This window comes from Alnus glutinosa, chromosome 4 (assembly GCF_958979055.1).
Source record: "Alnus glutinosa chromosome 4, dhAlnGlut1.1, whole genome shotgun sequence".
Lineage (NCBI taxonomy): Eukaryota > Viridiplantae > Streptophyta > Magnoliopsida > Fagales > Betulaceae > Alnus > Alnus glutinosa.
The window spans coordinates 26,346,929-26,491,107 of NC_084889.1; the positions used below are offsets into that span (position 1 = coordinate 26,346,929).

Genomic DNA, 144,179 nt, shown 5'->3' on the forward strand with positions numbered 1-144,179 from the left:
ACTCTTTGCATGTTACTTTCTCTAAGTTTCTTATACTATTTGTGATTATTTACTTGAACAGATGGGAATGGCAAGTGCGTTGGATACATTATGTGGCCAGTCATATGGAGCAAAGCAGTATCATGTGATGGGAATACACATGCAGAGAGCCATGCTTGTTCTTTTTCTTGTAAGCATTCCCCTTGCGATCATATGGGCAAACACAAGATCCCTTCTAATCCTCTTTGGCCAAGAACATGATATAGCAACCGAAGCCGGACAATATGCGCGTTTCATGATCCCGAGTCTTTTTGCCTATGGTCTTCTGCAGTGCCTTAATAAATTCTTACAAACCCAAAACATTGTCTTTCCAATGATGCTAAGCTCTGCAGTCACAGCTTTACTGCACATACTTATATGTTGGGTTCTGGTATTTAAATCTGGACTTGGACCTAGAGGAGCTGCCTTGGCGAATTCCATCTCCTATTGGATCAATGTATTACTGTTGGTATTTTATATCAAGTTCTCTTCTTCATGTGTAAAAACCTGGACAGGTTTCTCAAAGGAGGCCCTCCACAATATGCTCACTTTTGTGAGACTTGCTATTCCTTCAGCTGTTATGGTTTGGTAATTTCTTTTTCTTAACATCACAAACAAATAATTTCGCATTTTCTTCTATCTTCCTCACTGTCTTTGTTACATGAGAATGTATAAGAAAAATGCTATTATTCTTTTCTCAATAACTATGCTGAGGTATGTAAATACAAATTTTCAGCTTTAAAGATCCTAATGCTGTTAGCTGTGATCTTTTTCCATGATTTGAACAGCTTGGAAATGTGGTCATTTGAATTGATGGTTCTTCTATCTGGTCTTCTTCCTAATCCAGAGCTAGAAACTTCCGTGCTTTCTATTAGGTTAGTTCTTAACTTTAATGATCTTTCTACAATGGATATACTAAATCTGTTTGATGATTGTGAGTTCCTTCTTACTCTTCTTCATTATTCTATTTTAACTCACCCTACATATTATGTTTACACTTCCTCATTTTTATGTTTGACAGTCTCAATACAGCTGCAACAGTTTGGATGATCCCGTTTGGACTCAGTTGTGCTGTAAGGTGAGTTGCTGAATTGATATAAATGTCTATTTCTGATATCAAGTTCATAAATCTTATGGCAGTTTAAGCATTTTATTTTTATTTTTTTTAATTTTAAGCAATTTGGTTGGTGCCATCCCAAAAATTTCGACAACTGATTTAATTAACGTGACATATACTAACCTTTGAGCTTCCAAAATCTTCATTTTGATTTTGCTGAAAAAGGAATTTGATACACATATGGAGGTTTGGAATGTGTTCCACCCCCCCCCCCCCCCCCACTTTCTTATTCTATGCCATATCTTCATATCTTTTAATATGCGCCCTTTCTCTTGTTTACAGTACTCGGGTCTCAAATGAATTAGGAGCTGGGGATCCTGAAACTGCACGTTTAGCAGTAGGCGTCGTCTTTGTGATGGCAATCACTGAGGGTATATTGGTCGGATCAGTCCTGATATTGATACGCAACGTTTGGGGTTATGCTTATAGCGATGAAGTAGAAGTGATCAGATATGTAGCAATCATGATGCCAATTCTTGCAGTATCCAACTTTTTAGACGGCCTCCAGTGTGTTCTTTCAGGTTTTTCTAATTTTTCATGCTTTAGTGAATCCAAATTAACATCATTACCTGATTAAAAAGCAAAAAAAATCTTCAAGGCTCTTTGTCCATGGGAAAACAATCACCTTGGTAGGGTTCCTAAATTTATGATTAAGTTGTTTAGCAGTGAAGCAGGGATCTAAATTGACTGCAAGCAGCAACAATTACAATGATTGGTGTGCTTTCCTGAATGGACTGTGCATCCTTTTGAAAAATGTTTTGTGAACATTATATATTGAAATTTTAGTAGATTAATTTGAAATTTACAATCTATTTATGTACATTTAGGCACTGCTAGAGGATGCGGTTGGCAGAAGATTGGTGCGTATATCAATCTCGGTTCCTACTACTTGGTTGGGATTCCAGCTGCTGTTTTATTAGCTTTTGTCTTCAAGATTGGAGGAAAGGTAGAAGTTTTCATTCTCTTCTTTCATAACCTTGAGCCCTTTTTCACATTTGCTTTAATTGCAAGTGATTTAATGTAATCTTATCTGTTCAAATACTGTGGATATATAGGGGCTCTGGCTGGGGATCATATGTGCACTCGTAGTCCAAGTGTTATCACTTCTCACTGTTACCATACGCACAAACTGGCAGCAACAAGTATAATTCTAGCTCTCCCTCTTCTGCTTCTTCTTTTTCTCTTTTATTTTGTTCATTTTTCTCACTACATGTGATATTCTCGTTCCTACTTAGGCACAGAAGGCTACAGAGAGAGTCTACGACTCGGTAATTCCTGTGGAAATAATCTCTTGAAGGCTTGAAAAATGTGCCTACAACGGAGAAAATTTATTTGGCAGTAGACGAATATACCTTGGAAAATTTTGGGATCTTCATACTTAGTGATAAAACTTACTTGATATGCTTAACTACGAAATCAAAGTTATATGATCTTCATAATGATCATTGGCAGATGTTGAGATCTAATGATGCACTTGGCTAGCTAGTGGCTCTATGAAAAAACTTGATGATTTGGCTTAAGTGTTGTAATAAAACTACTGTAGTTTTTTTAACGGGCTAGATTTAATTCCAAATTATTATCAGAGAGTAAAATTAAATCTGGATCATCAAAAAAAATTACAGAACATATGCCGTAATATTTTATAGCACTTAAGTCAAATTCAGAAAACTTGCTGCAGTTAATTCTCCAAGTTCTAATGCTGTGAACCCTGTTTTGGAAAGTAAAAAGAAAAGAAAAAGACCATGAAAGTTGGAAAGGTGAAAAAATAGCCGGTGGCGTCTCAGTTGTTAATAAAAAATGCATCTAGTTTAGGGGTGAAAATGCGGTTAAGAATGTGATTATTAGCAATATATATTCGCATATGCATTCGTGCGGTTATTAAATGCGGTTCTTATCCGCTATCTGCATATGACGTAATAGGTTCTTTGAATTACTATCTAAATCTATATGCAAGAATATGTAATGTAGTTCTTACTATATGCAAGCTTAAATAAATTAAGATTTCACTTATTATACAATTCATGATTATAAGCCATAAATGATAATTGTCTCATGATTACCCAAAGAAAAGAAAAGAAAAAATAAATGTAGTAAGGTATGACTTTGAGATGATAGTGAAAAAAACTTAACATAACTTAAAGGTCCTAAACATAGAATAAACATTCGGAAAATTCCATATACCCCCCCTCTCAAATTACAACCTAATTGACAGTGCCTCTCCCAAACTTTTAATTGAGACAATGTTTCCTCCAAACTATCAAAACATTGTCAATGTACCTCCTAAGACCAACAAAAAGGCAAAAATGTCCTCACAATTTTTTAATAAAACAAAAATATCCCTATAAATTCAAAAAATAATTAATTAATTTTTATTTAAAAAAAGGAAAAAAATTTTATTTAAAAAAAATGAAATTTCTAATTTCTTAAAAAAAAAAATTTAATTTAAAAAAAAGGAAAACTTTTAATTTTAAAATTTGGCCACCCTTGATTTTTATGTATTTCTTTTTAATTTTAATTTTAATTTTTTAAAGTTTTTGTTTATTTTTTTTTAATTATTATTATTATTATTATTATTATTATTATTATTATTATTTTCTTTATATTTTATGAAGAGTATTTTTGTCATTGGGGGAATATTGACAATTTTTTGTAGTTTTAGGGAGACATTATTCAAATTGAAAGTTTTGGAGGAACATTGTCAATTGGGTGGTAGTTTGAGGGGGGTATGTTGACTTTATCCATAAAGATAATTACTTGATATTTTACATACGGATTTGAGTTGTTGGTCAGTTTAAATTTTGAAGGATCCAAGATCTTCTCGAATTATTTATCTAAATTTGAGAGATTTTGGTTAATCGCTTATCCGGTCAGGTGAATCCCATAAGGATTTTCAATTTTTCTTGTTCATGAATCAATTCACAAAGGTTGATTATTATTATTTGTGAAAAATATATATATCTCCCTCAAACTACCATTTAATTGTCAATGTCTCCCCCCAAACTATTAATTGTGTCAATGTCCTCTCTCAAACTATCAAAAAAAATGTTAATTGATAGTTTTTGTGAGGGGGTGATTTGACAATTAAATGGTAGTTTGAGGGTATATGCGAATTTTTCTTCTTCTTTAATTTTTTTTTCCTCGTTTGTTTTTTTAATATAATTTTCAGTTTTTTTTTTTTTTTATTATTTTTTTTTTATAAAAAATTGAGTTCTTTTTTCATTTTTTTTTTCAAATATATATATATATAGATATATTTCGAATTCATAAGACATTTTTGTCTTATTATCATTTTTTTTTTGTTCGTCTTAAGGGGGACGTTGACATTTTTTGATAGTTTGAGGGAGGACATTGACACAATTAGTAGTTTTGGGGGGATTTTTTTTTTTTTTTTGGGGGGGGAGGGGGGGAGGGGGGGAGGGGAAGGGGTGACATTGACAATTGGTAATTGAGGGAATATGTGTACTTTTCTTTTATTACTTTCTACAATACAGTTTGTTATGTTTTGAAAGTTACGGCTCCCTCGAAGTTGCAATTGGAGGTCATGGCTCCCTCGAAGAAGTTATATATATATATATATATATATATATATATATATTTTCCTGTGTTTTGTACTAGTTAATTCACATCTGCTCATGCCCCTAAAATTATAAAATGGCTCTTAAATTTTATGATCTTTTTTTTTTTTTTTTTTTTTTTTTAATGTAAATTAATATTTCCTCCAAATCTTTTTTTTAGTTGTCCCCCACGCTTAAATGTCTAGTTCTTCCTCTGCTCTCACATACATATGCATATGAGAGTTAAATTGTAAGCATAAAACCATTACTAGGGGTGAGCATGGGGCACCGCCCCGGGGGGGGGGGGGGGGGGGGGTGGGGGGGGTTTGCCCTCCTTTTTGACCCTGTCCCGCACCCCTGCAGGTTCACAAATTCACACTCGTGGCCCGCTGAAAATTACTGGTATCCGTGCGGTGCGAGGGTGGTGCAGGGCGGATTGTGCGGGTATTCCCGATTCAGGCCAAAATATGAGAAACCATAAAACCAAAGCCATATTCAATACTTAGAAAGCTAGCAAAGATTCAATACCCATATTCAATACTTAGATTCAAGCCATATTTATAAAGAAATGATAGCAACAGAGGCCAGAGAATGAGAGAAACACCAACCTATGAACGAGGATGCAATTATGGAGCCACAATCGAAAGTCTTGAAGCCAATCTTTCCGGTCTTGAAACCACATGTTCATGACGTCCCCACAGGCCACAGGACTGATGGAGCCAGCGAAGATGAGAACGATCGAGGAGGCTGAAGAGTGAAGAAAAACAGAAGAAAGATTTGGGGGTGAGATTTTCAGGGAGGTTGAGAGTGAAGAGGAAGATTTGGGGGAAAGATTTAGGAGAGGTCGAGAGTGAAGAGGAATGAAGAATCTGGAAGATTTGGGGAGAGAGATTTTAGGGGAGGTTGAAGAGTGAAGAGGAAAGAAGAATATGGAAGATTTGGGGAGGAAGAATAGCGAAGAGAAAATTCTAGAGTGTGGTGAATGGGTTAAATGTAGGGTTTTTTATGTTTGTGTTTTATTTCAGCGGGGAGGGGTGGGTCTCCGAAGTTTTTTGAAACTCCAACCTGCAACGAGCCCATCCCACCCCGCACAGATGTATTATTTTTAGACCCACACCCGCACCCGCAAAAAATAACTAAAAACCAGAATTTTAGGGTCGGGTTGGGGCGGGGCAGGTGGGCGGGTTTTTGCTCAATCCTTACCATTACATGTGATCCTTCCAATGTTAAAATCATTTACACTAGAGTTTCATAAGCTTCCAAGGTGGCAAATTTTTTTGTTGTGTAACGGATGTATGCAATACTCTATGATATGCATTTATTTATTTATTTAATTTTTAATTTTTAATTTTTAATGTTTCTTTTCTAATTGAATACGTGAAAAGGGCTATAAGGGATGTGCTATATATCACATGCATGTGCGTGAAACCTTCATCCATAGTTAGATTTAAGTGAAAAGGACGTTTTGTGGATCACTGTATAAACGACACAAGCGAGAGACACTGCATTCACCTATTTATATACGAGGAATGTTAGAGCATCTTTTTGTGTTCTCTTAGAATGGTATAAATGTAATTTTTTTGATTAAAAAATTACATCTATGCCATCTAAAAAGAAATAAATATAATTTTTTAATTACATCTATGTCATTGTAGGAGAACACTAAAAAAACACCGAGAGATATTCTAACATTTCTCCTTTTATATATATAGCTCTTATCTCACACACACACTATATATATATATACACGCCTCTAATAATCGATCGGCATTTTCCCGGTGGTCCATGTCAAAGTCACTCTCAAAGGGGAAAAGAAACAAAAACTTTCAATCTTGGTCCTCAAGATAATCACAATTGCTTTATTAATAGTCAATATGTAATCATTTAATAATTAATGAATTATCCATAGTACACCGTGCTTGACTAGCATGCAGAGTTTGATTCTTTACCTATTCCTTGTCTGTACGTATCGCTTTAATTAAGATTATTATTTAAATTACGTTAAGGAGCTTAAAATTATTTTTAGTACATAAAAAATTGTGTAAAGTAAAGATGTTAGGCCAGTAATGTCCAAATCTAATCAAAAACCTGTCCGAATTGATAACGTAAGAGCATTTAACTGTCGAAAAAGTTTGACAAAGAGCATTTTTATTTTTATTTTTTGTTTTTTTAATAGTGATATATAAAAATTGATTATACGTTATAAAGATGAAATGTGTTTTGAATTTGTTTATGCTTCTTTTTGTTTTTGAGAGAAACATAAAAATAGAATTAATGCCAAGCGAATTCACAAACTTTGTGATTTTTATTTTTAACATTCCATAGATCAGTTCTTAATAACCATAATATATATATATATATATAATGCCGAATGCATGGGGTAATTAATCTTGAATGAAAGGAGTACCCTAAACTCTAAAAATATTGATATCAATTAATAGTGGTATTGTTATAATTGTTCAAGTCACTTCGTAACCAAATGGTAATAAAATTTATATCATACTTGGTAACACTTGTACATATGTCCTTATACATGTTGTTGGACTTGGCTGTTTCATTGAACCTAGCATTAATCCGAATATCTGGTCCACTCAGCATAGAGGTATTCCTCTCTCTCGATCTGTCTCATAAACTCTTCAATTTTTTTCTCTATCAGCATAAGACTAATTTAATTATCAAAGTGTCTCCGATCTTCTGGAGGACCGACAAACTCAATTTGATGACTACTTTTTTCGTTTTGCAAGAGTTTCATTGCCGATTTGACGGTTCGAACCAGGAAAAATACTTCGATCGATGCTATAAATATGTAGTGACCTTAGGGGTGAGTGAGTCGTTAAACTATACTTCAGAGTTCAGACGGATCCCATCATAAAAAATTTGACTTGATTCCTAGTCAAACAACTCTTTGATTGCTAAAATCCAACCGTATATATTTATTAAATGTTGAGAAGGAGAAAGCCAATTAGTCTTAGTATTAACACATTTCTGTCGTTGTGTTTGTCTGTCACTCTGTCTTGTTTGGTTGAACACGAGGCCATATATATGAAGCCGCCACACGTATTTGTATTTTGTTCTCATGTCAATTACTATAATCTAAAATTATATTCATTGCAGAATGAAAAACTCTCTTAAATGACCAACGTACCCTGCTATCACCCGAGGCAATGAAAATGAAACGATAAGGTCACTTTAGTCCTTAGAAAAAAACATTCAACCGCAATATGATAGGAATAGGACCCTCCAAATATTAACACGTCGTCTCCGTCTCTCTCGCTCAGTCGCTCTCTGTGTGTGGAAACCGAGGAAATGGAGGGAGAAGAAGAAGAAAAGTCATCTCTGAGATCGCCATTGATCCTAATCTCTGGAGAAGATGGAGTGAGCAGGGAGAGGGAGGGAAGCAGTGGAAAGGGAGTTTTTGAGGAAGTAAGAAAGCAGCTATGGCTGGCAGGGCCTCTGATAGCTGTGAGTCTGTTACAATATTGTTTGCAGGTGATCTCTATAATGTTTGTGGGTCATCTTGGTGAGTTGGCTCTGTCTGGTGCTTCCATGGCCACTTCTTTCGCAACGGTCACCGGTTTCAGCTTGTTGGTGAGTTGGGTTCTCTTCAGTTTTTCTCAGAATTTGTTTTTAATGGTTCTTGGTTGGATGCGACTGGTTAAGGAAAACGTATTGCTTTTCTTGTTTCTGTTCTTGCTGAAAGTGAGAAGAAGGATAAAACGTGTTTTGTTGGTTGAAGATGAAAAGGGATGCAGTGGAAAGCGAATGTAAAACAGGGCCAGAAAGTGAAAAAAATGGCTTTTTTACATGTTTTCAAGAGATGATTGTATAAAATGAAAACACGAACACGTTCCTAAGTACTGTTGTAGATTTTGGGAGAGATATTTCTGAATTTTTATGAGTTTTATCCATCTCTTTTTTCCTCAATCCCCTCAAAAGCAGAAAAGGATTTTCTCGGATTTTTTTTTTTTTTTTTGTTCTTTTTTCTTTTTGAATCTCCTTCAGTGGCATGTAAATTTACTTCTAATTCCATTGGTATATTCGACAACCCAGCTATGAAATTGGAATTGGGGTCTACTATTCCAAGTTGATGCACTTAAATGCAACCGAATATTTGCAGACAAAAAAGAATCCTTGCAAGAAACTGATACTTTTGCCTCAGATACCATAACACTAAAATTCTGAGTGCCTTGAACAGTCACAGGCCTTGCAACTAACCACTCTTATACACAAATTAATCCCATGAACCACATTGGATTAAGTGAATACCCAGGCTATGGATTCCTGGTCTAAAGCTTCAGTTATTATTCCTGTGTGAATGATTCTTTTGTCTGCTGATAGGCAAAGGAAGTAAATTAATGGCTCTAATTTTATACTAAAAGCATTGCAAATTCTCAACTCATGGTCGATGCTGTTCCAAACAACAACAAAACATAATTATGGTTCATGATTTCTTCTTTTGTTGTAGAAAAATGTGTTATGTTCAACAGAACTCTTTGCATGTTACTTTCTCTAAGTTTCTTATACTATTTGTGATTATTTACTTGAACAGATGGGAATGGCAAGTGCGTTGGATACATTATGTGGCCAGTCATATGGAGCAAAGCAGTATCATGTGATGGGAATACACATGCAGAGAGCCATGCTTGTTCTTTTTCTTGTAAGCATTCCCCTTGCGATCATATGGGCAAACACAAGATCCCTTCTAATCCTCTTTGGCCAAGAACATGATATAGCAACTGAAGCCGGACAATATGCGCGTTTCATGATCCCGAGTCTTTTTGCCTATGGTCTTCTGCAGTGCCTTAATAAATTCTTACAAACCCAAAACATTGTCTTTCCAATGATGCTAAGCTCTGCAGTCACAGCTTTACTGCACATACTTATATGTTGGGTTCTGGTATTTAAATCTGGACTTGGACCTAGAGGAGCTGCCTTGGCGAATTCCATCTCCTATTGGATCAATGTATTACTGTTGGTATTTTATATCAAGTTCTCTTCTTCATGTGTAAAAACCTGGACAGGTTTCTCAAAGGAGGCCCTCCACAATATGCTCACTTTTGTGAGACTTGCTATTCCTTCAGCTGTTATGGTTTGGTAATTTCTATTTCTTAACATCACAAACAAATAATTTCGCATTTTCTTCTATCTTCCTCACTGTCTTTGTTACATGAGAATGTATAAGAAAAATGCTATTATTCTTTTCTCAATAACTATGCTGAGGTATGTAAATACAAATTTTCAGCTTTAAAGATCCTAATGCTGTTAGCTGTGATCTTTTACCATGATTTGAACAGCTTGGAAATGTGGTCATTTGAATTGATGGTTCTCCTATCTGGTCTTCTTCCTAATCCAGAGCTAGAAACTTCCGTGCTTTCTATTAGGTTAGTTCTTAACTTTAATGATCTTTGTACAATGGATATACTAAATCTGTTTGATGATTGTGAGTTCCTTCTTACTCTTCTTCATTATTCTATTTTAACTCACCCTACATATTATGTTTACACTTCCTCATTTTTATGTTTGACAGTCTCAATACAGCTGCAACAGTTTGGATGATCCCGTTTGGACTCAGTTGTGCTGTAAGGTGAGTTGCTGAATTGATATAAATGTCTATTTCTGATATCAAGTTCATAAATCTTATGGCAGTTTAAGCATTTTATTTTTATTTTTTTAATTTTAAGCAATTTAGTTGGTGCCATCCCAAAAATTTCGATTAACGTGACATATACTAACCTTTGAGCTTCCAAAATCTTCATTTTGATTTTGCTGAAAAAGGAATTTGATACACATATGGAGGTTTGGAATGTGTTCCACCCCCCCCCACTTTCTTCTTCTATGCCATATCTTCATATCTTTTAATATGCGCCCTTTTTCTTGTTTACAGTACTCGGGTCTCAAATGAATTAGGAGCTGCGGATCCTGAAACTGCACGTTTAGCAGTAGGCGTCGTCTTTGTGATGGCAATCACTGAGGGTATATTGGTTGGATCAGTCCTGATATTGATACGCAACGTTTGGGGTTATGCTTATAGCGATGAAGTAGAAGTGATCAGATATGTAGCAATCATGATGCCAATTCTTGCAGTATCCAACTTTTTAGACGGCCTCCAGTGTGTTCTTTCAGGTTTTTCTAATTTTTCATGCTTTAGTGAATCCAAATTAACATCATTACCTGATTAAAAAGCAAAAAAAATCTTCAAGCCTCTTTGTCCATGGGAAAACATGAAAACAATCACCTCGGTAGGGTTCCTAAATTTATGATTAAGTTTTTTAGCAGTGAAGCAGGGATCTAAATTGGCTGCAAGCAGCAACAATTACAATGATTGGTGTGCTTTCCTGAAGCTTTAAGGGACTGTGCATCCTTTTGAAAGATGTTTTGTGAACATTATATATTGAAATTTTAGTAGATTAATTTGAAATTTACAATCTATTTATCTACATTTAGGCACTGCTAGAGGATGCGGTTGGCAGAAGATTGGTGCGTATATCAATCTCGGTTCCTACTACTTGGTTGGGATTCCAGCTGCTGTTTTATTAGCTTTTGTCTTCAAGATTGGAGGAAAGGTAGAAGTTTTCATTCTCTTCTTTCATAACCTTAAGCCCTTTTTCACATTTGCTTTAATTGCAAGTGATTTAATGTAATCTTATCTGTTCAAATACTGTGGATATATAGGGGCTCTGGCTGGGGATCATATGTGCACTCGTAGTCCAAGTGTTATCACTTCTCACTGTTACCATACGCACAAACTGGCAGCAACAAGTATAATTCTAGCTCTCCCTCTTCTGCTTCTTCTTTTTCTCTTTTATATTTTGTTCATTTTTCTCACTATATGTGATATTCTCGTTCTCACTTAGGCACAGAAGGCTACAGAGAGAGTCTACGACTCGGTAATTCCTGTGGAAATAATCTCTTGAAGGCTTGAAGCTGAAATGTGCCTACAACGGAGAAAATTTATTTGGCAGTAGACGAATATACCTTGGAAAATTTTGGGATCTTCATACTTAGTGATAAAACTTACTTGATATGCTTAACTACGAAATCAAAGTTATATGATCTTCATAATGATCATTGGCAGATGTTGAGATCTAATGATGCACTTGGCTAGCTAGTGGCTCTATGAAAAAAACTTGATGATTTGGCTTAAGTGTTGTAATAAAACTACTGTAGTTTTTTTAACGGGCTAGATTTAATTCCAAATTATTATCAGAGAGTGAAATTAAATCTGGACCATCAAAAAAAATTACAGAACATATGCTGTAATATTTTTACAGCACTTAAGTCAAATTCAGAAAACTTGCTGCAGTTAGTTCTCCAAGTTCTGATGTTGTGAACCCTGTTTTTAGAAAGTAAAAAAGAAAAGTCCATGAAAGTTGGGAAGGTGAAAAAATAGCCGGTGGCGTCTCAGTTGTTAATAAATAATGCATCTAGTTTAGGGGTGAAAATGCGGTTAAGAATGCGATTATTAGCAATATTCGTATTTGCATTCGTGCGGATATTAAATGCGGTTCTTATCCGTTATCTGCATATGAGGTAATAGGTGCTTTGAATTACTATCTAAATCTATATGCAAGAATAAGTAATGTAGTTGTTATTATATGCAAGCTTAAATAAATTAAGATTTCACTTGTTACCCAATTCATGATTATAAGCCATAAATGATAATTGTCTCATGATTATCCAAAGAAAAGAAAAAAAATAAATGTAGTAAGGTATGACTTTGAGATGATAGTGAAAAAAAACTTAACATAACCTAATGGTCCTAAACATAGAATAAACATACGGAAAAGTCCATATACCCCCCCCTCTCAAATTACAACCTAATTGACAATGCCTCTTCCAAACTTTTAATTGAGACAATGTTCCCTCAAAACTATCAAAACATTGTCGATGTACCTCTTAAGACCGGCAAAAAGGCAAAAATGTCCTCACAATTTTTTCAATAAAACAAAAATATCCCTATAAATTCAAAAAATAATTAATTAATTTTTAATTTATTTAAAAAAACGAAAATTTTTTATTTAAAAAAAATTAAATTTCTAATTTCTTAAAAAAACAAAATTTTAATTTAAAAAAAAAAGGAAAACTTTTAATTTTAAAATTTGGCTACCCTTGGTTTTTATGTATTTCTTTTTAATTTTTTAAAGTTTTAGTTAATTTTTTTTAATTATTATTATTATTATTTTTCTTTATATTTTATGAAGAGTATTTTTGTCATCGGGGGAACATTGACAATTTTTTGTAGTTTTGGGGAGACATTATTCAAATTGAAAGTTTTGGAGGGACATTGTCAATTGGGTGGTAGTTTGAAGGGGGTATGTTGACTTTACCCATAAAGTTAATTACTTGATATTTTACATACGCATTTGAGTTGTTGGTCAGTTCAAATTTTGAAGGATCCAAGATCCTCTCGAATTATTTATCTAAATTTGAGAGATTTTGGTCAATCACTTATCCGGTCAGGTGAGTCCCATAAGTGATCTCTCACATTCACTTATTCGAATTCTCTCAAATTCGGACAAATAATTTGAAAAGATCATAATCCAATTTTGAAGAAGTTCGGATTTTTAAGCTTTTGAGGACGCTTTTAAAAGGAAATTTTTTTCATGTTCCTTTGCTTTACTCTTTCTGGTGATTAACTGTTTGTCTTCCTCTTGCTCGTTGCTTTACGCACAACATCTCTTTTTGAAGCCAATGCCATGCATATTCATATATTCAAAACTCCAAAACGACGTCAAAATGGCTCTAAAACGACGGGAGTTGATTGAGACGGCCGTGAGACACTAGAAAAAAACGTGATTAATCACTCCATAAGATAGACCGGAAAAAGGATAAATGCAGAAGTTTGAGCCTTTGAAGTTTAGACAAATAATTTCCTGAATTTTAAAAAGTGACTTTTTAAGGATAAGTTAAAAAAATACATTGATCCCTACTGGTCGGAAAAATTAACGAAATCTGTTAATCTGACATGTTAGCACTAATTAAATAGTGATATGTGCCCGTTAGCTCCCTCTCTCCACATCAGCAATGTAAATTAAAAAAAAAAAAGGAAAAAAGAAGAGTAAAAATCTGAGTTCTTCATCATTGCCTTCACCATTTCTGATATCACCCTAATCCCCTGAAACGCCACCCAACGAAGAACCACGTAATAGTGAATCGTTGATTTCGATCACCCAACGAAGAACCACATAAGTAATTTTATTGACCCAAATAATGAAAGAAATTCTGACACAATGCTATGCAAGTCTCCAGGTGCATGTTAATAGCATTAATATTGTGCCATCATTGAAGCATCTAGCAACTTTTCACCTTGAAACCAATAACCTCTCGACTTTCATTTAGACTTTCATTTAGAACATCTGTATCAAACTCTCCATTTTAAACATTTCACCAAATATTAGAGAAAGTTCTCAAAAACCCCATGCATTGAGCTCTCCATTATTTTCCCAAGCTAACTCATGTTAGAAACTCTCTCCAAATTTAACTCTCATTTGCTCACACTATTCACTAAAATATCATTTTATTTCACTTCTAGGTTCTTCACTTTCCCTTCGCGCCTTCCAGTTTCTGCATCTTGGTTCATCACTCTCTGGCGCCTTCTTCATCACTATCAATGTAAGATTTGTGCGATTTCTTTTGTATTTTTCTTCTGAGAGGGCACTGAGAGAAAGAAAGAATGAGACACCAAGAGAGTGTTGGGTATTTGGTAGTTGAGGCCTGCACCACCACGTCACTACTCCGGCCAACGTGCAACAAAAGAGAGAGAGGCGTAGCCGTTGAGGCTCTACCTTCGGATTTGCCTTCCCAAACGTGAGTTTCACTCTTTGTTTTCAATTAATTTAGGGTTTGAAATTGTGGGTTTCAATTGGTTGTTGAGTTGTGGGTTGGATTTCTATTTGTGATGTTTTGTTGGATGATTCTTAGTATATTGGGGTTTTGTTTAAGGCTTGAGGATTTGCCTTGTTTTGGCCGATTCTGGTGAGAACTTGAGTTCCCTGTTGATGGCCGATTGGGTGGTGTTTGATTGCGTAATTTTGGGATTTTTGTGGTATTGTGTTGATATTTGTAGTGGCTGGGAATTGGAGTTCTTAGTTTTGTGGGTAGCCGATCGTGGTGGGATTCTTTGAAGCTGAAAACGGTTAGGTGTTTTGGTTGGTCGAGGGTGGAAAAATGAGGGAGTTTTCTTCCCCTTGGATGGCCGAATGGATGGTGGTTGATTAAGGGAGTTTATGTTGTTCAATTTTGGTTGATTTTTCCTTTTATTGAGTATATTGTTTTGGTGCAATTTTGATGTTCATGATAGTTTTAAAATAGTTAAAGTGGCTGCTCTCAAAACCAATAAAAAAAATATCTATTTAAAATAGAGAAATATTTAGAGAGTTTGATGTAGGAAACTTTTTAAAAGTGATAGATAAAAAAACCAAAGGCCTCATTAACTGTAGTCATATGGAGAGTACCTGTCTTGTATTCACAAGCCAAAATCCTGGCTCACGCGCTAACTTTTCACTTACCACCGTGAAAGCTAATAGCATGCCATTCTTCATCCAGCTGCCCCCACTGAAATCAGACTCTCCTTCAGTTTTGGAACATGTCTGACTTTCTACATTTTCCACATTGAGTCATTGTGGACTTTAATGCAAACATCACCCATGCCTACAAAATCCAACGCCGAGCCGTCAGCCAAGTACACCTTCCCGAAATGTCCAACAACATAGTTTTCAAGAACCTCACAAATTGCGATAATATAGAAAGAAGCTCTTGAGTCCAAGACCCAAGAATCAAGAAGACTGTCGATAGAGAGAACTAGGGCCCCATACACTTCTTATGTCACCATGTTTGCAGAGTCGTTCTAAGTCTTCTTCATTGGTTCCTTCCAATTCTTCTTTAAGTGGCCAGCCTTGCCACAATTCCAGCATTCTAGTTGGTTACTAGATCTGGATTCGCTTATACCTTTTCTGGATCTTGACCTGTCTCGACCAAAGATTCTACCATATTCTCTACCCCTTGTCTCGAGGTTTAGGACAGCACTAGAACATGAGATTTCTCCAGAATCCCTTTTGCGCACCTCTTCACTTAGAATCAAATCTCGAATATCCTCATACTTGAGTTTTTTTTCCCCCCCTTCAGAACTGCCTAGCCATTGTCATGGCCTCCCAACTGTTTGGCAAAGATGCCAAGACAATCAATGCGCAGATCTCATTGATAAGCGTTGAATGTTGCACATTCAAGTTCCTTAACTTTCATATGTTAATTTCTTAGCATTGTTATTTGTTTGATTTTGTGTTGTTTTATTGTTTTCAAGTTTTAAATAAACATGCAATTAATCCATTGATTTTAGGCTTAAAGCACACTTTGAGAAGACGTAGAATATATGTTTAAGCTTAACCAATCATAATAGAAGACCTATATGATGTTAAGTTTAATCAAATCAAGGGAATGATTAAATCGAAATTTCTCCAATAAGAGTCAAAATCGGATTGGATTTAAATTTGGATTCTACACACGTCTCAGTGTTTTAATCATAACTTTCTATTGTTTTGTAAGAATTTAGTATTGAATTCCAATGTGATAAGAGAGGGTGTTTCGGCAGAGATTGTAATATTTGCTAGTTCTCTTAAAGTAATTTGTGTGATTTGATCAACCATTGAAGTCTAGTTTAGGGAGAAGCCTTAAGCTAAAGGAGTCCATTGAAAAACTCTTCAGACAGGAGGTCTGGTTGGGAGGCGCTCACGTATAGGTACATGTTAGAGTTCAAAGTACAACTACTGCATCAAGGGTATGTGAGTGCAACTACTTTGTAACTACTATTTCTTTTGTTAACGGATTTTCCGGGTTTGGCTACCTTGAAGTTGTTTTTCTCTTGGATAAGAGTTTCTATTTTGTCAACAAAATATCCGTCTCATTTACTTTTCCGCATTTATATTTTGGTGAATTGTTGATCACACACACACTTAAATTAGGAGTCAATTTATATTTTTCACAATTTAATCCTATGATTATTTTTGTTCTTGTGATATCTATTTCCCTTTGTACATATAGTTTTAGTAACTCTTACTAAAACAATCTAACCTCAGATTAAGAATAATCATTTCCATTAAATCTATCTCAATGAAATATTTCATGTCGCTTTGATTAAACCAAAGGATCATGGATTCCACTTTGAGGAGTAGTGTTCCCAAAATGCTACATGTGATCACCCAACATACCGAGATATTGACCATGAAAGATATCACTCTTAAATGTATCAAAATGACCTACACTTCACATTTAAGCTCACATTCCTCTCAGAATTGAGATCCAATGATAAAGTAGTCGTGAGTTCAAGCTATTCATATCGATAAATATTATGATAGAATAACAACTCATGTGATTCGTTTAGTGTATTGTAACCGCACCAACATATCAATCGGAAGTCTCCACTTCACATGAACAAGATAGATCATCATGATTAATATGTTACAGTCTTATAAAATGGAATGCCCAATTCCATTACTAACTACGAACAATAGTTTATAAGTTACAACGTTTTTGGTTTAAGATCTTATGTGTGTTAATCTCATTAACACACCTTAAACCATATTCAATATAACTTAAGGACTTACATCTATATGATAAATAATAATCAATTGATCCAAAGATGTAAACAATAATATGCCCAATGTTCTTGAAATACTTCAACAAATAAACAACTTTGTTTAATAAACGAAAATGTCATATAGAAGAAATTGGACTTTAGGGCATAAACCCCGACAACTCTCTCTTCTGCATGACTGCATTGTTAAGACAGGAGATGATGTTGACTTTCTTGATCTCTATGATTAGCCTATGGAGTCTATTGACCTCGAACTTGACAAAACTTTATAGTGAAGCTAGGATTTATTATGTATTACTGTTTCCTTACTTGTAAAACCTTATCTTAGATACTGCTTGCATTGTACTTGGAACTACCATAGAACCTCTAAATGTGTGCACAAATGATCATGTCTTGTTTTAACCTTTGAATATGTAAACTAGCTACTATTTCAATGTTTTGGCTAAGGTTGATAATAAGGGATCATGTTTTTTTTTAAAAAAAATTATGGGTAAAATTAGCACAGCTTAATGAGAAAACAATAGAAACACAACACATCTTCTGGTGAGGTTTGACTTATTCACAAAGGGGGTTAGAAGGGTCTCGCCTTGGTTTTCGTGTTGGGGAGTTTGGGGCATGAGCTGGTGAGGTTTGACTTATTCACAAAGGGGGTTAGAAGGGTCTCGCCTTGGTTTTCGTGTTGGGGAGTTTGGGGCATGAGACCCCTCCGATGAAAGGGTGCAGGTGCTACTCATGAAGCCCAACCTTCAGCAGATTCTTTGAATTTCCTTCTCTTTTTTTTATTTTTTATTTTTTTTTTATGTTTGAAAATACTTTTAATTGCTTTTTTAAAAGCACCTTTTACTGGGGTTATCAAAGTATTTTCTTTATAATTTAGAAGTTTTCCAAAAACTATTTCTAAAAAAAAAAAAAAATTGAAAACTCTTTTTGAAAAATTTAATTCTTTTTTTGCATAGAAAAGTTAAGGAATATGTGATGTTTGTATCATTTGCTAAATTTATTTTTTCAATAATGGGGACATATATATTACGGAATGATGACCATGTGCCTCAATATCCAAATTACTGAATCTCAAAATTTAAGCGCCCATAACAAAAAATTCAACATATTCCCAATCAAGCCTCACATAGTCGAATAACACAAACAATTCCAAAACAACACAATCATTGGGGTTGATCATGTCAACAACCATAATTCAAACACAAAATCAAGTAAAAGTATCTCTCTATATATATATTTTATAACTAAAGCGAGACATAAAAAAAAAAAATAAAAATAAAAAATAACAATAAAACTAGGAGTTCTTATCCATATATTGCAACTATTCAAGATCCCAGTCACAAACCTCCAATGCCATCTTAGTGACCCTGAAACCACCAATACAAATTCAATAAATGAGAAGCTTGATTTACATAAATTAGATGATAAGGGAAATGGGCAACAAGTTGTAATGTGTTGGTGGATAAAAATAAAAGGAAAATATTATAGTTGGCCTTTTTAAACTAATATCTCTTTTGCGAAGGCACCTCAAAACTACCATTTTTTTTTAGCATTTTACCCCTTCAAAACTACCAATTGTTTCTATTTACACCCTCTTTTAGATTTTGGCATTAAATGGGCGGAAAGTTTAGCCCGAGATTGTCACGTGCAAAGATTTAACTTGAAATACTCAAATCATCCTTGCCTTAAAATAAAACAAAAAAGAAGAAGAAAAAAGGTGATAGAGGAATAATTTACATATTTTAAGTAAAAAATACTCCCATGTGAATAACGTATGCAACTTTTCATCCATTTTAAAACAAAAATCTGTGTATGTAAATGCAATGAAATGGTATTTTGAATGAACTAAATGTCACAAATGATAATTTGGTCTCTTTCTGAAAAATTGTGTCAGTTTAGGAGATTAATGCTCTGTTTCTTTCAGTGTAAAATGGTTTCTAGAAAATGATTTCAACATTTTCTGGTGTTCGGTAGAGGCGAAAATAATAGTCAATCAAAAAATGATTTCCCTTTAACAAAAAATGCTTAGATAATTTCGGAAAATGATTTACGCATTTTAAAAGCGTAAATCATTTTCTCCAGACAGCAAACGCAGTCAACTTTCTTCTAAATGACGTAGTCGACATTCACGCTCAAACAATCGACCATCGCCAGAATCCGGCAACTGGTCGGTGCCGAAATCTAGAAATTTTTGGAATCTGGCCAAATTGGCCAGATTTCGCCCGGATCTAGCCAAATTCCGGCCATACAGTTGGAGTCCGGCCGTATGAGGCCAGATTTCGGCGAATTTGGCCAGAATCTGGCTTGCCAGAATTCGGTGACGGCGACAGACGTTGCCGGAATCCAGCAACGGTTACTATATTTTGTTTTTCGCCGTTGGAGATTTTTTCGTGCAAGCCAAACGCCAAAAAATATTTTCGAAAAAATCATTTTTCCTGAAAAATGATTTCGTCAAAAATATTTTACGACGGAAATCATTTTACGTTAAAACAAACGAAGCATAAAGATAATTTTATAAAGAAAAGAAAAAGAAAAAGAAATAATAATGACTCTTCTATTGCTATCATGAGACGGTATAAAAAAATTTAGTGTTCTTTTACAACATATGAGAGAATTTATTCACATAAGTTTATATCTTCTTCATAAATGTCTGCATTTTTATCCATACAAAAAGGGCTAGAGAAGTAGTTACGTACCTTTTACCAAACTCAAGGCTCAATGATTCTCTATACAAACATTTAATCCTTCTTAAAAAACTCTTCATAGCAGTCTACTAAACATGGTATGACATAAAGGCCATGAAATTTTGATTTCTTAATACAAAAATTTCGGCACTTTGACTTAATAATTGCAAGTTTGCTGTGAGCATCTTTATAGTGCACTGGGTTCGAAAAAAGGCAGTCAAAAAGATAATAACCAATACACGTATTCATACGGGGTTTTTCTTCACATTTTCCAAGTGTGCTTTCAATGCAAATAAAGATATCAGTCTTCATCTCATTATCAAGTTCGAAGGGATGAAGGCTAGTTGGTAGTGGAGTCAGAGCGGAAGAGAGAGGGCTAGAGACATTAGCATGCACTTTGAGTATCATGAGGACAATCAACTTCATCATCATGAATATAAGTTTTATCATACTTTCACTACACATCATATTTCTCTCACCTTATAAATTCTCTTAAGAATTATGCCTTTTCGAAATATGAAAATATTATAGTAAAATAACTCGATCTTGGTTTAAGTAATGTCTTTTGGCTAGGATCATAAGGTTTTACAAGAGTTTTTTACACATAGAATATGTAACTTTCTATATAGTCAACTATATTTGAAAATTTACGTAAAAGAGAATGTAAAGAGGTATAATCATCCAAGCTCATAGAAATTAACAAATAAAAAATAAAAGAACAAGTACGATCCAATATTTACAACATATTAATCCAATATGCACAACATATTAGATCAAAGACTCGAGTTAAAAAGTATTTTAAAAGAAATCGTTGGATGAAAAGACGTAACTATGCATTATTGGTTTGCATTGAGTGCTAATACCATGCATTTATGCAAATGGATTATAAAACATTATAACAATTAAATAGGTTGAGATCCTTGAAAAACGAACGTTATATTCAAAAAGAGTAGTTCTTTTTTTCTTTTCCTTTTTTTTTTTTTTTTTTTTTTTTTTTTTTTTTAAAAAAAAAAATTTAACAAAAAGAATTATGCCTTTCCGAAATATGAAAATATTCAAGTAAATTAACTCTTGGTTCAAGTAATGTCTTTGGCTAGGATCATAAGGTTTTACAAGAGTTTCTTAAGTATAGAATATGTAACTCTTTATATAGTCAACTACATTTGAAAAATTATGTAAACGAATATGTGAAGAGCCATAATCATCCAAGCTCATAGAGATTAAAAAATAAAAAATAAAAGAAAAAGTATGATCAAATATTTACAACATATTAATCCAATTTGCACAACATATTAGATCAAAGACTCGAGTTAAAAAGTAATTTAAAAACGAAATTATTGGTTTAAAAGACGTGGTAAGTATGCATTATTGGACTACATAGAGTAATGATGCCATGCATTTATGCAAATGGATTATGAAACATTACAAGAATTAAATAGGTTGAGATCTTTTAAAAACAAACGTCGTATTCAAAAAGATTTTCTTTTCTTTTTCTTTTTCCCTTTTTTTTTTGTATAAAAGAATTATCCCTTTTCAAAATATGAAATTATTCTAGTAAAATAACTCTTGGTTCAAGTATTGTCTTTGGCTACGATCATAAGGTTTTACAAGAGTTTTTTAAGCATAGAATATGTAACTCTTTATATAGTCAACTATATTTGAAAATTACGTAAAAGAATATGTGAAGAGGCATAATCATCCAAGCTTATAGAGATTAAAAAAATAAAAAATAAAGGAATAAGTATGATCAAATATTTACAACATATTAGATCAAAGACTCGAGTTAAAAAGTATTTTAAAAAATAAATTGTTGGTTTAAAAGATGTTGTAAGTATGCATTATTGGACTGCATAGAGTACTAATACCATGCATTTATGCAAATGGATTATAAAACATTATAATAATTAAATAGGTTGAGATCCTTGAAAAACAAACGTCATATTCAAAAAGAGATTTTTTTTATTTTTTATTTTTAAAGAATTATGCCTTTTCGAAATATGAAAATAGTCTAGTAAAATAACTCTTCGTTCAAGTAATGTCTTTGGATAGGATCATAAGGTTTTACAAGAGTTTTTTAAGCATAGAATATGTAACTCTTTATATAGTCAACTATATTTGAAAAATTACGTAAAAGAATATGTGAAGAGGCATAATCATCCAAGCTCATAGAGATTAAAAAAATAAAAAATAAAGGAATAAGTATGATCAAATATTTACAACATATTAGATCAAAGACTCGAGTTAAAAAGTATTTTAAAAAATAAATTGTTGGTTTAAAAGATGTTGTAAGTATGCATTATTGGACTGCATAGAGTACTAATACCATGCATTTATGCAAATGGATTATAAAACATTATAATAATTAAATAGGTTGAGATCCTTGAAAAACAAACGTCATATTCAAAAAGAGATTTTTTTATTTTTTATTTTTAAAGAATTATGCCTTTTCGAAATATGAAAATAGTCTAGTAAAATAACTCTTCGTTCAAGTAATGTCTTTGGATAGGATCATAAGGTTTTACAAGAGTTTTTTAAGCATAGAATATGTAACTCTTTATATAGTCAACTATATTTGAAAAATTACGTAAAAGAATATGTGAAGAGGCATAATCATCCAAGCTCATAGAGATTAAAAAAATAAAAAATAAAGGAATAAGTATGATCAAATATTTACAACATATTAGATCAAAGACTCGAGTTAAAAAGTATTTTAAAAAATAAATTGTTGGTTTAAAAGATGTTGTAAGTATGCATTATTGGACTGCATAGAGTACTAATACCATGCATTTATGCAAATGGATTATAAAACATTATAATAATTAAATAGGTTGAGATCCTTGAAAAACAAACGTCATATTCAAAAAGAGATTTTTTTATTTTTTATTTTTAAAGAATTATGCCTTTTCGAAATATGAAAATAGTCTAGTAAAATAACTCTTCGTTCAAGTAATGTCTTTGGATAGGATCATAAGGTTTTACAAGAGTTTTTTAAGCATAGAATATGTAACTCTTTATATAGTCAACTATATTTGAAAAATTACGTAAAAGAATATGTGAAGAGGCATAATCATCCAAGCTCATAGAGATTAAAAAAATAAAAAATAAAGGAATAAGTATGATCAAATATTTACAACATATTAGATCAAAGACTCGAGTTAAAAAGTATTTTAAAAAATAAATTGTTGGTTTAAAAGATGTTGTAAGTATGCATTATTGGACTGTATAGAGTACTAATACCATGCATTTATGCAAATGGATTATAAAACATTATAACAATTAAATAGGTTGAGATCCTTGAAAAACAAACGTCATATTCAAAAAGAGATTTTTTTATTTTTTATTTTTAAAGAATTATGCCTTTTCGAAATATGAAAATAGTCTAGTAAAATAACTCTTTGTTCAAGTAATGTCTTTGGATAGGATCATAAGGTTTTACAAGAGTTTTTTAAGCATAGAATATGTAACTCTTTATATAGTCAACTATATTTGAAAAATTACGTAAAAGAATATGTGAAGAGGCATAATCATCCAAGCTCATAGAGATTAAAAAAATAAAAAATAAAGGAATAAGTATGATCAAATATTTACAACATATTAGATCAAAGACTCGAGTTAAAAAGTATTTTAAAAAATAAATTGTTGGTTTAAAAGACGTGGTAAGTATGCATTATTGGACTGCATAGAGTAATGATACCATACATTTATGTAAATGGATTATAAAACATTATAACAATTAAATAGGTTGAGATCCTTGAAAAAAAAGAGTCATATTCAAAAAGAGTTTTTCTTTCTTCTTCTTCTTCTTCTTCTTCTTCTTCTTTTTTTTTTTTTTTTTTTTTTTTTTTTTTTTTTTTTTTTTTTTTTTTTAAGAATCATGCATTTTTCAAAATATGAAAATAGTCTAGTAAAATAACTCTTGGTTCAAGTAATGTCTTTGGCTAGGATCATAAGGTTTTACAAGAGTTTCTTAAGCATAGAATATGTAACTCTTTATATAGTCAACTATATTTGAAAAATTACGTAAAAGAATATGTGAAGAGGCATAATCATCCAAGCTCATAGAGATTAAAAAATAAAAAATAAAAGAACAAGTATGATTAAATATTTACAACATATTAATCTAATATGCACAACATATTATATCAAAGACTCGAGTTAAAAAGTAATTTAAAAAAGAAATTGTTGGTTTAAAAGATGTGGTAAGTATGCATTATTGGAGTACATAGAGTAATTATACCATGCATTTATGCAAATGGATTATAAATGGCGAATGTTTCAAATTGGAGTTACTTGTAAAAATGTCGCATCTATAATAAATGAGAACTAATAAAAGAACAAACAAATGAATAAATAAAATTGTGAAGAGACATTTGGAAAGGATGAAGGCTGGTTGTTAGTGGACTGGGAGCGAAAGAGAGAGGGGCACGGTCATTAGCATTCACTTAGAGTATTATGAGGATAACCAACTCCATCATTACCGACATAAGTTTTATCATACATTTACTAGACATCATATTCCCCACTTTAGAAATTCTCTTAATAAGACGTCAATATTGAAGATATTTATTGAGATTAAATCATTGAAAAGTTAGAACTATTAAATAGGTTGAGATTGTTGAAAACAAAATATTTCCAATCCGAAAAGAGTTCTTTTTTAAAAAAAAAATAAAAAAAAATAAATAATGAATTGTTGCTTGTTGAAATGTGAAAATATTTTAGTAAAATAACTCATGGTTCAAGTAATGTTTTTGGCCAGGAGCATAAGATTTTACAAGAGATTTTCACACAATTAATATGAGACTCTTTCCCCATATGATAACTCATGGGCTTGCTTGATGGTTGTCATGACCTTAACAAAAGCTTGATCTTATCGTGGCTGTTGAGCTAGTGTAGAGGCTTTTACCCTTTTGGCATTTATCCAACAGAATAGTTGGTTCTCTACTTCTTTGTCTATTGGAGTGGCCTTAGAAGGTTATCATGTGACCTCTTTTAATGCTAGTGAGACTTTATTTCATAGCCCTTAGCCTTCACGCTTTTTCAGAGTGGCTTATGAAGAGACATTTGGAACGGATGAAGGCTGGTTGGTGGTGGAGTGGGTGTGGGTGTGGAAGAGAAAAGGGCAAGGTCATTAGCATGCATTTCAAGTATTATGAAGATAGTCAGCTCCATCATCAACAACATTAGTTATGCTAAACGTAAGGCCCACCTAACGGCCATATCCTTATTGTATCCCCCAAAATTGATGTGACTTTTAAAATCATTATTTGATAAAAAAAATCAATAGTGATCTATTACAAATTCAATGGTGAATTTAAAAGCTGCTTCAGTTTTTGAGGTATACAAGAGGGACATGGGTCATACGTTTAGCATGACTCCACCAACATAAGTTTTATCATACTTTTACTAGACATCATATTTCTCAAACTTTAGAAATTCTATTATTAGGACATCAATACAAAAGCTATTTATTGAGATTAAATACTTGAAACGTTATAAATTCTATCTAAACAAGTTGTATCTACTATCACATGCTTAATAAAAAGAGAATTTAATTCAGAATCATGTGAATTAGAAGTATTCAAATTATCAATAATAAGGCCAGGCTTGTTAGAATTATCTGTATGAATACAAAGCATGCTTTTTAAGAGAGCTTTGATTCTTTTAATTTGATCAATAGTTTTAAACAACATGGTATTCTCAGATATCAAAGAGTCAATCAAGGCATGTGATTCAGACAATTGAATGATTAAAGACTCTTTTTCTTACTTAACCTTTTTGAGCTATTTATTGAAATTTTTAGAATTTTTACTCAATTTAAGAAAATCCTCAAATAGCACATTATCAAAATTCTCTTTAGATAGTTGAGAAGAATTCATGATAAAAGAAGTCAACAAAAATATGGATTAGACTCAGGAGATTAATCCAAACATAAGTGTACCCACTCTGATACCAATTGAAAAATAATAGACTTCTAATTTAGTGTGTGTGTGATCAATTTGTAACAAAATATCTAAATGCAGAATTTAAAGAAGACATATATTTTGTTAACGAAGTGGAAACTCAATTAAGAGATAAACCACTCCCGGGCGGCCCAACCCAGTATATCCACTATTCAGAAGACAAAGCTAGTTACAAAGCAGTAACACTCACATACCCTTGATGCTGTGGTTGTATCTTGAACTCTGACACGTAACCCAACGTGAATACCTCCCACCCAGGTCTCCTACCTGAAGGGGTCTTCAATGGAATCCTTTAGCTTAGGGCTCCTCCCCAAGCTAGACTTCAAAGCTGATCAAATCACACATGAATCACCCTAAGAGAGCTAGCACATATCATAATCTCTGCCTAAACACCCTCTCTTAGTATAAAGGAATTCATTACTGAATTCTATAAATAATACAAGCCTAGAGACCTCTATTTTTAAGCTTTTGAAGATCTAATAAAACATTGATTCGGAGTTCTTTGGGTGGCTTCCAGACCTATACTGAGGGTGTCTAGACAGCAAGTAGCAACTGACTTCCATAACGCGCTTCACGCGTTTCCTTACTAAGCTTCAGTCTCGGCGTCTGGACGATGTCGCCCTAGCGTCCGAACGGTAGCAAGTTGTCTTCACCAAGTGTGTGTTAAGCTGTTCAGAATCTTCTCAAACTTTGAATAGCGTCCAGACGGTGTTGCCTAGAGTCTAGATGGTTGCTTGCTGTCTTCACCCTGTCTTCACCGACATGTCTGCTGAGCTGTTCAGAATCTTCTCAAATACTGAGGAGCGTCCGGATGCTTCACTGGGCTGTCTGGATGATCAACTGGGGATCCGATTTTTGCTGAGTTGTAAACTACGTAAAATCTTCTTGGAGTCTAGAAATTGCCTTCTTGATGCTTGTGACACTGATACTTGTCATATTAAGGCCTTTCCATAGTTGAGAATTAAACTTTGAATATTCTGGAAAACTCTGGATAAATATGGCATCCTTGTTTCAGCAGTACACTAACATGGCAGTGATTTTGTCAACATGATGTAGCCAATAAAACTAACACAATTCAAACCATTGAAGGTACTCATAAATCATATATCATCAGAACATATCATCGGTTCAAATTTAAACAATCATATCATGTTTGGAAGATCATTTTAGGAAAATCATTTCTTTTGCTTATTAAGTAGAATTGCTTACTAAAATGTAAAACATTAAAACATATAAAGCATTAAAAAAACATAGTATCTTTGCTCAGTAAGTATCATACTTACAAATACCCGCTTGACTTCTAAGAATGACTTCCACTCAAGCTTTGCAATGCCAAACTGCATTACGTAATACCCATAATAACCTATAGAAGTTATAAGGTTTACATTTACTACCCATTAACTATTTTATCCAACACATGGAGAAAATATAGGTTTCCAACACAAAACCCCCCAATCTACCAAGATTAACTATGACGACCCGTTTTTTATTTTTTTTATATAAAACGTAAAACGAGTCCTCACAGTGGCACGGCGATATGTCGCAAAGCCAACATATGGCACATGCCCCATAACATGTACCTGATAATCAGAGTATAACATATATCTATCTATGCAGCGGAACACATAAATCTGAATAGCAGAAATTACATCTTATACATCTATCATAAATTAATTACAACGAATAGCCATTTAACATCTATCTGTTTGAGTCTTATTAACACAATATTTACATAACAATAATGGCTTTACAAAGAATAAGTGATACAAACGTCACAAGCCATATACCAGACCTATAAAATAGTGGACAACCCGTGGTCCGACAATTACAACTGTCGCAGCGAGCTTCAGTCATAATATCCCAAGTACACTGCTACCAACCCATCAACTATACCGAAGTACCTGCAGCCAAAGGAACATCATCTACACGGTTGTGGTGGTATCCACATCCACATAGGTGAAAGAATGAGTTCACCACCTTAGTATAAAACATACTGTTAGTATTTTGGCCTCATTCTGTGTTTGGACAAAATCACTTATATGTAAGGATGCTGCAAACAGGGATTCCACTGTTCAGAGTAAAGTCAGAAGAATTTCAAAGTTCCCTGTCAGCCGTCCGGACGATGTGTCATCCCGCCCGGACGCCCATTTGTCTACTGCTCCATCCGTTCGGACGACGTGCTTATTCCGTCCAGACACTTCACTGTATCGAGAAGCTTCTGTGCCAGCTTACTCCGTCCGGACATTTTAGCAGCACGTCCGGACACCTATCAGTTCTCGAACGGTTCATTGATTCTTTCCAAGTTCCAAGAAAGGGAAGATCAATCAACCATCCGGACGATGTGGTATACCGTCCAGACGCGTATCTCTGTAAGGCAAGAATCGCAGTTCAAAATGAACCGTCCGGACATCTGACAGCTGTGGTCCAGACGCTGGTGCATCGTATATGGTAACTGACGATTCGACTTCAACCGTCCGGACGTCTCCCCCTTTTGGTCCGGACGCACGCACATCAGTTATGGAAATTGCGTGTTGAAGTTTAGCCGTCCGGACTCTCCTGCCCCTTGGTCCGGACGCGAGAAGCCTGTTATGGAAATTACTTGCAGCGGACGTGCGTCCGTCCGGACGATCGAGACATCCCGTTCGGACGATGTTCTAATACAGGAAAGATTTCTCCGCGAAAATTTTGGAAAATCCTGTCGCACAATTGTCGGTTCGGACGGTCATGGTCCACCGTCCGGACTGCTCACAGGCTTATTTTGCTTGACGCTCATTCTGACCCCCAGACTATAAATATGGGTCCTTGGGCACTTAGAGCTGCAAGAATTCGGTGTGAATTCCATTAGAGCTTAGAGACGTGTTATTTCCTCTAGAGCCGTTTTTCAAGTGTGTTGTGCTATAAATCGAAGTCTATCTTAGAGGTCGGCTCTAAGGTAAGGAGTTCCATTGAAGACCCCTTCAGGTAGGTGAACCTGGTTGGGAAGCGTTCGTGTTGGGTTACACGTCAGAGATCAAGGTACGAACACTGCATCGGTACATGTGAGTGTTACTATCTTGTATCTAGCTTTGTCTTCTGAATAGTGGAATTCCTGGGTTTGGCTGCCCCGGAGTGGTTTTTCTCTTAACTGAGTTTCCACTTCGTCAACAAAAATCTCTGTGCCATTTACTTTCCGCTGTGCTTTAATTTTTGTTGACACTTATGCACACACTTTGTTTTTAGAAGTCAATTCAATTTTTCAATTGGTATCAGAGCTTGGTACACTCCGAGAAGATTAATTTCTTGAGTGTTTTTTTTTTTATTTGACTTCTGTCTTTATTATGTCTCAAACTCTTAATTTTGTTCCTACCTTTGATGGCTCGAACTATGGCTATTGGAAGGCACGTATACATTTCTTTTTGAAATCTATTGACTGTTGGGGTATTGTTGAGACTGGTTGGACTAAACCAGAGGATACAACGCTTGAACTAGTCACTGAAAATAACGCTCGTCTTTCAAATGACAAAGCCCTCCATGCTCTATGCCAAGCACTTTCTCCATCTGAATTCGCCAAAATTTCAAATTACGAATCAGCCAAAGCAGCATGGCAAATTTTGGAAACAACATATGAAGGCACAAAACTTGTAAAATCTGCCAAACTTCAGATGTTGATTTCAAAATTTGAAGAAATTAAGATGTTAGAGGAAGAGACATTTGGAGAGTTTTACTCCAAAATAAGTGACCTAAGGAACTCCATGGTGAGTCTTGGGAAACCTATCTCGGATGTAAAACTCATCCGAAAAATTCTCAGATCTTTGCTCGAGTGTTTCAGGATTAAGGTAACGACTATTGAGGAAAGCAAGGATCTTGAAGAAATGAAGATTGAAGAGTTGGTTGGATCTCTTTAAACATACGAGCTGTCTCTGCCCCCGGCCAAGAAATTAAAGACCATTTCTCTTAAGGCTTCCAAGAAGAGGGTAGAAGCCTCCTCTGAAGAAGAATCTGAGGATGAAGAAAAGGTTGTGGCAATGCTTGCCAAAAATTTCAGAAGACTAATGAAAGATGATCGGTTCAAGAAAAAGTTTTCTGAAAAAGCCAAGAAACCCCTCAGAGAAGCTGAACCAGAGGATGAGAAAGATCCCAGAGGACCCCCGATGTTTTGAATGCTCAGGCTATGGGCATATCCGGGCCGATTGCGGGAATCTCAAGAAGGGCAAGGGGAAGGCTTACAATGTGACTCTCAGTGATGAGTCCGAAGAAGATGCTTCAGATTCTGACAAATTTATGGCTTTTGTGGCTCCTTATGTTGAAGAAGAAGACTCATATTATTCGGAGCATAGTGAGAATGAGGTAGAGCTCAAGGAAGCATACAAAACTCTCTACAAAGAGTTTGAGAAGCTGAGGGAAGGCCGAAAGCAGCAAGTTAATGATCTGAACAGTCTGCATACTGAGAAGAGCTCACTGCTGCTCAAGATACAGGAGCTCAAGGAAAAGCTACTTGAGACATAGCTCCAGCTAGAGAAAGTCACTGATGAGAAGTTGACTCGTATGCTGTCCATCCAGAAGAGCCCACATGACAAGACTGGTCTCAGGTACGTAGCTTCCTCTTCTGATATTCCTTCTTCCTCGAAGACTGTGTTTGTGCCTCCTACAGTCATAGAGCTTTCTCCAATTATTGAAGATAAACAGAAGGAAAAGGTCAATGATGATGTTCCAGGCACTCAGCAGCCTCATTCCATCAGAAGGCCTCCTATTTGCCATCACTGCGGTCTCAATGGGCATGTACGGCCTCAGTGCTCCCTCTTGAAAGCACAAAAGGCCAAAGCCAAGAAAGAAGTGCCTAGACAAGCTCATTATGGCACTGTACCTGCAGTTCGGCATCAGGCACCATGGGGACAAGCACCAAGACATCAGTTCCAAGCCTCTTGGTCTCATGCTCCTCAGCATCAGCGGCCTCAACAGCGGTTTGTACCAGCCAATCAGAGTGGCACTTACAAGAGCAAACACAGGCATTTGAGAAGGCCTCAAGAGCAATACATCGGTGAGCCTCCTGTTTGGATGCAAAACATGATGGAGTGGATGATGCAGTCTTGTCAGCCACCACCCACTAGAAGGCAGACTTGGGCTGAGAAGGACAGTTACCCCAGGAGGGGGAATAGACGCACCTAGCGGATTCAGGCGTTCATGCCTAGGATTTGGTTCCTAATCCTAAGGCATCAGGTTTGATTGCTAGCATATTTTCCTTGTCATATTTATGTGCTAGCTATCTAGGAACTAGTTGGTTGTGCCCCCTTGTTTTTTTTAAAACTTTGCAGGTATTTTTGGGGAAGACAGAAAAAGCAGGTCGAGCGACTGTTTTTCTGTAATGGCATCTTTGAGCACACACAGGTTTGATTGTACCTTAGCATATGATGTCTTTTTCCATATTGCTTGTTGTGTTGGTTTATTTCTTTTAATTAATAAATAAACAAATAAATAAAAAATTTGGGGAGAATTTGCAGGATATTATTTCTCTTGGCTTATTAGATATTGCATGCATTCTTGCCTAATATCTCAATTCGGTATGCATTGATTAAATACGCTTAGATATAATTGAGAGTTTTGACTATGCTAGCCAAGTGTTTTTCCTGTTTATGCAAAAAGTAGGATAGCTTCTTTCCTCATGCGATGAAAAAGTGCACTATCCCGGGCTCCCCTAAAGGTACATCTTTCCTTCTCTGACTCTTTGCTTTTGGAAATTTTGGATAAGAGAAGAAGTCCTTGATTAGATGGCCAAATTGACCACAGGCTAGTTGAACCTAGCATCTATAAATTCTGGCACTCCCTTCAGTTTGCAGTACCATAAGATTCGAGCAGTAATTCATAAAAAGTTATGTGCTTTAAATTTTGTTTAATCACTGCTTATGTGCTTAAATTTACCTTGCCCTCTATGAGCAAGTAAAAAATTATATGTGCTGTATCTTAGGGGGAGTGTATCAGATGAGGGTGTCTAGGCCCTATCAAGCTATAAGGTTTGACTTTTGGCTAATCTGTCTTGGATTTTCTCTCATGAAAATTTAGTTGCATTTTGTCATGTCTTGGATAGTCTTACCTTGTGGGAAAAGAGTCTCCACACACACACACGCATTGCTTGAGTTGAGTTGCCTATTTAATTTTTGTATGATCAAGAAAAATTATGTGTGCTAATTGAAATCTCAACTTCCTTTTATATCTCTGTGTATTTCTGAGATGCTCTCTGATTGTGTTATCAGTTGATTATGCATGCGTATTCTGACACTGACTTGAGAAAATTTAATCTCTGTAAATTCTTCTCAGTTTTTCTGGTGTTTCAGTGTGGAGCGTCTGGACGGTCTACATTGACGTCCGGACGGACTGGTGGTCCGGACGGTTTTCCCTTGGAGTCCGGACGGAGATGGAGCCCACATGTCCGGACAGGACCTGACGGAGTTTGGACGCGCGCTGTCATCATCGTCCGAACGGTTTCTTTATATTGTCCGGACGCGCGCGACCTTTCTGCTCCTTTCCGAGGCAGCGAGTGTCCGGACGGGGACCCCACAGCGGCTATAAAATGACCAGATCGCCGAATTCTCTTCATACCCCACAAAATCAGATTTTTTGGCTGTTTGTGAGTAAGGTTGGCTTTAAGTTTTTGGCATTTTGCATATATCTCTCATATTTCAGGTATTTTTCTAGTCTTTTTCTCTTCAATTTTCTTTAAAGCTGTTAGAATGTCATTTATTTTTGGAATATGAGATGCATATATCTGCCATGCTGAAATTTCTTGGACTTAGTTGATATTTTTTTTTTGAAGTCCTTTTACTACTGTTATTCTGCCAAATTTGTGTTATCCTAACAAGAATATTTTTTTTGGAATATTTTTCTTTGGAAATTCTTGTTGGATCATGTGCAGAATTATGTCTGCCGGCAGTCCACCCCGCAGGGTCCGTCAGAGACTTGTGGAAGATAGGGCTGCAATCCAGGCCAAAATTATGGACCGCTTCGTCATTGCTGAGCGGAACGTGCTTCGGGCTGATATCATGGTGCCACCACTGGACAACATACTTGACATCATTTAGACGTACAACTGGGGATATCTCCACAGCTGTGCTTGTGTGGTGTACACCAGATTGGTCAAGCTGTTCTACGCCAACCTGGAGGTGGTGCAGGATGATGATCATGGAGTAGTACTTCAGTCCTCCATTGCAGGCCATCTCATCACTGTTGATCCTCAGGCCATCAGTCACATCATCCGAGTCCCAGTGCTTAAGATTTCAGCCAGCCCCTACAATGAGGTGGTGCTTCCTCCATCCTTGGATGATCTCAGGGAATTCTTCCGTGCCATTCCCCAAGGTGAGGAGCGCTCTACTGCCATCAGGATTGGTGCCTTGTCATCCTCCCACCGCATGTTGGCCAAGATCGTTCAGCAGAATATTTGGCTGGTTGCTCGGCGCAGTGATCTGATCCTGAAACGGGCCCAGTTTGTCTATGCTATCCACCTCTGGTTGCCTTTCTGCCTATGCAAGCACATTTTGGGGGTTATATTAGAAGCTCGTGATGAGAGCACTGCTGGTCTTCCTTTTGGCTGCCTCCTTACTCAGATTATTCTTCAGTCAAGCATTAATGTCAATGGCGAACCGAAGATGAAAATCCAGCAGCCCATCAGCAAGCAGACTTTGGTGAAGTCTAATGCGCAACTGCGGAGAGATGACGCCGATGATGAGGCGCATCCACCTGCTGCTATGCTAGTCAGTTTTCTAGATATGGCTTCATCCTCACATACTGTACCGCCATCTGAGCCAGAGGTCAATTATGCTCAGATTATGAAGGCTCTAGCTGCACTTCAGGGAGGGATGAGCAGCTTGCAGGTGTCTATGTCCTCCATGCAGCAGTCTATGAGTTCCATGCAGCTTGCTGTGCACTCCATTGACAGGCGCGTGGAGCAGAACCAGCTGGACCTTCAGGAGTGCCTGAAGCATCATCACCCTAGCAGCAGTGATGATGAGGATGGTGCAGATGGGATTTTACCCATGACTGAGGATGTTTGATTCCCTCTTATGTTTTTTTTTTTTTTTTTTTTTTTTTTTTTTTTTTTTGTAGTCTTTTTGTTATTTTTGAGACAATTTATGTTTGTGGTTAAAACTTTTTGGATATATATTACTCTGTTTCCCGGGTCCTTCTGAGACCGTTAGGGGGAGTAATTTTTATGACAGTTAGTTTTTATTACTCTGTTTACCCTTTGTCCCTTTGTGACAAAAAGGGGAAGTAATTTTTATTTTTTGGACCGGGAATGTATTTCCAAACTGGTCAAGTGATTTTTGTCCCAGAATGGCCAAAGGGGGAGTTTGTTAGTATTTTGGCCTCATTATGTTTGGTCAAAATCATTTATATGTAAGGATGCTGCAAACAGGGATTCCACTGTTCAGAGTAAAGTCAGAAGAATTTCAAAGTTCCCTGTCAGCCGTCTGGATGATGTGTCATCCCGTCCGGACGCCCATCTGTCTACTGCTCCATCTGTCCAGACGATGTGTCATCCCGTCCGGACGCCAGACAGTCCAGCATCATCTGTCCGGACAACGTGCTTATTCCGTCCGGACACTTCATTGTATCTAGAAGCTTCTGTGCCAGCTTGCTCCGTCCGGACGTTTCAGCAGCACGTCAGGACGCCTATCAGTTCTCGAACTGTTCACTGATTTTTTCCAAGTTCCAAGAAAGGGAAGATCAATCAACCGTCCGGATGATGTGGTATACCGTCCGGACGCGTATCTCTGTAAGGCAAGAATCGCAGTTCAAAATGAACCGTCCGGACATCTGACAGCTGTGGTCCGGACGCTGGTGCATCTTATATGGTAACTGACGATTCGACTTCAACCGTCCGGACGTCTCCCCCTTATGGTCCGGACGCACGCACATTAGTTATGGAAATTGCGTGTTGAAGTTTAGCCGTCCGGACTCTCCTGCCCCTTGGTCTGGACGTGCGAAGCCTGTTATGAAAATTACTTGTAGCGGACGTGCGTCTGTCCGGACGATCGAACCATCACGTCCGGACGATGTTCTAATACAGGAAAGATTTCTCTGCAAAAATTTCGGAAAATCCTGTCGCACAGTTGTCTGTCCGGACGGTCATGGTCCACCGTTCGGACGGCTCACAGGCTTATTTTGCCTGACGCTCATTCTGACCCCCAGACTATAAATAGGGGTCCTTGGGCACTTAGAGTTGCAAGAATTCAGTGTGAATTCCATTAGAGCTTAGAGACGTGTTATTTCCTCTAGAGCCGTTTTTCAGGTGTGCTGTGCTATAAATCGAAGTCTATCTTAGAGGTCGACTCTAAGGTAAGGAGTTCCATTGAAGACCCCTTCAGGTAGGTGAACCTGGTTGGGAAGCGTTCGTGTTGGGTTACACGTCAAAGATCAAGGTACGACCACTGCATCGGTACATGTGAGTGCTACTATCTTGTATCTAGCTTTGTCTTCTGAATAGTGGAATTCCTAGGTTTGGCGGCCCCGAAGTGGTTTTTCTCTTAACTGAGTTTCCACTTCGTCAACAAAAATCTCTGTGTCATTTACTTTCCGCTGTGCTTTAATTTTTGTTGACACTTATGCACACACTTTTTTTTTTAGAAGTCAATTCAATTTTTCACATACTAAGACCTCAGTGGTATAAGACTAACTGAGTTTTCACAAAGAACCAACCTTTATTTTATTTCTAGTCGTGTGGGCACTATATCAGCTACAATTTACCAATAGCTAATACAGCAAACACCGACTATCCAGAAAACATTTAAAATATACTATATAGCTGTGAACATATGTAGAAATTCCAGTCATCCCTCATTGGAAGTTTCTACATATAGACCACTCTATAATAATACTTTTCATCAGTCGCGCGGACATACGTGCACACGATCACTCCATCACAGATATCACGTATACACATAGGTCTTAAGTAAGGAACATGGCATCTTACTCTTCCGTACTAGGATAACATCCTTCAACAAAACACTCGCAACACCATCTCTAATCGTATTTCAGCTTCGTGCCTTGAACGTCAGTAGATCATGAGAGCACTAGAGTTAAACTCAATCATGCTAACACGTCTTTCCTGAAGAACAAGAACAGTCAACCTTCTTACTCATAGACATGCCATTACTGGCACCTGGGTAGTCATGTATCCATGTACTTTCAAGTTCAATGTATGATCTTAACACATGCGACCATCTGATAGAAATATACATAAGCGCTTTTCATTTAAGACACTTATGCATATCAACACGTCTAGTAAAAGCTACTCATAACATAAAAACATCACTCATAAAACAATGCTATACATGATATGCATGAACTGGGGCTAATAATGCTGCTGATACTATTATGCTGCTAATACTGATATGCTGCTGATACTATTATGCTGCTGATACTGATATGCTGTTGATACTGATATGCTGCTGATGCTGTTATGCTGCTAATACTGCTGGTATGTATGCTCTATACTATATCCTCTAAGTTCTGTGCTTGACCAGTATATATTTCACTACTGTATCATGCTGAAATCATGCAGTTGCTAAATCACGTCCTCTTAAAACTAAACAAATCCAACATTTTATCTAACACTTTGAAATCATTCAAAACATAGTTTCTTCATAAAACCTAAACAGTTTCAACATGACATGTTCTCAAACAATTTGTATAGTTTAAATCCCAATCGCAGAACATACTCAAACACTTTAAATGTATTAACACCTTTCACTCATGCATCAATTCTTAAACATCATTGATATAATTTGAATATAATCGAAACTAATCAAATCATCTCAAAACATACATTTCATCATATGGTTGGTTCGGTTTCATAAACAATATATATATATATTTTTATCAATCCAATACATATAAAAATATATGATTTCTCAGTGAGTGGAATACGCACCTTGGCTGCATTGGACTCTTGACTCGAATACTCCCCATGTTCTCATTACTTGAACTCTACATTAGAGAACAGGTCTACGTCTCCAATCACGACACAAGCCTGCAAACATTGGTAGCATTAGACTATGCTATTGAACCTAAACTCTATGACACATAAACTACCCGCTTGCTCACACGTCGCGTCACTCGCTTCTAAAGCTATCTAGATATCTTAAGCTATTATTAGATTAGTCATTAGTTGTAGGTTTGTGTCTTATCTTATTTATCAACTAGAAGACGCATCTATTGTTTCATTAGCTTATTTGTTATTGTTGTGTCACATTATTGTTCCTAATCATTTTTATAGCTTGTTGCTTATTTACTAAGTTCACAATATATATATTTAACTCATATATATGCATATGTATATATACATATATACCTTCAACATTTAAACCTAATCCAATAATACACTAAAACACTTAGTGTACATGGATAGGTGAATTAGGTACTAAGTTGTCTTGTTATCATTATTAACTATTAAGTCTTATAGTTAGTTTATCCATTTAAGCTAACTAAGTATATTCGATCCCTATATATATACTTATTGACGTAAGATTATATTAGACCTCACAACTCTATCTTCTTTTAACCTTGACCACTACATTAATACTTTACTAGTTTCTAACCTTCCAAGTAGTTTAGATTATAAGACCCAGACACACTAGTGATCATTATCTTATTTCTCATTCTTACTTAGTACCAAGATGGGGACTTAATCAATAATTAGCAACTCATCCTCCTCTAAACATCCAAATGGATTATAATAAAGAATCTAACTTTAATCAATTCCACTTTATCTAACCTATACCCAAAATCCTCATATATGATCTCTTGATCAATCCAAGCTTCAAAGCATACTTACAACACTGAAATAACTCATAGTAGAGAACCTACTAAATTCCAATAAATCCTTTGCACTCTCTTTTGCATAGTACCATCAACCCATAACAAATCAACACAATTAAGCCACTTAGCATTTCAAACCTACAAGTTCACAACAAACCCCAAATCGGCCTATCCAAATTACTTCGAAACAGCCCCTACGATGCCACTCTTAAGCCCATCAAAACTACATTAATTAGCCCATCAAATCCATAAAACTAACTTCAAAATCACATACACTTACGTCTAACTAAAATAGTACATAGTCAACCAAAGAGCCACAAAATAGGGCATCACTAACACACAACTCAAATCAATTTCAAAATCATTTCTACCCAATATCAATACACTTATCACTACTGACTGAATCCATAGAACAAACCAACATCCAATTTCAAAGCTTAACAGCAGCAACCAGAAATCACCACCTCACAGTCCTCCAAATCAAGAACATCAATTATAATTAATATTAACCAAAACTCAAATCCACAACACTCAATTCAATACCCATAGCCACTGCCGACACACAATCATAGAGAACCCCCAAAATTATCAAACCCTAATTCAACAATCCACAAATTAATCCACAAAATTATAGGATTTATATACCTTGGGGATTTTACTCAAGAATCCACCAGAAATTGTCACTGTTTTCGTTGGAAAAGTCGCCGGAAAACACACATGGAGAACCGGGTCTCTTCTCGGGTTCAGCGGGTCACGGGTTCGGGTTGCTAGGGTTCTCTCTTTCGAGTCTCATGGATCGGCGGTTGCATCGGGTCTACGGGTCGTTGGCTCACCGGAGATCGCGTTGTCGGCGTTCTTTGGTCTCGTCGGCATCACCCACCGGAGGATCGGGCTCCATCTCCCTCAACTCTCCCGATCTCACTCTCAATCTCTCCCTCTGAAACTCTCTCTTCGATCTCTCTTCTCTTTGATCTCTCTCAATCTCTCATCTCTGTGTTCGGGTAGAACAGAGAAGAAGGAAGAAGAATAGAAGAAAAAGAAGAAAGAAGAAGAAGAAAGGAAGAAGAATTGGGGGGGGAGGGGGGGCTGCTGCTAGATTGAGGGAAGAAATATCTCCCCATTAATCCATAGCCACACACGTGGCTATGGATAAGGCCAAGCTTTGGTCTTATTTAACACTAGCCCCTATCCTTTCTAAATTGCACTATTACCCCATCTTATTTTATTCATTTCTCAAATAATTATTACTCAACCTCATTTAGCTAAATATCATTACAACTTAACCCTACAATTAATTACTCACTACATTAGGACCCATTAGTAGTATTTTATTATTTTATCTTAAACTCATTTTATTTTAGATAACATAAATATTATCACTTAAAACCTAATTATTAATCTTATCTTATTTAAAAATATAAATCATTAAATGCTAAATACCTAATTATTTTCTTGGTCTTTACATTAACAAAAGATAGGGTTTATGTTCATACCTTGATTAATGAAGGAATCCGAAGTTTCAGTCCACAAATGTTCAATTTGAAGCTTTATTCAAGCTTAGCACTCTCAAAAAAGTAGAAGCCCTAAAGAAATTTGATGAATCAAGCATCACATCTCGACATTTAGCTTAACTTATGAAAACCTTGAGTTTTGCGATTTTCCTTGAATGGATCAGTGAAAATGGAGTTCTACCATTGAGAATTGAATTCCCGGGGTTCGATTTGGCTTTAGAAGCCTCCTTGAACAAACACCCAAGGTTTGAGCTCAAAATGCATGCCAACCTTTGAGAGAAATCGTGAAGGGAGAGGGGGATATGAAAAAGAGCCAAAAATTGTGTTTTTAACCCAATTTTTTGCTTCAAAAACCTCGTGGATTTGAATGGGTTAATTCCATTTTCAAACATGCCTTTCAGAACACGTACATGGACTAGATGAAAGGTTTGGTTCAAACCTCGGAAGCGAACGGAACATTCTGCCCATGCTTGTTTGAAACACCATTCATACTCCCTATCGAATGACCCTTCTAGCCTTCTCCATTTGCTACCCTGTTCGGATGCCCTAGCAAATGGAACGTTCTGTATAACCTCTGGAATGTTCCGTTTATTCAAACAGATAAACTCTTGTTCGAATGACAACTTTGGTATTAGGCAATTTTCCCAAATTTCAAGGTTCTTCGCACTTTCAAAGTGTTTTAACTTAACTACTAGATTATTAAGCACCCTAATTATTTCTTAGGTGTTACAAAAATAACCACATGCCATAGGACAATGATGCAACATGACAACCCATCCTCTCCATGTATAATAACTGATAAGCGTCGAATGTTGCACATTCAAACCCCTTAACTTGCATATGTTAATTCCTTAACATTGTTATTTGTTTGATTTTGTGTTGTTTTATTATTTTCAAGTTTTAAATAAAGATGCAATTAATTCCATTGATTTTGGGCTTAAAGCACACTTTGAAAAGACCTAGAAGATATTGGTGAGCTTAAGCAATCAAAATAGAAGACTTATATGATGTGGTTAAGTTTAATCAAATCAAAGGAAGGATTAAATCAGAATTTCTCCACTAAGAGTCAAAATCGGATTGGATTCAAATTTAGATTTTGCACATGTCTCAGTGTTTTGATCATAACTCTTGGCTCAAATACCGGATTGCAATGAAATTGGTGAAGTTCAAAATCTAATACAAAATGCAACAAGTATGTCAGAAATAGCTTTTCTATAATTCGGATGTTTATAATGTCAATGTCAAAATCTCTCTGCAATAAAAGACCGCAAATCTGGACGAATTTGGAATCCTTTTCCTACTTGGATTGAAGTTTCAATCTCTTACTTGGACTAAGAGACTAAGTTTTGATTTTTATTGAATTCCTTGGGCTTTTGTGCCTCTCCTAGTCTCTATAAACAAACCCCTAAGCTTCAAGAAAAGGTGTGTTTGTGCTTAGATTTAGACAGAAAATTCTTCTTGGAGGCTTGACAAGTTGAAGATGAGAAGAACATGACAGGAGGTCATCTCAGCACCATGATAAGCGGCTAAATTCTTAATAGGGTGTTGATGTAGATTTAGACAGAAAACACGGTTTAATTGTATTTTAATTTAGAATTTTTTATATGCATGATGGTTGTATAACTGTGAGAATTGATCTTAATGTTTATATTCAATCATTATGAATTTCTTATCTTGTCTTAGAAAGTCTTTAATATTGATTGAATTCAATCTTTCATATTTTCTATGATTATGTGAATGATTGTTATACAATGGTTTTAATTAACATATGATCAAGAAGGGTTAGATCGGCCATGCCTAGGGAAGACGGATTGTACTACACCCTAGTTTAGTGTAATTTAGGTAGACAGTTCGTACCAACAGAAGATGGGTTATACTATTTCATTGATTGTGTGTATCTTATTAAAGACGTAGCTAATCCATACCTAGAAAAGACAGGTTGTACCGCATCTTAGTGATTAGGTGGACGGTCTGTGCCAACCGAAGATGGATTATACTTATTCTTTAGAGGTAATTTCTTGATTACTCTAGTGAGACGAGCCCTATATCATGCATAGTATGAATTTCTCATGTTAATTTATGATTGACCATATTATGCGGTGAGTGGAGAAATCAATCCCCTATTCTTTCTCTCATCACAACTCTCTTTATTTTTATGCATTTAACTTAGTTAAAATCCAAATCAAACATCTTTTAAATTAAGTTATATTTAATATTGAAAAACTTGATAGCAATTCCTACGCAGTCCTTGAGATTCGACACCCTCAATATAGCCCTATCCTATAAGGATTCGTACTATTGTGAGTAGTAATTTTTATTATCGATATATTTTGGTAAACAAAAGACCACATCAATTTTTGGTGCTGTTGCTGGGGACTGGAAACGGTTATGTTATTAAGTGTTAAAGATTGAATTTAACTTGATTCTTTTCTATTTTATTTAACTTTTTATTTTTTTGTTTTCAATTTTTGTTTTTATTTTATTTTGTTATTTTATTTTATTTTGTTTTTGTCAATTTAGTTCATGTGGGGGGAATTTCAACACCCCATGGACCATGTTCATATTGCTATATTCCTTATCACCATGTTAAAGTTTGTCCTACTGCAAGACAATTTTCTAACTATTTTGCACACAGTTCTCTTGACCGAGGAATGACCCTTACTCTGATTCCTATAACCCGGCATGGAGTAACCAGTCTAATATCTCGTGGCAAGCTCAAGCTCCTGAAAATTATGCTCCATAATTTCATGAATTGTACCATCAGGCATATCCGCAGTTCAATGATCAATCATATTCCCCTCAATATCAAGCAACTCCACAGCAACAGTCTGAGGCTGAACCACCTCCTCCGATGAGTTCTGACTTTCAAGATCAGATGTTGAAATTTATGAGCAAGATGGATCAAATAATAGACTCTCAGAATCAGATTATGAAGTCTCAACAGGAAAAATATACCCCTCAATTCTTCAACAAGATAGAAGCTCACTTTGAACAAATCATGAACCACCTCAATAGAGAAGAAGAAGAGCTTCAAAATCAGCCAAAGACCAATCTTGATGGACACTACACGGTGGATGAGAGTACCTCTTATCATGAGCAAGCCATCACCACAATGAAGAATGGAGAAGTGATCGAAACTCACGTGGAAGAGCTAAAGACTGGTAAGTGGTGAAATCAACCCCCTATTCTTTCTCTCATCACTACTCTCATTACATATATGTCTTTTACTTTTATGTATTTATTTTTAGAGAACAAAATTGAAACATCTTTTAAATTAAGTTATATTTAATCTCAAAAAGCTTGATAACAACACCTACGCAGTCCTTGAGGTTCGACACCCTCAATATCTATCCTACAAGGATTCTTACTATTGCGAGTGATAATTTTATTATTGATATTTTTGTACACAAAACGACCACATGAAATAAAACTGAAAAACAACAAGATAAATCTTTCTTTCGTGGGATGTACGATTGCATTTAGCGTATGCAACAAACCTTTTAAACCCCGGACTCCCTAATGGACGAGTAAAGCCTCGTGAAGGTTTGACAGAGATGATACCCACAAACATTATGCAAGATCATGTTATCCATAACATTGAAATGGCATAAAAACAATGATTCTCATTCATTAACAAGTATAACAAAACAAACTCCATCTTCACAATTTAAGGGAATTAAAAATTAAGCTACTAACATGGCATTATGAAATATCACAATATTTAACTAGTGTACAGTGAACTTAACACATAGTAATGAGGTTTCAAAAACTAATTTCAATCATGAAAAGTTCAGTACTCAAAATTTTGTTGGACTTCCCATTAGATAAAACAACCAATGCATATTATTTATTTATTTTTTTATATAGATGCATGCTGTGTAATGCTTAACTCTCTTAAGCTTTCTAATTGGCCCATGTAACGAATATTAAGTCAATGACTCCCAACCAGATGGTTTCAGGGCACTAGGTGTAAAATACCCTAAAGACTTACTAACTCGATTTAAAAGGCTACGAAGCTAAACTTAGCCATTTTATCAATCAAAGCAAACTTTCACATTTTGACGTGAATACTCAATGCTTAATAAGGCAAGCGGTCCGGTTACTCAGTGAAAAAATCAAAGTGATCAATATTATTTTCTTTTTGTTTTTATATATATTTATTTTTCTTTTTTCTGTCTTTTTTTTCAACATTAATAATAATAATAATAATAATTTGGTGGAGAAATGTAGAATTTTTTTAATTTTTTCTTTTGATAGCTTTTCAGATATTGCATGTATTTTTGCCGGATATCTCAATTCATTGTGTATTGATTGAATATGCTTATATATGATTGAAAGTTTATGCCTGATATCTACTAAGTTTTCTTGTTGCATCTTAATGCTAGATAGTTGTTTTTCTCATGTGATAAAAAAATTATGTATTATCCAAAGCTCCCTAAGGTACATTTTTTTTACTCTCTGATTTTTAGCTTCTGAAAATTCTGATGAGTTAGATTTTTATTGCTGAGATTGTCAAATTGATCAACTCGCTAGTTGAACCTAGAACCCATAAATTTTGGCATACTTTCTAGGTTGCAGCACCAGGTGATAAAAAAAAAAATTAATTTTTAGTAAATATGGATAAACAAAAGATCCACTGCTTATTGTGCTATAAAATCTGTTCTTACACTTGTCCATATAGAAAGAGTCAGTGACCAAATCATTATGGAAAGAAAAATGCTGCATCTTAGGGGGAGTGTATCAGATGAAGGTGTCTAGGCCCTAATAAAATAAGGTTTGACTTTTGACTGATCTATCATTGAATATTTCTCTCATTTATAAAATTCAGTTGTTTTAAATCATATCAGCAAACATCATACCTTATTGAGAAAGCTTTCACACACACCTGCATAGCATGAGTTAAGTCATCTATTTAAAATTTCTATATGCAGAGAAATTTGTGCTTATTGAATACTTGACTCTCAATTATATTTTTGCATATTTTTGAATTGATATTTGACTGTCTTATAAGTTATTTATACATGCATGTTCTGAAGCTAACTTTAAGAGAAATCATTTTTCTGCAAATTTTCCTCTAATTTCAACTTTTCATTGTGGAGCTTCCGGACTAACCTATTCTTGTGTTCGGACGCATGCAGCCTTGCTGATAGCTGATCTGGCTGTAGTCGTCCAGACGATTAAGTGACACATCCAAACGCATGCCCTATAGGTATAAAATCCACGTTTTCTCCTCCAAGCCACCACATAACCTTCATTTGCTATTATCTTTTTATTGTTTTGTGCATTTTTCTCGTGATTTCTCGCAAGTTTTTGGCATTTCACGTACTTTTTTGCATTTTATCATCTCCTTCCAGGTATTTCTTTTGTTCCTTTTATTTTGTCATCAGTTTTAATACTTTTGAAATATTAAGATTATTTATTTTGGAATAAGGTTGAGATAATGTGCATGAAATGTTGATACTGCTTGCTAGGGTTGATTTAACAATATATGTGTTATTGGATTGCTATTTTTCCATATGTGATATTTTTTTGGGCATCCAATTTACAGTCGTCATCACGCCAAAATTTTTTTGGGACTAATACTAACTAATTTCATTGGTGTTATCTTTTGCAACTATTTGGTGAAATTTTTGCAGAACTATGTCGGCTAGTAGCTCCCAGCGCAGAGTTCTTCAGAGGATTGAGGAAGGTCTTGAGGCTACCAAGGCCAGGGTAGAAACCAAACCTGTGATTATTGAGAGAAACATCGTCAGAGTTGACGTTATGATCCCTCATTTTGACTTCATCGATCGGTTAATTCGGGAAAATCATTGGGATTACTTGTACCACTACTCCGATATTGTCTATCCCAGACTGGTCCAGGATTTCTATGGGTACTTAGAGGTCATACAGGATGAGCAGAGCGGTCTCACATTGCAGACCACAGTTAGAGGAGTGACTTTCAAAGTTGATGCTGCCCTTATTGTGTCTTTTATCGGGACTAATCCAGTTCCATTTGAGGGCATCCCTTTCCCAGATTCTGTGGATCCCCCTCCATGGAAGAACTGTGCATGTTTTTTTATCCTTTGCATTGAGCTCCAGATATAATCTCTCACTCAATCAGGATTGGCATATTTTCCTCTCCACATCGTCTTCTTGCAAAAATTGTGCAACACTATCTATGGCCTATGGCTTGATGGAGTGAGCTAGTCCTCAAAAGAGTGAGATTTTTATATGCTTTGATCCAGCGGATACCTTTCTGTCTCTACAAGCACATTGTGCTTACTATGCTTGAGATGTGTGATGAGCATCAAACATGTCTTCCCTTTGCGTGCAGGTTGTACCTGACATTCTATCTATGGAGCCAAAGGAGAAAACCAAGGATACCCTTTGGAAGCATACGGTGATGAAATCTAATGCTTGGCTGTGTATTGAGGATCAACAGGAAGCATCATCTCCTCCATCTCAGGATGATCCAGCTGTAGCTTCCTCCTCCCAGACTGCTCCACCTTCTTCAGCCACTGATGCTATGCTTTCCCGCATTCTTGACACTATGCTTTCCATTCAGCGGGAGGTCTCCAATATGAGTAACAGTGTTGAGCAGAATCATATTAACATCAGATGCTGCCTAAAAAAAGTGGATCCTGAGGATGAGTGAGTGCTTTGATCACTCTTTTTTTTTGTGGTTTTTGTTAAACTTTTGTTTATCTTGTGATACTTTTAAAACTATTTACTTTTATTCTTGTTTTGTTGGATATTAGTAATTTTATAACTGTGGATTATATATACTCTGTTTACCCTTTGTCCTTTTGAGACAAAAAAGGGAAGTATTTTTATTTTTGAACCGGGATTGTATTTTTAAAACCGGTCAAGTGATTTTGTCTCAGAATGGCCAAATGGGGAGTTTGTTAGTTTTATTGGCTACATTATGTTGACAAAATCACTATCATGTAATGTTGCTGCCTTAATAGGGATACCGTTTTATTTCAGAGTCTTCAAATATTTAGAGATTATTTCCCTAATATGGAAATTGCCTTATTATGACAAGTTTCAGTGTCACAAGCTTCAAGAAGACAATTTCATAGTTCCAGGAAGATTCTGCACAGTTTCCAACTCAGCAAAAGTCTGATCCCTTGTTCCCGTCCGGACGGTCTAGTGAATGGTCCGGATGTTCTTCAATGTCAAGAAGATTCTGTCAGCTCAGCATGCATTCGTACGAACGACAGGGCAACATCATCCGGACGCTCTTTAGTGTTCAAGAAGAATCCAGAGTCCTTTGCAGACACAGATTGGGAAGATAGCTTGCAACCGTCCGGACGTTAAGGCAACACCATCCGGACGCAGCCTTATAAGGAAACGCATGAAGCGCATTATGGAAAGGCGGTTGCACAGTTCAGTGTCTGGACACTCTCAGCCTACATCCGGACGCGGCCTAGAGAAATCCAAATCATACTCGATTTAGGTCATCTAAAGCCTATAAATAGAAGCCTCTAGGCATGTATTATTTACAGAATTCAATAATAAATTCTTTTGTACTAAGAGAGGGTGTTTAGGCAGAGATAGTGATATGTGCTAGCTCTCTTAAGGTTGTTTCTGTGTGATTTTATCAAGTTTGAAGTCTAGCTTAGGGAGGAGTCCTAAGCTAAAGGAATCCACTGAAGACCCCTTTAGGTAAGAGACTAGGTTGGGAAGCATTCGTGTATAGGTACACATTAGAGTGCAATGTACGATCGCTGCATTAGGGTATGTGAGTGTTACTGTTTTGTTACTAACTTTGTCTTCTGAATTGTAGAATTCCTAGGTTTGGCTGTCCTAGAGTGGTTTTTCTCTTAATTGAGTTTCTATTTCGTTAACAAAATATTTGTTTTACTTAAATTCCGCATTTTAAATATTTTGTTACACATTGTTTACACACACACGGTAAATTAGAAGTCTTATATTTTTCACTTATAAAATGGAATGCTCAATTCCATTATTAACTACGAATAATAATTTATAAGTTACAAGGTTTTTGGTTTAAGATCTTTTGTGTGTTAATCTCATTAACACACCTTAAACCATATTCAATATAACTTAAGGACTTACATGTATATGATAAATAATAATCAATTGATCCATACATCTAAACAATAATATGCCCAATGTTCTTGAAATAATTCAACACATAAACAACTTTTTTTAATAAACGAAAATATCATACAAAATTAATTTGACTTTAGGGCATAAACCCTGACAACTCTCTCATCTGCATAACTGCATTGTGAAGACAGGGGATGATGTCAACTTTCTTGATCTCTATGATTGGCCTATGGTGTCTATTGACATCGGACCTGACAAAACTATATAGTGAAGCTAGGATTTATTTTGTATTACTGTTTCCTTAGTTGTAAAACCTTATCTTAGATATTGCTTGCATTGTACTTAGGACTACCATAGAACCTCTAAACGTGTGCACAAATGATCATGTCTTGTTTTAACCTTTAAGTATGTTAACTAGCTACTATTTCAAAGTTTTGGATAAGGTTGATAATAATGGATCATTTTTTTAGAAAAAAAAAGAAAAAAAAGAAAAAAAGAATTATGGGTAAAATTGGCACAACTTAGTAAGAAAACAATAGAAACACAACACATCTTTTGGTGAGGTTTGAAGTATTGACAAAGGGAGTTAGAAGAGTCGCACCTTGGTTTTCGTGTTTGGGAATTTGGGGCATGAGACCCCTTCGATGAAAGGGTGCAGGAGCTACTCGTGAAGGCCAACCTTTAGGAGATTCTTTATATTCCTTTCTCTTTCTTTTTTTTTTCTTTTTTTTTTTCTTTTATGTTTGAAAATACTTTTAATTGCTTTTTTAAAAACACTTTTTAGTAGGGGTATCAAAGTATTTTCTTTATAATTTATAGCTTTTCCAAAAATTCTTTCTAAAATAAAAAATCGAAAAAAGCTTTTTGCAAAATTTAATTCTTTTTTTGCAGAGAAAAGTTGAGGAATATGTGACGTTTGTATCATTTGTTAATTTTTTTTAATAGTGGGGACATATATATTACGGAATGATGAACATGGGCCTCAATATCCAAATTACTGAATCTCAAAATTTAAGCGCCCATAGCCAAAAATTCAACACGTTCCCAATCAATCCTCATATAGTCGAATAACATAAACAATTCCAAAACAACACAATCATTGGGTTTGATCATGTTAACAACCATAATTCAAACACAAAATCAAGTAAAAGTATATTTACATATATATTTTTAAAACTCAAGAGAGACATAAAAAAAAAAAAAAAAAAACCAATAAAACTAGGAGTTCTTATCCATATATTGCAACTATTTAAGATTCCACTCACAATACAAATTCAATACATCTTAGTGACCCTGAAACCACCAATACAAATTCAAGAAATGAGAAGGTTGATTTACATAAATTTGATAATAAGGGAAATGGGCAACAAGTTGTAATGTGTTAGAGGAAAAAAATAAAAGGGAAATATTATAGTTGGCCTTTTTAAAATAACATTTCCTTTGCAAAGGCACCTCGAAATTACAATTTTTTCGGCATTTTACCCCTTCAAAACTATCAATTGTTTCTATTTACACCCATTTTTATATTTTAGCATTAAATGGACGAAAAGTTCAACACGAGATATTTTAAGTAAAAAAATACTCCTATGTGAATAACATATGCAACTTTTCCTCCATTTTAAAACAAAAATATGAATATGTAAATGCAATGAAATGGTATTTTGAATGAACTAAATGTCACAAATGATAATTGGTCTCTTTGCAATAAATTGTGTCAGTTTAGGAGGATAAAGATAATTTATCAAGAAAAAAAAAAAGGACCTAATAATGACTCTTCCATTGCTATCATGAAAATGTATAAAAAATTTAGTGTTCTTTTACAACATATAAGAAAATTTATTCACATAAGTGTATATCTTCTTCATAAGTGTTTGCATTCATATCCATACAAAAAGGGCTAGAGAAGTAGTTAAGTACCTTTTACCAGACTCAGGGCTCGATGATTCTCTATACAAACATTTAATCCTTCTTGATATACTTTTCATAGCAATTAACTAAACATGGTATGGCACTAAGGCCATGAAATTTTGATTTCCCAATACAAAAATATTTGCACTTTGACTTAATAGTTGCAAGTTTGCTGTGAGTATCTTTATAGTGCATTGGGTTCAAAAAAAGGCAGTCAAAAAGATACTGACCAATACACGCATTTATATGGGATTCTTCTTCACATTCTTCAAGTGTGCTTTCAATGCAATGAAAGATATAAGTATTCATCTCATTATCAAGTTCAAAGGGATGGAGGCTAGTTGGTAGTTGAGTCAGAGCGGAAGAGAGAGGGATAGAGTCATTAGCATGCACTTCGAGTATCATGAGGATAATCAACTTCATCATCATGAACATAAGTTTTATCAGACTTTCACTACACATCATATTTCTCTCAGTTTAGAAATTCTCTTAAGAAGACGTCAATTCAAAAGCACTTCTTCTGAGATTAAATCCTTGAAACATTATAACAATTAAATAGGTTGAAATCCTTGAAAAATAAACGTCATATATATATATATATATATATATATATATATATATATATATATATATATTAAAGAATTATGCCTTTTCGAAATATGAAAATATTCTAGTAAAATAACTCTTGGTTCAAGTAATGTCTTTGGCTAGAGTCATAAGGTTTTACAAGAGTTTATACACATAGAATATATAACTCTTTATATAGTCAACTATATTTGAAAATTTATGTAAAAGAGTATGTGAAGAATGTATAATCATCCAAGCTCATTGAAATTAAAAAACAACTATGATCCAATATTTACAACATATTAATCCAATATGCACAACATATTAGATCAAAGACTCGAGTTAAAAAGTATTTTAAAAGAAATTGTTGGTTTAAAAGACGTTGTAAGTATGCATTATTGGACTGCATTGAGTACTAATACCATGCATTTATGCAAATAGATTATAAAATATTATAACAATTAAATAGGTTGAGATCCTTGAAAAATGAACGTCATATTCAAAAAGAGTTTCTTTTTTTTTTTTTTAAAGAATTATCTCTTTTCAAAATATGAAAATATTCTAGTAAAATAACTCTTGGTTCAAGTAATGTATTTGGCTAGGATCATAAGGTTTTACAAGAGTTTTTTAAGCATAGAATATGTAACTCTTCATATAATCAACTATATTTGAAAAATTACGTAAAAGAATATGTGAACGGGCGTAATCATCCAAGCTCATAGAAATAAAAAAAATAAAAAATAGAAGAACAAGTATGATCAAATATTTACAACATATTAATCCAATATGCACAACATATTAGATCAAAGACTCGAGTTAAATGTATTGTAAAAATGAAATTCTTGGTTTAAAAGACGTTGTAAGTATGCATTATTGGACTGCATAGAGTACTAATACCATGCATTTATGCAAATGGATTATAAAACATTATAACAATTAGGTTGAGATCCTTGAAAAGGAAACGTCATATTCAAAAATAGTTTTTTTTTTTTTTGAAGAATTTTGCCTTTTCAAAATATGAAAATACTCTGGTAAAATAACTCTTGATTTAAGTAATGTCTTTGGCTAGGATCATAAGGTTTTATAAGAGTTTTTTACACATAGAATATATAACTTTTTATATAGTCAACTATATTTGAAAAGTTATGTAAAAGAGTATGTGAAGAGGTATAATCATACAAGCTCATAGAAATAAAAAAATAAAAAATAAAAGAACAAGTATGATCTAATATTTACAACATATTAATCCAATATGCACAACATATTAGATCAAAGACTCGAGTTAAAAAGTATTTTAAAAGAAATTGTTGGTTCAAAAGATATGGTAAGTATGCATTATTGGGCTACATAGAGTAATGATACCATGCATTTATGCAAATGGATTATAAATGGAGAATGTTTCAAATTGGAGTTACTTGTCAAAATGTCACATCTATAATAAATGAGAACTAATAAAAGAACAAACAAATGAATAAATAAAATTGTGAAGAGACATTTGGAAGGATAAATGCTGGTTGTTAGTGAACTGGGAGCAAAAGAGAGAGGGGCACGGTCATTAGCATGCACTTCGAGTATTATGAGGATAACCAACTCCATCATCACCAACATAAGTTTTATCATATGTTAATCTCTTAGTTTTGTTATAGTTTGATGTTTTGTGTTTTCTTGTATTTTACAGGTTTTGGAAGAAAAGCACTCAAAATCCATCAAATTCTAAGATTAGAACAAAGTCTGCAAGAATATTTAAGTTGGCAAACCCACTTTTGGAAAGATCCAACTCTAAATCAATTTTGAATTTAAGAAAAGAGAAGTCGGGAAAATCTTTAATTTTTTGAAAGAAAATAGAATGAGTACATCTATGTATTTTAATCATAACTTTCTGCGCAGATATTGGATTCAAGTGAAATTAGCAGTGTTGGAAAGCTAATACAAAAATAAACAAATATGTATGAAATGTGTTTTTCCTAATTTAGACGTTTACTATGCCAAAATTTACAAGCAATAAAGGACCGCAAATCTGGATGAATTTGGAATCCTTTTCTTTCTTGGATTGGATTTTTAATCTCCTACTTGGACTAGGAGACTGACTTGCGAACTTTTTGAGATTACTAGGGCTTCTAGGGTTCTCCTAATCTCTATAAATAGGCTTCTAAAAATTGAAGAAAAATACATAAGCTTTGGGAAGGGTCAAAGGCTACTTCAAGAAGGATTTTAGTTTTTCTTTCTTCATTTCTTTATTTTCTGCATGAATATATTTTGTCTAAATTAGTTTTAGTTAATTACTTTAGTTAGGGCTCGATTGAAGACCTAATCATGGCTATTTAAGATTCAATTTTCCTTGCTACAGTTAGATATTGATGCTTAACTTAATTATTTTGAGTTTTCATGAATTCCTCACATGTTTATACTTGATCATTATATGGATGTGGTATGGATTTTGTTATTTAAGTAAATTTGGATGATCGAATCCTGGGCATAATAGAGTAACAAAAGAATCCTATCACAAGTTCTTGAATTAATCAACATGAAGACAACTAGAATAGATACGATGTTCCAGCTTAAGTATGTTTACCGATTTCCATAGTTTTATGCTTTCTTGAAGAACAACTTAGTAGATACCATGCTAAATCCTTCAAGGAAGAAAAGAGTTAGAGCCATTCCTAACTCATTGCTTAGAGAAATCAATAGCTTTGGGAGTAGATACCATGCTCTTTCGGCTGATAAACATTAAGCATCATGTTATGATTGTAGCAAAGTGCATATTGTGAATCCTATTTAAGTATGATTAGAGGTGAATATCGGAGCCCTACCCTTTTATTTATTGTTTTCAATTATGTTCTTTACTTTATTCCGTTGCAATAATATTTTTTACTTCATTCAAAATATCTATCTTAGGAAATTCTCTTTAAATACAATTTACCGATCCTCAAGAGAATGATCTCGTACTTGCTCTCTATATTATCGTTTTGATCTTGTGCACTTGTGAGTAAAATGTACATTTATTCGCCTATTTATTTAGGTGGATATTTGCAAGATAAGTTTTTGGTGCCGTTGCCAGGAATTGTGTTTTTAAAGTTTTTCATTTTATTTTTGTTGTTTGTGTTTATATTCATCTAAAAAACAAAAACTTCTCCTCTGTTTTTTGAGTTTTTGTGCAGGCTGAAGACTATAAACTTAGCACTACTTCGAAGGTAGCCCAAAAGGATAATAAGTTAGGATGTACTGATGCTGCTAAATGCACCGCCATTTATTTTGCTTCATTTTGGTTTTTTATTTAATTCTGCTCTTTACTTTATTTTGTGTTTTTATTTCTTATGTTTTGTTTAGATTTTTTTAAGTTTGTTTGGAAAATTTTTCTTTCATTTTTTCTTGTTTTCTGTCTTTGTAACAGTGGGCTCGAGCGCACACTTTATTGGGCTTGAGTGCATTTTCCTTAGGCTCGAGTGCACCATTTTTTTCTTTCTTTCTTGTCTTTATTTACGTTTCAGGTTCAACCATTACACAAAACTGGTGCTCAAGCGACATCTTCCAAAACAGTGGTACTGATGCCACTTCATGTCCTGTGCATCTGTAACTTTGGAACATTTTCTTTTTTTGTTTTTATTTTTATTTTCTATTGATTGTTTTTAGTTTGTTTTCATATTTTTACTTTTAATTTTTTATTTGTTTTGTTTAGTTTTTCAGGGACAAGTGTTCTTAAATTCAAGTTTGGGGAAATGCTATGAGCCATGCCTCCCCATCAGATATCCTATCTCCCAGGTATGATCTTTCCGTTTTATCTACAAATTGAGGACAATGTGTAATTTAAGTTTGGGGATATAGAAAACACACACACACTTTGTCCAAAAATTTTGAAATTGCATGTTCATGTTATTTTTAAGACTTTGGTTGATCTAAAAAATCTGATTTGAATTTCATTAGTGTGCTTAGAATGTTGAACACATAATTATTTTGAAAATGATTCTAAAGTCCTGCTACTTACTTTTAGCATCTAAGAATTCACTTGTTTCAATCTAAACTATCATAATGTGAACCTGATTGTGTATGTTTCAATGTCTTGAGTGAAGCTGTATGACTTGTTTGATTGATACCTAGGCATAATTATATTAATAATAAAAATTAAATTAAAAAAAGGAGCATTTTTCGAAGCTTTCACTGAGTAACCGGACTTCTTTCCTCACTTAGCAATAAATGTTCATGTCAAAATTTGAGAAATTTGGATTGGTTAAAGCCATGGCAAGTTTAGTTTCATAACATTTTTTACTCGAGTTAGTAAGCTTTTAGGGGTGTTTTCACACATAGTGCCCTAAAGCCATATAGTTTTAGAGCATTGGCCTCACAATCGTTATATGGTTCAATTAGAAATTTTATGGGAACTAAGCATTGCACAACTTGACTAAAAGAAAAAGAAAAGAATAAAACTCTTACTATTATGCCATAGTTATTCATTCTGATGGGAACCCCAGTGAACTTTGAGATATTAAGTCACTGCACATTGAAATTAATTTGAAGCCTCATGATTATGTGCTAGTTCACCTTACACTGAATTGAACTTGTGATGCCTCAGCCAGTCATTTGTAAGTGATTAGACTTTGGAATTCCATTTCATATTGAAGATGGAGTTTATCCTTTTAAACTTGCTAATGAATGAGAATCATAAATTTGGTGACACTTAACTCTTTTGGATAACAAGAATTTTCGCATAATGTTTGTGAGTATCATTCCTGGCAAACCCCCACGAGACTTCACTCGTCTATTAGGGAGTCCTAGGGTTTTAAAATGCTTATTGCATATGCTAAATGCAGTCATGTTTCCCGTGACAGAGGAGGTAGAGTAGTTGTTTTAGTTTCTTTTATTTTTCAGTTTTGTATTGCTAAGAGACTAGCAATATGTAAGTTTGAGGGTTTGATAAATATTGAATGTTACACATTCAAGCCTGTTGGTTTTTGGTGATTGGCTACATTCTGATGACAAAAGGTTAATTAATTGTTGAAGAACTTGGGACTCATGTTACTAAGAAGACTCTCAGAAGAATCTTGCAAGAATATTGTTCAAGCAAAGAAAGAGTCGAATAAGAAGAAACATTGCAAGAATATTGATCAGGAAAGGAAACGCCTGAATGAGAAGAATATTGTAGAATATTAATCAAGAAAGGAAAGAGTAGTGATCTGGAAATCCTAAAAATATGGATTTACGACACAGTGTCCAGACAGCCAGAAGCCATGTCTGGACACTAGTTATAGAAAGTTCATCTTTAGCAAGATGTCCTGACATCCTTAAGCCATGTCTGGACACAATTGGCAGTAAGGTCCTGTTCTCTCACATGTCTGGACAGCCCAGCGGACGCAACTTCTAGAAAGTTGATGAATGCCAATTTTTTCATATTTAAACCCCTTAATTTACATTAGTTAATTCCTTAGTTGTGTCTTCATCTACTGTTTTGTGTTAGATTTTTTTTTTTTTTTTTTTTTTTTTAGTACTTTGTAGGTTGGTAAAGGAAAACGAAAGCTTTAAGATGAAAAATGCAAATTTTGGAAGAAAGTACACTTTGTGAAGACCTAGATGATGTGGTTATGTTTAACCAAATCAATGAAATGATTAAATCAAAATTTCTCTAATTGGAGACAAAATCGGATTGGATTAAATTTCAGATTCTGCACATGTTATAGTATTTTGACCATAACTTTCCGCTCAAGTATCGGACTAAGGTGAAACCAGTAGCGTTGGAAAGATAAGTCAAAATACTATAAATCATTACGAAATAGGATTTTCATAATTTGGAAGTCTACTACGCCAAAAGTATCCCGCAACATAAGATCGGAAATCTGGAAGAATCCTATTCCAATTTGTACTTGGATTGCTTCCTAATTTGATTAGGAGATTGAAGTACGATTTTTCTAAGATCTTTAGGGCTTATAGGGTTTGTTTGCTCCCTATAAATAGACTGTTAAGCCTCAAGAAAAGAGAGGTGGGAGACCAGAAACGAAATTCCATATATTTTCTCCTTTTTAGTTTTACTTTTCTTTAGGTTTAGGTTTTATTTTTCATAATCATGTGTAGCTAAATTTTCAGCTAAGGTTAAGGATGAAGCATTACCATTAAAGAGCAACAATATTTTCATGTAAGTTTATACTATCCGATTTTATCAGTTTTTAATTTCTAATTGTTCTACTTCAATTCAATTATTGAGATGATTCTTGGATATCTATTGTGATTTATGGATACATGTGATGATTTGGGATAGTTTCATTTAATTGATTGCTTGAGTTTTTATTATCGTAACGTTAGATATTCATTGTGTTTCATTCTACGGATACATTTGATGATTTGGTTTAAACTGGATATCTTTTCTGATTTGTGCAAAGAACAAATTCATTGAATGATTTAATTAATTTTTTAAGCATAGTAGAACATACATAAGATTTGTATGGTGAGAACTTCGGATATGTATTGATGAACATGAGAATATGTTGCTATGATTTGGTGAGTGTGGATACCAAAACCTTAGTACCTTACCTTTTGATTATTTTTACTTTATTTAGTTTATATTTTCTTTTTACCAAAAATCAAACATTTTTTAGAACTAGGTTAGGATTTAATTAGTTTAGATATAAAATTGTTTTCAAGAACATAATTCTTTGTGGGACTGCAAATGATTCGTGCACTTGCGAGTTAATTAAAATTTGCACAACAAAAGTCCTTGTTCTACAAGATGTTCGAACACTCAAGACAAGATAGTGGACACATAAAAGTTTTCTTGCAATTGTCCGAACACTAGGTTAACATGTTCGGATATGCTTCACAGAAAGTTTACTTTCTGGTACATGTCTGGACACGCGATAGACATGTTCGGGAACCACCGCCTAGGAAACCATTCCTGACTTATTTTAGGGTTTTCAAAGCCTATTTAAAAGGGCTTCTATGTAGTGTTTCTTTAAGAATTTCAGTAGACATTTCCAGTCTGCTAAGAAAAGATTATTTAGCCTTAAACAGATTTATGTATTTCTGTTAGAGTATTTCTTTGTTGTTCAACTGTTCAACCATTGAAGTCTATCTAGAGAGAAGCTCCAGTTAAGGGATCAATTGAAGAACTCTCCAGACGAGTCTGAGAGAGAGGCGGAGAAGTAGGCGCTTGTTAGAATTCAAGAGAGTCACTACTGTAAAGGGTTGTCAGTACAAGCTTCTTGTAATTAGCTATTTCTTCTGATAATTGTTTTCCTGGGTTTTGCTGCCCACAGTTGTTTTTCTCTTTGGTGCAAAGAGTTTTCACTTCGTAACCAAATATCTGTGTTATTTATCTTTCCTACTTTGCATATTTGGTTACCTATTTGGTTGAGGTTCCTTAGGAGTCTATATTTATTTTCTATTTGTATCAGAGCGAGTTCACTCGTTTTGGATTAATTTCACGAATCACACAATAATGCAGGTCGCAGGGGACACCTCTAGCTATTATGTAGTCCAACGATGGAAGGATAAAATTTTGAATATATCATCAACATAAATAGAGGATTTCCAAAGTCATTTTATTCACAAGTATCTACAAATCAAGGCTCAAAACGGGGGTGAAAAAAAAAACAAAAAAACAAAACAAAACAAAAGAGGAAATAAACGGCAGGTCAAAACATCTAAAATAGTGTAATCCTAGACTCCCTGTTTCTTTATTTCTTTTCCCCTTAATTCTATTCCTTCCTTTGATGGATCAAATTATGACTATTGGTGCATGAGATTTTTTCTAAAATCAATAGATGATTGGCATATTGTCGACACTGGATGGACTCCACCAAAGACGCCAATAGCCAAATGGACTATTCCTCAAAAACAAACTCGTGTTGCCATGAATGCTCTATGCCAAGCACTTTCAACATCAGAATTCTCACGAATTTCTCATTGTGAAACTGTTAAGGAAGTATGGGAGGTCCTACAAACCACATATGAAGGAACTCAACTGATTAAAACTGCAAAACTTTAAATGTAAGTTTCTCAATTTGAAGGAATTCGAATGTTGGAAGAAGAAACATTTAATGAATTTTATACCAAGATAAGTGATCTTCGTAATTCTATGATAAGTCTTGGTTAGAAAATTTTTGATGCTAAAATCATTAAGAAGATTCTAAGATCTCTGCCTGAAAGATTTAGGATAAAGGTTACCACTATTGAGGAAAGCAAGGATCTTGATACTATTAGAATTGAAGAACTTGTTGGCTCTCTTCAAACTTATGAACTTTCCCTGCCTCCTCTTAGGAACACTAAGTCCATTGCCCTAAAAGCTGCTAAAGAAAAATCTAATAATTCCTCTTATGAGGATTTTGATGATGAGGATGGATTTGCTTTGTTTGCTATAAATTTTAGGAAGATGATGAAATCTAGCAAAGGAACATTTAGGAATAAGAATGCTAAATCTTTTGAAAATCCTAAAGGAATTGATCAAGAAAAGTACAAATCTGACAAAAAGGATCCCCGTGGTCCTAGGTATTTTGAATGCTCTGGATATGATCATATTCGTGTTGATTGTGGTAATCTGAAACAGTCCAAAGGTAAGGCTTTTAATGCTACTTTGAGTGATGATTCTAACTGTGATAACATTGATGAGACTCTTGATAAAGACTCAAATTACTTAGCTTTTAATGCTTCGTGTGATAGTCCTCATGATTCTAACAATTATTATTTTGAAAATAGTGAGTCACGATATGAACAAAATGAGCTTCAAAGTATTTATAATAAATTGTTTTTGAAGTATTCTGAGTTAATAGATCTAAACAAATAGCATGTTAAAAGGCTTAATGAATTTGAAATTAAAAGAAGCAAATTGGTTGAAAAGGTTAAGTGTCTAGAAGATGAACTGAATGAATCACAGAGTCACTTGAAAAAATTGTATAATGACAAGCTGGTTCAAATTCTAAATGATCAAAAGTGCTATTATGACAAATCTGGTTTAGGCTTTGATAAATCTGTTGCATCTTCTTCACATGTTGCTCCTAGTTCTAGAACTGTGTTTGTTAAGCCTAAAATATTTGAGCCTCATGTTGCTTGTTTAGATAAATGTACGAATGTTATTGTTCATGAGCATTTTAAAGTTGAATCTGAAATAACTGTTAAGAAGCAATCCAAATTCATTCCTACTTGCTTTCACTGCGGTATCATTGGTCATACTTGACTATACTGTCTTCAAATTTGCTCTCAAAGACCTTGGACTAAGAAGCATGATCCCAAGAAAGGTAAACCTAGTAAAAAATCTTCCATGCCAAAATATGCTCCCAAGAAAATATTCTGTGAGCATAAGCATGATAGTTCATATTTTAATGAAAGCTATGAGGGGCTGTTCAACATTGTTAGTATTTTGTATTGGCTACAATCTGTTTGACAAAATCACTGCTATGTAATGTTGCTGCTTTAACAGGGATGCCGTATATTTCAGAATCTTCACAGTATTTAGAGTTTATGTCTCTAATATGGAAAGAGATTCATTATGGCAAGTTGTAGTGTCACAAGCTTTAAGAAGGCTATTTCAAGTGTTCAAGGAAGATTCTGTGCAGCTTCCAAGTTAGAACAGTTGAATCCCAAATCTAGTCCGGACGGCCCGGTCTAAGTGTCCGGACAGTCAACAGTCTCATTAGTCAGCAACATACGTCCGGACAAGGTGGCAATACCGTTCAGACCCCATCAGTATCTAGAAGCTTCGAACAATGCAAGGTTGCAACCGTCCGGACAACATGGCAACACGTCCGGACGCTCTTCAGAGTTCGAGAAGATTCCAGCATTCAAGTGCATCCGTCCGGACGACGTGATTATACCATCCGGACGCTATTCAGAGTCCGAGTAGAAATTGGATTTCATGTTTAGACATGGATCGGAAAATAGCAACCGTCCGGACGCTTTTCAGGTTTCCAGAATGATTTTTGCACACTTCTCAGTGTTTTTATCATAACTTTCTGCTCAAGTATCGAATTGAGACGAAATTGGTGTCGTTGGAAAGCTATGAAAAAATGATACTACTTGAATGTCCATATGGCCAATATAAACATCCGGACGTCCTACCATCCGGACGGAAAGAGAGTAGCGTCCGGACGGCCTCCAGAAATTCAAGAAGTTTCAGAATTCCTTTTCAAACACGAAAACAGTTGACCGTCTGGACGCCCTTTGCTTACCATCCGGACACCACCCAGAGGACTCCAATTTTGAGTAGAATTAGGTTTTCTGAAGCCTATAAATAGAAGTCTCTAGGCATGTGTTTTCTCAAGAATTTAGTATAGAATTCCATAGTGCTTAGAGTGGGTGTTTAGGGAGATTTGAAGATCCACTAGCTCTCTAGCCATTGCCGGTGTGTACTTAATAGTTTGAGTGAAGTCTATCTTAAGCGTTGGCTCTAAGGTAAAGGATTCCATTGAAGACTCCTTCAAGTAGGAGAGTTGGTTGGGAAGCGTTAACGATGGGTTTTGTGTCATAGTCATAGGGACGATCGCTGCATCTGGGTATGTGAGTGTTAATTTCTATGTACTAACTTTGTCTTCTGAATAGTGGATATCTTGGGTTTGGTTGCCCCGAAGTGGTTTTTCTCTTCACTGAGTTTTCACTTCGTCAACAAAATATTTATCTCTTTTAAATTCTGTAATTTAAATATTTTGTTGCACACTATCACACACTTGGTAAAATAGAAGTCATCTTTATTTTTCAAACATGATGACGGATGTCTTGACTAGGTTAGATAAGTTGGACAAGGGTCACAACACTGCATCTAGGGTTAAGAAGGCTTGGGTTAGGAAGATTGATACCATTCACCTTTTGAGGGGGAGTGATAGTGGACTCACCTAGAGTTAGGTGCTCACATGGCATGCTTAGGATCATTGTTCTTGTTTTTATCTTAGAGCATGTCGGGTTCCATGCATTGGATCTTACTGATTTGTTCTTATTTTACATATGCTTTGCATATGTCATGAATATTTTTCTTCAGATTTAGATTTTATTTTATGGTAAATTGCACCGTTGGTCCCTGTAGTATGCCATAATTATTTTTCACTCCCTATGGTTTAAAAAGTTCATGAGAGATCCCTGTGGTATGAAATACTTACGTTTTACTCCCTAGGTCGATTTTCCGTCCACAATTTTGACGGAATCTGTTAGCCCTACACGTCAGCGACACGTGTCGCCATCTTATTGGCGACACGTGTCCATCTTAATAATAAAAAAAAAATTATTAAAAAATAAATAAATAAACTTTTTTTTAAAAAAAAAAAAAAAAAAATTCAAATTCAAATTCAAAAAAAAAAAAAAAAAAAAAAAAAAAAAAAAAAAAGAAAAAACAAAAATGGGAAAGGGGGTGGCACGCGGCCACCCCGAGTGGCCGAGGGTGGCGCGCGGCCACCCCCTTTGCCATTTTTGTTTTTTCTTTTTTTTGAATTTTAATTTTTTTTTTAAAAAAATAAGTATTTTTATTTATTTTTTAATAAATTTTTATTTTTTTATTAAGATTGGACATGTCAGCGCCACGTGTCACCAATAAGATGACGACACGTGGCGCTGACGTGGCATTTGACGGAATCTGTTAAAAATTTTAACAGAATTTGATGTCAGGGATCGATTTGTAATTATTGCATACCACAGGGATCTCTCATGAACTTTTTAAACCATAGGGAGTGAAAAATAATTATGGCATACCATAGGGACCAACGGTGCAATTTTCCCTTTATTTTAATCCCTTTGCATCTAATGGCTTGATCATGTTTAAAGAGAACAACTAGCAGGTCTAAATGAGGAGGACAGAAAAAACACTTCGAATGGCTGCTTTTCTGCTTTGGTTGTTTTACAAGTGGTATCAAACCTCTCAATGGAGGTAGGTTTGAAGTTCTTAGACACCTTGGTTGTTTGTGACATGTTCTAAACATGTCTTCTTCACATGCTAAGGAAAAGAATTTTAGTTGTCTCCCTCTATAAGCATGTCTTTTATCTTGTTGCTATTTTTTTTTTTGGTGGATTTTTTGTTTCTGTGATTTTTTTAATAAAAAAAGGGGGGAGATGCAGATTTTTTTTTTTCTTTCTTTTGACGGACTTTTAGATATCTGATGTCTTTCTAACTGATATCTCAGTCTATGTGCTTTGTTGAAATATCTTTACATATACTTGAGATGATTTAGTTTGATATCTGCTTAGTTTTTTCTGCTGCATCTGAAGCTTGATTGTTCATTCCTCTTATGCTATTTGTAATGATCCTAGTATTCCTTTAGGGAGGTTTATGTAATTTTAGTAATCATGGGAAATTATATTTTTTTTAAAAGAAAAAAAAATCTTAATTCACAATAATTTTTCTCAAAATATTGGCCAATATATATTTAAATGACAAAGAAAAATTCTTGAAGCTACCTTTATAGAGTTTTAATAAGGTTTCACAATTTAATATTGTTTCCCAAATCTATAAAGAGACAACATTCGTTTTTTTTTTTTTTTTATTTAAAAAAAAAAAAAAAAAAAACCCTAATAATAAAGCCCTAGCAGCCACCTAATATTTTTTCCCAATGAATATTTTTTTTGGCCATCACCTTCTCCTTACCTCAACTATTTCTTCAAGCCATCTCCCTCTCCCTGTGCGCAAGGTATGGACTATTGGCTTTTAACCCTTCTTTGCCTTTTGTTTTTAATTTTGGTAGCAAAACATGTTTCTTCTTCTATTACTTGTTATGTTGCTATAGCCGTGACTGGTTGGAATATTATACGGTGTTGCAAATTGTTTTTCTTTTTTTTCTTCCCCTTTTCTTTCTCTATGTACCGACGTCACATGGGTTCTTTTGTTTTGTTTCTTTTCTTTTTCTAGCCAATTTACCGTAGCAGTCACTTGTCCTTTCCTTCCTTTTGTTTTCTTTTGATTGACACAGCCGTGTGTCACCATGTGATGTCCTTGTTTGTCCATAAAATAACAAAGGGTTATGCTCCTTTTTTTTTGTTTTTGTTTTATTATTCTTTACAATACCGTAGTAAGTTCCTTTTTCCTTGCTTATTATTATTATTTTCTTTGTTCTTCTTTCCCTCTACAAGACTCATAGGAGTTAATTTTTGTTATGTCCTTTCTTTTTTACATCTAATCCCTAGCAGGTCTTGCATCCATAGCGCTATATTTTTTCTTTTCCTGTCTGGTCGTGATGATTGTAGCAGGCCACAGGGTGGATAAATTTTGTAGTTCTTTTCTTTTTTATTCTCTTCTTATATGTAATCATTAGGTCCTATTGTATATTTTTATGGAGATATTTTTGAAAAATAGATGACTTCTAATTTGCCATGTGTATGCACAATGTGTAAAAAAATATTGTAAATACGGAATTTAAAGAACACAAATATTTTGTTAACGAAGTGGAAACTCAATGAAGAAAAAAACTACTCCGGGATAGCCAAAATCAAGAAATCCACTATTAGAAGACAAAGCTAGTACATAGACAGTAGCACTCACATACCCATATGCAGTGATCGTATCTAGCACTCTGACATGTAACCCAACGTGAACGCCTCCCAACCAAGTCTCCTACTTGAAAGGGGTTTTCTATGAATTCCTTTACCTTAGGGCTCCTCCCTAAGATAGACTTCAATGATGAGCACAGTAATAACACAACATCAACCCTTAGAGAGCTAGCAGATCTTTACAATATCTACCTAAACACCTTCTCTAAGTACAGAAGAATTCAATACTGAATTCATACAAATTACATGCCTAGAGGCCTCTATTTATAGGCTACAGAAAACCTAAATCGGCTCTGATTCGGTTTTCTCTAGGCGGCATTCGTACGCAAGCTGAGGTCGTTCGGACGGTGAACTGTGCAACCGGCTTTCCATAAAGCATCTTTCCTGAATAAGGCCGCGTCCGGACAGTGTTGCCCTAGCGTTCGGACTATTGCACATCTGCTGCATGCAATTACCATAGTAAGGACTAGCGTCTAGATGGTGTTGCCCTGACGTCCGGACAGTTACAATTCTTCTTTACGACCTGCCTTATCAAGGATGGTGTCTAGACGGTGTAGACCTATCGTCCGGACGTATGCAGCTATCTTCCCATATTTGTGTTTGTGAAGGAAAACCTAATTCTCATCGAACTCTGACTGGCGTCCGAATGGTATTGCCACATTGTCCGGACAGATGCACTAGAATGTTGGAAACTTCTCAAACTCTTAAGAGCGTCTTGACGTGTTGCCATGACGTCCGGACGGATGCAACCTTGAACTAGTCGAACTTCTCGACACTGATAGGAGTCCGGACGGTATTGCCACGTCGTCCGAACTGATGTTGCTGACTGATGAGGGTCCGGACTCTAGATAGGGCCATCTGAACGAAATCTTTCGATCCGACTTCTCTGAGTTGGAATCTGCACAAAATCTTCCCAGAACTTCTGAAATAGCCTTCTTCATGCTTGTGAGACTGAACTTGTCATAATAAGGCTATTTCCATCTTTAGAGAAATAAACTCTAATAAACTGAAGACTCTGAAAAATACGGTATCCCTGTGAGAGTAGCAACAATACATGATAGTGATTTTTGTCGACAAAATGCAACCAATACAAAACTAACAATTTTAACAACCAATGATATTTTAGTATCTTAATTATAATATCTCTTCTTGATTTTTGACTTGAACAAATAATAATTTTGAGAACAATTTTTCACAATGTGCTAATATCCTATTTTATGAATATGACCCAAGAGTTTATATGCATACTCAAATACGGTTTAATAATTTTTAAATTGCAATAGTTTATATATGATATAAGTATAGATCGGAAATCCAGGATACGTTAGGTCCAATTTTAATTAGGATTTGTATGATAGCCTAGGGCTGACATAGTTAAGTTTATCAATTCAGGTGTGTGGTATTTCAGATCAGCCCTTCAGCTGCATTATCGAGGTAAGGGGATCCTTAACTCCTTCTAAATACAATCTCATTATAAACTCTCTTTATTTCCTTATGAAAATTTCTTATGCTATGTTAGCCTTATGTTTACATTAATAATTGTGTTTACATGAAATAATTTTTATAAGAGAATTTAAATCCCTAAAATTATTTTATCACTTAAATTGGTACGGGTACAACCCTCGACTTTTATAGAAGTTTTAAGTGAAGGGCAACCTATTTTAGGAAACCCTAATTTTAGAAAGTTTCCAATTACTCTGGTTAAGGTAAGTTCCAATTATGGAAAGTTTTGAATAAGGAAAGTTATAATATTATGAAAACCTCACACACGTATTCTGAACAAGTTTCATGGGAAGTGAAGGATAGAGAAATGATTTATTATGTGAAGGACACGTGTGTGTGGAGAAAATTATTTTGGCCCTAGAGATATTCACAGATGTATAAGCTCAGTACCGTCCTTGGATGGAAGTGCATTCGCTGAAAGGACTTTGAGATGGTGGTAGTTCATCCCTATGTCATGCTAAGTACACTTTGATTAATTAGTTGATGAGGCAGGCCTGCTGCCACAGTTCCCTGCCATAGTCAAAATTGTTAGTTTGTGATTGGCTGCATTCTGTTGGACAAAATCACTTCTATGTAATGTTCCTTTTTAATCAGGGATGTTGTTATTCAAAGTCTACACTTTAGTTATGCGCTTCAAGAAGACTCTGTGCAGAATTCAAGACAGAGAAGTCGGATCCCTTGCATCCATCCGGACGATGTGGTTATTCCATCCGGACTCCCATCAGTGTCTAGAAGCTTTGAAAACTGTTCAAGGTTGCATCCATTCAGATGTCTCAACAACACGTTCGTATGTCATTCAATGTTCGCCAAGTAAAAGGATTTCCTTCGCAGACAAAGATATAGGAAGACAGCTACAACCGTCCGGACGATAGGTCTCACCGTCTGGATGCTATCCTTGATAAGGTAAGACGTGGGGAAGATTTGCAACATCCTCCGGACGTCAAGGCAACACCATCCAAACGCTAGTCCTTATTATGAAAATTGCGTGCAACTGAAGTGCAATCGTTTGGACACTAGAGCAACACCGTCCGGACGCGGCCCTATTCATGAAAGAATATCAACGCTTTTGGAAAGCCAGTTGCATAGTTATCCGTCCAGACGCTCTCATCTATCGTTCGGACGTCACCTAGAGAAAATCGTATCAGACTCGATTTAGGTCTTCTGTAGCGTATATATAGAGGCCTCTATACATGTATTTTGTAAGAATTCGGTATTGTATTCCTTAGAGCTTAGAGAGTATAATTTAAGAGTTATTGTGCTGATAAGTTTGCTTTCAAGCCGTTGCCGAAGTGCTGTTGTTGTGCTCATGTTGAAGTCTATCTTAGGGAGGAGCTCTAAGGTAAAGGAATCCATTGAAGACCTCTTCAAGTAGGTGACTTGGTTGGGAAGCGTTCATGTTGGGTTATATGTCAGAATGCAAGATACAATCGCTGCATAAGGGTATGTGAGTGATACTGTCTTGTTACTAACTTTGTCTTCTGAATAGTGGATTTCTTAGGTTTGGCTGCCCCAAAGTGGTTTTTCTCTTAATTGAGTTTCCACTTCATTAACAAAATATTTGTGTCATTTAAATTCCGCATTTACAATATTTTGTTACACATTGCACACGCACACGGTAAAATTAGAAGTCTCTCTATTTTTCAATTGGTATCAGAGCTTGGTACACTCTGTTTAGATTTATTTCTTGAGTCTTATCCTTTGGACTTGTATTTTACCATGTCTCAAAATCTTATGACTGTTCCTGCCTTTGATGGCAAGAACTATGGCTATTGGAAAGCTTGTATGCGTTTCTTTTTAAAATCTATTGATTGTTGGAAAACTGTTGAAACTGGTTGGACTAAGCCAGTGGATACAAATATTGAACTTGTAATTGAAAATAACGCACGACTTGCCAGTGACAAAGCCCTTCATGCTCTATGTTGAGCTCTTTCACCATCTGAATTTACTAAAATTTCAAATTATGGAACTGCTCAAGAAGCATGGCAAATATTAGAAACAACATATGAAGGTACAAAAATTGTTAAATCTGCAAAACTTCAAATGTTGATTTCTAGATTTGAAGAAATTAAGATGCATGAAGATGAGACATTCGGAAAGTTTTACTCTAAGATGAGCGACCTAAGGAACTCAATGGTGAGCCTTGGGAAGTCCGTCTCAGATGTAAAGCTCATCCGTAAAATTCTAAGATCTTTGCATGAGTGTTTTAGAAACAAAGTGACTACCATTGAAGAAAGCAAAGATTTAGTAGAGATGAAGATTGAAGAGTTGGTGAGATCTCTTCAAACCTATGAGCTTTCCATGTCCCCAGTCAAGAAGGTAAAGACTATTGCCCTCAAGGCATCTAAAAAGAAAGTCAAAGTCTCATCTAAAGATGACTCTGAGAAAGAAGAAGATGCAGTGGCAATGCTGGAGAAGAATTTCGGAAGATTGATGAAGAATGATAAATTCAAGAAAAATTTCTAAAAGACTGAAGAAGGCCTCCAAGGAGTCTGAACCTGAAGAAGCTGAGAAGAAAGACCCAAGAGGCCCCAGATGTTTTGAATGCTCAGGCTTTGGGCATATATGGGCTGACTGTGGGAACCTCAAGTAGGGAAAATGGAAGGCCTACAATGCAACTCTCAGTGATGAGTCCGAAGAAGAAGAATCTCCTGCTCAAGATCAGTTTCTAGCCTTTGTGGCTCCACATGAAGAAAATGATGATTCTTATTGCTCTGAGTACAGTGATGAAGACGGGGAAGGACTCAAAGAGGCCTGTAAAATGCTCAAAGACGGGGAGACTCGTAAGCAGCACATTTATGAGTTGAACAGTTTACAAACTGAGAATAGTTCACCACTGCTCAAAATACAGTTACTAGAGGAGAAGCTACTGGAGACACAACAACAGTTGGAGAGGGTCACTAATGAGAAGCTAACCCATATGCTGTCAATCCAGAAGAGCCCAATAGACAAGACCGGACTCGGGTATGTAGCTCCTCCCTCTGACATTCCCTCTACTTCTAGGACTATTTTTGTTAAGCCCACAGTCCCCGAGCCTCCACTCACAGTCGTGGACAAGGGAAAGGAAGTAATTGGTGGAGATATTCCGCTCACTCAGAAGCCCCCCCACCATTAGATAACCTCCTATATGCCACCACTGCTACTTAAGTGGGCACATCCAATCCCAGTGTTCTCTTCTCAAAGCTCAGAGATCAAACGTCAAGAAAGAGGTGCCAAGACAAGCTAATGTCGGCACTAGACCTCTAGCCCAGCATCAAGCTCCACGGCATTAGGCTCCCCAATATTAGGCTCCATGGCATCAGGTTCCAAGGCACCTGGCCCCACGGCGTCAGGCTCCTCAGCATCAGCCGCATCAACAGTGATTTGTTCCTGCCAATCAGAATGGCAAACCCAAGACTAACAAATCAAGACACTTCATGAAAAAGCCGCAGAAGATGGAGGATGATCAATTCTATAGGGAGCTGCCTATATGGATGCAAAGTATGATACAGTGGATGGATCATCAGATGAAGTCCTGTCACCAACCACCATAAGGAAGGCAAGCATGGGTCAGAAAGGAGGCAGACATTCACCCCTTGAGGGGGAATGGACTCACCTAGTTGGTGAGGGTACATATGCCTAGAATTTGGTTCCTAATCCTAGAGCATCAGGTTAGATTGTATTGCATTATTCACTACATGTCATATCCTTGTTTGCTTTGCAATTTAGGAACCATTGTTATTTGCCCCCTATTTCTCTTGTTGCTCTTGAGAAAATTTTGCAGGTACTATTTAGGGATGATAGAAAAAGCACATCAGGTTTGATCTTACCACATGCTAGGTTTATGATTGTCTATTCACCTTTATAGCATATTTTTATTGTTTTTCATAAAAAAAAAAAAAAAAAAAAAAAAAAAAAAACCAAAAAAAACCAAAAAAAACCAAAAAAAACCAAAAAAAACCAAAAAAAAAAAAAAATGGGGGAGAAGATGCAGAATTTTTATTTTTTCTTTTCTTGGCGTTTCAGATATTGCATCTGTTTTTGTCTAATATCTCTGTTCATTGTACATTAATTGACTATGCTTATATATGATTGAGAAATTATGTCTAATATCTGCCAAGTTTTCCTGTACATCTTAATGCTAGATAGTTACTTTTCTCATGCGATGATTTTTGTGCACTATCCAATGCTCCTCTAAGGTACATTTTTATTTTCTATCTAACTTTTTGCTTCTGGAAATTCTAATGAGAGATTTTTTTGTAAGATGGTCAAATTGACCAACTCGCTAGTTGAACTTAGAAACTAAAAATTCTAGCATTCTCTTTAGGTTGCAGCACCAAGTGATAAAAAGCATTCAAAAAATCAGTAAATATGGATAAATAAAAAGATCCACTGCTTATTGTGCTATAAATCTGTTCTTGAACTTGTCCCTAAAAAAACAATTAATGACCAAATCATTGCGGAAATAGACGGTCACAAAGAACTAAGTAAAAGAAAAGTGTTGCTTCTTAGAGGGAGTGTATTAGATGAGGATTGTTAGGCCTTAGTAAAATGAAGTTTAACTTTTGACTGATCTATCATCAATTTTCTCTCTTGTTTAGAAAAATCAGTTGCTTTAAGTCATATCAGTGAACTTCATACCTTATTGAGAAAGTCTTCACACACACACACACGCATTGCATGAGTTGAGTAATTTATTTAAAATTTCTATCTACAGGAAATTTGTGCTAATTGAACTCTTAACTCTCAATTATATCTCTACATATTCTTGAAATGCTATCTAACTGCTATATCAGTTGATTATACACATGTGTTTTGAAGCTGACTTTAGGGAAAATAATTTTTCTGCAAATTTTCCTTCAGTTTTTGTTTTTCAATGTGAAGCGTCTGGACAGTCTCCTCTTAAGTCCGAAAAGGTGTGGCCCAGATGGCCGGATGGTCAGGTGACATGCCCGGACGCGCGCGGTTCTGTCATATGCTTATGTGGCATTCCGCGTCCGAACGGGATAGTGATGCGTCCGGACGGTTACCTTACAGGTTTAAGAATCACTTTCTTTCCCTAGCAGCCGCACCTCACTTCTATTTCTCTCGATTTTTTCCTACGTTTTTGTCTTTTTAGTGCATTTTTCTCATGTCTTCTCACGAGTTCTCAGCTTATTTTGTCCTCTTGTGCATTTTCTCTCCATTTCAAGTATTTTTCCTTTACTTTCTTTTCAGTTTTTTTTAAACTTGTTAGAATATTTTTGTGTAGGATATTGTTGAGATATTAATTGCTCAAAATTGTTTGTGTTCTCTGCTGTTGTGATTAGAATATTTGTTTCTTTCATTAATTTGGACCGTGTTGGGATATTATTGCATATCTATTTTTTTTTTTTTTTTTTAAGTCCATTTTACTGTTTTTATAATGCCAAAACTTTTTGGGGACTAACAGGAACTAAATTCATTGGTGTTTTTTTTCTTGGCAAAATGGTTAAATTTTCTTTTGCAGAATCATGCTTGCCGGCAGTTTACAACACAGAGTTCGCCAGAGGATCAAGGAAGACATTGCTGCTTCCAGAGCCAGAATAGCAAACACGTCAATTATTCCACAGAGGAATGTTGTTAGGGCTGATGTGATGGTAGCACCTCTTGATGTCATTAATGACATCATTCAGACATATAACTAGGGCTATCTCTACAATTGTGCTTACATTGTACTCAACTTCTCTCGAGTCACTTCAGGGAAGTATGAGTTAGATGCAGCGAGTGGTTCACTCTATTAACCTCCGTGTGGAGCAGTGCCAGCTGGATATTCAAGAGTGTCTCCAACACCATCATTCGGCTCATGATAATGAGGATCATCCTACCCTTGCTAAGGACGATTGGTTATTTTTTGTTTGGTGTTTTGTTTAGCTTATTTTGAGACATTTTTTTTTATTATTTTCCTTTCTTGGATTATTGTAATATTTTTATAACTCTGGATTAATTTACTCTGTTTACCCTTGTCTTGCTGAGACATTAAGGGGGAGTAATTTTTATTGTTGGTTTTTATATGCTCTATTTTACCTTTTATCATTTTGAGACAAAAATAGAGAGTATTTTTTATTTTGGACCGGAATTGTATTTTTAAACCGGTCAAGTAATTTTTGTCTCAGAATGGCCAAATGAGAAGTTTGTTAGTTTGTAATTAGCTGCATTCTTTTAGGAAAAAAATCACTTTTATGTAATGTTGCTTTTTAATCATGATGTTATTCAAAGTCTACACACTTCTGTTATGTGCTTCAAGAAGACTATGTGCAGAATTCAAAACAGTGAAGTCGGATCCCTTCTTCCTCTTAAACTTAACCGGTGGACAGCATGCCAAGGGTGTGGGCTCCGCCTCGACGAACAACTCCATTTGCTAATCATCTCGATTATCTAATGCAACAGATCGAAGAAACAAGACAGTTCCCATCATCTCCCCCTTTCACAAAGAGAGGAAGAGAGTTCGCTAGAGGAGGGGGAGAAAAGAACACAAACACAACTAAGGAGGAGGATTCAGACCCCAACACACCCCCGAAGTCTGGAGAAGAACAGAGCAAACGAGGCTCGCCAGGAACAGCTATTGTAGGAGGAAGAAGGTAACCCCATCTCTCAACCACCATAAGGAGCGGCACAAAGAGATGACAGCTAACCTTGATGGGGGAAGACCTTGTCATGCCAGAGAGCCCACTGGGATGAGAAAGTGGATCGCCGGAGAACTCAAAGGAAACAACTCTTAAGAGTCGTCGGAGAACTCAATGGGAGAGGGGTTCTGGTTTGTCAAAGGTTAGAGCATCCTCATTGGCCTCTTCAGTTCAAAAATTTATAACTCTACTGGTTCGCTGAAAAGCCCATCGGGAGTGGAGTTCTGGGTCCTCACAAGAAGAAAAGAAGTGGACCCCCCCCCCCCCCCCAAAAAAAAAAGAAAAGAGACCAAGGCCACCAGAGGCTCCAGGAAAGAAGTCGTCCCCTCTGAAGGATCTAAGACCACTGGGAACGAAGGGGAGAAAGCGTCGGCAGAGACCCCGTCAGGAACAGCGGTGCTATGGCTCCCCACAGTCAGCAGCGGTCGAGGCTTGGTCGGTACACCACCGGCAGAAGATGAGGCGCTTGGGTCTCCGACTTGACCCGCGTCTGAGCCTAGGGGAGTCACCTCAAGAGAAGAACTCAAGGTTTCTGGGTCGCCGGGCTGGCCCACGCCCAAGCCCAGAGAAGGATCTTGAAGAAATAGACTTGAAAACTCCTTGGGATTGGGCCTGGGTCCATTAAAGCCCAAAGAAGCCTCCTTCAGATGGCGGCCCAGGACAACCTTGGGTTTGAACACGAATTTGGGCCGGTTTACGGTGAAGACCATGGGGGCTTTCCCTTCTGGGTCACAGGCTGGCGTCGATGAAACTAGGTCAAAAAGAAAACCCATAGTCTTATTGGACTTGAGCTAGGGATCTCCGAATCCAAGGGAAGCAGTCTCTTCCGGATTACAGGCTTAGACTTTGATCAAGAACGGAAGCCTTACCGGTTGGGTTCAGCCTACAACCCAACGGTCCACCCTCGAACAAGGCAAAACGTGATAGACAAAAAGCAATGTCCTCTTGAATCCTCAGCAACATCCTTCTCCAGCTGAGCAAATCGAAACTATCACAAAAATAGGTATTACAATCTTCAACCCCTAGGTCCTTAATTGACGAACGTCTCCCTTTCCAACGTTGCAGAGGAAACAGAGGGTTGAGGACCACAATTCCACGCTGGACCTGCCTTCACCTGAACAGGCTGAACTGCTTTCACGAGAGCTGATGCCTTCACCGTAGCTTTCTTCGTTGGAGAACGGACGTAACGCCGAAACCAAAGGAGCATTCACCTGAGCATGAGAACCCTTTTCCATAGCCGAAATGGCCATTACGAGGACCTCACCATTTTCTCCCTTACAACAAGCTATCTTTGTCAGCCAAAGCAAGATCATTGATGGTAGATGATCTTCCTTGATAGCAGTACTCCAGGAGCTCCAAGCACTTGTTTGCATCACCAGGTTATAACTACTGATCGACTTCATATCTACTCCAACAACATGTCTTTAAATCTTCTCCTTAACACACCATTGCCAAAAGCACCTACACATGTTGGAGAGAGAGAAAGAGGTGTGGGCACCTTCTTCTTTTTTTTTGTAGGGTAAATGACAAAATTGGCTCAATTGTAACAAAATTGTAGTTTGACGGGTCTAAGTCTCACACTTGTCGGTTCATGAAACTTTATCAAAAATGGTTGTTAGTTTAGGAGGTCAAAGTATGTTTAACACAGTTTAAATACTATGTTTTAAAAAAATTATTACTTAAGGAATACTTATATCTTTTGCAATGGATACTCTCCATTTCATTTGAAATTATTAATATTTCATGATACATGATGTTGACACGTCTTGTAAAATATTTAAATAACATAGCATCATGTAGCGCCCCATATTTTAAGACATAAAATATAACGTCTGAAAATGCTTCTTTTGTTTGAATGCTTCTTGACAGTCTCTGTAGATTTTGGGTTGGCATTCTTATAAATAACACTATCCTTACCTTTTATATATCTCCTATGTGAATGGACATATTTGGATGAGAAAGATTTTTCAACTAAACCTTTCCTTGGAGCATCCTGCTTAATCCAATATTTGTGGGTTTTTAACAAAAAACAATTTGGTCTAATATGACCAACCTTCCCACAATTATGACACGTAGGGACAAAATTACCATGAGCTTGTGTACCTGTATCTTTGGATTTAGGCTTCACACAATTATTTAAGCAAGAATTTTCAGAATTATCCAAACAAACAGTATCTACTATCACATGCTTAATAGCAATAGAATCTAATTTCGAATTAGAAGCATGTGAAGTAGAAGCTCTCAAATCATTAACAATTAAATTAGGCTTGTTAGAAATATTTGAATGAATACAAAGCATGCTCTTAAATTATCACTAGAGAATTTTTTTCAAGAAATCTTCAGATTATTTTAATTTATTCTCAAGTGTATCAATAATGTCAAATAGCATGATATTCTCATATTTTAAAGAGTCAATCAAAACATGTGATTTAGACAATTTAATAATTAAAAACTATTTTTCTTGCTTAACCTTTTTGAGCTCTTTATTTGACTTTTTATTCAATTTAAGAAAATTCTTAAGAAATTCATTATCATAATTCTCTTCAGACAACATAGAAGAATTCATGATAAAAGAAATCAATAGAAAATAAGGATCACACTTAGGAAATTAATCCAAACACAAGTGTACCTGCTCTAATACCAATTGAAAAATATAATGACTTCTAAATTACGGTGTGTGTGTGTGTGTGTGTGCGCGCGCGCAACGTGTAACAAAATATCAAAAGTGCGGAATTTAAATGAGACAGATATTTTGTTAACGAAATGGAAACTCAATTAAGAGAAAAACCATTCCGGGGCAGCCAAACCCAGGATATCTACTATTCAAAAGACAGAGTTAGTAACAAAACAGTAACACTCACAATGTTTACAATTATGATTTTTGAAATATGATTATCTATGCTTTTATAAATATATGCACTAAATGATTTTTAAGAATGACTATATATTTACCTGTTATACATGCTAGAAATCATATTTATATGATTTCCATATTATGAAACATATTGATATGACTTGTATGTTATAAATATATTGGTATAATCTGTATGCTAAATAAATAGTGTGCTATGAAACTATTTTGATTAAGAAATGATTCTGAAACAAGAAAAATGTTTTGAGTATAAACTTTCAACATTGTTACCATGTTTACAAAATGATGTTTAGATGAGATGAAAATGTATTTAAAATAATTATTATGTGAGAATACGTTGGTCATATTTAATTATATATTAAGATAATTCAGTCAGCTCTGATGTATTATGTTCTCAAGTTTTTAAAGAAAAAATATATTCCACTGTCAAATCTCAACTCTGATGATGTCGTAACGTCACATGGAAATTGAAATTTTTCACTTACACTTTTTTGTAAAAAGCGAGGCATCACACATCATGTACACCATTAGATATACCTGTTAAATTACCACTTATCCCAAAAGCTTAAGCTTATAGAAAGAGATGAATTTAATCAATATTTTATATAACGCCCAAGTGAAATTAAGTAACCGGTAGTTAACTTCATCGTTCGTCTCCTAGTCTTGTTCTAAAACGAGCAAGACCAAATGGATCTCATCCCCTCTGAACAGAGTTTGCAGCGGAAGACTTTCACTTTAAAGATAAATATAGCATTCTAAAATCCACAATCACAATAAGAATAGCTAGAATAATCTAAAACATCATAACATAGATAGTTGAAGCTTCCACAGCCGCTCTCTTACTTGGTCCCGCTCCTCCATATGGAACTCCTAGAACAAAAGTCCTCTTTCTCTGTTGTGCAAAGGCCGCTGTGTTCTCCTTCAAGCTCTCTTCGTACATCAAGGCGCGGTCCACCAACTGGAAAAAGTTACAGATGTCGAAGCATGTCATCATGGTCTTAATACGTGGGCTTAGGCCTCTCTCAAACTTCTTGGCCTTCTTTTCCTCGTCTAGAATGAGGTATACAGCAAACCTCGATAAGTGAATAAACTTAGTCGCATACTCTATCACTGTCATTGCTTCTTGAACTAAATCCATAAATTCCCTCGCCTTTGCCTCCTGCACCACTCAATGAAAGAATTGCTTGTGGAATTCATCCCTAAAGATTTCCCAAGTGATGGCATATTCTAATCCCAAGTCTAATACAAAAAGGTCCTTCAATTGCAACCATCTTTTCTCTTCACCAGTCAGTTTATGGGTAGCATACTTCACCTTCTGCTCAATAGTTTAGTCAATTGTCTCTAAAAGCTCCCCGGTGTAATTCAGCCAATTCTCTGCACTGAAATGATCACCACTCCCACTCCCATTAAAGTTATCGGAGTTATGACTACAAAAGTCCTTCAGGGTACAACCTCATCCTTTCGCAGCATGCCTAGCTTCTCAGTCTTGGATGATCACTGTGATGCCCCAATGAGCTTCATGGTTCATCTTCCAATCTTATTCGAAGAAAAACAATACCACAGGGATCGCATCCTCTCCAAAGAGAGTCTACAGTGGAAGGCTTTCACTTAAAAGATAAAGATAGCATTCTAAAATTCACAATCATAATAAGAATAACAAAAGTATATAAACTAAAACATCAGAACATAAATAGTTGAAGCTCTCAAAGTAAGGTCAAAAGACAAGTCATAAAAATAAGATACAGATCCAAAGCCAAAAGATCCAAAAGTCATCAACATCAAGAGTCAAATCCTACACTTAAGGAGATAATGCATAAAGATAATATCTAGCATATCCCAGCGGAATTCACTAGCTACTCTCCACTTCTGTGCCAGCCAAATAGGATCTAACTCCTCAAAAATGATTCTGAGCACTCCCTCCAGCAGGACCATATGTTTTTGTGAAATTTCCATCACAAAAACTATATATAAAATATTACATGTTTCATAGGTGGAAAGATACAAGCGTACATCCACGACTTAGTAAGTAATAATACGTAAATACAGATTAGAAACAATAGAAGAAAGAAGAGAGAAGTATCTGGTGGTCTACCCAGGATATTAACCCTTTTCTGACAGGGTTGGCACTGTCCCGAGGGACCTATAATACAACACCGATGCCTCGGATATGTGTCATATACTAACAGCCAGACCAAGTCCAACCTTGGGTGGCCCATGCTATTAGCAAAGTCGTAACTATGACCTCCATTCTAGCATGGTTCTTCGGTCACAAACAATTATTAGATCCAAGGCCTATCATAACACATCATAAACATTTGACCATAAAAAACAACCTATATAATAGTAAGCTCATGGCCATTTTTCCACACGAGATTGTGTACCATGTCATATGATGCAATTTAGTCTTCACTGTATTTTACATGCATGCTTTTATAATTTCATTATTTCATTATCTTACCATTAATCACACATTTTCACAAAGTCAAGTTCACAATAGTCAAAGTACATTTCATGTGAGTTGTAAACTTGCATATTTTTTGTACACAAAATAATCATGCTATGTAGAAAAATAATAAAAACAACTATCTATGTGAATTTTACTCACTTGTATCGCAAGGCTCCTCCAAAAAGTCCTCCCAAGTCCGCACAACCTCATAATCTTAAAAAAAAAAAAAAAAAGACCTAAATCCAAGTTAAAGCTAATCCACACTATATCATGTTTGAAATGGGTATTTTGCCTACTCGATGAACGTGAGTGCTCAAGGGTCGAATGTTTGTGATATGCACTGTGAACATTCGTACTACGTGGAACGATCATTTGAAGCATGAAAGATCGAACGTTCGGCTAAGGGGATCAAACCTTTGTCCCTGGCAGAAACTACATTTGGAACGAAATTCTAGTATAAGCTACTACTAAGCTAGACCTAAGTTTGAAGTAACACTCTAAACACAGTTCTAAGCCATAATAACATCTCATGCAAGAGTTAAGATGTCTAAAGCATCAAAAAGGCTTATACCTATCATTGAGTTAGTATTAAGACAACGAAGGGAGGATTAAACTTAAGATTAAAGCTTATAAAGATAAACCGATAGCATAACGACTATAAAAGAACAGGTTTAAGGTAAGGGCATTACCTTTTTAACGAGAAACATCTCCCTCACACCAAAATGACCTCACACGCTCTCGGTAGAGTAACAACAAGGGTCAAAATACATGAAATATGATGATAAGTTAGGTTATTTATAGGGGAAATGTCGTAGGTGGATAAGGATCATCTGATCTGCCATCTGGCAAACGTTTGCCAAGCGAGTCTCAAACGTTCGTGTACTTTTAGGGTTAGACCAACATTCGTTGTATGATCCCAATCATTCGGCGTACGATCTAACACATGCCAAAGGCATGGGATGTACCTTATGACACGTAGTACAACACATCATCAAACGTTCTCGGTGGGAACTGTGAACGTTCTCAATTCAAAGTAAACATTCGGTCAACTCAAAAAGTTCTAATTTCTAATTAAGACCTAATTAACCTTGTTAATAATATGGGGCATTACAATTTAACACCTAAAAGGTTAAGCATATATGAAGAAGTAAATTTAGTCATTGATTAATACTTTTACACTCTCCTTACGTATGAACTCAAAATCTATTTTTAATAGATGAGGTCCAACACGTGAAATATTTAATTAAAATGTGAGGTAAATGAAAAACATTTGGCTCTGATACCATGTTAAATCATCATTTTTCCTAAAAAATTAAGCTGATAGGAATAGGTCAATTTAATCATTAAATCCTCATTTTTCCTAAAACACCATTTTTAATAGATAATGCTCAACATTTGAAATATTTTAATTGAAATTGGAGGTGAATTGATGGAAATAGTGTTCAAACTTAGGACCTTTTACTCAGATACTATGTTAAATTACTATTAATACTATGCTTATAAGAAAAGAGAAATTTAATTATTTAATCAATAATTTAACAACATCAACTTTAAATTCTATCATAAAATGAATATATTAATTTCAAACGAAATTGAGAGGATTATTACTCCTCTTCGGAGGCCATATACAATTGTTTTAACTGCCTTTGAGCCCTCACTGTTCCAATCGTTTGGTTATCATAAACTAATTAATTAAGCCATTAGCAATTTAGCAGGTTCGACAGCTCATTCATGTGGGCTTTATCAATATATATATATAAAATAAACTTCATTTGACTTTTCCAAATAAATCCGACCACCAACACGTCAAGAAACAGATATCTACAAACACACAACATAGACCAGCAACAAAGTTTGAAAGTCAAATTTGATCAAAGGTTTTGCAGGTTCCATTGGCATGGGGGAGGTGAAGCTGATTGCTACAACTCAAAGCCTTTTCTGCACCAGGGTTGAATGGGCTTTAAAGCTTAAAGGAGTGGAATATGAGTACATAGAAGAAGATCTAAGAAACAAGAGTCCATTGCTTCTTGAGTACAACCCTGTTCATAAGAAAGTCCCGGTGCTGGTGCACCATGGCAAACCCATTGCCGAGTCACTTCCCATCCTCGAATACATCGACGAGACATGGAAGGAAAACCCTCTGCTTGCCGAAGATCCGTATCAGAGAACCAAGGCTAGGTTTTGGGCACAGTTTGTTGGCGACAAGGTACTTCATAACTCAACCACTATATATTCTTCTACCTTATTTTCCTTTCCATATGCTTGAAGTGGACTAGGGAGTAAGAAATTAGGCTCCATTTTTTTTCGCGTAAATTTTTTTTGTCCACAGATTAAGGCCTTTTTATAGCCTACTACTTAATTCTTTTCTTCGTATTTTTATTTTGATTTGAATATAAAGCTTCTATTTATATAACTCCACATAACCCTACATGTAATTTGAATAATTTTAAATGCAAACAACCCTCTTAAATTAAGGCAAATAAATTAAATCGCTTAATTTAGGGTAATCAAATCATTATTTGTCATGAAGGATTTCTACCCTTATCACGTAGTGACTATTTTCTACTGTTGTTTGTTTGCAATTTTGAAATTGGTTCCAAAAAAAATTTGGCATTTAGCTCGTGTGTAAAATAACTAGCCAAATATTTTTTATGTTTTCATATAATCTGTGAAGTTAAGAGGAAGATAGAGAAAGTGCCCAAAAAAAAAATTGCAGTGAAAAGAGGGATATGTGATAATACAAGACATTCATAGGTAGGATTGAAATTGCCTGGCATGCAATTGTGAGAAGACCCTTATGGGGCTACCTACCTTGACAAGTATTAGGGCTGCCCAAGACTTGCTCAGACAGATAAACTCCATAAAGGACTGTCTCACAATTGCCTGTCCGAGAGTTTTACGCATTATGAAAGTTATTTTTCTTGCTCAACTAAAAACATTTTAGGTTGACCGATATTTTATGACACACCAAACACTCAAAAATAAGAAAAAACAATTTTAACAAATATTTTGCGCCGAAACAAAAAGCCTTATAAGAAAACACCATACAATAACAACTCTGATATAATTGAGACATGATTGAACCAAAATTAATTTAGCTTGATGGGCATGAACTCTTGACTACTATATATGCTGCTGAAGTGACGTAGGAAGCTCTATATCTATAACTGGTTTTAAGCCATAGGAACTAGCTACTTTTCTTACTCTCAAAAGCATATATAAACACGCTGGTGGTGCATGCATGTAGATGTAAACCTTGTAAAAAAATGCAAAGAAAAGCTAGGATTTTGACGGGGATAAGCTAATTAATTCCCTTTCAATCTCCATGAACGCAGTGTGTGTTTGGGGCGTTCGAAGCAGCTTGCCTGGCTGAAGGAGAGGAAAAGATGAAGGCTATTGAGTCTGCACAAGAATCACTGGCGTTTCTCGAGAAGCAGATTGAAGGGAAGAAGTATTTTGGTGGAGAAGAGATAGGGTTTTTGGACTTAGCAGCGGGTTGGATTCCTCATTGGCTTAATGTTATGGAAGAAGCCGGAGGCATGAAGTTACTTGACGCTGAGAAGTTTCCATCGCTCCATGAATGGGCTCAGAACTTTATCCAAATTCCTCTCATCAGAGAATGCATTCCTCCCAGAGATAAGCTTCTCGAATATTTTAATGCCAGTATAAGCTACATGCGTTCCTTAGCAACCAGTTAACCGTGAAAATCATGCTCCATTGGCAAAGGCAGCCAAGAAAATGAAACAAGCATTGAGTGAAGCTGAACCTATATATATATATATATATATATATATATAGCTTTTATTTATGTATTTTCCCTTAATTTTTTAGCAGCCTCGTAAATCTCACATAATTAGACATACATTAATTGTCATGGTTTGATGACAATGTTAAGGATGAGATCGATAAAGACTTATTGTTCTATTTTCAAGTATCAACAAACTAGCTCAATGAAATTAGATAAATATGCAGAGATTTGTTATTTTCTTGCAATATTACCCTCTTCACTTTTATATTCATTAATTAGGACAAAAGGGAAAGAGTTCTAGCTTCTTGTTACTTTTCTCCTATATATAAAATGGTACCGACCCATTGAAAAACCATATGCTAATCTGTAATAACTTTCATGTGGTTGAAGATAATCTTAATTATTGGTTTGGTTTCTGTTATAAATCCCCATCAATATGACTGGCCGAGACTATCAATTGTTGGTATTAGCAAGCAACCTTAACATGTCTAATAAACCACACGGATATAAACGATAGGTGGAATTCCCCTTAAAAACTAGCTTGAGTGACTTATTAATTTATGTAGAACTCTTAGAATCGTAACGTACCATTACGCTCCGCAGCTGACGTCTACAGCTGCCTGGCCACTCTATCAACATTGATCCGATGGTAGTCCTTTTTTTTTTTACAGCTTCAGTACTATTCAATGACTTAACACTATTCTCATACTTAATACAAAGATATTTCATTTCAGTCTACAAGCCGCCCCCTCTTTGAGTCGACTACAAAATCGCAATCTATTTCATCTCATACTTGACAAAGTGCGTTTGACATCAAACCCACAACCATAATTTTCCAATGAGACGACAAATTTTAATAAATTCCAGAAAATAATTTTCTCAATCTGAATGTTCAATTAGCTAATTAGCTGTATGTTAACAATCATGGGGATGACACCAGAACCTTAACTGAGAGACATATAACACTTCAAGTGGTTGTTTATTCTAATATTTAAAAAAAAAAAAAAAAATTGTTTTACGCCCAAACAAACAAATTTAATATTTTTTTTTTATATGACCAATACAAGACTAAAACATTGTTAGTAATAGTTTATGATTGATCTCAATCTCATTATCTTTCCTATATTTTAAAGCAGATGGGGTCCGAGCTGGAGATGGTCCCATTTTGCGCTCCTCTTGAATTACTTGGGTGATAAGCTCGTTCAACTGCTTCAAAAACCCTGAATCGAATTGTTTTTTCCCTGAAGTCTGTTCCTTGCCGCTACCAGTGGCCATTGAATAAGCTGTTAAATCAGAAATTCTTAACACTCTCTTTTGATTGCGTGTATAGAGCATACAACTTTTTTCTCCTTTTTTTTTTTTTTTTTTTTTTGCCCTTACAAGGAATAAGCTAACTTATGGATAACAAAATTCTGGACAGAAATTAATAGAAACTTGTGGCCAAACAGCATAATAACATAAGACTTAAAATCAGAATAGAGATATTCTTGTACTGGAATTAGAACACACCTTGATTGGGCTTAGTCTGTAGCCCAAACACACCCTTTCTTCTTCAACTATGAACGCCCAACCTGGTTTCACGATCTAAAGAAAGAAAGAAAAAATACCCTACAGCAGCCACGGGTTCTCAAGCACGGATAACCCCAACCCAGCAGCCATGATTGCTCCAAGAACGATTCTGCAACCAACGGAACCCCAAAAACGAGGACTCTGATACAAAATGATAGGATCTTAGGGATTCTATCAAGAAAAATCAGGGAATAGACAGAAAATAAGAAAATAGAGAAGATAATGATCGCTTCGAGGGCCGGGGATCAGGCCTCCAATAGTTGCTTCAAGCAAAGGTAATATTTTCCTTGATGATTTAGCCATACGGTATCTACATCGTTTTATAGGCGAGAAAACAAGCTAAATATGGAAATAGGAAATCAGCAAATCAAACATAATTCGAAAGAAAATAATCCCTAAAAGGAAATTAACATAGTGACCAAGCCAAGTGTGAGGACCAAGCCAAGGAGAAGGTTCGGGAAGATTCACGAGAATCCTATCATTCTACTGCTACTTTTTTTGTTCTCTTCTTTTTCTTTTTCTTTTTCTTATTCTTTTTGTCAATTTGATATATACGTTCGAGTTGCAAGTTATGTTTTCCATGATAGATTTGAAATTCGTTTGCGTCTGGCTTATTAGTGATGGTTTCTAATTTGTTTCTCTTTGTTGATATGTAGCTGGAGATCTTTATTTATTGATTATGAGTATGATTTTTTTTTTATTATTATTCTTTAATCGAACCCAATGTGGTAGATTGCCTTTTCTCTATAGATACTCTATTTTTTTTTTTCCTTTTCGTTAGCTTTTTCTCTTGATTTTTGATCTTTGCAGTGTGGCTCTGGACGATCAGTTGCTCCAATTGAAGCTAGTTTTGTTGCTTGTATTGACTATCTTTGTTTTTTTTTTTTTTTTTTTTTTTTTTTTTTTAAAGCTTGTGTTGGCTGTTGGACTACCAGGATGTGATCTGGCCCAGTGTTCTTTATCTAGTGGGAGATTCAAAGTTGATTAGTTCATGAACAACAAGAATTTTGAGTTTTGTGTTTGCTTGCAAATCTACCCTCTGTTTTTTTTTTTTTTTTTCCTTAATTGTAATTCAAGCATTTTTAATTTTTCCAATATTCTTGTAATTGGCCGAAATTTTAAATGTATCATTTGGTGAATTAAGTTGAGTTTTACCATTTTTCATTTTTTTTTTTTGTTACTTGTAAAAAAAAAAAAAACCACCTAAACAAGTCTTAATCTGACCGAGCTGCCCAAATAAGGTTTGAATGGGCTTTTAAACCAAGCATAGGCTCGGATAAGACATTTTCAATTAAATATTTTAATTTGAGCTCAAACACGAGTTTGGCTAAGTGTCTAGCGAGCCGAGCTCAGACAAGCATTTTTTAGCCCGGCTTGATTATGGGCCTTCATAAACGAGCTAGTCTTGGAATTTCAAAACTCGGCCTGGCTCGGCTCAATTACATCCCTAATGCCAAACGCCAAAAAAATATTTTTTCTACGGAACACATTTTAGGCAAAAACGAATGAGGCTTATGTTTCTCTCCTAAATTTCTCTTTAGCTTCTCATTCTAGCTCCCAATTGTCCAAGGTCTCAAATATATAGAGAGACACACAAAGACTCAAACGTACACACATAAACACGATTAATTTTTAATGTCATATAAATGTTTATCAAGTGTTCATCAAATAATGATAAGGTTTTTAAAATTACCATTGGGCATGTGATTGATCAAATATTGATTTTAAAAGTCATCTCATTATTTGATGGACATTTGATAAACATTATACAATTAGAATTTCTCCATAAACACACATAGATTAATATGTATGTATGCACGACTGCACGTATTGTAATCTAAAAATTCAAAAAACAAAAACTACAATGGTCAATGAATACACAGTATCGAAAAGAAATACCTGTTATACTTTAAATAACACCCGGACAAATTGGCGAGTTGTGTTAGGGCTGCCTTCCACCTCTGCTGTTTGATGTCATCCTTAAACCTTTCTTCATGTTTAGCCAATGCTTTTTCAAAGCTCCTCTTTTGATGTCGTACACAGGATGGGTCCACCTTGTAGAACACTGGTAGAACAATTTGTCCCTTTGTTTCTTTACACTCAACGATCTTCAGTAGCTCATCCAAGCACCATCTGAATAATGCATAGGTTTCAGAGAATACAACGATTACAATCCTTGACCCTTCAATGGCTCTGAGAAGTGCTGGAGAGATTTCATCTCCGCTTCTAAGTTGCTCGTCGTCTATGAAGGTGGTGATTCCCTTATGAAACAAAGCCTGGTGTAGATGGGCAGTAAAACTGTGGCGGGTATCTTTGCCACTAAAACTCAAGAATACATCGTAACTCCATGGATAGGTGGAAGAAGACGGGGAAGAGACTCCTTGGAAGTTGGAAGGCCATGGAAGAAGTCGTCGTCTCAGTACTACCTAGTAGAACTTTTGTTTTGGCTGATAATTAATGATGAGGAGCAGGAGGAGGGTCTAATTCTCTCTACATGTAATATTGCGTTGCAGAACCACCTTGGATGCTGCTTTCAATCATCGAAAGAAAGAGAAAACGCGTATGTCACAGTACCTTTTATTGATGGGTAAAATGACTGTTTTGGCTTCTTGAAAAAGAACAAGCGCAAGACGCACCGCCCGCTCTTCACCTAGAGACCACAAGCCCTCATCGCCACCATTAGATTCCTCTTCACTTTCCTCCGATCGATCCTTTCACAACAATGAACTCAAACATCCCACCGCACTCCTTGAAACCCCACCGCCGGCTGCGGCGAACTAGGCGTTCCCGGCAGACCCAGTGGTGACGGCCAAAGTGAACCCAGGAGCCCAAGAGGGCTTCACCAGCGTCAGAGAAGTTGAAGCAGGCACTAACAACCGTGGCTGGGGGTGGCCTTCTTATTTTTTGTTTTCAATTTTAATTATTTTTTGTTTGATTTAATTTTTGATTATTTTATTAATTAAATGTGGGACCCCACGCATTTTTGTTTGACTTTGGAGATAGATCGTCTCACGCGTGGGTCCCAGTCATCAAAGCAGCAAAATTCCGTCTTGAATTTTGCCTAAATTCGGGCGTGATTTCGGAGCATTTTTGGGTGGGCGGGTTTTGAAAATAACCCAAGAAGAATTACGATTCTATTAGATTATTAAATTTTTTGAATTCAAACTGTTTTCTAAATTGAACGGCATGAAAAATGTTACATATTAAAGATATGACATGTTATCAAGACCAAAAAAAAAAAAATCGTTTCAAATGACTATTTCTTTACTTTTTAAGTGATGCTTCTTCTTTATTAAACAAAAATGCAGTTATCTGCTCAAATCTTTTATACTACATAAAGTGTACGAACTTGATAAAAATGTACTCAATTCTCATCGTAAACATGTCACATTTTTAATTTATAGCATTTTTTATATCGTTTGATACATGAAACGACATAAATTCACATAATTAGATAATCTACAATTTTTAAAAAATTGTAAAAGATCTTAATCTGAATATACGGTTATGATGGCGACTCTCTTTCGTGTCTTCCGATGAGCTTCTTCAAGTTTTGCTTGCTCGGCTGCATCATATGATCATAAAATAATATAATATTGTGCCATGTGATCATATAATTATTATATTATATGAATATGATCATATAATTTAAGTATTATCATTAAATTAATACTTAAAAATCGTTAGATCACGTAATCCAAGATCTAAGATCGTATAAATTATTAAATCATATGATTATATGATAATACTTAGATCGTATGATAATACGATTTAAGAACTATCATTAAATAATTGTGACTCATAATTATTATACTTATTATAAATAACCTCACAAGTCATATGATTTGATATAATTCATAATTCATATATATATATATAATAAATTAATCACTAGTATAAATTATAGCGCCACATAATGTCATATATATAAAATAAGTATACAAATTCATTATTAGAAAGGCTATAAACTACATTTTTGTCTTATAAATATCTTATAATGCTGACGTGACAGTTCCAAGTGACTTTTAATTTTTTAATTTTTTTTTAACGATGATTAATCAAATATTGGTTATGCTTGTCACGCCAGAATTATAAAATAAAAATGAAATTTTTAGCATTACTTTTTCTTTTAAAGAAATTCATATTCGGTCATTATTTTTTTTTTTTTTTTTTTTTTTTTATTTTTTTTTTTTTGAAACGAACTTCTATTAAAATCAAGAAATTCATCTTAATACTATTATACTTTGTTGACATATCAGTGTCTAACCAACTTTTAAATTTTTCTTTTTTAGCAAAAGCTTATTTAAAAACATTGTTCACGTTCACCGGATAAGATAGGATCGACAGCAGGGATAAAAGAGTATTTTTATGAATCTATGGATATGCTGTAATATCTATTTTATTTTCGTTTTTCTTAGCAATATCCACTTTCTGATTAGGAGTGCAAATGTAGAGTTCCAATATAAAATTGCAAAAGATAATGATAAAGAATGAAAAGGCACGTTATAGCAAAAACTTTCTTTTTCTTCACTTTTTCTTTTTTTTTTCTTTTTTTTTTTCCTTTTTTTTTTTTTTTTTTGTTTTTAAGTTTATCCATCACTCTTTCGAACTGGGAGATAGAGTGAAGCCATATTGGCTTGAGTCTCATCATACGAGTTTCATTTGTCAAGGAACAATGCTTGGATCCCCTTCACCCCTTTTTCCCATATTTGAATAAAAAAAATAAAATAAAATAAAAAATTGCTTGCGCTTTTTTTGAGTTATGTTATTACATATTTGATCTTTAAAAATAAATATAAAATAATAATATAAAATGTTTTTATATATTTTCTCTCCATCTCATTTATTAAATTTATTATTAATTAGATTTATCGGACTCATATTAATTAAGTTTTATAAATTTATTGGTAAATTTAAAATTTTAAGAAAATGTGTAAAGAATATATTTCTATAAACTTTTAATAAATAATAAGTTTTAATTTTAATTTTTTTTAAAGAAATTAACCAAGTAAACTTTCTTTCTTTGTGCACTACTTCACTCCCGCCGACTTGTCATGACATGTCCAGTCACCAAAAAGCATTCAAAGACGTGTGGACCTCTTTTAAAAAGGAGTTTCAATTGTAATGACACTGTGTGGCAGCACATACTTTTTCTTTTTTCTTTTTTCTTTTTATTTACTTTGAACACCTACGATTACAAAAGGTACATGCCCACATGGCTATAAACAAGTCGAGTAGCCGCGGGTTGGATTCCTCATTGGCTTAATGTTATGGAAGAAGCCGGAGGCATGAAGTTACTTGACGCTGAGAAGTTTCCATCGCTCCATGAATGGGCTCAGAACTTCATCCAAATTCCTCTCATCAGAGAATGCATTCCTCCCAGAGATAAGCTCCTCGAATATTTAAATGCCAGTATAAGCTACATGCGATCCTTTGCAACCAATCAACCGTGAAAATAATGCTCCATTGGCGATGGCAGCCAAGAAAATGAAGAAGTACATAGAGAAGCTGAACCTATATATATATATAGCTTTTATTTATATATTTTCCCTTAATTTTTTAGCAGCCTCATAAATCTCACATAATTAGACGTCATACATTAATTGTCATGGTTTGATGACAATGTTACGGGTGAGATCGATAAATACTTATTTGTTCTATTTTCTAGTATCAACATGCAAGCTCAATAAAATTAGATAAAGATGCAGAGATTTGTTGTTTTCTTGCAATATATATATTACCCTCTTCACTTTTATAGTTTTATATTCATTAATTAGGACAAAAGGGAAAGAGTTCTGGCTTCTTGTTATTTTTCTCCTATATATAAAATGGTACCGACCCATTGAAAAACCATATTCTGATCTGTAATAACCTTCATGTGGTTGAAGATGAAATTAATTACTGGTTTGGTTTCTGTTATAAATCCCCATCAATATGACTGGTTGAGACTCTCAATTGTTGGTATTAGAAGCAACCTTAACATGTCTAATAAACCACACGGATATAAACGTTATGTGGAATTCCCCTTAAAAACTGGCTTGAGTGACTTATTAATTTATGTGGAACTCTTATAATTGTAACATACCATTATAATAACTGGTTCAGATCACAAATGTACACACTTTGTACAACAGAGCTGATGTGAATTTTTTTTTTTTCATTTGTTTATTTCTTTGCACATCAACTTTGTTATATAAAGTGTGTATATTTATTATGCAGCAAACATACTCTAATAATTTATTGGTATGATCATATTGCAAATTTAGACGTAATATACATGATACATCTTTCGCCATCAAGCTATGTTTATATTTTTGTCTAATATATAAATGAGACGGTAGAGCAGAATCGACTGAGAAAGAACAAATACAGGAAAAAAAAAAAAAAAAAAAAAAATTAAAACAATAAAGATTTGCAAATACTGTCCAACGAACAAAAAAAAACAAATGTACATTTCCCAGGCCACGATTAATGATTGAGTAGCCAGTCGCCGTAAAATGTTCTCTTTTAAAAAAAGGAAAAATTCCCATTTGAAAAATTGTTTTCCGCAGCCAACGTCTACGGTTGCTCGGCCACTCTATCAACAGTACTGACCCAATGGTTTTTTGTAGTTTTAATATTCAATGATTTAACACTATTTTCATACTTAATACCAAGATATTTTATTTCAGTCTATAGGCCGCCCTCTTTATGACTCGGTTACAAAACTGCAATCCATTTAATCTCATACTTGACAAATTGTGCCCGCGTTTGACATCAAACCCACAACCATAATTTTCCAATGAGGGGACAAACTTTAATAAATTCCATATAATAATTTTCTCAATCTGAATGTTCAATTAGCTGTATGTTAACAATCGTGGGGATGACAACAGAACCTTAACCGAGAGACATAACATTTCAAGTGGTTGTTGTGCTAATATTTTTTAAAAAAAAATATTTTACGCTCAAACAAACAAATTTAATATATATATATATTTTTTTATCCGACCAATACAAGACTAAAACATTGTTTGTAATAGTTTACGACCCATCTCAATCTCATTATCTTTCATATATTTTGACGAAATCATTATCTTTCATATATTTTGACGAAAGATACAACTCACGTTTTCTCGTGTGGTACAGGTACAGGTACAGTAGGCTCTTCTAGAAACTGCTAATATTTATGGTCAAAGTCGTAGAATTGCAACAAAACCTTCCACTTTTCAATATTTGTCCCGAAATATATACCCACATGTTTGAATGTTTCTTACCATTGGAACAAATTCTTCCGTAAAATTCTAAATTAGTTCTATATATATAGCTTATGCTACGTTTGATTCGACGTAAAATGGTTTTCATTGTAAAATAATTTTAAGAAAGTCAATTTTTAAGAAAATGATTTTCACTGAAAGTATTTTTCGATGTTTAGTGCGTATGAAAAATCGCAAATATTTTTTATGTTTTCATTGAATCCTTTAATTTATAAAAATCAATTTTTATTCACAACATATAAATATTTATGTAAAATAATATAAAAATCACCGATGACGAAATTCCGTAACTAACCGGCAGGATTTCGACCACTTTTTCCGAATTCCGACTACTATTGCCAGAATCCAGATAGTTTTGTCGGAATCAAGGTTGGCCGAATTCTGACAAAAGTGGCCAGAATCCAAAAACGTTCGATCGCCGTCGCCAGATTCAGGCCAGATCTAGCCGGACTCCGGCTGTACTAGCTGGATCCTGGCCAGATCCGGCTGGCCTAATACGACCGGACTCTGATTGTATGGCCGGAATCTAGCCAAATCCGGCCTGATCCAGCTAGATTCCGACCTGATCCAGCTGGACTCCTGCTGTATTGGCCGGAATCCGGCCAGTTTAGCCAGATTCAGGCTGGAATTCGGCGATGGTTGCCGAATTCCGGCAATGATCGACTGGAGCGTGAAGGTCGACTACGTCGTTTAAAAGCGGGTCAACTGTGTCTGCCGTCTCAGAAAAATGATTTACTCTTTTAAAAAATCATTTTCCGAAATTAACTAAGCATTTTTGGTCAAACAGAAATTATTTTCTGGTTGACTATTATTTTCGCCCCCATCAAACACCGAAAAATACCGAAAATTATTTTTCAAAAATCATTTTATGCTAAAACAAATGGAGCATTAATTGCAACGTCATGTTGTCACCCAATTCCTTTATTTTAAACATATCTAAAGGAAGAAAATCGTCCTTAGACCTATGCATCGAGTTGAACAAATATAGACGTTTGCTTGTTTATTAAAATAATTAAGGAAATAAGTATATATAGGGAAGGAAAACTTAAGAGAAATCATTTTATATGTATCCTCACCAATGGCTTTGTTATCTATTGGGATTTATTTTAAAAGCACTCTTGATCTCTCTCTTTTTTTTTTTCTTTTTTTTTTTACATATCCACACAAGAAGGGAGATGAGGAATTCGAACTAGTGACCTCCGCTTCATAAGGCGTGGTCCCAAGCCAATTTAATTACCATTTGGGAACTCTTGATCTCTCTCTTGTATAAATCATGACAAATCTGATATCTATATTAGTTCTAACCAGGGCCGCCTCTATATATTTTAAAATTCAAGACGACAAATTTAAGTTAGGCTTTCTTTTATATTTAAATTTTATGATATGATTTTTATTTAAATTACACTATGAATTCATGTTCATCTTTCTTTATTTGTATGTCTTGAAAAGTAAAGTAACAAAAGACATTTAAGCTATATAAAGTTTGATTTTATAAGATGATTAATGGTATTTTTGTTATTAATTAAAAAATATGACTTCTAAAGTCATGATATTATTATTGAGGAACGTGTTTATGAGAATATTTTTGCTTCTCATTTTGGACAATTGGCAATACTTTTTCTGTGGACTTCCAGAATGTTTTTAACGTAGCTTGGCAAGGAAATTTTGAGACATGGGTACAATACCCTTTACATGTAAGATCCATTGCTCATGCAATTTGGGATCCTCATTTTGGTCAACCGGCTGTGGAAGCTTTTACTTGAGTGGGTGCTCTTGGACCAATAAATATCGTTTATTCTTGTGTTTATAAGTAGTGGTATATAATTGGTTTACGAACTAATGGAGACCTTTATACTGGAGCTCTTTCACTGTTATTTCTTTTTGTCATATCTTTAATATGCACTAAATGATTTTTAAGAATGACTATATATTTACCTTTTATACTTGCTAGAAATCATATTTATACGAATTGCATTTTAGGAAACATATTGATATGATTTGTATGTTATAAATATATTGGTATGATCTGTATGCTCAATAAAGAGTGTGTTATGAAACTATTTTGATTAAGAAATAATTTTGAAACAAGAAAAATGTTTTGAGTATAAACTTTCAACATTGTTACCATGTTTACAAAATGATGTTTAAATGAGATGAAAATGTATTTAAAATAATTATTATGTGAGAACACGTTGGTCATATTTAATTATATATTGAGGTAATTCAGTCAGCTCTGATATACTATGTTCCCAAGTTTTTAAACAAAAAATATATTCCGCTGCCAAATCTCAACTCTGATGATGTCGTAACGTCACGTGGAAATCGAAAATTTTTACTTACTCTTTTTTGTAAAAAGCAGGGTATCATACACCATGTACATCATTAGATGCACCTGTTAAATTACCACTTATCCCAAAAACTTAAGCTTATAGAAAGAAATGAATTTAATCAATACTTTATATAACGCCCAAGTGAAATTAATTAACCGATAGTTAACTTCATGGTTCGTCTCTTAGTCTTGTTCTAAAAAGAACAAGACCAAATGGATCTCATCCCCTCTGAACAGAGTTTGCAGCGAAAGACTTTCACTTAAAAGATAAAGATAGCATTCTAAAATCTATAATCACAATAAGAATAGCCAGAATAATCTAAAACATCATAACATAGATAGTTAAAGCTTCCACAGCCGTTCTCTTACTTGGTCTGGCTCCTCCAAATGGAACTCCCGGAACAAAAGTCCTCTTTCTCTGTTGTACAAAGGCCGCTGCGTTCTCCTTCAAGCTCTCTTCGTACATCAAGGCGCGGTTACAAAGGTCGAAGCATGTCATCATGGTCTTAATACGTGGGCTTAGGCCTCTCTCAAACTTCTTGGCCTTCTTTTCCTCGTCTAGAATGAGGTATACAGCAAACCTCGATAAGTGAATAAACCTAGTCGCATACTCTATCACTATCATGGTTTCTTGAACTAAATCCATAAATTCCCTCGCCTTTGCCTCCTACACCACTCAACGAAAGAATTGCTTGTGGAATTCATCCCTAAAGATTTCTCAAGTGATGGCATGTTCTGATCCCAAGTCTAATACGAGAAGGTCCTTCTTCAATTGCAACCATCTTTTCTCTTCACCAGTCAATCTATGGGTAGCATACTTCACCTTCTGCTCAATAGTTCAGTCAATTGTCTCTAAAAGCTCCCCAATGTCATTTAGCCAATTCTCTGCCCTGAAATGATCACCACTCCCATTAAAGTTATCGGAGTTATGACTACAAAAGTCCTTCAGGTTACAACCTCATCCTTTAGTAGCAAGCCTAGCTTCTCAGTCCTAGATGATCACTGTGATGCCCCAGTGAGTTTCATGGTTCACCTTCCAGTCTTATTCTAAGAAAAACAAGACCATAGGATCTCATCCTCTCCAAATAAAGTTTGCAGCGGAAGGCTTTCACTTAAAAGATAAAGATAGTATTTTAAAATCCACAATCACAATAATAATAACAAAAGTAAACTAAAACATTAGAACATAAATAGCTGGAGCTCTCAAAGTAAGGTCAAAAGACCGATCATAAAAATAAGATACAGATCCAAAGCCAAAAGATCTAGAAGTCATCAACATCAAGAGTCAAATCCTACACTTAAGGAGATAAAGCATAAAGATAATATCTAGCATATCCCGGCGGGATTCACTAGCTACTCTCCACATCCGTGCCAGCCAAATAGGATCAAACTCCTCAAAAATGATTCTGAGCACTCCCTCCAGTAGGACCATATGCTGTTGCGAAATTTCCATCACGAAAACTATATATAAAACATTACATGTTTCATAGGTGGAAAGATACAAGCGTACGTCTACGACTTAATGAGTAATAATACGTAAATACAAATTAGAAACAATAGAAGAAGGAAGAGAGAAGTATTTGGTGGTCTACCCAGGATATTAACTCCTTCCTGGCAGGGTTGGCACTGTCTCAAGGGACCTATAATACAACACCGGTGCCTCGAATATGTATGCATACTGTCATATACTAGCAGCCCGACCAAGTCCGAGGGTGGCCCACGCTATTAATAAAGCCGTAACTATGACCCACATTCAAGCATGGTTCTTCGGTTACAAACAATTATTGGATCCAAGTCTCATCATAACACATCATAAACATTTGACCATAAAGAACAACCTATATAATAGTAAGCCCATGGCGATTTTTCCACACGAGATTGTGTACCATGTCATACGATGCAATTTAGTCTTTACTGTATTTTACATGCATGCTTTTATAATTTCATTATTTCATTATCTTACCATTAATCACACATTTTCACAAAGTCAAGTTCACAGTAGTCAAAGTACATTTCATGTGAGTTATAAACATGCATTTTTTTGTATACAAAATAATCATGCTATGCAGAAAAATAATAATAACAACTATCTATGTGAATTTTACTCACTTGTATCACAAAGCTCCTCCAAAAAGTCCTAATAAGTTTGCACAACCTCGTAACTAAAAAAAAGAAAAAAGCCTATTGTTAGACCTAAATCCAAGTTAAAGCTAACCCACACTATATCACGTTTGAAATGGGTATTCTGCCTACTCGACGAACGTGAGTGCTCAAGGGTCGAATGTTCGTGATATGCACTGCGAACGTTCGTACTACGTGGAACGATCATTCAAAGCATGAAAGATCGAACGTTCGGCTAAGGGGATCAAACCTTCGTCCCTAGCAGAAACTACATTTGGAACAAAATTCTAGTATAAGCTGCTACTAAGCTAGACCTAAGTTTGAAGTAACACTCTAAACACGGTTCTAAGCCATAATAGCATCTCATGCAAGAGTTAAGATGTCTAAAGGATCAAAAAGGCTTATACCTATCACTGAGTTAGTATTAAGACAACGACAGGATGATTAAACTTAAGATTAAAACTTATAAAGATAAACCGACAGCATAATGGCTATAAAAGAACGGGTTTAAGGTAAGGGCATTACCGTCTTAACGAGGAATGTCTCCCTCACACCGAAATGACCTCACACGCTCTCGGTAGAGTAACAACAACTCTAAGGGTCGGAATACATGAAATATGATGACGGGTTAGTTTATTTATATGGGAAAGGTCGTAGGTGGATAAGGATCATCTGATCTGCCATCTGGCGAACGTTTGCCAAGCGAGTCTCGAACGTCTGTGTACTTTTAGGGTTAGACCAACATTCGTTGTACGATCCCGATCATTCGGCGTACGATCTAACACACATGCCGAAGGCATGTGATGTATCTTATGACACGTAGTACAACACATCATCAAACGTTCTTGGTGGGAACTACAAACGTTCTCGATTCGAAGTAAACATTCGGTCAACTCAAGAAGTCCTAATTTCCATTTAAGGCCTAATTAACCTTGTTAATAATATGGGGCACTACACTTTAACACCTAAAAGGTTAAGCATATAGGAAGAAGTAAATTTAGTCATTAATTAATACTTTTAGACTCTCCCTACGTGTGAACTCAAAATCCATTTTTAATAAGTGAGGTCCAACACGTGAAATATTTAATTGAAATATGAGGTAAATGAAGAACCTTTGGCTCTAATACGATGTTAAATTATCATTTTTCCTAAAAACTTAAGCTGATAAGAAGAGGTCAATTTAATCATTTAATCAATATTCTAACACTCCCCCTCATGTGTGAGCTAAAACTCCCTTTTTAATAGGTGATGCTCAACACGTGAAATATTTTAATTGAAATTAGGGGTGAATTGATGGAAATAGTGTTCGAATTTAGGACCTTTTACTCGGATACCATGTTAAATTACCATTAATACCATGCTTATAAAAAAAGAAAAATTTAATTATTTAATCAATAATTTAACAACATCAACTTTAAATTCTTATCATAAAATGGATACATTAATTTCAAACGAAATTGATAGGATTATTATTCCTCTTCGGAGGCCTTATACAATTGTTTTAACTGCCTAACCTCTGAGGTGCCCCTAGTTCAGCCTAGCCTTTGAGCCCTCACTGTTCCAATCGTTTGGTTATCATAAAGTAATTAATTAATTAAGCCATTAGCAATTTAGCAGGCTCGACAGCTCATTCATGTGGGCTTCATGAATATATATATATTTGAAGAAAGCTTCATGAATATTTAAATTAATGTTTCACCCGTCCTCTATTTCCATGTTTCTTCCACATTCCAATCCTTGTCTTAGTCAAAGTTTGTTTGCTCATTTGAATGAGTTAAAAAAAGGAAAAGTTTTGAGCCTCCACAACAAAAGAAGAAAATAAAATAAACTTCATTTGACTTTTCCAAATAAATCCGACCACCAACACGTCAAGAAACATATATATATAAACACACAACATAGACCAGCCACAAAGTTAGAAAGTCAAATTTGATCAAAGGTTTTGCAGGTTCCATTGGCAAACATGGGGGAGGTGAAGCTGATTGCTACAACTCAAAGCCTTTTCTGCACCAGGGTTGAATGGGCTTTAAAGCTTAAAGGAGTGGAATATGAGTACATAGAAGAAGATCTAAGAAACAAGAGTCCATTGCTTCTTGAGTACAACCCTGTTCATAAGAAAGTCCCGGTGCTGGTGCACCATGGCAAACCCATTGCCGAGTCACTTCCCATCCTCGAATACATCGACGAGACATGGAAGGAAAACCCTCTGCTTGCCGAAGATCCGTATCAAAGAGCCAAGGCTAGGTTTTGGGCACAGTTTGTTGGCGACAAGGTACTTCATAACTCAACCACTACGTATTCTTCTACCTTATTTTCCTTTCCATATGCTTGAAGTGGGCCAGGGAGTAAGAAATTAATTAGGCTCCATTTTTTTTCGTGTAAAATTTTTTGGTCCACAGATTAAGGCCTTTTTATAGGCTACTACCTAATTCTTTTCTTCTTATTTTTATTTTGATTTGAGTATAAGGCTTCTATTTATATAACTTTACATGTGATTTGAATAATTTTAAATGCAAACAACTCTCTTAAATTAAGGCAAATAAATCGCTTAATTTAGGGTAATCAAATGATCATTATTTGTCATGATGGATTTCTACCCATGTTACGTAGTGACTATTTTCTGCTGTTGTTTGTTTGCAACCTTGAAATTGGTTCGAAAAAAAATTCGGCATTTAACTCGTGAGTAAAATATATAACTAGTCAAATATTTCTTATGATTTCATATAATCTGTGAAGTTGTGAAGAAGACATAGAGACTGCCAAAAAAAAAAAAAAAGGTGGTGAAAAAAGGGATATGTAATAATACAAGACATTCATAGGTAGGATTGAAATTGCCTGGCATGCAATTGTGAGAAGACCCTTATGGGGCTACCTACCCTGACAAGTATTAGGGCTACCCAAGACTTGCTCAGATAGATAAGCTCCATAAAGGACCATCTCACAATTACCTGTCCAGGAGTTTACGCATCATGAAGGCTATTTTCCTTGGTGATCAACTGAAAACATTTTAGGTTGACCGATATTTTATGACGTACCAAACACTCAAAAATAAGAAAAAACAATTCTAAAAAATATTTTGCTCGGAAACAAAAACCTAATAAGAAAACACCATACAATAACAATTCTGATATATATTGAGACATGATGGAACCAAAATTAATTTAGCTTGATGGGCATGACTTCTTGACTACTATATATGCTGCTGAAGTGACATAGGAAGCTATATATATATATATATATAAAAAAACTGATTCTAAGCCATAGGAAATAGCTACTTTTCTTACTCTCAAAAGCATATATAAACACGCTAGTGGTGCGTGCATGTAGATGTAAACCTTGTCAAAAATGCAAAGAAAAGCTAGGATTTTGACGGGCATAAGCTAATTAATTCTCTTTCAATCTCCTTGAACGCAGTGTGTGTTTGGGGCGTTCGAAGCAGCTTGCCTGGCTGATGGAGAGGAAAAGATGAAGGCTATTGAGTCTGCACAAGAATCACTGGCGTTTCTCGAGAAGCAGATTGAAGGGAAGAAGTATTTTGGTGGAGAAGAGATAGGGTTTCTGGACTTAGCAGCTGGTTGGATTCCTCATTGGCTTAATGTTATGGAAGAAGCCGGAGGCATGAAGTTACTTGACGCTGAGAAGTTTCCATTGCTCCATGAATGGGCTCAGAACTTCATCCAAATTCCTCTCATCAGAGAATGCATTCCTCCCAGAGATAAGCTTCTCGAATATTTTAATGCCAGTATAAGCTACATGCGTTCCTCAGCAACCAGTTAACCGTGGAAATCATGCTCCATTGGCAAAGGCAGCCAAGAAAATGGAACAAGCATTGAGTGAAGCTGAACCTATATATATATATATATAGCTTTTATTTATATATTTTCCCTTAATTTTTTCGCAGCCCCATAAATCTCGCATAATTAGACTTACATTAATTGTCATGGTTTGATGACAATGTTAAGGGTGAGATTGGTAAATACTTATTAATTTGTTCTATTTCCAAGTATCAACAAGCTCAATAAAATTAGATAAGATGCAGAGATTTGTTATTTTCTTGCAATATTACCCTCTTCACTTTTATATTCATTAATTAGGACAAAAGGGAAAGAGCTCTAGCTTCTTGTTATTTTTCTCCTATATATAAAATGGTACCGACCCATTGAAAAACCATATGCTGATCTGCAATAACTTTCATGCGGTTGAAGATGATCTTAATTACTGGTTTGGTTTCTGTTATAAATCCCCATCAATATGACTGGCCGAGACTACCAATTGTTGGTATTAGCAAATAGCAAGCAACCTTAACATGTCTAATAAACCGCAAGGATATAAACGTTAGGTGGAATTTCCCTTAAAAACCGGCTTGAGTGACTTATTAATTTATGTGGAACTCTTAGAATCGTAACACATTATTACGCTTCACAACCGACATCTACGGCTACCCGGCCACTCTATCAACACTGACTCGATGGTTTTTTGCAATTTGATCAATATTCAATTATTTAACACTATTCTCATACTTAATACCAAGATATTTTATTTCAGTCTATAGGCCGCCCTCTCTATGTCTTGACTACAAAATCGCAGTCTATTTGATCTCATACTTGAAAAACTGAGCTCGTATTTGACATCAAACCTACAACCATAATTTTCCAATGAGGGGACAAATTTTAATAAATTCCAAATAATAATTTTCTCAATCTGAATGTTCAATTAGCTGTATGTTAACATTCATGGGGATGATAGCAGAACCTTAACTGAGAGACATTACATTTCAAGTGGTTGTTGTGCTAATATTTTTTTAAAAAAAATTATTTTACGCTCAAACAAACAAATTTAATATATATATTTTTTTTTATCTGACCAATACAAGACTAAAACATTGTTAGTAATAGTTTATGATCCATCTCGATCTCATTATCTCTCCAATATTTTGACGACAGATACAACTCACGTTTTCTCGTGTGGTACAGTAGGCACTTCTAGAAACTGCTAATATTTATGGTCAAAGTCGTAGAATTGCAACAAAACCTTCGACTTTTCAATATTTGCCTCGAAATACCCATATGTTTGAATGTTTCTAACCATTGGAACAAATTCTTCAGTAAAATTCTAAATTAGTTCTATATATATATATATAGCTTAATTGCATCATCAGGCCGGCTGCCGCCCAATTCCTTTATTTTAAACATATCTTAAGGAACAAAATCGTCCTTAGACCAATGCATCGAGTTGAACAAATATAGACGTTTGCTTGTTTATTAAAATAATTAAGAAAATATATATATATATAGGGAAGAAAAACTTCAGAGAAATCATTTTATAAGTATCCTCGCCAATGGCAATTGGCAATACTTTTTCTTCCAGAAATGTTTTTCATTTTGGGAAATTGGCAATACTTTTTCTTCCAGAAATGTTTTTCATGTAGCTTGGAAGGAAATTTTGAGACAAGGGTACAGTACCCTTTACATGTAAGATGCATTGCTCATGTAATTTGGAATCCTCATTTTGGTCAACCGGTTATGGAAGCTTTTACTTGAGGGGATACTCTTGGACCAATAATTTCTTAGAGGTATTACCACATCCCCAAGGATTAGGCCCACTTTTTATAGGTCAATAGAATTTTTATGCGCAAAATCTAGATTCGGGTAGTCATTTATTTGGTAGCTCCCAAGGCGCAAGAACTGCCATTCTTACCTTTCTTGGGGGATTTCATCTGCAAACGCAAAGTTTACTGATATTGCTCATCATCATTTAGCTATTACATTTATTTTTCTCGTTTTTGTTCATATGTATAGATATGACAAATTTTGAACAAAGATCAGCCATTTGTCTTTGTGTTTTCACATCGAAGATTCTTTATAGATGAAGAGATGCCAAAGGGGCTTCTTACCTTCCTAAAGAGATCTTCATTCATCTATATATAACGTTGGTTTACCAAGAATATGCAAGAAAAAAAAAAAAAAATGGAATTGTTGATTTATCGCTTGAGGTGGCTTAGAACAAATAATTCATTATCTAATGGATTTTTCCATTTTAATACACCATCCAAGAGTTATGAGTATTTATAAAATCTGTTTCTATCTAATGGAAAGCTATTGGATCAAACGACAAAGACGTTGAAAAAAAATATGACTTTTCTTGAATGAAACAAAAGTTAGATTTATGTAAAAAGAGAAAGGTTTCCCATTCCCTAGCTGGAAAGATATATGGCCATGAAAAAGGGATTTAAGCATAACATAATTGACTGAGGGGTAAAGTCGTAGAAATACCTCTTTTACTAAGGAAAAATAATAATAATAATAATAATTGAGTATCGCTTGTATAAAACGATATTAATAATTTATGGTTCGTTTAGATTTTTGATTTCAAAAAGTGCGAGTTAAAAATAATGATTTTAAAATATGAGATTAGAAAAAATAATTTTTAAAAGCACCCCCTGACTTGTGTTTGAAAAGCCAGATTTATGCGTTTTTAAATCTCAATTTTTTAAAAACACAATTCTTGAACGATTCATTTTTCTGAAATTTGGTTTAAAATCATACTTTTTGTCTACAAAATCGCAATCTCAAACACGCCCTTAATGTCGTTTACTATTCAAACGGCACTAAATTCAAATTTTTTAGTGTCATTTACTATTTAAACAACACTAAATTTAATTTAATTTTTTTTTGTTGGTGTTGTTTACCGTTTAAGCGACAATAAAATCAAATTTTTTTAGTGTCGTCATTGTTACAACGACACTAAAATCGTTCCTATTTATATATTATCCTTACTCTCTCTCTCTCTCTCAGATCTCCTTTTTTCTTCTTCTCTACTTCTTCGTTTTTTTTCTTCTTCTTTTTCCTGTTCTCCCCCTCTCACGCATCCCCTTTTCCTCTTCTTTTGTGTTTTTTTCCTTCTTCCTCCTTTCTCTTCTTCTCCCTCACCTTAGACCACTCACAGCGGCTTATTTAAATTTTATCAAGAATAGTTAACGAAAACCATTTTTACTAGTTTAGCTAACCACTTTTCAACACCTTCTTCCATCAGCTTATCTAAACTTCTCTCTATTTTATTAAAATAATCAATTTTTTATTTTTATTCATTTTAATTTTAATCACTCTTCTTCACCTCCCCTTACCTCCCTCTCTCCCACAGACTGAGAGTTGCTCCAAAGCTGACACAGAATACAAAGAATCAGGAAGTGGCCCTGAAAGTGAATCGCTGTCCACATGTAATTGTTGCAGAGATGTGCTGCAATTTCCCAAGCCTTCAAGACCGCCCACCAGACGGTTCACAGACAAATCAAGAATCTGAATCCCATTTGAGGAACTGCAAATGTTATAATTAAACTGGCCGAAGAATGAATTGTTGCTAATGTTGAACACAAAAAGATTTGGCAATCCCCTGAGCTCGGGAAAATTCCCACTGAGTTGCTAGATATATTCAATACTTGAATGGATTCACTCTACCACCAACAGAACCATTTTCCTTCACATTCTCACAGACAACACCATCCCACTTGCAGCAAATGGATTCACTGGGCCAGGCTGTGACTACGAATGATATAAACACTCTCTAGGCCTCATTACATATGTATCATCCACTTGTGACTGGAACGCAAAGCTTGGGAATGTTATAGCTATGCCCCTGCTCAAAGAAATTAAATAAATAGTACTCAGAAATTTGGCATACATAGATAAATATGAGTGACTACGAATGTTAAAGACAAGGAACTTCTGACATACATTTCCTTTATATTTTCTGTTGGCATGTCTGTGTACCCATAGAAGAATTTTATCAAACAACATGTAGTCTCTCCTCATAGAAGAATTTAATCAAACAACATGCAGTCTCTCCTACCCAAAAATAGTTCTATTTGATTTTCGATTAATTGTTAACCTTTAAGAGAGATTACAGTACAACTCCATCACCAAACCAGACGGTTTTCTTGTTGAGTTCCAAAAACAGAAGAAGAAAAAAATCATTTCCCGGGTAGGAAGTTTAGTTTATCCGAAATATGAATATTCTTTATGGTTGTTTGTATCAAGAGCCAAAGAAGAAAGAATAAAGCTTTCATCAATACCCAAATGTTAATTCATTCAGAATTGTTTGTACGTTCTCAACACTTGAAAAATAGTTTCTTCACAGAGAAAACACCCTGCACTCAAACCATGGTACAAGTAACGAATTTGTAGGACTCAATCTTTTACTGAACAATAAATTCACATATGCCACTGGCCCACTACACCATCCTAGTAAAAGCTTCCGTGAGGAGAACACCAAACATCATGAGAAAAATATGGAATCAGCCAAAAAGAGTTTAGAAAATAAACCATTTTAATTAGTAGTCACAACAGAAATATGAGGACCAGATTCTTTCAGCCAAAGCTCTCTTTTTCATTATCTATAGAGAATTCTCAGATTAAGCAAGGCATTAGCGAGAGAAAAAGTCAGAGGGGCACAAGGAAATTCACTACAACTACAAGCAAAGATAATCATATGTAAGCTGAGATGACCGAGTTCTAATGACAAATATCTATCGAATTGCATTTCCATATCTGGTCATAAATACAAGTAATTGTGTGCTCAACTTGTCCTCTAGCCTCAAACAAAAAAAATAAAAAATCTGCATTTCTACCCAAACCAAGCAGAGGGTCTGGAGTGTGGGAAGAGTAATGGTCATGAGATCATATATAATCAAATGAAAAATGCACAATACACAGGGAAAACCATAAACCAGTCCTCCCTGGAAAAGAACATGGTGATCTGGTTCTTTTCTGAATCCCTCAAAGCCCCATTCTTACACATGAATCAATGGGGTTACAACCACTTCCTTCTTTTTCTGCCCAAAAAAGGGCATATCCTACCTCCATGCATCAAAAGAGCGAATGAGCCTAGAACAGTGCTTTTTCTTTGACACTTGCGGTTTTACCATTATGCCCTTTATCTTTCATCGTTAAAGTTAAATGAGGCAGTGTAATTTTTGTCTTTCGTCGTAAAGATTTATCGGTCTATCCTTCTTGTTTGTTTATTAGAGGTAAATCAGGCCGGATTATTTTTGTTTTTCCGTATTTTTCTGAGATTATAAAATTATTATGTTGTCCTTGTTTACCTCTCGGTTGGCTGAAAAATTTGCTGGGTATTTTAGTCTTTCACTTAAAATTACCGATTTGCCATTTAAGTTTGCAAAGAACCGAGTTTTTTTTTAGGAATATTTTAGTCTTTTCATTCATGCATTAGTTTTACTTTTTTACCCCTTTAAATCCTTTGAGTTAAAAAAGATATGGGCTTTTTCGTCTTTTAGTTTGAAATTACTGTAGTACCCTTTTCATTGTTAAAGATTTTCTTTTACGGGGGCCTTTTTTTGTCTTTTTCCTTTTTCCGCAATTTTTTTTTAATGCCCTGCTTTGTATCTCTCCAATCGGTCAAGAAATCGCGCGTTTTGCCTTCCTCGACCCTGCAATTTCGCCTTCCTCAATGCCCTAAATCTTCAATCCATCATGTAAGTACATCTTTTATGTATAACATACACTCGTATGCTTTTCTATATATATATATATATATTTTTTTTTTCTTTTTCTTTTCCTTTCTGCTTTGGTTTGACGCACAGAGAAATCAAAAGGGACTGTTAGAATTTGGTCTGTGTGTTCATGCTCCGTTTGGTTATGCCGAGAAATGAACAGGTAGATTTTTTATTTTATTTATTTTTTTAATTTGAGCTGAGAGAGCTGGGTAAAAAGTGTGAATGGCTCTTGCACAGTTATTATTCTTAGACGCATGCGGTATGACATCGATTGTGTTAATATTTGACCTTTTTTTATTTTTATTTTATTTTATTTTATTATTACTCTTACACGCTTGAATGCAATGTGTCTGACAGAGAAGATGAGCTTCGTGTACAAGCACCGTCTATGAGTAATGGCTCTAGCAAGAGATCTAAGATTTCCAAAAAGGTAGACAGTTTTGATTAGTGGAAGTTCTTAATTATTGTTCATGCTCCTTGATTGTCACTTTTCAACCTTTTTTAAAAAAAAAAAAAAAAAAAAATTTTACAATTTTTTGATGATTGCAATGGCCTCTGTTCCGAGAAAACGACGGTCAGGTGTGTGGTTAGACAACTTTCTAATTATTTTTTCTTCACTTCCCTGGTTTATGATTGTTAGTGTAAGTTATGTTCCAATGCATAAATCTTAGTGGTTTGATTCACCGAGAGAATCTGTTGCAGCTCTTTTTCCGTATATACATACATGACCAAAATGATAATTTCTTGCGTGAATCTTTATTGACATGGTGTTTCCATCGCATAAATGATGAATATCGAAATTTCAGGTTCACGGAGGCTCAAGCGGTATTGGTACATTTTCAATTCAGAGAGCTAAATACCAAGGAGGAAGAGTGTTTGTCACAGCAGGTCCAGTATCCCTTTTCTTCTTATGCATAGGTTTAGTTCCCATGTAATCATATATTTGAAATCTTGATTGTCAGGGAGTGAGGAAAAATTAGCTTTTTGCAAGAAACTTGGAGCTGATGTGTGCATCAATTACAAGACACAGGATTTTGTTAAACGGGTAGACAAGGTATTTTTTCCGCTATTAAAACCTTTTCCCATTTTTTTTTTATAAAGGGGTGGCTCACGTTTTTAATGAGATTAGCTTTTTACTTATCATTTTTTTTTAAAAAAAAAAATAAAGATTGATATGCTTGTATTATTCTTTGTGAAATGATTATTTGGAGAGAAGAAACAACTCACTAATGTTCAATGGCAGGCGTTGATGTTATTCTGGATCCAATGTGAGTAGAAACATTGAGAGCTTAAATGTTGATGGGAGGCTTTTTATTATTGGCGCTATGGGTGGTTCAGATGCAAAAATCGATCTCCATGTTCTTCTTGCAAGGTGCCTCACAGTGCAATGTATGACAGTTTATATTGGGTTTTAAGTACCATAGCTTTGGTGTTGGATGAATTCAATTTTCTCTCATCCAAGTGTTTTTTTTTTTTTTTTTTTTGGTCTTATAATATGCACCTGCTGGATCATTCATTCCTGATCATAATAGAAGTATATAAATATATGAATATATGTGAATCTGACGTATAGCTTTTTGCGTTGGGATGCAGAAGCCATATAAACCCAGCTGTATAATAAAAGATGCTAGGTAAACTTTCTGACCAACAATGCTATATTAAATCTCTCAAAGGATGCCCCTCGTGGTAAGAAAGATATAATAACCATCGCCGGACGATGAATGTTTCTGGGCACTAAGAAAATTATGCCACCAATGGGGAAACTATGTTTTATCGTAAGAAGGGGTATGGAAAACAATTTCTAAATCTTTTTGAATTCACAAATATGCAAAGTTGTTCCCTCAACATCCTTCTTTATCCTTTGATTATATGTCCTGCATCTGTTTTGTATTTCATCTTGCATATCTGCTATTGGTACATGGACAGTTCTCATTTTTAATGGTAAAAGTGGTTTTGTATAGATAAATTTCCCATAGAGAACTCACTTTGTTCCGAGAATCATTATTTTCTTAGTAAATATTTCTCTTTTTCTTCCTGCAGATAATTATTGTCCTTTGCTTTTAGTAGATATAATTTATGGCTTTATGCTTATGGTGGTTGTGTATGTAGCGGCTGGGTTGCGACACAGAAGTGCGGAAAACAAAGCTGTGATTGTTAATCAAGTTGAGAAGATTGTTTGGCCTGCAATTGTGGTGGACAAGGTGAAGCCAGTGGTGCGCGGACAAGTCTTTTCCATTTTCTGAAGCAGCGAAGGCTCACTGGCTCATGGAAAGTAACGATCATATTGGAAAGATACTGCTTCTTCCATGATGCTGTGGATGATCTGTGACTTGAGTGGATGATTTTATTTTAGCCCTGGTGTGCTTAACTCTGCAAAGCTTGGAGCATTTATCAAAGTCATTAAATGCGGTACAACAAAACTCGTAGTAAGAAGCACCTTTGATGAGGAAATCTATTCAACAAAACTTGAGAGAGGTCCTAATATGGATGAGTTAGAAAAGAAAGCTTTAAGAATAGCTAGAGAAATTGAGGGTGAAGAAACCCAAGATCTTCATTTAGCAGAGGTGAGGTTATTCTAGAATCATTTTCTGTCTCTATAAACTTTTTCCTTCATTAATTGGTCTCTCCAAACTCCTTTCATGTTTCATGTTGATTTTTTTTGGCAGGAGAGAGGCATTTGTATCCATGAAGATTTTGATGTTGATGAGGAGACTAGATTCTCTTCTGTCAACAGGGGTAAGGGGGTTGAAGATAGTGGGTATGAAGAACGTGAAGATGTATTGTTGGATTCATGTAATATGGAAACCTTTGGTGGTTCTGATTCTGTCACTAAGAGGTCCACTGATTTGACCATTGGGAAAAACAACGATGGAGCTCAAACTTCGTCAAGCTCTTCCTATAGTTCCTAATTACTCATGGTAGTTCCTATAAGGTAGTGCCTACTGACTCCAAGCTTTGTGACTCTATTATTGGGAACGGACATTTTTGTCAAATAATCTAGCTATTAAACCTATTCTATAATATAATATGTGTGTGATATTAAAATTATAATGTTAATAATTATAGTGATACAAAACACTGGGAACTAAGCACGTGCACTGCACGTGCCATCCAACTAGTATAAAATAAGTATACAAATTCATTATTAGAAAGGCTATAAACTACATTTTTGTCTTATAAATATCTTACAATGCTGACGTGACAAGTTCAAGTGACTATTTAATTTTTAAATTTTTTTTAACAATGATTAATCAAATATTGGTTATGCCTGTCACGCCAGCATTATAAAATAAAAATGAAATTTTTAGTATTACTTTTTCTTCTAAAGAAATTCATATTCGGTTATTTTTGGTATAAAGTAATGCACATTTTCATCTTAATACTATTATTACTTTGTTGACATTGCTGTGTCAACCAGCTTTTAAATTTTTTTTTTTAGCAAAAGCTTATTTAAAAACATTGTTCACGTTCACCGGAGAAGATAGGATAGCAGTGCTAAAAGAGTATTTTTATTAATCTATGGATATGCTGTAATATCTACTTTATTTTCGTTTTCTTAGCAATATCCACTTTTTGATTAGGAGTGCAAATGTGGAGTTCCAATATAAAATTGCAAAAGATAATGATAAAAATTGAAAAGGCACGTTATAGCAAAAACTTTCTTTTTCTTCACTTTTTTCTTTTTCCTTTTTTATTTATTTATTTATTTATTTATTTTAAGTTTATCCATCACTGTTTTGAACTGGAGGAGTGAAGCCAAATTGGCTTGAGTCTCATCATACGAGTTTCATTTGTCAAGGAACAATGCTTGGATCCCCTTTCTCCCTTTTTCCTATATTTGAATAAAAAAAATAAAAAATGCTTGGGCTTTTTTTGAATTATGTTATTACATATTTGATCTTTAAAAATAAATAAAAAATAATAATATAAATATGTTTTTTATATATTTTCTCTCCATCTCGTTTATTAAATTTATTATTAATTAGATTTGTTGGGACTCATATTAAGTTTTATAAATTTATTGGTAAATTTAAAATTTTAGGAAAATGTGTAAAGAATATATTTCTATAAACTTTTAATAAATAATAAGTTTTAATTTTAATTTTTTTTAAAGAAAAGAACCAAGTAAACTTTCTTTCTTTGTTCACTACTTCACTCCCGCCGACTTGTCACGGCACGTCCAATCACCAAAAAGCATTCAAAGACGTGTGGACCTCATTTGAAAAGGAGTTTCGATTGTGATGACATTTGGTGGCAGCACATACTTTTTTCTTTTTTTAGATACTTTGAACACCTATGATTACATAAGGTACATGTCCACATGGCTGTAAACAAGTCGAGTAGCAGCGGATTGGATTCCTCATTGGCTTAATGTTATGGAAGAAGCCGGAGGCATGAAGTTACTTGACGCTGAGAAGTTTCCATCACTCCATGAATGGGCTCAGAACTTCATCCAAATTCCTCTCATAAGAGAATGCATTCCTCCCAAAGATAAGCTTCTCGAATATTTTAATGCCGGTATAAGCTACATGCGTTCCTTAGCAACCAGTTAACCGTGGAAATCATGCTCCATTTGGCAAAGGCAGCCAAGAAAATGGAACAAGCATTGAGAGAAACTGAACCTATATAGATACCCTTAATTTTTTAGCAGCCACATAAATCTCGCATAATTAGACATACATTAATTGTCATGGTTTGATGACAATGTTAAGGGTTGAGATCGATAAATACTTATTTGCTCTATTTTCAAGTATCAACAAGCTCAATAAAATTAGATAAAGATGCAGAGATTTGTTATTTTCTTACAATATTACCCTCTTCACTTTTATATTCATTAATTAGGACAAAAGGAAAAGAGTTCTAGCTTCTTGTTATTTTTTTCCTATACTAGTTTGATGGCAGTGCACGTGCTTGGTTCCCACTGTTATGTATCATTATAATTGTTAACATTATAATTTAAGTGATATATATATATTGTAGAATATATTTAATATCCAGATTATTGAACAAGTATATATTGAATTATTGAAAAATATAGAGTTTCGAGGATGTTCCGAACATAAACTTTAACACCATCAATACCAGCCGATGTCAGATATGAGTGGAGTTCATTATAGAAATTCAAAACTTTTTTAGGGTTCACAAGGCTACGCCCATTTGCTGTAATGCTTTTTAAACTATCACATGCCTCATTTGATACAACCCCCGGGAGATGAAACAGGGTAGGCCAATTTAGACTCATAGTGTCCCATTTCGGTAACACCAGCTCAATACCCTGTTATTGCATGCCACACATAAACGTACCTAGCAATTCCAAAAATGAAAAAGCATAAATATTATATAAAATAAAGCAGCAGCAAAAGATATGAAAATCTAAATAAGAGAATCATACTTTAAAGCATGTTTGTCCTTCATTTCACCAACAATGTGGCGAAGTCCCAATGTTGGATCCTCTACTCCGTGAACCTCTTCGCCATCTTTCTGAAATTTGTGGTTCTCTTTGATATTTGTCAACCTGTTTGCAAAGATGAACGACAGGAAGACAGCTAAAATGACATATTGTTAGCCAAAAAATAGAAAAGGTCGCACAAAAGAAAGAAAAGTCTTTTGCATAAAGCACTCACTTGGTTGCGTTATCAGCTTTGGATTCAGTGCCAGTGGGATCCTTTTTTTTTTTTTTTTTTTTGTTGACGTGTCCACACAAGAGGGGAGGGAGAGGAGAAATTCGAACTAGTGACCTCCGCTTCATGAGGCGTGGTCCCCAGCCGATTGAGCTACCCCTTGGGGACAGTGCCAGTGAGATCTATGCTAACTAATTGCCATCCATCATCAATTATAACAAATTTTGGAGGAATTCCACCCTTCTCTAAGCTGCAATAGCTTTACTTGTTAGTATCTTTCTATGATGCCATCCATGTTACTTAAACTACTCCCCATGATGAGAAAATCAAAACCTCTCTAAACCTTGCTTTACGCCCTCTGAAGTGACATCAGTATAGAAAGCATCCCATGTACACCAGCCAAACCAGTTCAACATGTCTGGCATCTGAAGCATATAATATAAAGAAATTAGAACTTATGAAGTTAGATATGAAAATGTATAAAGTTAGATATGAAGAACTCCAGCCAGAGGATACTTTATACGTTCTTTCTCTCGCGATGAGAAAATGTCCGTAATTGTTTCTCAACACTCCTGTACATAAATGGATGTATTCTAAAGTTCAGATATGTGTAAAGAAAGAGCATTTCGCTCATCTAAGTTAAAATTCTGAAGTAAAACCTGGACTGTTGGACAGATTCTGAAAGTCTAAGAGGATAAGATCTAGTATAGTACATGTACATGAGTGATCTAATTCACATAGTATGTGACAGTACTTAAATCTATAAGTGGTTCTTCAAGGAAAAACACTAAAAAAGAATGTTTCTTCTAAATTCCAAAATAAAGGAAATGAAATGTGTACATGTCTCTTCAAGGATAACTTAGACACGAAATTTAAAACAATGAACAGAAATTGAGGGATATTGGTATTACCAATTTATAAAGGTGGATAAAACTTAAAACTTACTTCACTGCATTTGTGATTACATCAAATGAGTCTGGTCCAGCAGCCACAAAAACCAAATGAGTCCCCTCAAATCCTTCAACAGCGGGATCTCCTGCAAGAAACCACAATCCCTCCCCTCAATCCCTCCCATAATTCCATCTCCCACTATCATCGCCACAAAGAGGCAGCAGACTCGAAATTGTAAACCCATCAGGTTTCACCCCATCATTCTGTATATATTTTACCACCTGCCCCAATTCCTTATCAAAACTGCAACCCTTGGAGGTCGCATAGCCCGCTATTATTACATTCAAGAACATTAATTTCTCTTCGGCATTTCATCAAACAAATTCCGGGAATCACTAAATTCCACGCATTTACAGTACATCCACATCAACAAATTCCCAACAACCGTATCCAAAAGAAACCCAATACATAAACTTTTCCCTTGAATCAATTTCCCAGCAACTGAGTCACCAGAAACCATCTGGTGGAGTAAAGCTAACAATTGCCCGAAAGAGTATTAAGTCACGGAAAATTTTCCAGGCATTAATATAAAGTTCAGTTTTACCACATGAAGCCGTGCAAATTTCTGTTTTGCTTATTAACCTCCATTTTTTTCCCCCTTGCTTGGACAGCTAAAGCTGTCAAAAGTTCTGAAAGCATATGAAGCAATGAGAACCCATATCAAGTAACAAAAATTAGATTTGCGCAAATTCAACCAACTGAGACAGTACAAACTACTCTACCAAGGATCTAACTGATCATGATCCATTGAAGCTGTTGTTGACGTTAGGGAGAGTTTCTTAACAGCAACTTCTAGATGTTCACAATCCTCATGACCCTCACCCACTGATACTGCATTTCTCCTTTGAAAATTTTTCGTTTGATTCTTGAGAAAATGCCGAACTACACAACAAACCAAATACTTCCTTGGTCGAAATTCAACAAAGAAAAAAGAAAGAAACAGAGAGAGAGAGACCGAATCTCTTTTCAATTCAAACAAGTCAAAGCCTATAATTGCAAGAAGCTCAAGCGATTACCTTACTGTGAATCAACTTGTGTAGTGCCCCAGGACATAAAATTATAGCAATTACCTGCTCCTTAACTCTCCTAAATTTACTTTTATCAGCACCATTTCATCCTCCATGCTTTCCCTTTTCGCACCATATATAAATAAATAAATAAATAACCAATGCAAGATGGGCGAGAGATCTTACCAGACTTCATATCCACTCTCTCAACCTTCCCATATCTACTGAAAAGCCGTTCCAGATCAGATGGTCATGCGTCATACTCAAAATTTCCACAGAAGATGGGCTTCATTTTTCCTGCGACACTATAAGAAAGCACCATATATCATGATTTGATATATCTTGGACTCAGTAAGAAGTAAACTTGGTCAAGCAACTGAAATTCGTGCAGCTAACTAAAAGTAAGCATGACCACAGCATAATAACCCAGGGAATATCGTCTGCACATAAAATGCAAGTCAACTTATATATAATATGCTTATGACAGGATGCCATCTAAAACTACACAGATTGAGAGTTGAGAGTGGAAATTATGGCTCTTTTCTGAAAATGATATATATATATATATATAAAATTAAAAATTAAAAAAATTAAAAAAGAGAGAGAGAGAGAGAGAGAGAGAGAGAGAGAGAAACTAAAACCAGGGTAATTATATTTTCTTTTCCAATTGACCAAAATTTTTACAAGTCAAGCTTCTAGTAACCCATAATTCAATAGAGAAAAACCCATAAATCCACCCATCAATATGCAACCACCTCAAATTTGTAAATGCTTTCTCGAAATAAACCAAAATATTCAACTTAACACATTAGGAGTCACTACCCGCAGTCAAGGAGTAACAAAACACATTCAGATTGAATGAGGCTCGTACACCAAAATAAGTTTGTGTCTAGGGTGTAAATACTATGTTTGTTAATGGCTACCCGAATATTCCACATTTACCCCTGCTCCTTTTCCTGAGTTTTCTCACCAATCAAACAAAATCCAAATAAAACGAAATCCAGAGCCCTAATCTATAATACCATAGTAGCACAAACAAAAATCTTAAAAATGAACTATAATGAGATAAACACACATGCACACACACAGATAGAGAGACAGCGACAGCGACAGAGACGAACGGAGAGACAAGAACCTGAGGAACATCTAAAAAACCAGTCGAAGAAGAAAGAAGAAGATGCTGGAAGTAGAAGAAAGGAGACGTGAAACATCTAAAAAACCAAGAAAATATCAGATTTGTATGAAAACGAGTAAGTGCAAAATGGTAAACACGTGCGGAACGAAAAGACCAAAATATTCCTTAAAAAAACGCGGCTCTTTACAAACTCAAATGGCAAATCGGTAATTGTAAATGAAAGATGAAAATACTTCGTAAATTTTTCTGCCATCTGAAGGTAAACAACAGCAACATTGTAATTTTCACAATATAACAGCACTTCCATCAGACTCCCTAAAATGGTTTTCTTTCCTATATTTAAAAAAAATATCATAAAAAACACCAAAAATCAACTTTTAACAAATACCCTAAAATTAAATTTTTTGGTCGAAAAGCAATAGTACTTTCCAACCCATCGGAAAGCATGGTTGCTTTCCAATCTATTATTTTAATAATACAAAAAGAGCTCTCTACTCAATCTCTCTCCTCTCTCCTCCTCCTCTATCTTCCTCCATCGTCGAAGCTCTCCCTCAGCTTCAAACCTCGCCTCCCACCCATCCTTGCCTCCTCTTCCACAAATTCACCATCCCACCATTTCGTCCTTATGGCAATTGCTCTCCATGTCAAAGGTAAAAATAATCATGTCTGATTTACCTCTAAAGAAGAAAGAAGAAGGGCAAATTCGTAAATTAACATGAAAAAGACAAAAATAATCCTGCCTGATTTAGGTCTAATGAAGGAAAGAGAAGGGCAAAATCGTAAAACCGCATCATCAAAGAAAAAAACACTGTACATACGTTCAAAGAAAAAATCATTGTGCACACCTCTTTCACACTTTTTATAATACTCTAAAGTATAGATATAAAATGGTACGGACCCATTGAAATACCATACGCTGATCTGTAATAACTTTCATGCGGTTGAAGATGATCTTAATCAGTGGTTTGGTTTCTGTTATAAATCCCCATCAATATGACTGGCCGAGACTATCAATTGTTGGTATTAGCAAGCAACTTAAGGTCCTTAACATGTCTAATAAACCACACCGACATAAACGTTAGGTGGAATTTCCCGTAAAAACCGGCTTGAGTGACTTATTATCCATGTGAAATTCTTAGAATCGTAACATATCATTACACTCTGTAGTCAACGTCCACAGTTGCCCAGCCACTTTATCAACATTGACTCAATGATAGACTTTTTTTTTTTTTTTTTTTTTTTTTTTTCACAACTTTCGTATTCAATGACTTAACACTATTCTCATACTTAATACCAAGATATTTTATTTCAATCTATAGGCCATCCCCTTCGGTGAGTCAACTATAAAATTGCAATTCATTTGATCTTATACTCGATAAACTACGTTTGACATCATACCCACAACCATAATTTTCCAATGAGGGGACAAATTTTAATAAATTCCTGATAATAATTTTCTCAATCTGAATGTTCAATTAGCTAATTAGCTGTATGTTAACAATCATGGGGATGACAACATAACCTTAACACTTAGACATATAACACTTCAAGTGTTTGTTGTGCTAATATTTTTTAAAAACATTATTTTACGCTCAAACAAACAAATTTATGCTCTGTTTGTTTCGGCATAAAATGATTTTTGGAAAATGATTTCGGTATTTTCCAGTGTTTAGTAGGGGCGAAAATAATAGTCAACCGGAAAATGATTTCTGTTTGACCAAAAATGTTCAGTAAATTTAGGAAAATGATTTACGCTTTTTAAAAGCATAAATAATTTTCTCAAGACGCCAGACGCATTCAACCCTTATTAAACGACACAGTTGACCTTCACTTTAAGCAGTCGACCATCACCGAAATCCGACAGCATCGAGGCAATGTTGCCGGAATCCGGCGATAGAATCCGACCATCGTCGCCAGAATCTGGTCAGCCCAGATTCCGGCGACTGTATTCCAGCCGGCTGGCCAGAGTGGCCGGCCGGCCGGATCTGGCCCGATTCCAGCCTACTGGCCCGATTCCGGCTGTTCTGGCAGATTCCGGCAAGTATGCCGGAATCTGGCAATTTTGGCCGGAATCCGGTAATTTTTGGCTGGAATCCAGCTATTTTCGCCAGAATTTTGCCAACTCATTAAATATATCGATGGGAGTATGTCGATATATTTATGAAAATTTCAACTCATTAAATGTTTATAATCTTTTGTATTTTGTAGGAACGAAGCTAAATTTATTGAAAAAATCGTACAGAAAATCTCAAGAATTGTAAATCACACATACTTACACGTTGCCAAGCATCCGGTGGGAATAGAGTCTCATGTACAAAAAATCAGTTCACTTTTAAGTATTGAGATGAATGATAAACGACATATAGTAGGGATCTTAGGAGTTGGTGGAATTGGTAAGACAACTATTGCTAAAGCTATATACAACTTGATTGCTTCTCAATTTGAAGGTAGTTGTTTTCTGGCAAACGTTAGAGAAACTTCTAAGCAATATTCCGGCCTGGTCCAACTACAAAATACAATTCTTTCAAACATCCTAGGACATACTGTGAAGGTTGACAATGCTTATCAAGGAATTGCTGTGATAAAGAGAAGGCTTTGCTCTAAAATGATACTCCTTATTCTTGATGACGTGGATGATCAATTGGACCAATTAGATAAATTGGCTGGAAACGTTGATTGGTTTGGTTTAGGAAGTAGGATCATCATAACGACCAGAGACAAGAAAGTATTGACTAATCATGGAATAGATGATGATTTAATATATATGGTGGAGCAATTGGGCAGCACCGAAGCTTCTGAGCTCTTTTGTCAGAATGCTTTCAAAGAAGGCAAACCTAGTGAAGATTTTCTGGAACTAGTGGAAGATGCAATAAAGTATGCTGGGGGCATTCCGCTAGCATTAGAAGTGCTAGGTTCACATCTGTATGGTAAAGATATACATCAATGGAAAAGTGCATTGGATAAGTACAAAAGAATTCCTCCTGAAAGTATTCAAGAAACACTTGGAATAAGTTATGATGGATTGCATGAAAATGAGAAGAATATTTTTCTTGACATTGCATGTTTTTTCAAAGGAAAGCCGGCAAATTATGTTATTGAAGTGCTAAACAGTTGTGATCTCTTCCCACTTGATGGTATCAAAGTGCTTATACAGAAGTCTCTCATAACCATTGATGAGGACAACAAATTGGCAATGCACAGCTTATTGCAGGACATGGGTAGAGAAGTCGTTCGACGAGAATCACCTGAAAATCCTGGCAAACGCAGTAGGTTGTGGTTTCATAAAGATGTTCGTCATGTCCTTGAAGAAAACACGGTAAGAAGTTATATCAAGAGACTCTTTTGCATTTATATTTGTTTCTTTTTCACAAGTAAACATGCTAGAAAAAATATTTGACTTTTTTTTCCTTGTAAAAAAATGATGAAGAATTAAACACGTACACAAATATATCTGTATACATAATATATAGTACATATATTTATATACAAGTATATAAAAAAAATGTAAAATGATTGTAATTAACATAAATAAAATCATAGTACACAATTGTCCTTTATTCCATTTCAAAGGTCGGCATAGTCTTTTAATAGGTAAGAGTAATCGGTTAAAATAAAAAATAAGGAAGTAAAAAATTTGACCTTTTGAACATGAGGATCGCTCACTTTGGAACATTATAATAGAAAAAATAAAATTACCTATATTTAAAAATCTAAAAATGAAAAGAAACATTAAAAGACAGATAGATATATGGAATGTAAGTTTTTTTTTTCCTTTTTACAAAGTATTATATATATATATATAATTCTAGGAAGTGCTAAAATGTAGAGAGAACCGGTAGAGTAATGCTACATATCACCCTAGTGTCTCATTTTGTCCCCCAAAATTGATGTGGCTCTTAAAATCACCATTGAATTTATAATATATCACTATTAGATTTTGATCTAATAGTGATTTTAAGAGCCACATCAATTTTGAGGGATGCAAAAGTAATATGTAGCATTACTTGAACATGTAAGCTTCAGATTGCATATATTGCAGGTGGACGATTTGGTGTTTTGTAAGGAAAAAAGTAGAGAACTTTATGATTTAATTTGCTAGTGTGTACTGATTCATTGCCTTACTAGGGAACAATCACAATTCAAGGCATATTGGTAGATTTTCCTGAAGGAGACATGGTGCACTTGAGTTCCAAGGCATTCAAGAATATGAAGATGCTTAGACTGCTTATAGTTAACCCTAGTGCATGCTTTTCTAGAGGACCTATTTTTCTTCCTAATGAGTTAACAGTGCTGGATTGGCCTAATTGTCCTTTAGAATCTTTTCCATCCAATTTTCATGGAGCGAAACTCGTTGTTTTAAGAATGCCTGGGAGCCTCCTCAAGGAGTTGAAAGGAGTTGAGGTACAATTATTGTTTTAGGGAAATTACGTCACCACCCTATCGTGCTTCTGCCTTTTTATTTTGGGTTTTTTTGGACATTGAGACCTTCGTTTCCAGTTTGATGAATTTTATATTTGTGCTTTCGAAATTTGTAAATCGAAACCTCAATTAGTGTTTTTTGTCAATAGATAACATAATTGGTGTTAGACTGGTTGTGGTTGGTTGACAACACTTTGCCCATCCATCACTGGTCATTGTGCGACAGCCCCAACCATTGCCACATGCCACGACTAGGGCTAGATGCTACAATCACATGCCATTGCCAGGGCTAGGTGCTTTCACCCAACCACAGCCAAATCCACTTTTATTTTTTATTTTTTTTAAGTGAAATAAATGTATTAACGTATTATTTTTGTTATCTATTTACTGAAAACACTTCGGAGGTCTTGATTTACAAATGCCTGAAGTACATGTCTAAAATCCAACAAACTGGAAACCAGGTTTCAATGCCAAAAAGTGTGAAAGCATGAAGGGATCGAGACATAATTTCCCTTGATTTTAAAATTTCTTCCTTTAAATTCTGTCGTAAATTTCCTTCAAACTAATTTATTTCCTATTTTGTTTTGACAGAATTTTCGAAGCACGACAATTATGAATTTCATGTCTTGTAAATTCTTAAAAATGACCACTGATTTTTCAAGGATTCCAAATTTAAGGGAATTGATTCTTGATAGTTGTACAAATTTAGTGGAGATAGATCATTCTATTGGATTTCTTGATAAGCTAGTTTGGTTGAGTCTTGACTTATGCTATAACCTTAGCAGTTTTCCAAGAAACCTCAAGTTGCGATCTCTAAAATATCTTAAACTTGGTGGTTGCAAAAGGCTTAACAACTTTCCTGAAATCGAGTGTGAGATGGAGTGTTTAAAATGCATCAATCTATTTGGCAGTGGTATAAAAGAACTGCATTCATCCATTCGGTACCTTATTGCACTTGAAAGGTTAGATCTAGAAGGTTGCAAAAACCTTATGAATCTTCCAAGCTGCATTTATATGTTGCCACATTTAGATCATCTTAATCTAAAGGGTTGTTCAAAACTGGTTAAGTTTCCTGAGAAGATGGGGGATAACAAACAATCCATGCCTTCTGCTGTATCTAAAAAGGAATTGGAAATTTCATCATGTCTTGAATTGCTCCCATTGCCACCTCCTACGAACTCATCAAGTGTTTCTAATGATGGTTCTTCCTCTATAGTTTTTCCGGCACTAAGAAGATTGTGGCTTGCAAATTGTGTCCTATTAGAATCAAATATCTTTAGGATATTTAATTGCTCCTCCACATTGGAAGACTTAGATCTATCAGGGACTGCTATTGTTACCATTCCTGCGTGCATCAAAAGATTTGTTCGCTTGAGGAGACTCAACTTGGATAATTGCAAGAAACTTCGAGAAATTTTAGAACTTCCACCAAATATAGAAAATGTGTTTGCAAGGTGGTGCATGTCATTGAAAACATTTTTCGAAGAACCACAAAGATCTCAATTATTTAATACATGGTGCTTACGAAAGCATTCTGCACCAAGCCTTGTGGGTAGCGGTATAGAACTGGAGGGATCTTCTGCCAATAACATTACTCCAGATGGCAAAGCTCATTTTGGAGTTGATGTTTCTACTGCAATCTGTCAGAATGTGCAGACTCTGCAAACACCTCAGCCATCGAGGGTAACTTCTTTCCTTGATGGATTAAGATATGCTCTCTCTCTCTCTCTCTCTCTCTCTCTCTCTCTCTCATGTGTGCCTTGATTCCGTATCACTAAATTTTTGACAAATTCGTGTAACAGGAACATCTCAAGCGTCATTACTTTAGCTTTATAATTTCGGGATATAAGATTCCACACTGGTTCAACTATCATAAAGAGGTTTCATATCGTAACTCATGTGAAATAGATATTGATGAGCCTGCAGATTTTGATGGGGAGATCACAGGAATTGCCTTCTCTGTTGTTGTTACTGGAGTAGATCATGGAAAAATTTGTTTTCTCAAAATTTCAGCTTCAATCATCAGTGGTGGTGTAGAAATCTATCGTGGTGATGCATCATATAATATATTGAACTCAGATTTCGTATGGTTGCATTTCCATTATCCAAAATCTTTTAAGCGTAAGGGGGATAACGATCATCTGCGAGTCAGGTTTTATTGCACGATGAATTCCAGGTCAATGCTTTTTAAAAGTTGCGGATTCCATCTGATACGCAGGTATGAAGAGAAGAAGATAGATTTAACGTATGATATTTGATAAGTGTTGAATGTTACACATTTAAGCCATTTAATTCACATATGTTAATCTCTTAGTTTTGTTATAGTATGATGTTTTATATTGTTTTTGTATTTTACAAGTTTTGAAAGAAAATCCATCAAATTCCAAGATTAGAACTGAGTCAGTAAACTCACTTTTGGAAAGATTCAACTCTGAATCAATTTTGGATTTAAGAGAAGAAAAAGTAGGCAAAATCTGTTATTTTTGGAAAGAATCCAGAATGAGTACGTCTTTGTAATTTAATCATAGCTTTCTGCTTAAGTATCGGATTGCGGTGAAATTAGCGGCGTTGGAAAACTAATAAAAAAATAAACAAATATGTTTGAAATAGTTTTTTTTTTTTTTTTTTTTTTCCTAATTCAGACGTTTACTATGCCAAAATCACCCCACAATAAAGGACAGGCTGGACAGCAAATCTAGACAAATTTGAAATCTTTTTTCTTCTTAGATTGAATTTTCAGTCTCCTATTCAGACTGGGAGACTGACCTCCGAATTTTCTAGTAGTACTAGTATAACGCCCCAGATTTTATGACATAAAATATAATGTCTTAAAATAAAAGTTAGGACTTAATAATAATGCAAAAGAATAAATATGAATATTTATGAAAATAAATATTTATTAATTAATAAGAGTTTATAGTTTCAATTTGAGAAAAGTTCAAATGGACCTTAAACTTTGGAACGACGAAAACAGGGTCAAACAAGTTTCATTTTAGTTGATTCAAAAACCATGAAACTCTATTCGAAGTTCTCTAGCTACCTTCCGAATTTTATAATTTTTATACTTCGTTAAAAGCGCAAAAACACCCGCAAAACATACAATCCATAATCTGAACGAAAATTCATATTTAGCATTAATAATTAATGTGCCTTTGATTTTTAATAAAATTATCATTACCCATTAATAATTTTTAGTCCACGCATGAACTCAGCCTGTGTCTTAAATATTATGAAGGCCAAAACAATTAAGTATCATCTAGTTAGTATAAATAGAAATCCTTTTAAACTAACTCAAATTTTAGTTACTTATAGGTATGAGATATTAAGCAAATAATAATATCCTCCCTTAATAAGCCACCCCGGCCACACGTTACTAATACCCAGCCCACACAGTAAAACCATTTCACACACACGGCTTCGGCAATCAAAGAAAAGTAGCAAGTTAAGTTTGAAACAAACTCCTTGTTAAATAAGAGGATGAGATGAGTCACACTTAGCAGTTAGCATGATTGCTAAGATTCTTTAGGTGAGTCATCAGGAGCAGCCCCCTTTTCACGTTCTTCCTCTGATTTTTGTTCCCCTCTAACATGACTCAACGCCCATTCTTGCTGCCCACGCACCTCACTCAACCTTTGATCCATCTAAACCAAATGGATCCTAGCCCTCCGTGTGTGTATAAAAGGAACCCTCTCCTACGTTCATTTCCATTCTGCAACAAGGAGGAGGAAGAGAACTCTGATCTTGCTCCTTCTCTGATTTTTGTCTGGCCAAGAAACAGCAAACACCCTCTGTTTCTCTCAATTTCCAGCATCAGAAAATAGGAAAGAACTCTCTCTTTCTTTTCTGGATTTATCTCACGTACAGCAGCAGCCAAACCTCTCAAAATATTTTCTCTCTCAGTCGGTTAGAACCCAAAAACACAGCAAAAAGTTGGTCCTCTCCCTCCCTCTTTCTTCCTCTGTTTTTCTTGTATAAACAGAAACTCCCTCTCTTCGATTCAGTGCAGAATTTTCTGCAACTTCCTTTCCTCAGCTCAGTACAGAAACCAGAAAGAAAAACACCTTCTCTTCCTCTGTTTCCATCGAGCAGAACTTAAAAAGAAAAACAGATAAAACCTTCTTTTCTTCCTTGTTCAGTTCAGTACCGAAAACAGAGCATGAAATCACTTCCTCCTCTGTTTTCCTCTCTCGGTTTGGTGAAGAAAAAAAACGTGCTCTTCCCTTCTAGGTCACTGGTCTTTGTACAGAAAAGAAAAAGTCTCTCTCTCTCTCTCTCTGTGTTGTGAAGAAAGCAAAAGGAAAAGAAACTAAAAGAAGAAAAAAAAAAAAAAAAAAAAGGGTAAGCCTCTCTCTCTCTCCCTCCTCTGACTCTCTCTTCCGAGTCTTCCGTGTGGGTTTGTTTTGTGGGTAAAGTAAAAGGAAAGAAAAGGAAAAGCTAATAAAATGTAGGGTTAAATATTTTTTTAGTACTTGAGTTTTGACAATTTTATTTTTTGGTACTTGAGTTTCAATTCGCGTTATAAATGGAACCTTAGTTTTGAGAATAGACTGAATTGGTACCTCAGTCAAGTCTTCCGTCCAAAAATTAACAGCCTGCCACGTCATTGCCACTTAGCATCACTAGGAACACAACACATGTCCCTTCAACACGTCAGCACCCACATAATTGTCAAATCACATAAAGGTTGACACATGATACTATATAAAAAAAATAAAAATCTTTAAAAATTAATTAAAAATAATAAAATTGGAAAAAAAAAAAATTGAAAGGTTTTGGCCCTTAGGGGTGGCCGAACTACCCCCAAGGGCCACAGAGGTGGTTTGGCCACCTCGAAGGGCCAAACCCTAAACAAACCATCCCCAAGGGCCAAAACTCTTCAATTTTTTTTTTTTTTTTTTTTTTTTCCATGGGTGGTTTGGCCACCCTAGACCGACCAAGGGGGTGGCCGGCCACCCTCATGGTAGCCAAAGGAGCTACCCCTCTTCTTCTTCTTTTTTTCAATTTTTTTTTATAATTTTTTTTTTAAAAAAAAAAAATTAATTAATTTTTAAAGATTTTATTTTTTTATTTTTTTATGTGGGTGCTGACGTGTCGCAAGGGACATGTGTCTTGTTCCTCGGGTTGTTAAGTGACAATGACGTGGCGGGCCGTTAGGTTTTGGACAGAAAACTTGACTGAGGTACCAATTCGGTCTTTTCCCAAAATTGAGGTATTATATGTGATGGAAATTGAAACTTAGATACCAAAAAATAAAGTTTCTAAAACTCAAGTACCAAAAAAGTATTTAACCCTAAAATGTAATTGGGTTAATTTTATATGCCAAGATAATGTTTAAGCAAAAATAGAGATTATATTAAGGTTTAAAAGTTAAAAATGAGAATAAAGTTAAAATGCATTTGTATTGAATTATACTAATTCATTATTGTTTGTATCAAATCATATTGCAACGAATACTTGTTTGTGAAACACCCTTTGTAGCAGAAAAGAACTATTGTGAGTATTTCTTACTCACTAGGGATAAGACGTGGTGGTCTATGATGATGTTGTGAATTCCGTTTTGTTTAATTGTATGCAAGTTGTTTGACATTTGACATGTTTAGTTAGAATCATGCATACATTCCTGTTGTGATTAAATGTATGCAAGTAAGCATGTTACTGTTTTGCATGTTATATTGTGATGTCTATTTAACAGTTAAGAGTTATGAATATGTTAATAGGTAAGACTGGAGGTTTAGGTACCAATGTCTTATCCTACAAGGATTTGTTCTATTCCGAGTGGTTTAATTTATTATTGATATATTTTTGCTTTAAAAAAAACCATATCAATTTTTGGCGCATTCAAGTTACTTAGAGACATCGTGTTGATGATGGAAATCCAATTGGTACCAACAAAAAAAAGGCATTCTTCAACCTTGGGCATAGATTTTCAGATGCAAAGGATATGCCACCTGGTGAATCGTAACTACACCAATACTTTGGTTATAATAATGTAGGTGTTTCAATTGGGCTTACCATTGACCTAACTGTTTAGATTATAATTTTGTAATTAAGGGTTTATTTTTACCACTGATCGTTAGGTACATGAAATGACTATTCCATTAGAAAAAATGAATAGCTTTTACATTGCTCATGACAGTCATGAGGGAATGATTATTCATCTAATGCTATTTCGTTTCACATTGTTCCATTTTTAATACAAACTATTCATTTTCTAATTGAATAATCATTCCGTGTACGAAACGTAACCTTATATTCTCTTCCTCTTTTATATAGAAAAACCGAAAGAAAAAAGTTAAACAAATAACAATTAAGACATTAAATGAAACCTAAACTCTAGCACCTATTTCACCCTACTTTGGTCTTTCATCAAGCTTTTATATTTGTGCTTTTAATTTCTTAAATGCAAGACAAAGCCTAGAAAATGAAAAGTTAAATGCAAACTTTAGAAAACTTTAGAGAGTGCATATTTTTAGCATCGTAGAGAGGCACTAGTGACTTGTTGCAATTTTTGGGGGATGATTTGGTTTATTAGCAAACGAGGTAAGTAGCTTAATTAACTAATGGAATTTTCGTTAAGTATAATTTTTTGGAAAATTATTTATAGTTTCGTTAAGTATCATTTTGAGAACCTTGTGTATGAATTTAAATTCTTTATGCATTGCCGGATTTTTCTACTTGGTTAATACATTGCTTTGTATTTTTGGGTAATTGTTTGCTTTTTATTTTGAGGATTGGATATTATCGAAGTTTAATGAGAATATAATTTATCAATATTTTTGATGAATTTTTAAATTTAAAGTTAAACTTGCGAGTATTTTGTAAATATATCATTGGTCTGCATGTGATAATTGATGTGTCTTTATGGCATATTTTCGGTAGCATAACTGATGTCTTTGTGGCATAACAATAATTACCTTATCATGTGACTTTGGATAAATTCTTACAAAAAATTATTTTATGGGGATTTTGTTTGCTCACAATAATTTGGAATATGAAACTTTATTTTGTTTAAACTTTCAATTCTTGTAACCCCATTATCTATGCAATGCTACTTACTAGGTTTAGCTTATCGTCCTCATTCTTCTTCTTCTTGAATAGTGATACTAACTTTTAGTATCATTCACTATTCAAACGACACTAACTGTTAGTGTCTAACAGTGTAGTGTTGTTTGAGCTCAAGAGTCTTTAATTAACGTTGTTTGAACAGTAAACGACACTAACCTAGAATCTTGACCTATGTTTAGCGTTGTTTACTGTCGTTTAGTAAATCTATTCAAACGGCGCTAAATGAATAGTGTTGTTTTATTGCCCAAAAACAACACTATTCAAGCGACACTAAATCCTTCTTTTTTTTCTTTTTTTCTTTTTTTTCTTTTTTTTTTTTTCATATTTTGGACTTTAGCTCCGTGGAACAATATACTACTACTGTTGAAACACATAAGAATTGAAATCTTAGATCAAAACATTATGTATGGATGATATGAACTACCTAAACAAGAATTCTTGAACAACGAACAACAAGCTATTACTCACTGCATAAAAAAATTTTAAAAAATAACAATAAAAAAAATGGAAAAAAAAATCCATTAATGAAATATGTAAATCCATTGGGAAAAAAAAATACGTATGTCGAATGAAATGGTTGTTGCTATTTGATACAATGAGGAATCATTGGTTTAACGAATAACCAAATAAAATAGATAGACATTTCTCTTCGTCTCTCAGGTCGACGGATCTTCTCAATTGAAAGATCCCTTCTATGGATAATACACATTCCAGTTGACCGCGAGCCTAATTCTAATTGTTTTGTTTCGAAGCAAAGATATCCACAAGGCAATTTATCCTATTCAGATATTTACGACCAAGAAGTAATGGATTCTCTTTCGGATAGGCCCCGAAAGGAGAATGAAGTCTGGAATGCCAATAGGTGCCTTATTGAATGGCTCATTCAATGAGTATTCTCAATATTATGTCTTGAAGAGGACTCGAACCTCCACACTCTTTAGCATGAGATTTTGAGTCTGCGTGCACTACAAAAAAAATAAAATAAAATAAAATAATGTTTTAAGTCGCTTGAATAGTATTTTTTTTGGCAAAAAAACAACACTATTCATTTTAAGTCGTTTGAATAATGACAGTTGGAAAACGACTTAACACATAGGCTTTGGACTCCAGATTAGAGTTGTTTTACTGTTCAAGCGACACTAATTAGAGTCACTTCAGTTCAAGCAACACTAAACAGTTAGCATCGCTTGAACAGTGAAGCGACATTATTTAGTGTTGCTTCATTGTTCAAGCGACACTATTGTTTAGTGTTGTTTGAATCCTTAAACAACGTTAATGTGAATAAATAATAATAGGATCCTACGCAGGAGTCCTGCGCTGGAAAGTCCTGTGTAAAGACCAAGAAAATAAATTGGGGATTTAACATTTAATAAGTTATGTTTATTAAATAGATTGGACTAATAATTAGATTCTAAGTAAAAATATTTATATTATCAAAATAAAATGAGTTTAGGATAGACAAATGGAGTTAGAATAATAATAATAAAAAATAATAATAATAGGTTTAGTGTGGTAAAATCACATTTGAGGATTTAATTAAGAAAGGTGAAGAGACAAAGGTCAATGAATTATTTAATGGGTTAGTGTACTAAAATTAAACAAAGTGATTTTATTATTTTACCATGGGCTTGTGTGACTTAGAAAATGGTAGCCCAAGAAGTGGGAATAAAAGTGACCTTAATAGGCCCAAGGGTAGGTAAAAGCTCATCCTTCTTTCTTTCTCACTTATGCTAGAAGGACACTTTTGTAAACACACATTCTCACCTTATCTTCTTACATTTCCAGCACACCGCACAATTTCTCCCCCCCCCCCTCTCTCTCTCTCTCTCTCTCTCTCACGATGCTCTCCCCCTTTCCTTTTTTCTTTCCTTTTTCCTTCTCCTCATCTCCTCTCTCTTCCTCCTCCATTCACGCACGCACAACTCATGAGAGAGTGAGACATTGCAGATTTTTGGAGAGGGAGATAGTGAGCACGACGTAGAGAAGAAAAGAAGAAAAAGAAAAAAAAAAAAAAAAGTAGGAGAAAAGAAGAAGTGGTTCATGGGTTCCGGCCATGGGCTTTTATGGGGTAAATTTCTACCCTTCCTTAATGTTTTCATGTTACCCATTGTCTATTTAGCACGAAAATCATGCGTATGGTTTGGGATTTGTTTAGATTCGGATTCTAGGTTTATATTGGTATGGATTTCGGTTTTTGTGAGATCATAGTTAATTTTTGGGTTAATTGCTAAGGAGTTTCGCCCATTGCAACTAGAATTGTATAGTTTGAAGCTTGAAATCATATTGATTTGTGAGGGTTTTATTTGGGTCAGAAAATAGGGTTTATGATGGGAGATTTTTGGAGTTTTTCATGGGGTGCTATTCGAATGGGTGTTGTATATGAAGTTAGGTATTTAATTTGCCATGATGGAGTAGTGTCAAAAATGTATTTTGGTTATATTGACTTATACAAATCGTTGGTGGTTGTTTACAAATCAAGTGGTTAAATTATGGTTAACCCTAGAATTGCTTTATTGGATTTATTGATATCTAAAGATTTGGGAGTTTGTTTAGAGATTGGAATGTAGTGGTTAATTGTTTGTTAATGATTATAGTTAGTCCTTATGTAGTTTGTTGGAGGATTGATCATATATTAGAATCATTGATACCTTGGGATTTGGGTGTTATTAATTATTGTTGTAGATTGTAATTGATATTGAGTTGAATATGAAGTGGATTTATTGGTTATTTTGCCTATGATGAAGATTAGGTTCATTTGGATTTGTACTATGTTTCATGAGTGTAGATTTAGTGTAGAAGTTGGTTTCAATATTTTAGGATGAATTGTTAATAGTTGGTTGGAGAATGTTGTGCAAATTTTAATACTCGCAAGCGCACGAATCGTTTGCAATATAGTGTATGTGCAAGTGCAAGATCTTATCCACAGGGAATTGTGTTGCGAAAATTAATCTCTATTCAAATTAATTCTATTTTAACCTAGTTCCAAATTTAGTGGTTTTTGATAAAATAAAACATAAGCAAAAATAATGAAAATAAAGGGGTCTAGGGTTTGGGAATCCACACTCACCAATTCATAGCAACCTATTCTCATGCTCATCACACATATTTGAATTTCTCACATACAAATCTTAGGTATGCTCTACTTTGCTTCAAAAATCATTCAAATCATTCAATGAATCCGTTCATTGCACAAATCACAAAAGATATCAGGTTTAAACCAAATCATCAAATGTATCAGTAGAACGAAACACAATGAATATCCAATGTTTTGATAGATGAAAAATCAAGCAATCAATTTAATGAAACTATTTCAAATCATCACTTGTATCCGGAAATCACAAAGATATCCAAAAATCATCTCAAAAATCGAAGTAGAACAATGAGAAATCAAAACCCATCAACTCAAATAGCATAAACAAGCATGAAACTCAGTTTCTCTTCAATGGTGAGGTTTCATCCTCAACCCTAAACGAAAATATCAGCTACCCATAACAAAAGAAAGCATAAATAAACAACAATGATGCATTAAAATCAAAGAAACTTACAAAGATTTGAAGTTCTAAGACAAAATCAACATTAAGAACCCTAAACTACAGTGAGAACGGCGCCTAGGGCGCTCCCAAGCGGCCTCCTCTTCTAAAATGAGAAAAGAATGGTATTTATAGAGTTAGCTAGGGTTTCTGAAATTCCAGCTCCGTATAAATTCGATCGATCGACTTTATAATCGATCGATTGACTATATAATCGATCGATCTACTTTAAATTCGATCGATCTACTTTTTCAGCACTTCAGAAAATCCAGTTTTTCTATGTATTTTTGCCTTGAAAATAGTCATTTTACTCTTATTGCCCTGCAAAAACGCAAAAACACTAAAACTAACCAAAACATCAGAAAGTAACAAAGCTAAAGGTTTAACTAATGTAAATTAAATGGTCCAAATATGCACTTTTTGGCACTCATCAAATACCCTCAAACTTACATTTTGCTAGTCCCTTAGCAAAACAAAATGAAAAACAGAATCAAAGCATGAAACATAAGTCCTCTTTCGTAGGAGACACGATTGCATTTAGCGTATGCAACAAGCCTTTTAAACCCCTAGGACTCCCTAGTGGACGAGTGAAGTCTCGTGAGAGTTTGCCAGAAATGATACCCACAAACATTGAAACACTATGTTGTCAATAAGCAAGAATGTTTTTACACAAACCATGGTTCATACGTCATTGGCATGCTTAAAAGGACAAACCCCATCATAAACATCAACAGGGGATCCAACATCAAATCACTCGTTAATGGACAATAAAGATTTCACATTTTTTCAAAAGTGTAGAGTGAAATCAACATGCAATCATGAGGTTTCATTTTAATCTCAGGATAAGTACCTCAAAAATCATCGGAATCCCTATCAAATGAAACAACCAAGGCAAGATGTACAAATTATTTTATTTTATTTTAGTTATCAATTTTTTTTTTTTTTTTTTTTTTATGTGTAGGCTGTGCAATGCTCGGCTCCCTTAAGCTTTCTAATTGACCCATGTAACGAGTGTTGGACCAGTGGCTCCCAAACCAAATGGTCTTAGGGCACTAGATGTAGAAACATCCCTAAGGGCTTAATTACTCAAGTAAAAAAGGCTACGAAGCCAAACTAGCCATACAATTAACCAAATTGAAATTCTCACCTTTTGACGCGAACACTCAATGCTTAGTGAGGCAAGAGGCCCGGTTACTCAGTGAAAAACTCAAAATGATCTTTTTTTTTTTTTTTTTTTTTTTATAAATATATATAAATATCTTGCAAACCAAAGTTATTTATCAATAGGTTATCCAACAACTCTCAAAATACACAATTAAGCACAAATTCATACCCCACAGATTACATGCTAATGTGCTCGTGATAATTCAACTCAAACAAGTGAAGTCTTACTAGCCCAAAAGTAAGTCAAAAGACTCAGATCCCTAAAGAGATGATGTGTTCAAAAACTTAAGCAAGCCGATGAAATGCAAACCAAAGTTATAGTTTAACTCAAACTTGACAACAATTTTTTTTTTTTTTTTAAGAATAAAAGGACAACTAAAAATAACTAAACAAACAGAAAAATTAAACAAACATACAAATGGACAGAGTGTTTTTCCATACCCCCAAACTTGAATTACACATTGTCCGCAATGTATAGTGTAGAAATACATTACCAGAAATATGGAAATATCGAGGTGTGAAAGGTCAAGGCGTCCCCCAAACTTAAACACCAAAACACCTGCCAACAAAAACTAACAGCAATATTTTCTCACAAGAAACACACATCAAAAGGTTAATTGCTGTCAGAAATAAAAGTAAAATGAAAAGAAATAAAAATAAAATAAAAGAAATCAACTGTACAAAGAGGTAAAAGAAAATTTACAGCGCCTTCCCCGATCATGTGGATGTCCAACCAATCTCTTCCACCCTTTCTTCTTTAAGAATTGATATCCCTCGGGATGAATGATGAAGGAATGAGCTTCAGTACTCATTTCCTTGTCGTTGGACGAATTTGGATTTAACGGGGGCGCTGTGTGCTCAAAGTGCTTCTCTCTTCCTTCCCCTTTAATGCTATCCACAGTTTCTTCACTCTCCAATATGGTGATGGCAGGGGCATGCTCATGATCAGAATGGTTAGCATCATCCTCATCAATCATGTAGTGCCCTTGAGCCATCAGCTGATTTTGAAGCTCTTTTTCCTCTATTCTGGTGACTTCAGCAACCAGATATTCCATCTGTCCTTCTGTCCTTCTATCCTAGCAATCGTTTGAGTGTTTTCCATAGTAGCATTCTTCATATCACTAATAACCCGGTCTGTGAGCTCTATGAAGACCTTGAGAGTGTCTTCCAAAGTGGAATGTGAAGAAGAAGCTGGATAATTGTAAGATGAAGGATGTGAAGATTGGTTATCGAACTGCGGATAATCAGGATGGTGCAGTTCTTGAAATTGGGGAGCACAATTTCCCATGGCTTGAGCTTGCCACGAGAAATCAGGATGATTGCTCCAGTCCGGGTTGTAAAAATTGGGATTTGCATCAAATCTCGGATTAGAGAAATTGGGGTTCATTTGCTCATAAGAAAGATTGTAGAATTGTCCCCAGGAGGGACAACTACTAGCACTATGATAAGGATCAGAGCAATATGAATATGGTTCATGTGGGTTGAAACTGTAAGGGTAGTTGGTTGGAGCAAGTGTCCTACCACTAGGTGAAGCATGTTGTGCAGAAGAATCACAATAATTATCAAAGTAAAAACTCATGTTTCACTTATACCATATAACAAGAAAATATCCCACCAAAGATATGAACCAATATATATTTTTTTTTCTTAAATAAAATAATCAAAGAAAAACAAACAATAAAATAATATAAAACAGAAACAGAATATTAACAAAATAAACTAAAAATAACTGATTTTTTTTTTTTTAATTTTTTAATTTTTTTTTTTTTTTTTGTCTTCTGCTGCTTAGAAAATTCGCACGATCGAAGTAAAGTTCGATCGATCTAGTTTTGATAGATCAAATTACTTCTAGATCGATCGACTTTATATAGGGCGAATGCTTTCTCGATCGATCGAATTGAGACTCGATCGATCGACTTCGCGGGGCACTCAGAAAGTGCAGAAACAGAACCGGGAACACAAAAATTTTTCTTTTTTTTTTATTTTTATTTTTATTATTATTATTTTTATTTTTATATCAAAACGTAAAACAGAAACAAAATAGCAAATCTATCTAAACTAGTAGAAAAATAGAATCAATTCAAACAAAAATCAATTTTCACAAACAAGACAATTCCCCGGCAACGGCGCCAAAAACTTGTTGTGCAAATTTTAATACTCGCAAGCGCACGAATCGTTTGCAATATAGTGTATGTACAAGTGCGAGATCGTATTCACAGGAAATTGTGTTGCGAAAATTAATCTCTATTCAAACTAATTCTATTTTAACCTAGTTCCAAATTTAGTGGTTTTTTATAAAATAAAACATAAGCAAAAATAATGAAAATAAAGGGGTCTAGGGTTTTGGAATCCACACTCACCAAATCATAGTAACCTATTCTCATGCTCATCATACATATTTGAATTTCTCACATACAAATCTTAGGTATGCTCTACTTTGCTTCAAAAATCATTTAAATCATTCAATGAATCCGTTCATTGCACAAATCACAAAAGATATCAGGTTTAAACCAAATCATCAAATGTATCAGTAGAACGAAACACAATGAATATCCAATGTTTTGATAGATGAAAAACCAAGCAATCAATTTAATAAAACTATTTCAAATCATCACTTGTATCCGGAAATCACAAGAGATATCCAAAAATCATCTCAAAAATCGAAGTAGAACAATGAGAAATCAAAACCCATCAACTCAAATAGCATAAACAAGCATGAAACTCAGTTTCTCTTCAATGGTGAGGTTTCATCCTCAACCCTAAACGAAAATATCAGCTACCCATAACAAAAGAAAGCATAAATAAACAACAAGGATGCATTAAAATCAAAGAAACTTACAAAGATTTGAAGTTCTAAGACAAAATCAACATTAAGAACCCTAAACTACAGTGAGAACGGCGCCTAGGGCGCTCCCAAGCGGCCTCCTCTCTTAAAATGAGAAAAGAATGGTATTTATAGAGTTAGCTAGGGTTTCTGAAATTCCAACTCCGCATAAATTCGATCGATCGACTTTATAATCGATCGATTGACTTTATAATCGATCGATCTACTTTAAATTCGATCGATCTACTTTTTCAGCACTTCAGAAAATCCAGTTTTTCTATGTATTTTTGCCTTGAAAATAGTCATTTTACTCTTATTGCCCTGCAAAAACGTAAAAACACTAAAACTAACCAAAACATCAGAAAGTAACAAAGCTAAAGGTTTAACTAATGTAAATTATGGGGTCCAAATATGCACTTTTTGGCACTCATCAGAGAATATAGTTGTTAATTGTTATTGATAATTGTTATGGGATTTAGGTGGAAAATATTTCCAATTAAGAGAAGTTGATCTTTGTTATGTAAATGAAGGATCTTGCTTGTACTTTGGTGAATAGCTATGAATATTGGAGGTAGATTGTGGTTTACAGAAGAAGGTTGTAATTGATTTTAAGTTGTTTATTTAAGAGATTAACTCTATGTGTTGAATTCATCGATACCCGTTGGGTTGAGACTTTATTGTGATGTTAGAGAATAGGTTTAATGTTTATGAGAGCTTATGTTAGTTCAAATTCTGATTTGGGTAATTGTTGACCTTGATGTTAAAATAGTTAAATTTATTTGGAATGGTTGAGTGGTCTTCCGAGTGTGTTGTTTAGGGAAATTATGTTAATGAATTCTTGGTGATTATGGTTATGATGATATAGTAGGAAGAATTGTGGGTACTTCTATTTAAGGAATGAGTTGATGTTAATATGCAAAAGAAAGTCCAAATTAAAGGATTTATTTGGATTCTGTAGGTTTTCTACTATGAGTTATTTTAGTGTTTTAAGTGTGCTTTGAGACTTTGATTGAGTAAAAGATTATTTATGAAGATTAGATTGGCTTGTAGGTATGGTTATGTGACATCGAGTGCAAGTAGGTGTAATTGGTTATGTTTATGAGCTTTGATTGGTTTGGAATTAGAAGAGGCATGAGAAAGAGTTAAGGTGTAAGAGTGTAATAAGTGAATAACTTGATATAAAGAAAAAACAAGAACCAATAAATGAGTAAGATATAAACTTAGATAACAATTTAGATATCTTAATGGACATAATTAACATAGGAGTAAAATTAAAGAGTTATAAGCTAATAGCAAGTTGATTCTAAGTATAATGCTTGGCTTGGAGGTTTATGTATATGCATCAAGCTTTAATGAACCAATATATTACATTATGTGATCATAACCCAATTTAATAGGAGTTATTAAATTAGTATGTTAGATAAGATTAAAGTCCTAAACCTAAACTATTTGGAGGGTTAGAAACTAATATGAGTAATAGTGTTGAATGTAGTGCTTAAGATTTGAAGAACAAGAGTTATAAATCATTCAAATAATCTTAATTCAATAAATATACATAGATAAGTGATTAGAATAAACAATTGGCTCCGGAGTCATTTGGTAAATGTAATTAGATGATTAATGTGGTTACCTAGGTAATATGAAATACTTAAGTGCGTTAAGAGGCTATGTTTAGCATAATAAGCCTTCTATACATATATGTGTATATATGCATATGGATCGAATACATTTAGTTAGCCTAAGTGGATAAACAAACTATAAGGCTAAATAGCTAATAATGATAATAAGGTAACTTAGTAACTAATTCATCTATCTATGCATACTTGGTAATTATGTGCATCAATGGATTAGGATTAAGTGTTGTATATGTATATGTATATACGTATACATATACATCTATATGGCTTAAGTATATATGTTGTTAATTTAGTAAATAAATAACGAGCTATAAATAGGGTTAACAATAATAACATGATACAACAACAATATATAAACTAATGAAAATAGTAAATACATCTTATTGATAATAAACAAATAAATACGAACATAGAACCAATGATAAACCTAATATTAGACTAAGGTATCTAGCTAGCTTTTGAAGCAGGTAACGCGCGTGTGAGCACGTGGGTAGTTTGTGTGTCATAAGGGTATGAGATTCAATAGTTAGTCTGACGTCATAAATGTTTGCAGGCACGTGTTATGATTGGAGACTTCAACTTGTTCTCCAATGTAGAGTTCAAGTAAATAGAATACTGGGAGTAGTCGAGTCATGAGTCCTAAGCAGCCAAGGTGAGTATTCTACTCACTGAGAAGTATTATTTTCATATATGATGAATTGTAAAATATATATTATTTTACAAACTTGAACTAACTGTATGTTGATTATGAACTGTTTTGGATGATTTGAGTACTTTTTAGTATATTAAAATTATGATGATGTTTTGAAGTATGAATATGATATGTGGAGTTTAAATGAATGGATTCATTGTATGTTGTGGTTGGGAGTTTTGAAAACTATGACTGCAATGGAACATGAATATGATTTTAAAGTGAGTTAAATTATGCAAATTATTTAAGAAATGACATGTTGAATTGTTTATATTTTATAAAGAAATCATGTGTTATAAGCATGATTCATGAAATGAAATGTATTGATTTAAGGCATGAGGCATAAGCATATGAACGCTAAATGTGTATCGAAGTGAGGTTCACAGCCCACGGGAGATTATACATGGGTTAGATTCCCATGAGGTGTCTACTTAGGTTAGATTCCCTTGAGGTATTCACGAGGTACTTACTTGGGTTAGATTCCCTTGAGGTCCTCGACCATGGGTTAGATTCCCATGAGGTGCTTACTTGGGTTTGATTCCTTTGAAGTATTCACGAGGTACTTACTTGAGTTAAATTCCTTTGAGGTCCTCGACCATGGGTTAGATTCTCATGAGGTGCCTACTTGGGTTAGATTCCCTTGAGGTACTAGTGCTTACTTGGGTTAGATTCCCTTGAAGCATTATACTTGGGTTCGATTCCCAAGGCATAAAACTATTAGCATAAGCATGTATAGCATTGTTTTTATAAGTGATGTTTTTATACTATGAGTAGTTTTACTAGACGTATTAGTATGCATAAGAGTCTCAATGGAAAAGAGCTTATGTATATTTCTATCGGATGGTTGCATGATTTAAATGCTATTGTTTTCTAAGTCTCATTGCATCAAAAAGTAATATAGTCGGTGAAGATGTATGTAGTTATTTCCAACAACGAAACTTCTACGTATAAGCTCAGCTGCATAGTATGCTTTAAATGTTTTCTATTAGTCAGTGTCTGCTATATCAGCTATGGGGATTTTCAAACAAAAGTTTATAAAATAGTGGCTGTTATAGTGTACGCATGACTAAAAAGGAAAAAATTGGTTCTTTGCGAAAACTCAGTGAATAGTATACCTCTGAGGTCTTAGTGTAATTATTTATGCTAAGATGGTGGACTCATAATTCCACCTATACAGATGTGGCAAACCCCCACAACCGTATAGATGTTCCTTTGGCTGCAGGTTTTCCGGTCGTAGTTGATAGCATTGTAGAAGGGTACTTGAGATGTTATGACTGAAGCACGCCGCAATGGTCGTAATTGGTGGACCACGGGTTGTCCACTTGTTTATAGGTTTGGTTTATGGCTTGTGACGCTTGTGTCACTTATTCTTGTGAAGTCATTTCTGTTATGTATTTATATTGAGGAAAAACATAAACAGATAGATAAAATATGGCTCTTGGTTTATGATTATTTGTAATAGAAGTTTATATTATGATTTTTGCTATTTAGGTTTATGTTTTCCGCTGCATAGATGAATAGATGTTATACTCTGATGTGCTGGGTACATATTATAGAGAATGTACCATATGTTGGCTTTGCGACATATCGTCGTGCCGCTGTGAAGATCCGTTTACATTTTAAGAAATTAATGTTTATGAAATGTTTTGTGAAAAAAAAAAAAAAAAAAAAACAGGTCTTCACATCCTGTGCTCCAAAACAGGTCTCCTGCGCTCCAAGAATATTCGAAATAAATATACAGGAATCGAATAATTTTATAAAATTAATAGCATTACATCATATATAGTTGTATAATTCAAAACTCTATTATCATTCTCTTATCAATTAACACAAATATAACTGCTAAAAAAGAAAGAGTAATTCTTCTAGAATCCTTGAATTTAATTGAATTCTAAATTGGTATACACGAAGCACCAAAAAGCAAGCCCGACGTAGAGATGTCAGTTGATTATAAAATTGGTACCAATACAGAAGAACAAGAAAGGGAAACTATTCTTGTATAGTTACCAATTCTGGGTTTTTGTTGTTGAAAGCTATCACATCCTCCATGGTTCGAACTGGGGAAGCTACGAGCTTGTTTAAGTAAGCATTTAATGATATTTTGAACTCTGACAGCAATGCATGCAGTTTCTTCATTCTGGGTTCACCGAGCCTCATCTCCTCTCTCGCTCGGGTTGATTGTGGACAGAAGTCACTGAAAGCAGGGGAGGGAAAGATGAAGGGAAAAAGAAAGAAAGAAAGGGGGAGAAGAGATGTTGTCCAAATCAAAACTCTTGGGCTGAGTTGTTCATGTCTACGAAGAATTTTAGTGACACAGCGCTAAACTAAAATTCAGTAAAATTTACTCTTCAAACGACACTAATTTTGAGTTTTTTAATGTCGTTTATAGTTTACTGCATGTTCAAACGACACTAAATACAGAAAACAACGCTATTTAGAACCATTTACTATTCAAACGACGCTATTTAGCGCCATGTTGTACAAGCGACACTAAACAACACTTTTTTTGTCGTTTCTACCATTTCACTACCAAGATATCTTGAAAGTAACTTGTATTCTATGAATATAATATCAATCTAGTGTGATGTATGGAATATATGACAAAGGTGAAGTGTTACTGTAGTTCTATTGATTGGTCATTTCATATAGGCTTGATCGAGTCGGACATCCAATTGCTTCGATTTGGAGTTTTTATTTCTCAAGCAGTCTTTAAACATCATGTTTTTAAAAGCTTTTTATTTCTTAAAGAATTCTTATATATTTCAAAATATGCTTTTCTTCGTTTCATTTCAAATGGATAGTATTCCATGGTACATGATGTTAAGATTGACACGTTTTTTAAAATATTTAAATAATTAAGGTAGCATCATGAACACCAATAAATATACCAAATTTAAATTTTAATCATGAAATAGATCATTATCTCTTTTTCTAGGTCTTATACAGTTGTCTTAATTAACAGGCCACTAGCATGTTCAACCTTTGACCTTGCTTGGTTATCATAAAATAATTAGGCCATTCGCAGGTTCGATCGACACCTCATGGACGTGGGCTTCATGAATATTTCCTCTATTTCCATGTTACTTCGAATCGATCTCTTAATTATCTTATACAGTCAAAGTTTGTTTGCTCATTTGAATGAGTAAACAAGTACAAGTTTTGAGCCTCCCCTACAAAAGAAGAAAATAATAAAATAAAAACTTCGATCATCTGACTTTTACAAATAAATCCGACAACAAAGATGTCTATAAACACACAACATAGATCGAAGAAGATTTGATCAAAGGTTTTGTAGGTTCCATTGGCATGGGGGAGGTGAAGCTGATTGCTACAAAACAAAGCCTTTACTGCACCAGGGTTGAATGGGCTTTAAAGCTTAAAGGAGTGGAATATGAGTACATAGAAGAGGATTTAAGCACCAAGAGTCCATTGCTTCTTGAGTGCAACCCTGTTCATAAGAAAGTCCCGGTGCTCGTTCACCGTGGCCAACCGATTGCCGAGTCCCTTGTCATCCTCGAATACATCGAGGAGACATGGAAGGACAACCCTCTGCTTGCCGAAGATCCGTATCAGAGAGCCATGGCTAGGTTTTGGGCACAGTTTGTTGGCAATAAGGTACTTCATAACCTCACCACTATTCTTCTGCCTAATTTTCCATTCCGATTTCCTTTCCATATGCTTCGAGTGGGCAAGAAAGAAAGAAAACGCTGTGTGTGTTTTGGCGCACATATTTTTTTTTGTCAAAAAATGCTTTTAATTAAAAACATTTTTAAAAAAAAAAAAAAAAAAGAGGCTATTTTTCACTGTTTGTTTGCATCCCTTAAAATGGTTCAAAAGACTCCCTAAAAGGTGTTTAGCTCATGTGAAAAATCGTCAAGTATTTCTTATATCTTTATATAATCTAAAGAGTTGTAAGGAAGAAAGAGAGACGGTAAAAAAGGAGTTGCGAAAAAAGAGAATGTGAAAATAGAAGATCTTTGAAGGTGGGATTGAAATTGTTTGGCTGGCAATTGTGAGGCTGCCCTTATGAAACCCACCTACCTTGACAAGTGTTTGATCAACCCAAGACTTGCTCGGAAAAATAAACCCTATAAGGGCCCTTATCACAATTGTCTTGCCGGGAGCATGGCGAAAAATGGTAAGTCACGCATATAAGAATGCGAAACAATTTAACGCCTAGCCTTGTAAAGGTTATCTTTCTTGGTCAACTGAAAAGATTTAAGTTGATTGATATTTTACATTGTGACAAACACTCAAAAATAAGAAAAAAAATATCAAAAATATTTTGCGCCAAAACAAACAGTCTTATAAGAAAACATCATAAAATACATAATAACTCAATATTGAGACATGATTGAACCAAAATTTAGCATGAAGACCTTGAATTCTTGACTACTATGCTGAACTGATCACGCAGGAAGCTCTATAACTGCCTTAAGCCATAGAAATTAAATAGCTAGTTTTCTTACTCCCAAAAGCATAAATAAACGCACTAGTGGTGCATGGAGATGTAAACCTTGTCAAAATGCAAAGAAAATCTAGGATTTTGCCGGGCATAAGCTAATTCTGGCCCTTCAAAGTGTCAACTAACAAACAAGCTCTTGATAATTCCCTTTCAATTTCCTTGAACGCAGTGTGTGTTTGGGGCATGGGAAGCAGCTTGCCTAGCTGAAGGGGAAGAAAAGGTAAATGCCATTGAGTCCGCACAAGAATCACTGGCGTTTCTCGAGAAGCAGATTGAAGGGAAGATGTATTTTGGTGGAGAAGGGATAGGGTTTCTGGACTTAGCAGCGGGTTGGATTCCTCATTGGCTTAATGCTTTGGAAGAAGCCGGAGGCATGAAGTTACTTGACGCTGAGAAGTTTCCATCGCTCCATGAATGGGCTCAGAACTTCATCCAAATTCCTCTCATCAGAGAATGCATTCCTCCCAGAGATAAGCTTCTCGAATATTTTAATGCCAGTATAAGCTACATGCGTTCCTTAGCAACCAATCAACCCTGAAAATAATGGCAGCCAAGAAAATGAAGAAGTACAGAGAGAAGCTAGCTGAACCTATATATATATATATATATATATATATATATATATATATGTAGAGCATTTATTTATATATTTTCCCTTAAATTTTTTAGCAGCCTCATAAATCTCGCATAATTAGACATACATTAATTGTCATGGTTTGATGACAATGTTAAGGGTGAGATCGATAAAGACTTCTTTGTTAACTATTTTCAAGTATCAACAAGCTAGCTCAATAAAATTAGATAAAGATGCAGAGATTTGTTATTTTCTTGAAATATAACCCTCTTCACCTTTTATATTCACCAGCTCATAACCCGCGTTATGCGAGGAATTTTTCGTTATAATTTAGTTTCAGATTTTAAACATACATTCATCGTACTTTTTATTATAGGTTAAAAAAAAATAAAATAAAATAAAATAAAATAAAATAAAATAAAATAAAATTATCACACATCTTTCAATAAAAAGACAATAAAGATTAAGACCCTTAATTTTATTTTAACCAAAAAAAAAGAAGCAAAACTTTTTAAAATCTTTGTTCACATAAGTGTAGTTTATAACGAAAAGAAGTACAAAAAAAAAATAGCAAAAAGAAAATCTAAATTCCAAATATTACAGCATAGGTGCCGTAGTTTTTTCAATGGTGATCAAGATGGTGCCGTAGTTTTTTCAATGGTGATCAAGATGGTGCTGTAATTTTTTTTTTTACAGCACCAAAGCCAAATCCTACAAAATAAAACAAAAAATTTCTCCCAACATTTAATGAATCAAATAAATTCTCTTACATCACGTTCAATGCTTAATCAAATAATATTTTTCTTTATTTTGCTTTCAAAAACAGAAAAAACACTTCAAAAAAAAAATTGAGTGAATCATACAAAAAAAAAAAAAAAAACCATTAAAAAATTCAAATATATTAAAAAATAAGACCCTTAATTTTATTTTAATCCATATAAATTAAAACATGTTAAAAATTTTTGTTCTCATATAAGTAGTTTAAAATGAAAGGAAGCATAAAGAAAAAAATAAAAAAATAAAACCTGTAGATTATGATTATCAAAGCATTAAAAAAAAAAAATTAGCAAAAGTCTCTAATATTATTGGTGTGATACATATTACATTTCGATATAAATAAAACCCATATAATTCTGAACATTCTAAAAAACATACATAGCAAACTAAACAAAATGACTGAAAATTGAGTAAATCATACAAACGAAAACAAAAATATTCCTTAAAACATTCAAATGAACTAAAAAAATAAGACACTTAATTTTAGTTTAATCCATATAAATTAAAACATGTTAAAATATTTGTGCCTATATGAATAGTTTATAACGAAAAAGAAGTATAAAGAAAAAAAAAATAGCAAGAAGAAAACATGGTTTAATCTAATTACCAAAGCATTAATAAAAAATAATTTCTAATCTAGATCTCCACATCTCCGCCAGTTTTTGCATACCATGCACCTCTCCACCATAACCACCGTTGTCCTCCGCTTCCAACAACACCAACAGCCTCTCATTTGATACCTACTGTCTAAAGAGTGGGTTGCACGCGCCAGCAAGTAGATCTCTTTCACTGGCGCGTGCAAGCCCAGCTTTCCCCTCCACTCTTCACCGCCTCTGCTGTTGTTGGTTTTCGGTTGCGTGCAGCTCTCATGGATGGGGAGAGGTCTCCAAAAGCTAGCGTGTGGTTCACACACGCAGGCCATGGAGACTCCCACCCTCCTGCCTCAGTTTTTCTTCCTTGGTTTCAATTTTCTATGTTGTATTTTGGGCATTTCTATTTTTCTAGTTTCTACTGTTGTATATCCTCGTTGTATTCTCTGTTTTGGTTACCCATAGTGTTGGGGTCCTTTGGATTCCTTAATTATCCATCATTTACCACCTTTATTGGTAGCTCAGTTCTTGTCATTCGTGCCAAAAACAAATAGGCTCGCATCTTCGGAAGCATTGCTTCCATGTACTTTCATTCTTAGTATTTTCTTTTTGTTATTTCGGTTACCCAGCCCTAGTTCAATGTAGTTTGTTCCTCTGTATCTAAAAACAAAAAAAGCAAAAAAAAAAAACTCACGTTTACTCGTGTGGTGTAGAAGGCACTTCTAGAAACTGCTAATATTTATGGTCAAAGTCGTAGAATTGCAACAAAACCTTCGACTTTTCAATATTTGCCTCGAAATTAATACCCATATGTTTGAATGTTTCTAACCATTGGAACAAATTCTTCACTAAAATTCTAAATTAGTTCTATATATATATATAGCTTAATTGCAACATCAGGCTGTCGCCCAATTCATTTATTTTAAACATATCTTAAGGAACAAAATCGTCCTTAAACCTATGCATCGAGTTGAACAAATATAGATGTTTGCTTGTTTATTTAAATAATTAAGGAATTAAATAAGTATATATAGGGAAGAAAGACTTCAGAGAAATCATTTTATAAGTATCGAAATCATTTTATAAGTATCCTCACCAATGGCTTAATTTGTTATGTATTGGGATTTATTTTAAAAGCACTCTTGATCTCTCTCTCTCTCTTGTATAAATCACTACAAATTTCATATCTATATTAGTTCTAACCATGGCGGCCGGCTCCGTATATATATTTTAAAATCCAAGATGACAAATTTAAGTTTGCTAGGCTTTTTTTTTATATTTAAATTTTAATAATGTGATTTTTATTTAAATTATACTATGAATTGTTGTTCATCTTTCTTTATTTCTATGTCTTGAAAAGTAAAGTAACAAAAGACATTTAAGTTATATAAAGTTTGAATTTATAAGACGATTAATGTTATTTTTGTTATTAATTAAAAAATATGACTTCTAAAGTCATGATGATATTATTGAGGAATGTATTTATGAGAATATTTTTGCTTCTCATTTTAGGCAATTGGCAATACTTTTTCTGTGGACTTCCAGAAATTTTTTTTCATGTACCCTTTACATGGGTACAGCACCCTTTACGTGTAAGATCCATTGCTCATTTGCTCTTGCAATTTGGGATCCTCATTTTGGTCAACCGGTTGTGGAAGCTTTTACTTGAGGGGGTGCTCTTGAACCAATAAATATCGTTTATTCTGGTGTTTATAAGTGGTAGTATATAATCGGTTTACGAACTAATGGAACCCTTTATACTGGAGCTCTTTTTTTATTATTTCTTTTTGCCATATATATCTTTAATAGCGGGCTGCTTACACCTACAACCAAAATGGAAACCAAGAGCCCGTTTGTCAAATCGGTTTCTGTTTTTGTTTTTGAGAATTGTTTTTTAGAACAAAAACAAAAAATTGTTTTCTGTTATTTTTTCGTTAAAAAAGTGTTTGGCAAATTATTTTTGAAAACCAAAAACAGTATCTAAGGCTTTTGGACAATTGTTTTCAAAACAGTTTTCACTTAAAATCAGCCATTTGTCTTAGTGTTTTCACATTGAGGACTCTTTGCAAATGAAGAGATGCCAAATGGGCTTCTTACCTTCCCAAACAGATCTTCATACATCTATATATAAACATTGATTATAGCAAAAACTTTCTTCTTCTTCTTCTTCTTCTTTCTTCTTCTTTCTTTCTTTTCTTTTCTTTTCTTTTCTTTTTTTCTCTTTTTATTTTTTATTTTTTTTTATTTTTTAAAGTTTATCCATCACTCATTTGAACTGGGAGAGTGAAGCCAAATTGGCTTGAGTCTCATCAAACGAGTTTGATTTGTCAAGGAACAATGCTTGGATCCCCTTTCCCCCTTTTTCCCATATTTGAATAAAAAAAAAATTAAAAAAAATAAAAAAAATTGCTTGGGCTTTTTTTGAGTTATGTTATTACATATTTGATCTTTAAAAATAAATAAAAAATAATAATATAAATATGTTTTTTTATATATTTTCTCTCCCTCTCATTTATTAAATTTATTATTAATTAGATTTATCGGACTCATATTAAGTTTTATAAATTTATTGTTAAATTTAAAATTTTAGGAAAATGTGTAAAGAATATGTTTCTATAAACTTTTAATAAATAATAAGTTTTAATTTATTTTATTTTTTTTAAAGAAAAGAACCAAGTAAACTTTCTTTCTTTATTCACTACTTCACTCCCGCCAACTTGTCACGACACATCCAATTGCCAAAAAGTATTCAAAGGCGTGTGGACCTCTTTTGAAAAAGAGTTTCGATTGTGGTGACACTTTGTGACAGCTCATATATTTTCTTTTCTTTTTCTTTTCTTTTTATATACTTTGAACACCTACGATTACAAAAGGTACATGCCCACGTGGCTTTAAACAAGTCGAGTAGCAGCGGGTTGGATTCCTCGTTGGCTTAATGTTATGGAAGAAGCCGGAGGCATGAAGTTACTTGACGCTGAGATGTTTCCATTCACTCCACGAATGAGCTCAGAACTTCATCCAAATTTCTCTCATCAGAGAATGCATTCCTCCCAGAGATAAGCTTCTCGAATATTTTAATGCCAGTATAAGCTACATGCGTTCCTTAGCAGCCAGTTAATCGTGAAAATCATGCTCCATTAGCAAAGGCAGCCAAGAAAATGGAACAGGCATTGAGAGAAATCCCCAACAATTTGTTTATCTTTTTTTTTTTTTTTTTTTAATTTATTTGTGCAAGAACTTAATGGAGAACATATTGAAATATTGATACAAGAACCTGTTATAAATTTAATATTGAAAGTTCTTTGGTTTCTTTCTTTTTTTGAAATGATTTTTTATATACAAATTTGTCGGATGTTGATATCTATCTTATCTAGAAAGACAGGAATTCAAGGTTGTTTTAGGAGAAACAAAGATGTGTCTAGCCAGATGTTTCTTGATTTAGTGTTGCGCCCGTGTTATTGAATCTTTTTTAAATTGATTTGGCTTTTAAAATTATTATTATATATGTAATAAATTACTATTAGGTTTTGATTCAATAATAATTTTAAAAGTTACATCAATTTTATAAGAATTTAAAAAAGACATAGATGAAGAAAAACCAAAATTGGTAGAGCTAATTTGGAGAATCTACTGGAGACACATATGAAGAAAAACCCAGGACAATCTAAAAATAATGGAAAATAAGTTACGGTGATGATAAGCAAGCTAAATACATACACTTTAAAGCATCTTTAACAAAATAGATAAATGACCTATAATAGCTAAATTTTACTATTATAAGCTATTTTTTATGTGGAGCACATCAATAGCTAGTTTAACTTTTTTTTTCCTGATAAAATGAATGGTGAATAGGTTGAAGAACCTACTCACTATTCACTCGATCTATGAGGAATAAACAATTGAAGGAAAATGTCACTGTTTATTGTTTGAGACGTGTTGCACATCCTCCCCCCTGATCATTCTCTCATCCTTTCACTTTTCAAAATTGCAATTGAATATGCAGGACTCATGTGTGGGACCCACATAAATACCACAGATCTAATGGTGATTTTGAAGAATGAGAAGTTGAGAGAAGGACAGAGAGAGGAAACGAATCATTCTCTCTCTTAATTCTTATTTGTTTATTGGTTTCTCTTTCTTCTCGCCCATTGAGGGAAAACGATTGTTTTTTTGTTGCTTCTTTTATTTAAAATGATACTTCACTGATCACGCGTATGGCAACAATATAATAAAACAAATAATAGGAAATAATATTTAAAAAAAAAAAAATGTAAACTGAAGAATATGTTGTAGATGATATTAAAAAAACAGTAATTAAAATAAAGAGTTTTACTTTTTCAGTAGCATACTTAAGAAAGCATAAGAAATACATCGAGAAGATGATAGCGGAAAAATATTAGACTGAGACATCCCTTGAAAAGAAATGCACCAGTTTCTATGATTAATTCAATTTCATTTTCAAAACTAATAGGTTGTGGCATAAAATAAAACAAACACGAACTCGTAATTGATCACATTGATTTATAACAATTTGAGGATTAGCATTTTCAAAGCTTGGAGGAGA

The 144,179-nt window shown here is 34.7% G+C and overlaps 7 protein-coding genes and 5 long non-coding RNA genes across 17 annotated transcripts in view; 8 read left to right on the forward strand and 4 right to left on the reverse strand.

Moving 5' to 3' along the window:
- Window positions 1-2,638, forward strand: part of LOC133865998 (protein DETOXIFICATION 16-like) — a 3,924-nt gene extending 1,286 nt beyond the window's left edge. The window contains exons 2-8 of the mRNA XM_062302541.1: window positions 62-606; window positions 807-893; window positions 1,040-1,096; window positions 1,418-1,656; window positions 1,963-2,081; window positions 2,191-2,277; window positions 2,371-2,638. Of these exons, the coding sequence (XP_062158525.1) occupies window positions 62-606; window positions 807-893; window positions 1,040-1,096; window positions 1,418-1,656; window positions 1,963-2,081; window positions 2,191-2,277; window positions 2,371-2,430 (1,194 nt within the window). The 3' untranslated portion in view covers window positions 2,431-2,638. The remainder of the gene's footprint in view (window positions 1-61; window positions 607-806; window positions 894-1,039; window positions 1,097-1,417; window positions 1,657-1,962; window positions 2,082-2,190; window positions 2,278-2,370) is intronic.
- A 5,288-nt stretch (window positions 2,639-7,926) lies between these two features.
- Window positions 7,927-11,865, forward strand: LOC133867392 (protein DETOXIFICATION 16-like). Its single transcript, XM_062304134.1, has 8 exons — window positions 7,927-8,277; window positions 9,239-9,783; window positions 9,984-10,070; window positions 10,217-10,273; window positions 10,574-10,812; window positions 11,134-11,252; window positions 11,362-11,448; window positions 11,544-11,865. The coding sequence occupies exons 1-8, from the start codon at window positions 7,996-7,998 to the stop codon at window positions 11,601-11,603; spliced, it is 1,476 nt and encodes a 491-aa protein (XP_062160118.1). The 5' UTR covers window positions 7,927-7,995; the 3' UTR covers window positions 11,604-11,865.
- Window positions 11,866-18,384: 6,519 nt separating this feature from the next.
- Window positions 18,385-20,886, reverse strand: LOC133867047 (uncharacterized). Its single transcript, XR_009899981.1, has 2 exons — window positions 19,975-20,886; window positions 18,385-18,645 (listed from the first exon to the last, which is right to left on the reverse strand). It is a non-coding gene; the product is annotated as an uncharacterized LOC133867047 (long non-coding RNA).
- A 5,087-nt stretch (window positions 20,887-25,973) lies between these two features.
- LOC133867438 (uncharacterized) lies at window positions 25,974-38,703 on the reverse strand. Of its 2 annotated transcripts, none has more exons than XR_009900055.1 (3): window positions 38,355-38,703; window positions 36,823-36,921; window positions 25,974-26,909 (listed from the first exon to the last, which is right to left on the reverse strand). It is a non-coding gene; the product is annotated as an uncharacterized LOC133867438 (long non-coding RNA). The 2 variants fall into 2 exon arrangements; XR_009900056.1 differs by having other exon boundaries at window positions 25,974-26,944.
- Window positions 38,704-55,844: 17,141 nt separating this feature from the next.
- LOC133865284 (uncharacterized) lies at window positions 55,845-70,755 on the forward strand. The gene is made up of 3 exons (XR_009899683.1): window positions 55,845-55,874; window positions 64,586-64,627; window positions 70,161-70,755. It is a non-coding gene; the product is annotated as an uncharacterized LOC133865284 (long non-coding RNA).
- Window positions 70,756-78,467: 7,712 nt separating this feature from the next.
- LOC133867168 (probable glutathione S-transferase) lies at window positions 78,468-80,577 on the forward strand. Its single transcript, XM_062303865.1, has 2 exons — window positions 78,468-78,840; window positions 79,970-80,577. Exons 1-2 carry the CDS (start codon window positions 78,532-78,534, stop codon window positions 80,330-80,332), a joined length of 672 nt encoding a protein of 223 aa, XP_062159849.1. The 5' UTR covers window positions 78,468-78,531; the 3' UTR covers window positions 80,333-80,577.
- A 1,221-nt stretch (window positions 80,578-81,798) lies between these two features.
- LOC133866244 (disease resistance protein TAO1-like) lies at window positions 81,799-92,161 on the reverse strand. The gene is made up of 3 exons (XM_062302777.1): window positions 91,871-92,161; window positions 83,851-84,377; window positions 81,799-82,092 (listed from the first exon to the last, which is right to left on the reverse strand). The coding sequence occupies exons 1-3, from the start codon at window positions 92,159-92,161 to the stop codon at window positions 81,960-81,962; spliced, it is 951 nt and encodes a 316-aa protein (XP_062158761.1). The 3' UTR covers window positions 81,799-81,959.
- A 3,390-nt stretch (window positions 92,162-95,551) lies between these two features.
- Window positions 95,552-97,701, forward strand: LOC133866444 (probable glutathione S-transferase). Its single transcript, XM_062302975.1, has 2 exons — window positions 95,552-95,929; window positions 97,072-97,701. Exons 1-2 carry the CDS (start codon window positions 95,621-95,623, stop codon window positions 97,432-97,434), a joined length of 672 nt encoding a protein of 223 aa, XP_062158959.1. The 5' UTR covers window positions 95,552-95,620; the 3' UTR covers window positions 97,435-97,701.
- Window positions 97,702-103,063: 5,362 nt separating this feature from the next.
- Window positions 103,064-106,210, forward strand: LOC133866955 (uncharacterized). 5 transcript variants are annotated; one of them, XR_009899952.1, is made up of 8 exons: window positions 103,108-103,144; window positions 103,253-103,325; window positions 103,523-103,595; window positions 103,972-104,053; window positions 104,128-104,219; window positions 104,409-104,554; window positions 105,275-105,729; window positions 105,832-106,210. It is a non-coding gene; the product is annotated as an uncharacterized LOC133866955 (long non-coding RNA). The 5 variants fall into 5 exon arrangements; XR_009899955.1 differs by lacking the exon at window positions 103,108-103,144 and adding an exon at window positions 104,759-104,796 and having other exon boundaries at window positions 103,153-103,325; XR_009899953.1 differs by lacking the exon at window positions 103,253-103,325 and having other exon boundaries at window positions 103,064-103,144.
- A 1,954-nt stretch (window positions 106,211-108,164) lies between these two features.
- On the reverse strand, window positions 108,165-111,975 carry LOC133866977 (uncharacterized). Its single transcript, XR_009899961.1, has 7 exons — window positions 111,880-111,975; window positions 110,931-111,049; window positions 109,732-109,822; window positions 109,120-109,211; window positions 108,790-109,036; window positions 108,558-108,711; window positions 108,165-108,469 (listed from the first exon to the last, which is right to left on the reverse strand). It is a non-coding gene; the product is annotated as an uncharacterized LOC133866977 (long non-coding RNA).
- Window positions 111,976-113,753: 1,778 nt separating this feature from the next.
- LOC133866245 (TMV resistance protein N-like) lies at window positions 113,754-118,622 on the forward strand. Its single transcript, XM_062302778.1, has 5 exons — window positions 113,754-113,935; window positions 114,088-115,195; window positions 116,005-116,280; window positions 116,890-117,981; window positions 118,101-118,622. The coding sequence occupies exons 1-5, from the start codon at window positions 113,754-113,756 to the stop codon at window positions 118,554-118,556; spliced, it is 3,114 nt and encodes a 1,037-aa protein (XP_062158762.1). The 3' UTR covers window positions 118,557-118,622.
- Window positions 118,623-136,474: 17,852 nt separating this feature from the next.
- LOC133867167 (probable glutathione S-transferase) lies at window positions 136,475-138,482 on the forward strand. Its single transcript, XM_062303864.1, has 2 exons — window positions 136,475-136,824; window positions 137,844-138,482. The coding sequence occupies exons 1-2, from the start codon at window positions 136,516-136,518 to the stop codon at window positions 138,210-138,212; spliced, it is 678 nt and encodes a 225-aa protein (XP_062159848.1). The 5' UTR covers window positions 136,475-136,515; the 3' UTR covers window positions 138,213-138,482.
- The last annotated feature ends 5,697 nt before the right edge of the window (window positions 138,483-144,179 follow it).

What these genes read in the sequence shown, in the direction of transcription:
- LOC133867167 (XM_062303864.1), top strand. Translation starts at nt 136,516, where the DNA reads ATGGGGGAGGTGAAGCTGATTGCTACAAAACAAAGCCTTTACTGCACC. An exon ending in CACAGTTTGTTGGCAATAAG is followed by an intron (nt 136,825 to 137,843) that starts GTACTTCATAAC and finishes CCTTGAACGCAG; the next exon opens with TGTGTGTTTGGGGCATGGGA.
- LOC133866244 (XM_062302777.1), bottom strand. Translation starts at nt 92,161, where the DNA reads ATGATAGTGATAGAGTATGCGACTAGGTTTATTCACTTATCGAGGTTT. An exon ending in TGGAAGCTTTAACTATCTAT is followed by an intron (nt 84,378 to 91,870) that starts GTTATGATGTTT and finishes AAGTTCTACTAG; the next exon opens with GTAGTACTGAGACGACGACT. An exon ending in TGTTATTTAAAGTATAACAG is followed by an intron (nt 82,093 to 83,850) that starts GTATTTCTTTTC and finishes ATTTTGTATCAG; the next exon opens with AGTCCTCGTTTTTGGGGTTC.
- LOC133866444 (XM_062302975.1), top strand. Translation starts at nt 95,621, where the DNA reads ATGGGGGAGGTGAAGCTGATTGCTACAACTCAAAGCCTTTTCTGCACC. An exon ending in CACAGTTTGTTGGCGACAAG is followed by an intron (nt 95,930 to 97,071) that starts GTACTTCATAAC and finishes CCTTGAACGCAG; the next exon opens with TGTGTGTTTGGGGCGTTCGA.
- LOC133866245 (XM_062302778.1), top strand. Translation starts at nt 113,754, where the DNA reads ATGTTGCCGGAATCCGGCGATAGAATCCGACCATCGTCGCCAGAATCT. An exon ending in GGCAAGTATGCCGGAATCTG is followed by an intron (nt 113,936 to 114,087) that starts GCAATTTTGGCC and finishes TGTATTTTGTAG; the next exon opens with GAACGAAGCTAAATTTATTG. An exon ending in AAACACCTCAGCCATCGAGG is followed by an intron (nt 117,982 to 118,100) that starts GTAACTTCTTTC and finishes TTCGTGTAACAG; the next exon opens with GAACATCTCAAGCGTCATTA.
- LOC133867392 (XM_062304134.1), top strand. Translation starts at nt 7,996, where the DNA reads ATGGAGGGAGAAGAAGAAGAAAAGTCATCTCTGAGATCGCCATTGATC. An exon ending in CCTTCAGCTGTTATGGTTTG is followed by an intron (nt 9,784 to 9,983) that starts GTAATTTCTATT and finishes TGATTTGAACAG; the next exon opens with CTTGGAAATGTGGTCATTTG. An exon ending in TCTTCAAGATTGGAGGAAAG is followed by an intron (nt 11,253 to 11,361) that starts GTAGAAGTTTTC and finishes GTGGATATATAG; the next exon opens with GGGCTCTGGCTGGGGATCAT.
- LOC133867168 (XM_062303865.1), top strand. Translation starts at nt 78,532, where the DNA reads ATGGGGGAGGTGAAGCTGATTGCTACAACTCAAAGCCTTTTCTGCACC. An exon ending in CACAGTTTGTTGGCGACAAG is followed by an intron (nt 78,841 to 79,969) that starts GTACTTCATAAC and finishes CCATGAACGCAG; the next exon opens with TGTGTGTTTGGGGCGTTCGA.